This window comes from Prunus persica, chromosome G6 (genome assembly GCF_000346465.2).
Source record: "Prunus persica cultivar Lovell chromosome G6, Prunus_persica_NCBIv2, whole genome shotgun sequence".
Classification (NCBI taxonomy): Eukaryota; Viridiplantae; Streptophyta; class Magnoliopsida; order Rosales; family Rosaceae; genus Prunus; species Prunus persica.
This window is the reverse complement of record NC_034014.1, coordinates 11,435,785-11,567,670: the sequence shown is the minus strand read 5'-3', so window position 1 is coordinate 11,567,670 and position 131,886 is coordinate 11,435,785. Positions and strand designations below refer to the sequence as shown.

General features: G+C 37.0%; 9 protein-coding genes, 1 long non-coding RNA gene, 1 other non-coding gene and 2 pseudogenes across 14 annotated transcripts in view; 9 read left to right on the top strand and 4 right to left on the bottom strand.

Moving 5' to 3' along the window:
• The window catches only part of LOC18774541 (cyclic nucleotide-gated ion channel 1), a 17,614-nt gene extending 11,805 nt beyond the window's left edge, over positions 1-5,809 (bottom strand). The window contains exons 1-7 of the mRNA XM_020565688.1: positions 5,719-5,809; positions 5,358-5,501; positions 3,979-4,408; positions 3,641-3,835; positions 3,221-3,525; positions 2,787-2,898; positions 2,432-2,653 (exon numbers count right to left, since the gene is read on the bottom strand). Of these exons, the coding sequence (XP_020421277.1) occupies positions 2,432-2,653; positions 2,787-2,898; positions 3,221-3,525; positions 3,641-3,835; positions 3,979-4,408; positions 5,358-5,446 (1,353 nt within the window). The 5' untranslated portion in view covers positions 5,447-5,501; positions 5,719-5,809. The remainder of the gene's footprint in view (positions 1-2,431; positions 2,654-2,786; positions 2,899-3,220; positions 3,526-3,640; positions 3,836-3,978; positions 4,409-5,357; positions 5,502-5,718) is intronic.
• Positions 11,504-18,367, top strand: LOC18773801 (serine/threonine-protein kinase Nek5). Its single transcript, XM_007207590.2, has 14 exons — positions 11,504-12,374; positions 12,496-12,562; positions 12,676-12,741; positions 12,860-12,906; positions 13,014-13,059; positions 13,164-13,244; positions 13,328-13,370; positions 13,484-13,533; positions 14,123-14,204; positions 14,280-14,329; positions 15,191-15,264; positions 15,634-15,685; positions 15,770-16,408; positions 16,492-18,367. The coding sequence occupies exons 1-14, from the start codon at positions 12,277-12,279 to the stop codon at positions 18,007-18,009; spliced, it is 2,913 nt and encodes a 970-aa protein (XP_007207652.1). The 5' UTR covers positions 11,504-12,276; the 3' UTR covers positions 18,010-18,367.
• On the top strand, positions 29,144-31,745 carry LOC18773668 (NDR1/HIN1-like protein 10). 3 transcript variants are annotated; one of them, XM_020567102.1, is made up of 2 exons: positions 29,144-30,144; positions 31,679-31,745. In XM_020567102.1, exon 1 carries the CDS (start codon positions 29,406-29,408, stop codon positions 30,114-30,116), a length of 711 nt encoding a protein of 236 aa, XP_020422691.1. In that variant the 5' UTR covers positions 29,144-29,405; the 3' UTR covers positions 30,117-30,144; positions 31,679-31,745. The 3 variants fall into 3 exon arrangements, with proteins under 3 accessions (XP_020422691.1, XP_020422690.1, XP_020422689.1); XM_020567101.1 differs by having other exon boundaries at positions 31,644-31,701; XM_020567100.1 differs by lacking the exon at positions 31,679-31,745 and adding an exon at positions 30,422-31,322.
• Positions 31,475-61,970, bottom strand: LOC18773821 (rust resistance kinase Lr10). 2 transcript variants are annotated; one of them, XM_020567096.1, is made up of 5 exons: positions 61,259-61,970; positions 33,500-33,638; positions 33,152-33,214; positions 32,928-33,038; positions 31,475-32,774 (listed from the first exon to the last, which is right to left on the bottom strand). In XM_020567096.1, exons 1-5 carry the CDS (start codon positions 61,919-61,921, stop codon positions 31,621-31,623), a joined length of 2,130 nt encoding a protein of 709 aa, XP_020422685.1. In that variant the 5' UTR covers positions 61,922-61,970; the 3' UTR covers positions 31,475-31,620. The 2 variants fall into 2 exon arrangements, with proteins under 2 accessions (XP_020422685.1, XP_020422686.1); XM_020567097.1 differs by lacking the exon at positions 61,259-61,970 and having other exon boundaries at positions 33,156-33,214; positions 33,500-33,659.
• LOC109949958 (rust resistance kinase Lr10-like) lies at positions 34,282-36,877 on the top strand. The gene is made up of 3 exons (XM_020567098.1): positions 34,282-35,224; positions 35,362-35,397; positions 35,573-36,877. Exons 1-3 carry the CDS (start codon positions 34,573-34,575, stop codon positions 36,619-36,621), a joined length of 1,737 nt encoding a protein of 578 aa, XP_020422687.1. The 5' UTR covers positions 34,282-34,572; the 3' UTR covers positions 36,622-36,877.
• On the bottom strand, positions 59,362-60,413 carry LOC109949959 (annotated as a pseudogene).
• LOC109949612 lies at positions 62,400-63,707 on the top strand (annotated as a pseudogene).
• LOC109949961 lies at positions 89,349-91,879 on the top strand. Its single transcript, XR_002272286.1, has 3 exons — positions 89,349-89,605; positions 90,497-90,560; positions 91,688-91,879. It is a non-coding gene; the product is annotated as an uncharacterized LOC109949961 (long non-coding RNA).
• Positions 94,571-96,511, bottom strand: LOC18774500 (rust resistance kinase Lr10). The gene is made up of 4 exons (XM_020567099.1): positions 96,442-96,511; positions 96,213-96,278; positions 96,008-96,099; positions 94,571-95,870 (listed from the first exon to the last, which is right to left on the bottom strand). The coding sequence occupies exons 2-4, from the start codon at positions 96,266-96,268 to the stop codon at positions 94,717-94,719; spliced, it is 1,302 nt and encodes a 433-aa protein (XP_020422688.1). The 5' UTR covers positions 96,269-96,278; positions 96,442-96,511; the 3' UTR covers positions 94,571-94,716.
• Positions 111,477-112,364, top strand: LOC18774466. The gene has a single exon (XM_007206422.2). The coding sequence runs from the start codon at positions 111,477-111,479 to the stop codon at positions 112,362-112,364; it is 888 nt and encodes a 295-aa protein (XP_007206484.2).
• LOC18772453 (NDR1/HIN1-like protein 1) lies at positions 122,599-124,041 on the top strand. The gene is made up of 2 exons (XM_007207515.2): positions 122,599-122,686; positions 123,078-124,041. The coding sequence occupies exon 2, from the start codon at positions 123,216-123,218 to the stop codon at positions 123,849-123,851; it is 636 nt and encodes a 211-aa protein (XP_007207577.1). The 5' UTR covers positions 122,599-122,686; positions 123,078-123,215; the 3' UTR covers positions 123,852-124,041.
• Positions 124,401-124,471, top strand: TRNAG-GCC. Its single transcript has one exon. It is a non-coding gene; the product is annotated as a tRNA-Gly (tRNA).
• LOC18775603 (probable aldo-keto reductase 1) lies at positions 124,545-127,046 on the top strand. The gene is made up of 7 exons (XM_007205418.2): positions 124,545-124,691; positions 125,012-125,179; positions 125,404-125,610; positions 125,715-125,887; positions 126,012-126,108; positions 126,314-126,467; positions 126,720-127,046. Exons 1-7 carry the CDS (start codon positions 124,632-124,634, stop codon positions 126,896-126,898), a joined length of 1,038 nt encoding a protein of 345 aa, XP_007205480.1. The 5' UTR covers positions 124,545-124,631; the 3' UTR covers positions 126,899-127,046.

The following is a 131,886-nucleotide window of genomic DNA, read 5'->3' as shown; positions in this document are numbered from 1 at the left end:
CCTCAGCCAAAAGATGGGAGTTTCCAAGCCATTATCAGGTTGCACAGTGAGCGTAGTTGATCAGGACCTGTTGAATCAAGCACATCTATATGTCTTGGAGAATACGGAGGAAGTCCTACCTTATATCGAGTACGTATGAGTTTTATTCTTTAAGTTTCCATTTAAAATTATTTCTTATGTTTATCTTATATATTTGGGACCGTAATGCTTGAATTTTTCGTGTCATGTAGGCAACATATGATCCACATCAAGACTGCTTATCCAAAATTTAGAAAGAGAACAAAGTGGCTGCAGGATAAGCACAATAGCACTTTCATTCAATGGCTACGCTTCAAGGTATATGTTGTTGAATAACGTATTTCTCTTTTAATTTTCTTCTTATTTATATGTTAGGATGAATTAAGATATGATTAATTTGCAGGTTCAAAGTGAAGTTGAGGAAGACAATCATGGCGTATCAGAAAATTTAAGGTGGCTAGCAGCTGGTCCAAACATGTCAGTGCCATTATATAGGAGCTATCTTATTAAAGGTATTAAATTCAATATCAAGGCACAAGATGATGTGCGGACAACTCAAAATAGTGGAGTTTATTTACTTGCACATACCATGCAAGTTGCTAGTGCCAAGGATAAAAACCCAATTCTCTCAAATATGGGTTTCTATGGTGTCATTCAAGAAATTTGGGACCTTGACTACCAAAAGTTTACAATCCCAGTCTTTAGGTGTGATTGGATAGATAGTTCTGGTCTTGTAGTCGACGAACTTGGATTTACCCTGGTAGATTTGAGTAAAATTGGACATAGGAATGACCAATTTGTTTTGGCTTCTCAAGTCAAACAAATATTTTTTGTTGACGACCCGATGCATCGTGGTTGGTCGGTAGTGTTATCAATGCCTAGTAGAGAATATAATGATGTTATTGGTGATGAAGTATTAGGTGATGTGATAATTGAGTGTGAGCCATTTACTAGAGGGATGCCAAATGTTGACACATTTGATGAACTGGTAGGTGAGTTAGGCGGTCAAAATATTCGAGATGGGTGTGAAGATATATGGATTGAATGATGCTTATGTAATTGGCAGTGTATGACATTAATTTTGTAATATATTGTAATGTGATTTCTTCACTTTCTACGTTCAAATAAAACACGACGTTATTGTGAATCAGTTATTCAGCATATTTACCGACGTCTTAAAGCAACGTAACAATGAAGAACCACGACGCTATTGTGAAGCAATTATTCAGGATATCACGTCGGTGAAGGATAAAGAACCGCCATGTAATTCAAAATAACACGACTCCAATCCCATAATACCGACGTCTAAAAAACGAGATATGTAATCTGAACGTTAAAAAATACGACGTCATCATACATTTTCCACGTCGCAAGTTCTTTTATAAACGAAGAGGAACGAAATTAATTCCGACGGAAATTCATTATAACCGCCGTCTAATAACAATTAAACGACGTTATTTGTAATACGGCTCCCATCATAATCTACGCCGTCTATATGTTCTGTAATACGGCTCTCATTTATTTGGAACCGACGTTGTTTAGACGTTCAACGTCGTCTATATTATTAAGTGCGTCGTGAGTAATGAATACATATAAATACAACGTCGACTATATAAATGTATACGTCGTAAATAATGACACTGACAACTATTTCCACGTCATCTTTTTTAGATAAAATCGAAGTGGAAAATTTATTTCACGACGGTTTTTTGTAAATAAGAGACGTTGTAGAACTTTAGCAGACTAAACACGTCTGTTTTTATTGTTTTCCGACGTTGTTGTATTTAACAACGTCTAATATTTATGGTCGTTGTTTGTTTCTGAAAATAGGACGTATAAATTTTTTAATACGACTCTCATATATTTGTAACTGACGTTGTTTAGTTTTTCAACGTCTACTATAGAAACACATACGTCGTAAATAATGACACTGACAACTATTTCCACGTCATCTTTTATCAAAAAATCGAAGTGGAAAATTAATTGTACGACGGTTGTGTTTATATGTGCGACGTAGTAGGTATCAATAACGTCGTCTTCTAATGTATTTAAAGACGTCATATTTTTTATTGTCGTGAAAATTATATTTAACGTCGGCGTATTTTTATTGTCGTCGTTGTATGTCTATCTTGCGGCCTTGTTCTCTTAATATGTGTCATATTTTCCCTTTTTAACGACGGTCTTTTTAGAGAATTGGTCGTCTATTATCATCATCGATTGCTTTTTTTAGATCTTTTTGCAGTACAAAGACGTCGTTTTGTATTTTTTGATGACGTTGTATTGTTTAACAACGACGGTTATTTAGCGTCGTGGTTTATGAGGGAAAAGATGACGGTGGATTCCACGACCATTGAAAAACCAAATACACGACGGTGATTTACCGTCGTCTTTTTGCTTTTTTGTAGTAGTGGTGGCGCTTTATAGATTTCCTGTTATTTCGTGAGAGAATAGAGAAAAGATTCTCTACATCAGCATCTTTATCTTGTTCCAATCTTTGTTTGACATTTTTCATAATCACGGTCTTCATATCATCGGGGAGACCATTTCTAGACATCCACAATTGGATCTCTAAGTCTTTTATCATCATCTTCTGGCATATCTCCTCCGATTTTGTAGTTGCCAACTGTATATACGTCTGTCTCACCACAAACAAGCTTATACAATGTTGTTGATACATATGCTCTAAAGCTTAATTTGATTCGAAGAAAAATATACATAAATAATAATAATAATAATAATAATAATAGAGAGGTAGATTGTTTCCCAACCTGGACATTTCCGATCAGATACAAGAAGAGTAGCAAGCCAATAACAGAAATTAGAATCGCAAAGCAATTTTCCCACACGTAATTACTTGTCTCTAAATTCGTTCCAAAGTTACTGCAATGGAAAAAAATATATATAAAAGGATTAACTTTAGTAAACTCCCCAAATTATAGGAATTATTACAAATTCATATCCAACTTTTAAAGATCCGTTTGACCAGTATTCGAATTTAACGAAAACTTTCAAAAGACACCCTCCATTAATAAGATTGATAAAAATTCTGTTACTGTTAATGTGGAATTCACATAGACTGAAAAATTAATTAAAAAAATTCTTATTTTTCAAATGAATGAATTTTTAAAAGAATATAACATAAAAACTAAAAAATAATAATAATAATATAAAATCATTGCAAAATTATATGCATAATACGAACCTGAGATTTCGCAAGCCCCACCAATAAGAGTGAAAGAATTTTTGCAGAAAAGGTATTGACTCTGACTTAAGGGCATGAACAAATATTCCAAAATCAAATCTTGTGGAATTTCGTGGATCTAATGGGCAAGCTTCACTTAGGAATTTGACTTTACTTGAAGTCATATTGTCATTTCTCAAACTAAAGTCATCGCAATGAAAATGATACGTAGCTATACAATCATTTTCAGTACTTCTTTGACAAGCTTCATGCCAACATGATATCTCTCGTTGTATGGAAAAGAAGTACCAAAAACCTCCAAGAACCTAATTAAACAAGCAAATTAGTGAATGATAAAATAAAATTGTATAGAGAAAAATAATGCAACTCCATGAAAGGCAGAAACGATAAAATAAAGGTGACGAGGGAGACGTAACTTACATGACTAGCAAGGATGTATAGGAAAAAATTGAATGCACCTCTAACCCATCTTTTGATTCTTGTAAGTTCCTCATATGATACGTATATTCGATAAACTCTTGGTAAATATTGGAAGAGAATTAGGGAGGTCATAATACCCATTTTGCGAAAATACTCAAAGCTTCTCCTTTTGAAAAAGACAACTCCTATTGCCACCTGCATGGCAAAAATAATTACAGTGGGTTAGACTTAGATCATCACTCCAAAGGTTAGATGATTAGATCCTTTCCTCTTCTTGTGTTAAGCAAAAATATCAATTACTTGAATTACATCTCAAATATAAATTAATTTTCTCGTACTTGTGGGATTGGAAGAGCAGCAAGAAAGTCAACTAGGATGGAAAACCAGGGAATCGCCCTAACCAACTCTTGTCTTCTGCACAACCAATCTGCCTTTCCTCTTCTTGCTACCTGCTCGGAGGCCACAATTTTCGCCGTGACACGAATTTGATGAGCCATATGGATTACGAAAGTGAGGTCCATGAGCGATCGGAGAAGAAGGGCTGTAGTTCTCAACTTTTTGTCCTTTCCAAGGCACTTGTATTGCTCATTGATGTTTGGAATGTAAAAGAACAAAGGATCCAATGAGACTGCAACCACACATGCAATTACGAATATTTTGTTCCATAATGGAAGGAAGGCCCCTTGTGGGTCAAAAATTTCCTTTGCTGTTGGCCATTTTTTACTTGCTGAATTTCCTTCACCGCTTGCAGGAGGCTTCTTGCCGGAACTGATAGAAATACATACAGAATGCAGGCATTGTAATGTAAAAGAAAAATATTTTTTTATTTTTTTGGCTACATAAAGAAAACAAGTTGGCACCAATTAAGTAACACGGAAAATTTTAAAGGATAAAGTTTTTACTCCTCGCATGATATAAGCCTACCTCATACGAGGGGTGAAGACTTTATCCGTAAATATTTATGGAAACTCTCAAAACAAGTTGGCACCAATTAAGTAACATGGACAATTTTAAAGGATAAAGTGTTCACTCCTCGCATGATATAAATATTATTTTATTTTAAAGGACAACTTTATCCGTATATAAGTCTTCACTCCTCGAATTTTATTTTATTTTTAATTTGCATTTTTAGAGTTTCCATAAATATTTGCCTGAGAGTTTCGAACTTCTACCCACATAATTCGTAAAGGGTCTATAATTATAATTGTGTGCATCCCATTTTTATGAGGAATTTAAAATTAGCCCAAGGCCCAAATTTTTGAGTTGGTGAGGGCAGGGAGCTAGTTCCCTTGAAAGTTTGAATCCCCCTCCCCATAAATTGGATTAATTTAGAGTAAATTATCACTTGTATTAAAAAAAAAAAAATTAAGAAACAAACACTCCACGTATACTAAGAATATTATAAGCATGTGAGGTAGAACTTGAGAGGATTTTATTTTGTTTTTGTAAAGGCAAATAGGGGTGTAATATTAATTTTTCAAAAATGGTTGGCAAAATGAATTCTCAAAAATAATAATATAAGAGAGGAGATGTAGATTATGCTAGTTGATCATGGCATTTTCCCGCCCCCTTACAACAAAGTTCAAAGTGCCCTCTTGTAGATTAGAGTAGTTTAATAGCAGTTTGTAAAAATAATAATAATAATAATTGTATTAAAATAAGATTGATCAAGAAAAATAATAACATAAAATAAAAAACAAATCCAAAGAAACTAAACCTTAGGACAAAACTTTCAGGATTCACAAAACTCTCATCAGGATTCACAAAACTCTCTTCGACATTCACAAAGGTCTCGTCTGGATTCATTACTACAGCAGAGTCAAAGAAACTTTATGAGTACCACGACGTCGTTTCGTTGGTCCTGAAAATATATAGAAAACTTAAGATGACAAGTAAAAGGCTTAACAAGTGTTCAACCAAAACGTCTAGCAAAACAAAACTAATAATTGAAAATGGATGAAGGGTGAGCAGAAGAGGGATATAACAGACTACAGAGATAGAAGTTTGATGAAAATATTTATTTGAGGAATTCAAGCTTGAAGCTTCAAGTGACAATACTAAACTGAAAATTAACCTACCTTGCTATTAATGGCCTGGATGCAACAGCAAGAGTCCAGGAGTAGGGAGGAAGCTAAAGTTGGTAGGGATATTGCAGCAATTCCATTTTCTATTTTATAGACTTATTTTATGCTGCAGCTGGGAGTCTGGGACATTGCATAAAGTAAAAACTTGGGTTCACTTTACTTTTCAGAAAAGTTTATGTTTTTGGTAAATTACTTTCAAAGAAAAACATATTGACTCTGGAGGAAAAACGTGTGTAAAATGTTTTATATTTATATTTGGGATTTTTATAGAAATGTCACCTGAATTTATACTTCAGTTTCAATTTATCACCTTAAAGAAAAATTTAAGAGAAATTTCATCCTAATTTTTCAAAATTCATGATTTGTTATCTGATTTTAATATCATCTAATTTTTCATCCATTTTAAAGGGTATTATAGTCTTTCCATTTTCAAATAAAAAAAGTGAACAAAAGAGACCTCTCTCTCCCTTTGTCCCCACCCCAAACCCACCTGTGCCCAAAACACATCTCTCTCTCTTTGAGCATGTATAAATTTTTTTATTGTGTTCATTAAGTATGTTTGAAATTTTCAGATACTTGATTTAAAACTACTTAAGCATCCCACCAAAATCCAACCCCTTTCGTATCTTTATAGTTTCATCAACTTACGCATTTTTGTTGAAGGATCTAAGTTTGCTTGGTCACCATCTGTTATGTAGGCTATTGAACTGTTGGTTTGGTAATTTCCTTCAACTATTTTAAATATGCAAATGAAAAAATACCAAAAAGAAAAAATAAGAAGAATTCGTTGGCTTTTAAAGCATTTTAAAGCTTGTGCTACGTTGATAGAGAGAGAGAGAGAGAGAGAGAGAGAGAGAGAGAGAGAGAGAGAGAAAGGATGAAAAAAAAGCCAAGTAATGCTTTTTTATTTTTTTAAAAAAAAGTGGTGTGATATGCTTAACGACACACAACGAAAATGTCTTTTTAAAAAAGTTGTGTTCTTTTAGAAAAGTTGATGGAATCTATAAACAGAGGCTAATAATGCATCCTGCTTTTTGCCTTAGACTAATTGTATAATTATTCGTAACCACCTTTTTTTTTTTTTTTTTTTTTTTTTTTTCGGTTTTTTCTGGAGTGATACTGACCAAGACCCTTATCCACATCTCTCGCTCCCCCTGTATGCTCTACCTAAATATCTTCTTCAATCAGGTTGACTCTGTTTCTGCTATAATTGCATTTTAAAAGGCCTCCTATATAATAGATTTCTCTTTGTTTTTCTTTCCTTGGTTTGTTTTTCATATATAGACCTACAGCTGCTTCAAATCCAGAATTTGTAAGTTGATTTATTATTTTATGTGACGACTTCATATAATTTGTTTCAATTTTTTAATCATATATTTGGTTCCGTAGATAAGGAAGAGGAAAAATAGAAAGAAAAAAAAATCTATAAAGAGAACGTGGAAACGGAAAATATATTTGATGTCCAAATTTATAGCTATCTCCTCCATCTCCATGGACAACACTTTTTCTGAAGAAGAGGGTAGATGAAGTAGTGGGCCCTTCACTAACAATGAAGCTCTCCTCACAGGTCAAGGTCCTGAGATGCACACCCATAACCCATTGCTTTCAACACTTTCTATTCCACGAAGCATCGGAACCTAGATGACCGAGTTAGATATAGACACAATATATTACATTTAAGAAAAATAAAATGTAGACATGGTTTAGGGTTTAGCCTAACCAGCCTATAATGTTATTCATTGGCAGATATGGTGGGTTTAGCTAGGTTGGCTAGAACGGATGTGCTAACTCTCCACTCTGCACTCGAGTTTGAATCCATCTTCCCATTAAAGTAGAAATCGCTTGTATCAAAATATATATAGGTGTCTACTCTCTTCATTTCTAGGTGTCTTCAGTGTTTTTGCTTCAATTAACATGAATTAATGTTTCTTAACTTGTCATGAGTTAGTGTCCTTGATAAAGAACTTGAACTTCACCGTAGCATGTATTTCATGCTATATGTGCTTAGCGACCAATCAAGAGGTCATGATTGATGCGATCTAAAGGGGCACTACTGGGAAAGCTGCTAGATAGAAGGCTGAATATCATTGAGGCCAAAGTTAAGACTATTTGGTAGCACATTCTTGTTCTATGCTCTCTGTCGACAGGTTATGTTGCTTTTGCATGTAGCAATATAATCGTGGGGATAAAACAAAGTGGGGTAAGCATAACTTTGAGAGGTCAAATGTTGGTTTAGTTTGGGTTGGTTCGGTTTTGAGCACATACAAACCACCAAACTAAAAGCCTCTGTGGACCAAATATCAGCATCAACGCGGTACCAACAATTGAGAAAACCGACGTTGGTAAATCGAAGGAGCAATTCAGTGTAGCTCAATTTCAGTTTTCAAGAGAGACAAGACGAGGCAATAAGAATATAAAATAATATATATCAGACCAGTAGCATAGAGAAAAAAGAGAAACAGAGTCAAAGTCATAAAGAAGAGAGAATCCATGGAGAAAGAAAGAGAAGTGCTCGGATGGATTACCTCCTGAGAAGTTCTCATGTTGCATTCTTTTTTTTAATTGATTTAAAAAAGAGAAGTGTGTTAAGATTAGAACCCTAATATTTTTATAATATTTTTAATTCCTATGGAGAGTCTATGAATGTTCTCATTATATAACACAAAAACATATGTTTAATTTCTTTTTAATACAAGTGATGGTTTAAACTATAACGAGAGAAAAATTTCTCACACACACTATTAAAGTGTCAAGAAAGTTCGAACATAAAATAACTAGTATGCTAGTCAATTTCTCTTTTTACTGAACTATAACCTATTGGCACACAAAAACATATATTGAACTAGAGCCGCGCGGTTTAAAGCTATGGTCGCATATGTTAGGTTTTGGGCCTAAGCCCCGACAGCGCGCCCCAAATGAGCTTGACCCATTGTAGTAGGTTAGCCTATGATACACATTACATTACCATCTTGCATCATATTAGAACGAGAAAATATTTTCACTTTTAATTAGTCGATTAGAAAAAAGAAAAAGAAAGGCTACATCCTATTAGAACACGTGAGCAATGTGGGAGTAGGTCCCAGGCCATGTGACTCGTTCGCCAGATGTCTGCGCTGTTCTCCGTAATTGCATGTGCGCATCCTGCTGGACCAATTCAATTCGCCAGCGTGGCATTTTGAATCGGGGAAACAAAATCCTCGAATGTCACGTAGCACATTGTAGCATTGCTCAGCCGAGAAATGCTGTGCTCCAATAGAAGCAACACCCACCTGGCGCACGTTAGACAGAGACAAAGCACGTGGTCCTGAAATCAAAGAGAGAGCAACTGACAAAACTCGTACGTTTCGCAGTTTACATTTTAAAAATTAACTGTGTTATAATAATACACTAATCATTGATTGTATTTTTTTTTTTGTCAACTCCAGTCTCCATGGAAGTGTGTGCTAGCTAGCTTTCTGTTTGGTGGTCAAATGTTAGACGGTGATTAAGGGCATGCAGATGCAGTCAACAAATCTTGATCATACGTGATCTGGATTAAAATGATTCATGAGGCCAATCATGAACAAATGGCCAATTTCTTTTTGGTTTTTATTGGAAAGGCCAAATGAATCAAAGTAGAAAATAGACAATAAAAGGTGCCGAGTCAAATTAGGGCTTGTAGTGGCTGACTTCTATAATTCATAATAAGCTTGCAATTGTTTACACAATTTTAATATCTGCAATTGTAAATTGCGAACAGAAGTTTGATTTCCACAGTTTGCTCTTATTTCACTTTGTTCATTTTCTTTCTTTCTAGGCGAAGGGATGACCACTTGTATGGCTGTTAGGTTTGCAAAATGGATGTCTTGTATATTGTTAAATTTCAAAGAGACTGGACGAATGACCTACTACTAGTAACACTGATATTGTACTCGACTTAACCATTTACAAAGCTCAGTACGTAGAGTTTTATCATAAAAAATCTCGGTATTATTAAGAATGAAATCACTTATTATAAGTTGTGATTTTTTCAATTAAATTTCTGATGCGGGACTTTACATTGTTCAACACATATGACCTCATGATGCTACTATGATCTCAGGATGATTCTTTTGTTTAAAGAAATCATTTTTTCCCCCAAAAAAAAAAAAAAAAAAACCCTGCACATGCATCAAGTGTGGTGTTTCTAGTATAAAGAATCCCATTTAAAAATTAGAACATATCTAAACTATAAAACAACATATATGACTTCATGTTATTAAACAGTAAGTGAGAAATGCTTGTTGGCTCTCATGTGAGACCCCCAAGTTTTTTTTGGGGTACTTAAAAATCTATTTTCTCAACATACCTTCTAATGGATGATACAGTAGAAAAAAAGTATGAGCTTGTCCATGGAAACAAAAATAGATTTACGGTATGAAGAAAGAGAAATATAGAGGAAGAAAGGGGTGAGAAAATAATATTTGAGAATAAAATGGTTGAATATTACATTCCACCATTTGAAACCCATGTTTAGTAAGAGAAAATAATATAGGCTGTGTTTGGTATGCGTCACTGGATTGGTCAGTGTTAAATAGTATTTGAAACCCATGTTTGATAAGATATGGGACTAACTTAAATGGTATTGTATAGTCCAACAGTGAAAAAAATGCCGGACTCGCTCGTCTGATACAATGAGACTGAAATGTGGTTCACAAAATAGCACACGAGCAATTTTGAACAGGCGAGTCCGACACTGAATTTTCTGGAGAATTGAGAATGAAGTCACTTAGCTTGAATCAAAACCACCCCCACCATCACAGTCAAACTGTCACAGTCTCCATTATCAAATCTATCACTATCACCATGATCGTTAGACCACCGCCATCGAACCCATAACTAGCCACCACATGCCCAATCGAACCATCATCACCACCCATAATCAGCCACCTTATACCCAGCTCAACCACCATCATCACCCAATTGAACCACCATGACCATTAATTAGTGAAATCAGAGAGAGAGGGGGAGAGAGAGAGAGGGGATCGGTTGATGGTTCGATTGAGTCTGCAGCGGCATGAAGAGAGAGTGAAAAAAAAGGAAAGGAAGAAGAAGAGAGAAAGGAGAGAAGAGGAATGACATAGTTTACCTTTTCTTTGTACTTCTTGTGCACTCTCTTGCACTACCACCACCACCACCACCTCCACCTCCTTCACTACACCAGCACTACGTTCGCCTCCGTCATCTCCACCTTCATTGCCACCTCCACCAACTCCATGACCACCACCTCTATCTCCATCATCTGCACGATCCACCACCACCACCACCTCCGCCACCATCACCACCACTACCACCTACATAACCCCCACCACCTCTATTACCACCACATGCACCGCCTCCATCACTTGATTAGCACTCAACACTTTCAACATCATGCCAATTTTAGTCATTATCCACAAAAATAAATAGTTTGACACTATTTTTTATACGCACAATATTTTAAAAATAATATTTACCAAATGTGGAACTGCTTTATTTTACAGTTTATTATTATTATTATTATTATTATTGTTATTATTATTATTTTATTTAAATACAAGTGATAGTTTTAATTACAAGGGAAAGAGGGGTTTCACGCACATACACACACTCGGGAGTTTGAACTTGAAACCACTGATATGCAAATCAATGCTCTTTTCTACTAAACTAGACTCATATATTACAACTAATTATTTTCAAAACACAATATAAGTAGAGTTTTTTTAAAATAGTTACAACAATACCAAACTAACCATCACTCTCAAATTTCAGGTAGTATATTTGAACTGACTCGGTTCCCCATCCGGTGCTTGAGGCTCTCTCCTTTGAATCTTCTTGTATTGGTTGTCCTCACGACTTCACCTTATCATTTTATTTTCTTTCTTTAAAAAAAAAGAAAAAAAGTTGAAAAATATAATTTACTTTTATCTTTTACGCCGCATGGAAAATCATTTTTAATTTCAGGAAATAAGTAGGACATCAAATTAAATAAATAATAATAAGAGAAGAAAGTAGAGGAGATGTTGAAGTTGGACAGCTACCCACCTGTGTCGGCGTACAAGGCAGCATACCCATTACCCATAATCGCACTCTAAAGTCTAAATCAGTCTCAGAAGCCAACCCAACCCAACCCAACCCAAGCCGAGGAAGGAAAGGATAGAGAGAGAGAGAGAGAGAGAGAGAGAAAGACAGAGAAAGAAGAAGAGAGAGAAAACAAGACCAGAGCTTTACTTAGAAAGTTGGCTACAGTTTTCTTCACACCATCATTAACTTACTTACCAAATTCAGATAATAGATTCTCACATTTCCCATTTCGCATTTCCCATTTCCTCACTTGGACAACTGAAACACCCCCAAAACGGCACCGCTTTTGAGCAATGAGTGCGCGCAGTGGTTGGCGATCCGTAGATTGAAATTTGAATCCGCCATTATTATTAGCTTGCAAGAATGGCGTGAGCTTGGAGCAAATGCCAAACCAGAATCATTGACTCTTTCTACTTCGGAGGCATTGCTGTAATTCATTCGGGACCAGTGGATCGAGCTGAGCAGCAAGCAATGGAGTCAAGAATGGATCAGTATGAGCTTATGGAGCAGATCGGCCGCGGAGCTTTCGGAGCTGCCATTCTCGTCCACCACAAGGCTGAGAAGAAGAAGTAATTGATCTTAGCACACACATGTGGATATGTATCTAATGTGTTCGTGGATATGCTTGTGTGAATATGTGTAGTGTATGGATCAGATTTGAGGCTCATTTGGTTTTGATGAATTTTTCAGGTATGTGTTGAAGAAGATCCGCCTTGCAAGACAAACCGAAAGGTGCCGGCGATCCGCTCATCAAGAGGTAAGTTCAATCCAATCCTCCAGTTCCTGATTTTCTTAGTGTTGCATACAAATTTCCTTCTATTTCATACAGATTTAGTTTCCTTATATTTGTGTGGAAATTTGGAATTTTAGATGGCTCTTATTGCCCGAATTCAACACCCGTACATTGTCGAATTTAAGGAAGCCTGGGTTGAGAAGGTTAGACACAGTTGATATTGTGCATGTGTGTTGGATATACCTATGCCAGATTTGTAGTTTTTACTTTTTGAGCTTTTCGTGTTTGCGTTGAATTGGAAGTGTTGTATTCATAATGTAGGGTTGCTATGTTTGCATTGTCACTGGGTACTGTGAAGGTGGAGACATGTGAGTTGCCACAGTTATTACAAACTTCTTTTATTTGGCCTTGATTAATATAAATGTGCCTAGGTCCTTAATATTTTTAACCAGTTTTTCATCTATAAATTTTTCAGGGCTGAGTTGATGAAGAAGTCCAATGGGGCTTATTTTCCCGAGGAGGTGAGTATACTGATCTCTTTGTTCAAATACGCTAATGCACACACTGGTATTTTAGAATTCAATCTTACTGTTAGCTTGTGTTGGTGAATGTGGGAATTGCTCAGAAACTCTGCAGGTGGTTCACACAGCTACTATTGGCAGTTGAATACCTGCATTCAAATTATGTTCTACATCGTGACCTAAAAGTATGTTTGCCAACACTAGCACTTGTCATCTCAATTTGCAGTTTAAGGTTGATCAAGATTCATCTGTTTTGCTCTTTTTGCAGTGTTCTAACATCTTTCTTACCAAGGATCAGGATGTTCGTCTTGGTGAGTTCAAGATGGATTTGACAATGGTTTAGGACATATATATCTTCATATTGTTATTCAGATGATAATGTGTTTGTTCTTATTTTGTTCATCGTGATCTTGTCTGTATATAGGGGATTTTGGTCTTGCGAAAACTTTGAAGGCAGATGACTTGGCTTCTTCGGTATGTGCTACAATTTTCTTTACATCCAATGAACTATGCGTACAGCAATGATCTCTAGGTGTTTAGCTCATATCTAATGCTTAAGAAGTTTGATATCTTTAATTTCTGGTATTATAACGGTGCAATATAGTTCTAGAGGTTGATAAATGACCCTGCTATGTGTACATTAGATAGTTACACCGTTATAATAAAGGAAGATATTGAAACATTAGATAGTTATACTAAGTTGGCAGTCTTGTATAAAGATACTGCTCTACCTAATTTTTATATTTTATATTTTTACTATTCTTGTGCATATTGGCGTTCAACAATGTAACTTGAGAATATATGAAATTTCTCTTTCTTTTGCATGATAACTTTTGTCAGATGTACTTCCGTTCACATTCTAGCTTATCCTTTTAAGATTTAAGCAAATGAATGTTTAGACGTTCAGAGAATAATATCAAGGGGTCAAAGCGAAGTTTTTTTTATACTATTAAATATAAAATGAAAAGGTTCTTTTTAAGCGTTCAGTTATTAGTCTGTGCTGGTGATAGAGACTTTAGTGCTATTTGTGGAATTAACTGTGTTCCTGTACTTCTGTGTGCAGGTGGTCGGGACCCCCAATTACATGTGTCCTGAACTGCTTGCAGATATTCCTTATGGCTTCAAGTCTGATATTTGGTCTCTAGGTATGTTGTCTTATATATAAGTCTCTAACGTATATGTTATTTTTTCTGTGGCTGAAATGGTTGATTTTTCGCCAGGGTGCTGCATATATGAGATGGCTGCTCATCGACCAGCATTTAAAGCTTTTGTAAGATTTCTTACAGTTCTCTTGGCATTAATTCTTTGTGTTCAATATGATTTTATGGGAATTCAAATGTACCAGATGATAATAATTTTTCCTTTTTACACAAAACAGTAAATAGCATCTTGAACTCCAATTTATTACAAAAAAAGTAGAGGAAAACAAGAGAAGAAAATCCTAGTGGGTGTGTATTTTTTTAAAATCTGATTTGATAGGAATTCTCATCATGGTCCTGTGATGGGGTGATTCCCTGTGCACTTTAGCAATGGTTTCCATAAATGTATTTGAAGTGGCCAACAATGTTCTTGAACCTCAACTTTTAATTATACCCTAAATAAGAAAAATATATTCAAGTAATTTGTGTCATTGACGGAGTCCAATTCTGATCTAAATGGCCTTTCTTCTTGTAGTGGAGGCCTTCATAATATCATATATCCTGTGCAAACCATCTGATGGGCAGTTTACATGCTTTTAAACAGTTTATATGTTTGGGAAGACAAACTGCTTCAGGTGCTGTTTTCCTCTTTAAATTCCACCATCTGTTGGGGTTCTTTTTTCCTTCCCCACCATTTCTTTTATGGCACCATGGAAATGCCTGGTTCAAAATGATGTGTGATAAAAAGTTTGTGCTCTCACACATTGTTAACTGCTTTCTTCAAGTAGCAAACGTTTTTGGTTAGAAGGGAGGCCAGAGGGGCAAGGGGGAATATGATCTCTGGCCTTGGTGTGGGAAAAATTTCTCTACCATAGGAGCTACAAGGCTCCACTCCTTAACTAGTCAACTTTTTGCTGTCATGAACCATATAAATATCTTGACTAGTTATTCTTATCAGAAGTTGAATGTTTGCATTACACCTGTTGTTTCAGGATATGGCAGGATTGATAAGCAAGATTAATCGTTCCTCTATAGGTCCTTTGCCGCCTTGCTATTCCCCATCCTTGTAAGTTTTTATCTTATATTGTTAAGTTTCATCTTCTTCGAGTTATGTTTGTGTTCTCAATTATTTTACCTGGACTTGGCTCTTGCTCTGCATTACTGTGCCTTCTGCCCCTGTATCATGAAAGATATATATAAATATCAATAGGTGCAGACACACACGTAGAACTACACATATTTTGAAAGGATGTACATAAACATGTCAACACGGGCGTTCGGTTGGTAATATTAAATGCTTTTCGTGCTTATAAAAAGGGTGGAGAAATGTAATTTTCACTTTTGGTTTTCTTCCAAATAATTGCTTTACTGTATATTGTTGAAAACTGGATGCTCTATGGCATGTTAATCAATCTTGTGGCCATTGTGCATGCAGGAAAACACTAATCAAAGGTATGCTGAGAAAGAACCCTGAGCATCGGCCAAGTGTAAGTGTCTCTTTAGGATACTCTACTCAACTTCCACAATTTAGAGCAACTGCATCCTAATAATTACGACTTCCACTTTGTCAGGCATCTGAGGTTTTGAAGCACCCTTATTTGCTGCCTTATGTTGAACAGTATCGTCCATCCTTTAGCACTCGAACAGCCTTCTCTCCCGATAAGCCTATATCTAGAGCTCGTGAATCTCGAAGAAACATGGCAGAAAGCCAAAACAGTAATGGTTCAAGCAGTGATAAAGACAGTTTGCGTTCAATTGAGAAAAACATTCCAGAAATGGAGTCAAACTGTGATAATAAAGCTACTGAGACAGATTTTGTTTCTCTCGAGGATGAAGATGGCTCTGAGCAGCTCCTGCCTACTGAAGAACATGGCCCAAATGTTTGTTCTGTTAAAGTGGAACAACAGTTGATAAAGCCTTCTCATTCTGAATCCAATGTTGAATTCAGGCAACCAAAAACCATTAGGAATATAATGCTGGCTTTGAAAGAAGGAAAAGTTAGGGAAAATAGTTCACCAATGAGAAGTAATCGTACAAAGGTTGGTGTGTCCACCCAGAGAACTAACACAGAAGCAGTGTCTAAAATACCCAGGCTGAGTGATGTTTCTCCTGGTATCAAGTCCAGTCCTGATACACCCACTGTTGCATCATCAATGGCAATCCCTGATTCTGCAAAACGGACACAGGGATCCCATCCTTTAAAGCATCCGGTAATAATAATGTTTAAATTATTTGTTTATATTAAATATGTGGATTTAACTGATTATTGATGTATTGTGGTTTATTTTTACAGTTACCCATAGTTGACTCCTCACCAAAACCTAAACCCAGAAATGATGGTACTCCTCCCCCTGTTCCTATAAAACAATTTTTTGATGATGGAATTCCTAAGCCTAGGCAAAGGACCCCTCCTACGCTGGCTAGACGTTCAACATTTCCTGGACGGATGAAGCAAGTCGGGGTTGATGTTCCAAATGCAGTGAGCTATGCTCCGAGGATAAGTGCTAGAGAGATAACACAGGAGCCTGAAAAGAATCCTCCTCAAGTGCCTAACGGTTGCCTAACAAACTTTCCTAGAGAGGTCACAGAAGAGCCTGAAAGATATCAAGCGACAAGTTCGAAAGGAATGCAGACGGATAGCAGCAATTCTATCTTCTCTTCTGTTTCAATTCAAGGATTTGAGATTTGTGATGATGCAACGACTCCTTTTATTGACATGACTGAGCAGGTGCTTCCTGATTATGGGAGTGTCACACACACTGAGAGTACAGAATCTCCACCAAGTTGTTCAGCTGCTACTCATTTTCATTCAGTGATATCTGACACTGCAAAAAACCATAAGCATGATAATAAATCAGAATGCTTAATTGAAACCTCTGAGGCTATTCTAGATCTTCACAATACAACAGCTGGTGACGAGCAAGTGAATTTAACTGCCGCTCTTGATCTCCCTGTCCCGGTCTCTGAAGAAAGATTTATTTGCAATGATCATACGCCTGTAAATAGGCCCAGTAGTACGCCTGGTACAGTGTTCCAGTCAAAATATACATCTACATCAAGTGGTCATGACAAGTTCACTGTAAGGGAACTTCTATCCCCGGTTGCAGACACTACCCTTTCTTCAGACCAAAAAAAAGACACTACCCTTTCTGTTGCCCCTCCCATTTCATCAAGCCAAAATTTATTTCAGCCAGATAGAGGAACCAGCATGCAAACTCCATCAGGTGAAAAGGCAGCTGCTGCTAATCTTCCTCCTGCTTTTGATGATGTCATACATGTAATACGGCATAGTAGTTTCCGTGTCGGGAGTGATCAGCCAGTAATGGAATCTGTGGAGATGGGGGTTCAGAATGTGGATGTTGGGAAGCTGATAAATGTAGTAAGGGACGAATTGGAGATGCGAAATGTGACTGTTCCTATTGCTCCTAAATCCTCAAACTGCTCTGAAACAGTAAGCCCGAAATCCAATAATTCTGATCACTCGGATGCCAAAGAAACTGAGACGAGGAACCTTGTACCGTCAGCTCAAAAATCTGATTCCTCTGAGCCAACAAAGCCCAGTCCTCCTATGACCGAAGAGGAAATACCAGAAAAGGAAATAATGGATGTCAAGTCTTTTAGGCAGAGAGCAGAGGCACTAGAAGGACTACTAGAACTATCTGCAGATTTGCTGCAGCACAACAGATTGGAGGAACTCTCAGTTGTTTTGAAGCCTTTTGGGAAAGATAAAGTCTCCCCAAGGGAGACAGCTATCTGGTTAGCAAAGAGTCTTAAAGGATTGAGGATCGAGGAAGGCGGGCGGAGTTCGTGAAGCTCTCTCTATAGTAAGCTTTCTCTTGTTGATGTTACTTGAAACTGCAATACTAATCTCAGCTTTTTGTCATGCCTCTTGAAAATTCAAATCCATTTTGAATTCCAAAGAGAACAACCAGGTCTCAAGTTTTTTTTTTTCTTCTTCAATTTGTAATTCTTTGAATGCACTCGGTTGTTGTACATAGTGACCATACGAATTATAACATTGTCTTCTAGCCAAATGTATGATATGCTGTTAGCTTGCAGCCAATGTTATTATTGGGGTTGTAACAAAACAAAAAATTAGTATTGCTGAAATTGTCTATCAGGTTTGTTCTTCGTTGTCGAAATCTAAAGAAATGATAACTGTTCTTTACTCATGACATATAAACCTAATGTTTATGTTTAGGGGCTACAGATAAATTCTTTGGTTAAGATTGAAATAATCTTCTCTATAATCTGATAAAGGTGATTATTAAGCTCAGTGAAAAAGGCCTCTAATATGTGGGCTTCAATTCCACGCATGCAAATCTGGCAAAGCTAAGAGTTTGTATTCCATACGGAAGAGAATTCAATGGTTACTTACAAGTTTAAAGTTGACTCTTAAGCATTTTAAAAAGAAAATGTTTCAACACAAACAAATTCAAATTCAAATTCAGTGGTTATCGAGGCTATTTAGGAATTAGAATTATAAACAAACAACAACCTCCTCCCCTCCCTGGTTACTGTTTCAAAGACAAGCAAAATCACAAGAAATCAGGGGCTAGCTAGCTAGCTTTTCTTGATAATTCTTAATCTCCTTTCTGCTTTCATTCGTAGCAAGCTGACACACAAACCCTAAACCATAAACCCTAAACATGTGTCTAGGAGCAGTGAGGAAGAATGATGAAGCCACACGTGGCAGTTGAGATTGATAGAAAAAAGTTACAGCCAAAGGAAGAGTTGGCAGCGAAGAATGAAGGAAAATCGACATACCAAAAGGTGGATGAGAAAACCTCTGCTTCCTTCCTCATCAGGTAACAGGAAGACCACCAGAGCTGAGGAGGCGCCCTGTGATGTACAGAAATGGCTTGCAATCAGCTGTTTGTTTTGGTTCACTTTTTGTGTGCGCGGTATTGCCGATTTATCTCCAGCAACGTTTTCCACCCCAAGCATCCAACTAGTCTCCTTCTCCGTTGACCGCTTCGACGTGGATGTTGCTGTTCCAGACTCTCAAATAACTGCTCACTGGAACATCACTTTCTTCCTCAGAAACCCTTATATGGCAGTAGCAGCCTAATTTTTCGAGAGATTTACGCCGAGGTCTTTTACAGGGTTGAGTTTCTACGAGGCGAATTCATGAACCCTTTTGTGCAGCAGCCAAAGGAGACCAAGTTGGTGTCGGCCGCTGTCGTGTCTTCTGCCACAGTGGTCAGCAAGAAGATAGTCAACGCCATTGTTGCAGAAAGGAGCAGAACTGGGGCTGTAAGTTTCGACGAGGAAATTTATGCAAAAGTCCTCGTGAAAGGGGGATGGGAATGGGTATTTGTGCTTTGTCAAAATCCAGAATTTAGGGTTTCTGTCAATTGTGAAAAGTTGAAGGTTCAATTCAATTCATCAAATGCAACAGCAACTGCTGGATCAATACTGCCAGGAGGGCCACGCGAATGCGGTTTTAGTTGGACGAATGATAAACGCTTAAACTATAATTAGATTTAACACGTGTCTTTTTGTCTTGGTTTTTTCGAGATTTAGGGCACATTTTTATTGAAGTCCTGATATTTTAAATCTTTATTTTTATGTCATTTTTATTTTGATACAAGCAATATTAGGGGAGTGGGGAATTGAGGTCGGGTCTACACTCTTGATTCTATTGAGAGATTATTGTGAGTGAGGGAGTAACATTATAGACATCTTGGTGCCCTTTCAGAAACGGTAACCCTATTTGTGAGACTAGTTTTTCTATTCAAACTTCCTACATGTACATCAAACAGTCAGTCAACCACTTATTACCTAGTCAGAAGGTAATTAAAATGAAGAACACAATATACGGCTAGTGATTTGCCTAGTGAAGAGGTGGAAAAATGCTAACTGTATGCCTTTGTGGATTGGTGATATATATTATATTATTCCTCAATATGAAAGAAAAACATTATAGTACTTCCAATATCCATGAAACTCAAAATCAGAACTCTCAGTCCAAGAAAAAATACATAGCAAAAGTTATATTCTTCATCTTCTAGCAATAATTCTGACTAGGAACGGAAAAGCTCCTTTGTTTATGGTGGTGTTTTTAGATTTGGATCGTTAGACTCCAATATAAATGGTTCCGGTGAACGCTTTCTAATTTCAACTTGAATGCGTCTTGCTTGATTCTCAGGATTTTTGGCTCTTTTTGCCTCCTCTTCTTCAGCCGTGGTTGGCAAGAAAGTGTGGTAGGTAGGGGTCCTCATGTTATCAGCCATGAGAGTTGAAGGGTTTTTCTCTTGTCTTTTGTTGTGGGTGAGAGAAAGTTGATGGTTGAACATTATGGTTTTGGTTTGGATTAGGCTTGTTTGCATTACATGCATGTAAAGGAGTTTTAGAAAATAATGAAAATTTTCTTTACTCTCAGATTTCCCTAATATTATTGTCATACACAAAACGTAGCTTTTTTTGATGGCATACATCTTGGCTTCGGATACGTATGAATGAACTGTCATATACAAACTTAGCTTTTTTGGCTGTCATACCTAAAAACTTTTTTTTTTTTTCTGCAAACAACAAATATATGCCTTTGCAAGAATACTGAAATCAACAAATCTTTAAACAGTGAAATAAATTTCTTTAAAATATAATTAAGAAGTTAAGATGATAATATATAATAGAAAATCAAAAAAACCGAGAGGATTTAGGTCTTGTAACTAATTTCCATGGTTTCAATCACAGTGTTGGCAACCTTGTTGGATCAACCTTTTTTACTTCTGAACACCAGTACCCATGCCCATTGATCTTTTTGTGAACACCAATAACTGTGACAATGATATGAATCGGTTTCTGTTCCTATTATATTTCTTATTTATTAAAATGCCAATGCAATATTGTAAGTCTGGCAACGCACCGATGTACTGCAAATCTGGCAAAGCAAGAGTTTGGCCATTGCTGGAATTCATATTTCATACGACGAAGAAAATTCAATTGTTATCTACAAGTCTAAATTTGACTTTATTTTATTTGTTTATTTTTATACGAGCGATATTAAGAAAAAGGGAATGAAACCTAAGACTTCAAATGTTGGAGTAAATACTCTTAATCACTTGAACTACAAAATTCTTGCATCTAAATTTGACTCTTAGTAGGTGAATTCATGAATAAAATAGGATAAAGTTGGAATGACTTGGTATGAGAACAAGTCATTCCCATTTAAGTAATTTACTAACCATATTGAAATCAAAATAATTGGGATAAAGTTGTAAGGTTATTTTTGGAGAACAGGAACCAACCACTCTTAGTTGATTTGGTTCTTGATTTTAAAGGTATGTGATTACAAATTTAAGGTGAGTCTTACATATATTTCATTCCTTATGTGTCGGTAAAAATTGGGGAAGTCAGGAATTGAAATATACTTCCTTTTTTTCCCATACTCATTGCTTGTAAGTGAACATGCCATGGTAGTTATCTTCTTTGGAACGAATTCCCCTTTTCGAACAAAAAAATAAAATAAAGAATCTACCGTATTTAGGAATTAGAAATACAAGCAAACAACTCCTCCTTGGCCCCTTTAAAAGACAACCAACAACGCCAATAACCAGAAACCAGGGGCTTGCTAGATTTTCTTATTAATTCATCATAATCTTCTTTCTGCATTAATTCGTAGCAAGCAAACACACAAACCCTAAATTAAACTAAACATGAGTATAGCAGTGCAGCAGAATGATGAAAAACCGCCACACGACATTGATAGAGAAAAGTTACACCCAAAGGTAAAGGAAGCAGTCAAGATTGAAGCAAAATCCGCAGACCAAAAGGTGGTTGTAGTTGTAGTTGACGAGAACACACCTCTGCTTCCACCATCACCTAAGAAAAATCTGAAAAGGGCTGATGATGATGAGGAGGAGGAGGAGGAGGAGGATAGGAACAAGTTCGTGACGTGTATTATCTACCTGTTTTTACTTGTGATATTGTTCTTTTGTGCCACATTGTATCAAACACCAAAAGGGTTTTCCTCCTCAAGCATCCAGGTGCACTCGTTTTCGGTTGAGCTCTTCAAAGTCTCTGTTCTCAACTCTCAAGTAACTGCTCTCTGGAACATCAGTTTCTTCTTAACAAACCCTTATAGCATTGTTAGGGTAACTTATCAGGTACTCGACGCCGAGGTCTTTTACAGAGATGAGTTTCTCGGAGGAGCATTGATCAGGCCTTTTGTTCAGCAGCCGGAGGAGACAGAGTTCATGTCGGTCGCTGTTATTGTCTCCCCCGCAGTTGTTAGCAACCAGATAGCCGGAGCCATTGATGCAGAAAGAAGCCAAACTTGGGCTGTGGATTTCAACGTCAAAATTCATGCAAAGATCCGCGTAGAATGGGGCGGTTGGCGATGGATTTTTGCTAGTGCACCAGGAACGTTTGAGATATGGTTTAACTGTGAAAAGTTGAGGGTTCAATTCTCTTCAAATGCGACAGCTGGATCAATATTGCCAGGAGAGACAGCCGAATGCGGCTATGATTCAGAGTATCGATGATCTTCTTATATGTGAATACTAGAGACTTTGGTTTACTATGATTGTATTTGTGAAAAGACTTTTCTATCGTGCATATGTTTAATTTTATTTTCACTTGTTTTTTTTTTTTTCTTTCTAATATATAATCTTTAATAAATTACCAATATCTTTACTGCAAACACATAAAATAAGTGATCATCGTGTTAACATATAGATTATTTTGAAATATTATTTGACTAAAGTGTGATTATTTTCATGAAATCGCATATAGGGAACTGTTCACCTGTTTTATGTTTGCTCTTGTGATGGAAGGGTAAAGTTCCCCACTGCCTTAAAAACCATTGACTGGTCAACAAGTCAGCTTTTTTTAGTGTGTGAGCGTGCCACTACTAGCAATGAAAACCCTAGCATACTTCTTTGAAACAGATAACTTGCGCCCCAAGTTATTGATTTCTAAATAAGCAATTATGAATTTGGGTGAGAAATATCTCCCAAGTAAGTTCTTTTCTTGCCTCAGATTGGTGAGGACTTCACAATTTATCTCAGTACAAGATTGGTAGTTCTGGCCAGAATAAATGATAATAAAGTGGACTGTTTTTAGGCAGAACTGCCTTTTACAAAACCAGAAAGAAAAGAATCAACTCTAGAAAGACAAAAAGAAAGCTGGAATTCCATTTCTGCCTAGATAGAAGTCTCTGATCCGGGCTAGACTGAGTATGTCTATGTTGGATTGAACTGTCAACAACTTCAACTGCTTAGCTTCAGCTGTAAATCGATACCAACGTTTAATTTTGGCAGAGCTTTTAATTTATTTCAAGCCTTGGGAGACTTTTGAACGGGCAGAACTGCGGCATCTTCAGTCTGAAGGGGCAGAAGTGGCTGGATTTGAGGACTTACTGAGCTGGAACTGCACTGTAGTACCTGTTCTGCTTGATCAGGGCTCTCCATAAATTTGTTGAGGTTTTCATATTTGTGAAAACTCAAATTCTGCTTGTCTTGGCTTTTGCTGAACCAAATTTGTAACGAGAGAATTCTCGTTTTGAATGACTTATTTCTCTAAGTCTGAACTTTGGAAGTTCTGATCTATAGCTGGCTTCTTTTTGTGGATCAACTGAGCTTTTAGTTGCTCCAGTTTGTTTTGAAGGTTCTCAGTGATCAAGTGATCATTTTGAGTTTTTGCATTTGGTTGATTTTTGATTGTTTGATTGATTGTTGAATTGAGTGTATTTTTGCTCTGTTCACCCTCTCCTATATTTATAAGAAATGCTTTGGAGTAGGGTTTCTGATTCTTTAGAAATTGGCGGCAGATTTTCTCAAAAGATCTTTCATTTTTAAAATGTAAAGAAAGAAGGTTTTTATTAACAGTTCTGGCAGATAAACCCTCAATGGTCAGTTCTCAAGACAATCACTTCTCTGTTTTTTGAAAAGAGAACCTAACCCCTCTTTAATTCCAGCTGCCCCTTGTGAGAGCTCAAACCATGATGGTTAGTTTGATTTTCCAGTTTGAACAACTCCATGTTTTCCTGCTTATCTCTTTTTGAGAACATAGCTTGCGTATCTCTTGAAAGATGGAGCCTTTTTGGGGTAGGAACATTATCTCTGAATATATATAAAAAGTGTTTTGATCTTCTGGTGGCAGAGATTCAGAGATGTCCCTTCTTTTGCCTTCCCTTGTCAATTCTTATCAACCCAGTTGAAATTGCTGACTTTTCCAAGTCAGAAAAAATCACGTGGGTCTGTTTCCTTTTGGGTTTTCACTTTTTACTTTGATCATGCCAAGCCCAATTTAGTTTCTTCGAAGCCCAAGTTTGAGATAGGTTCTGGGCTGGGTTTTTGTTGGATTTTGGATCTTTTGATTCCTGTTTATTTTTTAGAGTCTAGACTTCTCGGGCCCAGTGTTTTGTCTTTGTTATTCTGGGCTCTGTAGCGTTGGGCTGGGTACGCAGGATTTTGGCCCAAATAGGAACAAAAAATAAAAGGTAAAATCAACAACACTTGAAATCTCCTAATAGAACAGGAAAATTTGGAATAAAAATGGTAAGGGAACCGAAGGTATATACCTCTCATGACAATCGAAATCAATTGCAGAGATTTTTTACGAGCTTCTTGGTGCCAAGGGCAATAAGACAAATAACTCTAAGTAATATTGTTAGTACCTTCGGACTGTCGGTCATGTTATCTTAAAAGACATAATCGAAGAGATGATCAACATCGGTGACTTGGAGTTAAACTCGTCCTTATCGCAACAAATGTCTCAACAAATATGAACGAGAAGCCCATTCATCACCAGAAAGTGTGATAATTGTACGTAGGTCATGGAAACAATGAAGTTACTATTGTACATGCATGCCACAGTCGAGAAATTATCAAATTCTTACTTGTTATGAACTCATGACTGCACCAAGAGTAGAGATATGGTCATCCACAATGTTTCATCACATTGACGCCACAATTTCTGATCATAATCGAACTTGGTTGAAAGCCTCGTCTTCTCAAGATTCTAATGTACTTTTTCACGGAAATAACATATTTCTTTTTGAAGATACGTATGTGAATGAAAGATGTTTTGAGGAGATTAAAAGGGCTTGAAATTAAACTATGTTTGTGTCTCAATTACTTCTAAATAAGAAGTCGTGCGCCTCAAGCTTCCACTACTAGAAAATTAAGCAATACAGACCCTGTTTTTAGAGACTGGTGGACAAACAGTCCCTAAAAAAAAAAAGCTATTTGGAACGAAATATTATATCTCTGTCTCTAGAAACATCAAGAGACATAAAACCGTCCCTATTGTAATTACTACCCGTATTTTAAAGGAAAGTACTACATCCATAATGCCGTATATATTAGGAAAAACAAAGTACGTAATATATATGCCATTAGGCGCTGATATAATAAACATTGCCAAAATCCCTTTACAATGATGCCACAATATGAGTCACAGGATTTTAGTCCCTCAGGGCATGTTTGGGAGGTCTCACTGGACAGGACAGCCTTAAATAGTACTTCAAACCCACGTTTGGCAGGTAATGGGACTAACTTAAATGAGCTTATATAGCCCAACAGTACAAAAATTGCCTCGCTCGCTCTTCCAATATAGCGAGCTTGAAACACAGTTCGCACAATAGCGAGCTCACTAAACAAAACACGCGAGTCCAACGCGATACCGGTTTCTTCTTCTTCTTCTTCTTCTTCACTTAGACACTAGTCCAGGCAATGGACGCCAAGTCCTCCACTTCCGAGCCCAAGTTCATCGAAAAGGCTTGAAACCCAGTAATCGCGTTGAGATCTTGCTGCTGCTAATGGTCGCCGAAGGCCGAGCTCTGGTCGTACAAGTGGGTCAGGGACGACTAGGCTTGGGTCTCTGTTTGGCTATCAAAATAGCACACGGTGTCGGCCTTGAGCTTGGAAGGCAACGACCATGGGCTCCAACTTTGGGGGCCCTCAAATAGAAGCCATGATTCATTGAATTGACGCAAGAGTTGAAGCAGCCATGACAGATGCATAGAGTGGAGAAGATGATGGTGAGCCATGAAATTGAGTTGAATCGTTCATCGTATGAACAAATTGAGTAATGAAAGGTGATTAGGAAGAAAATTAGAGAAAGAATTGATGAAATTTGTGAGAGAATCACAACTGAAGAGTTTTTGGCAGGGAAGAAAATTTGAGAAAAAGGCAAACATGAGGGAAGGATCAAAATACGCGAGGAAGAAGAGAACAAGAAGAAAGGAAGAAAAAAAAAGGACGGGCTGGGAAGGAAAGGTAGAAGAAAAGGAGAAAAAAAGGAAAAAAATGAAGAAGAGATAAGATAGTTTAGATAGTTTAGCTTTTAAAGAATATTAAAATGTATTTGTTTTATTATTATTTATTTTTAGGTCAAAATCCTTAATTAAAAGTAAATATCAAATATTAAAATAAATATTAGAATTTTATTTATTTATAATTAAAATTAGGCTTAAATGCTAAAATAGTCCTCGTGTTTTACTATGTTAGTCAATTTAATTCCTGTGTTTTTAATTTGGCCAAATTGATCCCTGTGTTTAGGACCATGCGCCAATGTGGTCCATTCCGTTAAAATTGCCATTAAATAAACATAAATGTTTTTTTTTCTTTTTTGTTGAAAACCTATAAACTTATTTGAAATTGATTTTAAAATTTTAATTAATTAAAAAATATATTGAAACTTCATTAAAACCAAAACATAACGCTAGGAAAGAAAAAAAAAACAACAAGATGGGCATAATCAAGGAGGGGGGAGAGTGGGGCGACGACCAGAGTGGGCTAGAGGATTTGAGTGGCTCGGCTGGGGATGGGACAAATGGCCAGGGAATGGTGGGGTTGGGGAAGATCTTGCTGGGACATGGTCGGGCGGTAGGGGTTGTCTGAGAGAGAGAGAGAGGAGGAGAGAAAAAAAAAGAAAAAAGAAAAAAAGAGAGAGAGCTCAGGGGTGGGAAAGATTTGTGTTCAGGAGGTAGGTGTGTGTGTAGGGGAGTTGGGGCCTTTGGGTCTGGGCTGCGGAAAGTAGCTGGGGTGGGTTGTTATTGGGAGAAAGAGAGAAGAAAGAAGGGTGGTGGGGGTGGGGGCTAGATTGGATGGTGGTATCATCCTTTGATTTTAATTTCTTTTAGTTTTAGATTAAAAGCCCATACCAAAATTTTAGATCTTATTTAATTATCTATATTTAAATTGAATTCAAATATATCTATTTTTTTATTAATATTTAAACAGTTTTTAAATTTTTTAAACATAAATTTAACGGATTGGATTACATTGGCTAACGGTCCTAAACACAGGGATCAAATTGGCCAAATTAAAAATACAATGATTAAATTGGCCAACATGATAAAACACAGGGACTATTTTAAAAAGAAAAGTATTTTCATTTTCACTTAAATACGTTTCTTAACCATCACATCTAATAATTATTTTAATTATAAAATAAATAAAGTATCATGTTGAAATTGTTAAATCATTGCTATCAAGAATAAATAGTAAATAAAATTGAAGTACAAAAATTTAATCTCTGATTAATAATGTTAGAAATACAAGGCTTCATAAACTCAATACATATATAATGTCTCACTTGTCCTTATAAAATACTAATGCTTGGACCTAACGGTAACTAACAGAAGTCAACTAATTTGCTAGTTCTCCTCAAAGACCATTAATTAAAATCCATTAGCTGACCAACACACTTTGAGATTCAAAGTTTTGCCCTCTCGGTTTGAGCCTGACCAGTCATACCTAAACTGTTATTACTATTGTTACAAATGAATCAAAATCCAATCCCCAATCAGAAATAAAACAATATAAAGAAACAAATAGCCACACAAACCTCCAAATGCTACACAAAGCAAATGTTTGAATTCAAACATAAAAATACATGCATTGACACCCAACCCACAAATTTCAACACAGGTTAACTTATAGTCATAGTGGTTGTTGATAGCTAGCTAGCTGAAGGTCGTCCTTGCTGCTCAACATGACTGTTCTTGATGAACCCAACCCCAAAAGTGTAGGCTTATTTTATTAATTATTATTGATATAATGTAAGAAAATAATAATAATAATAATAAAGCAAAACGAATTGAGTTTATAGATTGAGGTAAAAAAAAAAAAGCACAAGATTCAGGTTGTGTTTATAGCTATCATATGCAATGGCATGTCCATCACAAGATGCAAAACAAAATTAAAGAAGCCAAAATTCAATTTAATCACTTATTTGGTTGATTGAAACAAACAAGTTAGGGATCATTGATGCAGGCTCATAAATTCTTAAAATGAAACACGAAATTGATTAATTTCATAATTTATTAGTTTGATTTGTACAATAAACCCATTACATATTGAGAAGCTTCTCTAACCCTCAATGAGGAAGAAAGAAATTGACAAGAAAAATAAACTTAATATTTCTCTTACTTGAATCTTGCGGCTTGTAGAGAGTGCTTTAATCGATCAAAAAACAAAAATTGAAGAACGAATGGAAGAGTGATAGCAATAGAATGAGGAATGTGGAAGAGAGGGCCTAACGATGAACGATAGGAAGGAGAAGAGAGGCGAGCGCGTGAAAGAAAAAGATGTCGTTAATTTTGGAATTTTGAAAGTTTCATTAAAACCAAGCGCCTCTTTAAAATTGATTCTCGTATAATAATAAAAAAATGAAAGTAACTCATTACTTGCTTTCCGTAATTGTTTTATCTCACATCAATTATTCACATAATAAGTGATTTTATTATCCTTTACCAAACAGGTTGGACTTTCAAAATTTTCAAAAAAATTATTTATGACCCTAAATAAGCAATACGAAACAAACACTTAAATACATAGACGGTTTTGATATTTTTAAATAGAATTTTAGTAGTGGAACCCACAATATGTAAAGTGAGCTAAAACAATCCGTTAAAATCACACTGGGCTAGATTAATGGAATCTAGGAGATTCCAGAATTAACGCGTAATATGCACGCAGACGGTGGTATTTGTCTTTATCTCAAAATTTATGGAAGAACAAATCTTTAACTCAAGAAAGAATGAGGCGCAAGAGCAAAACCCTCAAACTTGTTCCGATTCGCATTAAAAAAAACCCTAATTAATCCCAAATTCTTTACTTTACCCACAATTCAATCACTTTAAAAATATCCTTAGAGATTTCTCGTTTCTCTTTTCTGCTTTTCCCCACAAAATCGGCAAATTGATAAACCCCGAAAATCCCCCAAATTCCCAGAATTCTTCAAACCCCGAACATGACCGACCCCACCCGACCCGTCACGGGCTACCCGGCCCCGCCCTACGCCCAGCCCAACGGCGGCTACCCATACTCTGCCAACCCCACCCAAACCCAACCCCGAGGCCCCTACTCCAACGCCTACAACCCACGAGCCGCCTTCATCCGTCGCTTCGTCGGCGCCATGATCGCCCTCTTCGTCATTGTCGGCTGCATCCTCCTCGTCGTCTGGCTCATCCTCCGCCCCAAGGTCCCCGACTTCCGAGTCGACTCGCTTTCTCTCTCCAACTTCAACGTCTCCTCCGCCTCGCAGTCCGTGACCGGCACGTGGTCCGTCGGCTTCATGGTCTACAACCCCAACAAGAAGCTCAGTATACGATACGACGACGTCGAGTCCTCTATCTACTACGGCCCCGGCTTCATTTCGGGGACTCGGGTTCCACCGTTCGCTCAGGGGACTAAGGATCGGACTTCTGTCAACGCGACTTTCTCGGCGGCGAATTCGTTCGTTGGCGCTTCGGTGGCGCGCGGCATCGACGAGGCCAGGGCACGTGGGAGCATGAGCTTCAACGTGAAGCTTTTGGCTAGGGTTGAGTTTCGGAGAGGTTGGTGGAGGCTGAGGCGGCGGCTCTTGAGGGTTTTGTGCAGTGGCGTGGCGGTTTCTCTTTCGTCGAAAGGCGGATTGAGTAGTTTGGCCGGCGGGTCAAGAGATTGCCAGGTTGTTGTTTGAGGTGGGAGCAATGCGTCTGGTGCAAATGGTAATTTTTTTAATCTCTCACTTTTCAATTGAAGTCTCTGAAATTGTGACAAGTTAGGAATGAAGAATGTGTTGTTGTATAATTAGTAGTAAGATGAGTTTATGGATTTAGGTTAAGTTGTATATATTTTTAACTACAATTCTTTTGTTGTTTCTGGTTAGTGATGGTTGCAATTGATTTTTTTTATTTTTTTTTTGTTTCTCCTCCCAAAATACTACATCTTAGCTGAGCTTGTTTGCTTGTTGTATTCAGTTGATTATTGTTGTCTTTTTGATAGAGGTCAAGTAGAGCTCATTCGCCTTTAATGGCTCTCGGTGTTTATTGATGGAGGGTTGCTTATCCTAGAGGATTTGAAAATGGATGGAGGCAACATTATTTAGAAAGAAACAGAGTAGTTGCTTAGAAAATCTGTCTCATGCTTGTTTTGGCTTTGGTTATTAACCTCGTTGAATCCACCTTATGAGTGGTTGTTTAGAACATCTATAGGCTTTGCCGATCCTAGTGGATTTGAAGATGGTTGGGATATATGTTCAAAAATCAAGAGCTTTTTTTAGGGTTGAGGATGGGATCAATGATCTAATAACAGAGTTGTGTATAGAATGTGTGTAACTTTTAGTTTTAACAGCAATGTCTTCTACTTCTGTGATGTGTGTTATCTATGTCAGAAGAGAAGATTATACCACTCTACCACTTATCAGATTGGTTTAGTTGCAGTTTTTTTCTTTTAATTTATTTGTTAATCAAGTTTGTCTGCCATATTCCTATGTTAAGAATTTAGAATTTAGTGAAACTGGCACTTCCCTTTGGAAGGTCTCCACGGTCGGCCAACGTGGATTGTGCAGCTTAGGCTAATGTTTTTTAAGCTTTTTCTTTGTTCCTGTCTGTGGTTCAGTCGTGTAGTTTGCACTTTTCAATCTTTTAGCCCAAATTGCTGGCTCCATTAAGCTCTAGTTCACAAAAGGGGTATGGTATTTCCACATCAGAGTTGCATCAGATTTCAGCCCTAGAAATTAAGGAGGTTAGGGACTTGCACTAAGGTTTTTGAGTTTGAGTTTGAGTTTCACTTTGGTCCAAATCCAAGTCTGTAGCTTTGCTCTGAGTCTGTAAACTCTTACATATGGTTTAGTCATTGTCGGTAGAACTGGATTCTAATTCAGATATGGAGATTATTTGACGTATAGGGTCTTGTTTAATTTTGAACCCTTGATTCAAGCATAATAAGCCCACTCGATAACATATCCATATACAAATGAATTGTTTCTCTGGGGCAATTCATTTGGGTAAACCTATTTGTCATCAAAGTTCAAGTCATTGCATTTCTGGCAGGCAGTTTCTCAAACAATAACCAAAGCCAGAGGCTGATTATTTGCTTAAATCAATTACAACATGTAAACATATTTGTGCTATGATCAAATACAGAGTAGAGCTGCTAACTTTCCCTTACATAGATCCACATCGTGACTAATATTAATTCACTTAATTTGCATTCGCAATCAAAGTAATCTCTTCAGATTCTGAAGCACTTGATGCACAGGGACTTCGATTGTCCACACCAACTTCATCTGCAGGAATTTGTTGTGGGTATAAGAAAGGCCTTGGAGGCATTTGGAGGGTCTCAATTTCTCCTTCAAGCATCTCCACTACTTTATTCATTGAAGGGCGTTCGATAGGCTTCATTTGTATGCACCATAAAGCCACCATCATCATCTTCTTTATGATCTTCTTTTCCTCATCTGTTGCATCATCTCCTATTTCTATGTCCTTTCCTGCCTTCAACTGATCAGAAACCCATGTCGGAAAGTAGATTTGGCTAAATTGGCTTGATTGTTCTATACCCGCATTCAGGTTTTTCCTTCTACCAGCCATTTCCATCAATAGCATTCCGAAACTATACACATCAGCTTTGTACGAAACACCTCCAATGTTTTTGTAGAACAGTTCTGGAGCAATGTATCCCATGGTTCCTCTTGCTGCAGTCAAAGATACAATGCTATTATCCAATGGGTATAGCTTTGCTAACCCAAAATCAGAGACCTTGGGAGTAAAATTCTCGTTTAGAAGAATGTTGTGAGGCTTGATGTCAAAGTGCAAAATTTGCATGTCACAGCCTTGATGGAGGTAATCAATACCACGAGCCACTCCAAGTGCGATTTCAAATATTTTATGGCAACTTAAAGACACATCTCCTTGTTGAGAAAAAATGTATTTCTCAAGAGACCCATTAGACATGAAATCATATAGAAGAGCACGTTTTGAACCTTCAACACAGAAGCCAATAAGTCGCACCACGTTAACATGACGAATCCTTCCAATGGTAGCAACCTCATTGATAAAGTCTTGGCCGTTATTAGTTTTGGACTTGCCTAACATCTTGATGGCTACAAGGTGACCGCTGCGGAGCTTTGCCTTGTATACAGAGCCATAGCCTCCTTCACCCAATTTGTCCTTGAAACCTCTTGCCATCTTTTTGATGTCCGAGTAAGAGTACCTTATTGGCATGAGATTATTATTACTCTGTAGAAAGTCTTCTATATTCTCATACATTGACAAGTGCCTCCTTCGCCATTTATATATTAGCAGTGCAGTTACAAAGGGAAAACCAATTGTAAATTTGGCTGCTAAGTATAGTACTGCATGTTTCACAAAAATGGAATTAATGAACACGAAGTATAATAATGATAATAATAATAATAATAATAATAATAATATACTCCCTTTGCAAATCCATCTCAATCAAAATAAGAATATTAATGTTCCAGTGATCCACACAAGTATTCTCTTACCTAGGGGAGCGACTGCACATCCCAGAAGCTGGCCAAGGTATAATCTGTAACCACCCATAGAGAAAAGCCTGTCAAAGCCTAAGAACGCATATATGGGGTGAATACGGTATCCTGCAACAGAAGTAAAGAAATCAATCGATCAATGGAATGACTAAGGTGGTTAGTCAAGCGAAAAGGCCAAAGAAAAGTAAACGTCTATTTACAAAGTTGAGGGATCCACTCGCCTACTTTCTCGATTATGAGCATTATGATCTCGTTGTACCAAGGGATTTCTCTTGACCAGGGTGCTACATTGCGAAAGAAGACAGTAACATAAGCATAAAGAGAATTCTGGTTAGACCAACATAAATTATACACACAAATTTTGAAAAGAAAACTGTAATATTATTATCTTCATGAGCCAGGGTGCTACATCGAAAAGAAAACTGTAACATTAGCTTAGTAACGGTTGGAAATTACAGTTTAACTTCCAGGGGTAAAACTGATATTTGACATAGTTTCAGAGGCTACTATAGTAAATAAGCCATCTTTAATATATAATTTATAATTTAAAGGTTTGGCAATTGTCTAACCTTCTGGCGAGCATGAAACTGCAATGGCGGTGCTGTTCGGACTGCAAGGTTCCCATGAGAGTTCAAAGCCATGCGCTATTTCATTATATATTCCTTTGCAAGACGTCATGTGCTCCTCAGTTGAAGGGGACACCATAACCATTAGTGTTATTTTGCAGGAATCCCCCAAGTCGTATGTTGTTAAATTGGATTTTATGAAATAAGAATATGTTGTTAAATTGGAGAAAGAAGAATTGGAAGAAGAATAGTTGTTGACCCCACTGATGCATGGAGCTGTTTCAACAATGAGATCGGAAGGATTCATTGGATTTTCACAGCTCAGGAAGATTATAGACATTGATCCTCTTAGGTTCCAATAATAAGGACCTGTATAATCGGAGTAATAAGAAAAGTTGAAGGAGGTCAAGGAGTAGAGTGGGTGGGAGAAGTAGTTGTCCTTGATCTTGTGAACGCCAGCATCCACAAGTCGGATTGCGAAGTTATTGTAATTGATTGCTTGTACATAATACTTTCCTGATAACAAGTATAGCACTGCATGATGAGTAGTACCATTTCCCTTGGCCTCACAAGATAGCTCGTAGCTTTTGTCGCTGACGCCGCAGTGTTTAGAGTCTCCTTTCAATCGGAATGGAGAGCTTATGTTAATATTTCCACAAGAACGGGTACAATCAGAGTTATCATTGGAAGCTGTGTGGGAACAAGAGGAAGGAACATGAAGAAGAAGAAGAAGAAGGAGAACTGTGTAAGCAGCAAACAGGAGACTTCCTCCAGACATGCTGCCAGAGCACAAGGGATATTTCCAATTTAGTGAAGTTTTAACTCTTTAAAGAGATAATATAAAGTTTTTTTTTTTTTTTTTGGTTTTTGGTTTTGTTTTTTTTTGGGTGCATAATCAGATAAAAATTAAGAGATCACCGTACACGTCGGGCATTGACTAAAACATCCAGAAGGAGTGGGGCCCATGTCATCTCAAGTAATCCACACAACGAAAAGAAAAAAGGAAACCCAAGTCCATATATCATATCGTATCATCTTCAAGGATACTTGTACTCTGCAAATAATTTATTGCCATCATGAATTTCTCACGGTGGTTGCTCATGATAGTCGTAATAGTAGTAGATGCACTCAATGGTGGAGTAGGCCATGAAGATTGCAGAGAAACAAGATGTGGCCCGAGAGAACCAGCCATCCGATACCCATTTCGCCTTAAAGGTAGGCAGCCAATCCATTGCGGCTGCCGGGGATTTGATGTTTCATGCACTGACTTCAACCAGACTATGCTTGAGTTACCATCGTCGTCAGCTAAGGTCTTTGTTGATGCGATTAACTACACATCTCATACAATTAGTGGAACACAACCAGCCTATGTTCGTTTTCGTTGCTTGCCAAGGGAGTTGTTTTACAGTGATGGTTCTTATCCCCTTGAATTGGTAGGCCGGGCAACCTTATTCAGTTGTCCACCGTCAACAGTAAGAGATGAATATTGTTCCAATCGTTATTGTTGTCTGACAAGATTGAGCCCATGCCATGGCAACAATTCTGGTAACCGTATTTACGCTGTCATTGATTATTCTTGTTCCATTGCTGACATGCCCCTAGTGTCTTGTACCAAGGTGCATGACTACCCATCAGATCCTGCATATATATCTCATGAGAACATTGCATTGTACCAAGGACCATTTTTGTTATTGCATTGGTCCATTCCATCATGTGAACATTGCAAAGGTATTTTACACTCCAAGTTTACTTTCCAACTATAATTTCAAGATTATTTCAAGATTCAAAAGATTCTATACGCAAACTATAATTTTGGATTTCATTGATTTGAAAACCGGCCCTTATTTCATGAACAACTTTTACAGGTCGTAATCTTAGAAGGACAAATCTGAAGATATTAGGTGAGCTATATCAGCAGACCTTCATTTCATCTAATTTCTTTTTTTTTCTTCTTCCTTTTTCTTTCTTTTATGAACATAATGGTGAGGAAATTAATCAAGGGTATGTTTGGAACAGAGTTTAAAATGGCTAAAAACCCTTTAAAAAACGTTTGACACAAAAAGAAAATATTTGCAGGTATTTGCGCACTGTGTTTAGTTCTAATAGCGACGGGAACGACAATCTGCTATGTCTACAACTCAAACAAAAAGGAAAATGAAAATCAGCTTAGAATTGAAAGATTTTTGGATGAATACAGAGCGATGAAGCCAAGTAGATACTCCTATGCTGATATTAAGAGGATAACAAGTCAATTCAAGGAAAAGTTGGGTCAAGGTGCCTACGGAACAGTGTTCAAAGGAATGCTTTCCTCTGAGTTACTTGTTGCTGTGAAAATCCTCAACAATTCAAATGAAAATGGGGAAGATTTCATAAACGAAGTGGGGACAATGTGTCAGATCCACCATCTCAATGTGGTTCGCTTGGTTGGAGTTTGTGCTGACGGATTTATTCGTGCTCTTGTTTACGAATACTTACCAAATGGTTCCTTGCAAAATTTCTTATCATCAGCAGACAATAAGAATTCATTCATTGGTTGGGAAAAGTTGCAAGATATCGCTCTAGGAATAGCTAAAGGAATTGAATATCTTCACCAAGGATGCGACCAACGAATCCTGCACTTCGATATCAAACCACATAATGTATTGCTAGACCAAGATTTCACTCCAAAGGTTTCTGATTTCGGTTTAGCCAAGTTTTGTGCTAAGGATCAAAGTGCAATATCGATGACTACAGCTAGGGGGACCATGGGCTACATTGCACCTGAAATCTTCTCAAGGAACTTCGGCAATGTCTCTTATAAGTCAGATGTCTATAGTTTTGGAATATTGTTGCTTGAAATGGTTGGGGCCAGAAAAAACTTTAAAGTCATGGAGGACTCCACTAGCCAAGTCTACTTCCCAGAATGGATCTATAACCTTTTAGAGCAACGCAACGACCTACGAATCCATATCGGTGACGACGAAGTAGATGTAACAATTGCTAGGAAACTTGCAATTGTGGGTCTATGGTGCATCCAGTGGCATCCAATAGATCGTCCTTCAATGAAAGTTGTAGTTCAAATGTTGGAAAGAGAAGGTGAGAATCTCGCCATGCCTCCTAATCCTTTTGCCAGCACTTCGAGTTGAAGGAGAATATAATGAACAGACCTCTACGCTGAAAAAGCAATTGTGTCTGCAAGGATTATACTGCTCACTTATGAGAAGAGTCTTCGAGTGTTCTTATAATTAATAAGATTGTTATGGTATTGTCGTGTGTTAAGTAGATAGTACTAGTTAATTAAAAAACTGGTTTGAGTTCAATAAATTTCAATGTAAAGTATTAATTAGATGGCAATAATTCATCAAACGTTCAGTACATGTTACAATTGAGACTCTTAAGATATATTCATATATAATGGTGTATTTTGAATTATTGTGGTTGAGCATATATGACAATAAACTAGTCCAAATGGTGTAGAAGAGTCCACTTATTGTGCTCAAAACTTCAAACACAAGTGTTTATACTGCATGAGAGGGTACTTGTCTACTTATTGTTGTACACATGCTGAAACAACGAGAGACTTGGACCATTTAGTTGCCCTGAAATCTCCACAATGCTTTTCCAACCCATATATTCAAGTGAGGAAGCAATTTTTTTCTGCATTAATTTGATGAAATGAGTTATATCCACTTCAAAGAAGAAATATGAGTCCCACGTTTAATTATCATATGATAAAACCTGTTACTTTTTAATTTTGATTTAAATTATAAAAGATGACATATAATATGAATTTATTCTTTAGTTGCAAGATATTGCTTTCGGAATAGCCACACTATAACGAATTGAATATCTTTACCTAGCTAGGGTGTCACCACCGAATCCTCCACTTCTGATATAACACCACATAATATGTAGTTGTTAGATATCTAAAAAAAAAAAAAATTTAATACAATGCTGATCAATCGTTTAGGTCAATTTAACAATATCATTAAAATGATATGAATCGTTCATTTTTCAGGTCATGAATTAAAAATCATCCTTATAAAAAGTTACTAAATTTGAAAATATTCCGGCATCTAATTGCGATAAAATATAATAGACGAACACAATACTTCCTATAAATAATGAAAAAACATTCATGATAATAATTAAATGAATTATCGATTTTCAATTTGACTAATTTTTTACTTATTAGCCCACAAATTGGATTAAGCATATAGCACTTGAATTTATATATATCTCCAAATAAATGATTCTTGGTCCACTCCATTCCCATCAACATGACAATAAATTAGTCTATGTATTGTTTTCAACGGAATAGACCACCCTCTCCGTTAAACTCAGAGATGCAAAACATACCAAGCTAGTACTGTGCTCAAAACTGTTGACTAATATTCAAACACAGCTGTTGAATTGGGGCCATATGCATGGTTTTCCTACGTGGACCCAACAAGAAAATAGAAAAGCAGAAGTTTGTACGTAAAACGTGTAAATTGGGAGACCTATTGTGTAACGTGTTGTCACTCCCACTAGAAATGAACTCAACAAAAATCAACAGAACTTCGTACGTAAAGCGTTTAAGAGGGGGTTCATTGTGCTGCCACTCCAATGTGCCCTTTTCTTTCTTCAGTGTGTGAATGCTTGAATTTTTGTCCACCGATACTATTTGGCTAATTATTTCACTTCTCTTTTTTCCATCTCTGATTATTGGGGAAGACTTTGACCATATACTCATGTTATGTGATTCTCATGAGGTTTCAATGGTGGTTGGGCATCCTCAAACCACCTCCTTAGACCATTCCTCTTTGTTATGAATTTGCTTATTACTTACTTTCTACCCTTTCAGCTCTCCCATGAAATTCCTTTATGACAAAAAAAATGTAGGCATGAATCAATGAATACCCAGACGTGGATTTAAGAAACCAATCAAGAGAGGAACATGAATCAAAATAATGAAAAACAAATAAGATATTTACGTATTCGTGACTGTAGCTAGGGAGTTGCGTCACTATTGAGGCGAGCCATCTATTTGTATATCGATCATATACTCACTAGAAGTCATGAATTGAGTGTCTTGGTCAGACTTTGGTAAATTTTTATAAACTCTTTAAAAATCTAAAATAAATACCTCACTTTTAATTTCATTGAAGTCATTAAAATTCATCATACTTACACCCCCAAATTTTAGGTGATTAATAAGACAAAATCTAAAATAGAAAAAGGTTTAGTGGTTATAACGTGTAAATTGGGGCCATATGCATGGGACCAACAAGAAAGTAGAAAAGCAGAACTTTACAAAGTCAAAGTCAAGTCAGCTAGTACAGTTGCTAAACTAAAATCTGATCTAGCTTAATTGCTTTCTGCAGGCAACTACTTCTCTTTCTTGGTCCATGTAAATATGTAATGCTTTAGTGTACTGCTAAGCCTAACTTACATGATATTATGTTAGTATTCCAGAAGTTGTTTGAAAATTATTTAGATCAGAAACCCTACACCACAATCCATTATTAAAATTAATACAATGCTTACAAAGTGTTGGAGTCCACTTCACAATATTATTAAAATGATCTGAATCGTTATTTTTTAGGCGGTGAATCAAATATCATCCTTATAAAAAGTTAGCTAAATTTTCATTAGTCATCTAATTGTGGTATAAAATAATTAAAAAATAGACGAACACAATACTTATACAAAGAATAAAAAATTTCAAAATAATAATTAAATGAAGAAACGATTTTTGATATGGCTAATTTTTTTCTTATTAGCCCTATAAACCGGGCTAAGCATAGAGCCATTGAAATTTGTATCTCCAAATAAATGATTCTGGTCCACTCCCATCAACTTGACAATAAATTAGTCTATATATTGTTTTCAAGCGAATAGACCGTTTTCTTCGCTAAACTCGAAGGAAATTTCCTTTTAGGTGTGAAATTTCCAAAAGGAAGACTTTTAAGTCTAGAGAAGCAAGAATCCAAGTCTAAGCAGGCAATGTAGAGGAAGACCTTGACCATATACCTGTGTGGTATATTTCCTCACCACAGCACCACGCACACGGAAAGAAAATCATGTCTGATTGTTCTCATCCTATTCCCAAAGAAAAAAGGGACAAAAGAAAAAACAAACAAAGAAAGTGCAATGAGAATTCAACAGTTGTTCCACAATAGTCAACTTATGCTTCTCTCCAACCCACTCCTCAAGTCGGGAAATATTTTATGCAGTAATGATTATTTGGACTTCATGGAAGCAATTTGAGTCCACATATAGCCTTAATGATAAAACATGTTACTTTTTATCTTTATTTAAATTATTTTAAAAAAATAACAAAAAAGTAAGATGAGAGTATGTCAATACTTCCTATGAATCCCTCTACTTAATTATTATTTTTAAGTTTTATCCAAAAGCTCTAACATCTTATTATCAAATTATTACAACATTAGCTATTACTTTATACTTCTTATAAACGATGATGACCTCCGTAATGTCATCTTACAAAAAGTTACTCAAATAAATAGATGAACTCAATACTTCTTATAAATGATGATGACCTAAAAATTGAATAATTCGATCATGTGATGACATTGTGAAGTAAACCCATATAGATTTTAGCCCCTTAGTACTTGAATGGTGGTGTAGTTTAGATATCCAAAAAAATGATGCTTGGTCCACTACCGTCAACATGACAATAAACTAGTCCAAATGGTGTAGAAGAGTCCACGTATTGTGCTCAAAACTTCAAACACAACTGTTATACTGCATGAGAGGGTACTTATCTACTTATTCTTGTAGACATGCTGAAACAACGAGAGACTTGGACCATTTAGTTGGCCTGAAATCTCCACAATGCTTTTCCAACCCATATATTCAAGTGAGGAAGCAATTTTTTCTGCATTAATTTGATGAAATGAGTTATAACGACTTCAAAGAAGAAATACAAGTCCCACATTGAATTATAATATGATAAAACCTGTTACTTTTTAATTTTGATTTAAATTATAAAAGATGACATATAATATGAATTTATTCTTTAGTTGTAAGATATTGCTTTCGGAATAGCCACACTATAACGAATTGAATATCTTTACCTAGCTAGGGTGTCACCACCGAATCCTCCACTTCTGATATAACACCACATAATATGTAGTTGCTAGATATCCCAAAAAAAAAAAAAGTTAATACAACGCTGACCAATCGTTTAGGTTAATTTAACAATATAGTCAAGTCAAGTCAGCTAGTACAATTGCTAAACTAATTAAAATCTGATCTAGCTTAACTTAATTACTCTCTGCAACCGACTGCTTCTCTTTCAGTATTCTCAGTTCCGAGTTGGACGTGAGATTTGCTTGTTGTAAGATGCTGAGATCATTAAGCAAATGATAATTAATTAGCTCTACATATTTTTTCTGTTTAATCTTGTACAGGTTGAAGTCCTTTATTCACATTTCCTTTTATTTGTATCAAGTTACAAAGAAAACAGTGACTGCTGCGCAACGTTGTTTTTGTAAATGGTTTGTATTTGTGTTTTCCCGAAGCTGTGAGCGCCCTATTTTTTTGGTTGTGAGTTTTTGGAGCAAAAACAACCAAGTTTATGGTAAACTCCGAATCGATCTTTAACTTAATGGATGTATTCAATCTACACTTATAAAGACTTTTATAGACTTTTTAAAGTGAATGACTTTTATAATTAAACTTCACAAAGTAGTTTTAATGACTTTTATGTACTTTATTATAGACTTTTATAAACTTTCGCATAGATTTGATATAATAACTCAAACCTAAAATTCAAAATTAAGGAATATTTTATTATGCGAAAAGATAATTTTGCCATCGGAATATTTTATTAAGAAAAAGATGACTTTTTGATCGAGGAGGAATTTGACAATTCCACTTACACCGTTGCGTAAAGCACGGTGAAATGAGTTCATAGACATGTAGTGGGCCCGAATCGGAGTTGTAATGAAGGAGTTATGGTCAAAAGAGTCTTAGTGGCATAACCGTAAATATCTCGAAGTTGGATCTATAAAACCAGCCAGCCTCTCTTTCTCGCGCAAAAAAAAGGGGCCGCCGCCTTCCAGAGCTTGCTGGCGCAGACTCAGGGCACCACCGGCCACGGGACCGGTGGAGATGGAACCGCCGTCGAGTCCCCTACCTTTCCCGACCGATCCCCCGCCCGCCGACGACCTGTGCTGGCCGGAAACTGCGAAAGAACGACGGAAACTCACCGAAACTTCAAGGCCTCCGATCTTCCTCCTCCGGCCACCATTTCCGTCGACCCAGGTATGGATCTTGAACCTATCGAGCTGTTATAGCTGCCTGTTGGGTCGGATTAGATCGATTTGTGGTGTAGCCATTGGATTCTTGAACTTGAAGTTTCAGCCAATTTTTGGTCTCTGTTTTGGGCCACTTCCAGTCACTTTTTGGGGTAGGTCCAAGAACAAAAGTGGCTCAAATATGGTGTTTTACCTAGGGTAAGAGTTTGGAGCCGTGATTTGAAGTTTTTCCGGCGAGCCGAAATCGCTTTAGACACCCATCGCTGCCCGCGCGTGTGGCGGCGCGTGGGTGAGGGTAGTGAAGTGACTCTGAGTAGTTTTGCAATCTTCGTGTTGTCACGAGCGCGTAGGCTTTCGCGGATCTCAATTTGGAGTCCGTTTGAGCCCCGAACGGATTTTTCATATTGTGCGATACCCGTGTGCTGTACCGTCAAGCCGTTGGATCGCACCCAAATTCAGATATGTCGTTCTACATGATTTCAGGATCGTATAGGATTCGACGGATTGCGAATCGGAGTCCCGGATACTCCGAAATCGCGAACCCTGGGGCTAGAGTTTGGATTTTAAGCGCTAATGCAATTTTGGCTAATCCGACCGTCCGTTTTGGACCAAACTCGCAGGACATGGGTCTTTCTCTGTAAGGAACCTTTAGAGAATCCCAGATTGGCCATCGGGGATCGTGACCCCACGAGGTTCCGGATCGGCCGGTCTGACAGTTTATCGCTTGGAACAGCTTCAGGTCTTTCAAGGCCGTTCGAATTGTCTGAAAGGCTAAAGTGGGCATAGGAGTGACTTTAAAATGAGTACACGCATTTCTAGGAGCCGGGGGCAGGGTGTTTACTTTAATTCTTTTATTGAGCAGTTTTATTAATTTAATCTTTATGGGTAATTAGGCACCAGAGGACCGGCAGAACCACAGGAGGGACCTTCAAAGGGTCCAACTAGCTCGGACCAGCAGTGAGTGGACTTTTCTTTTCTAAACGATTTTTATAATTAAATTTCATATTTGATCTTGAATAAGTATTATTGCATGTTTTCCGAGCATGAATTGCATCGTAAAATATCTTTATTTCTATGCTGCTTAGTTGAACATGCTAAAAAGTGGAAACCAGCAGACTTTGAGATTTATATTTCAGAAATAGCAGCTTAGCTCAGATAAATCATATTACGGATAATTATCAGACTTTTCTAAAAATAGTTATTTTAAAACCACCATGTACCCGTTTTTGGTGATTACTCTCAGGTGGACCGATGTCTACGGACATCCAGTCTATTTACAGTCTGTCAGTGCACTTGACATTGCCTCACTAGTTTCGGGGACGCTCGGACCGTGAGTGCCAGGGTTTGCGGCTCGGCTGACTCTGTGTCCTCGAGACCTGCCAGGATTTGCAGCTCGGCTGACTTTGTGTCCCCGAGACCTGCCAGGATTTGCGGCTCGGCAGACTTGGTGTCCCGAGACCTGCCAGGATTTGCGGCTCAGGCTGACTACGGTCCCCTGTATCTTGCTAGAGCGGCTCGAGTTGACTTGGTGTCATCGAGACCTGCCGGCGAATCAGGCTGACCATAGTCCCCTGAATCCTGCCAGTTTGCGGCTCGGATAGACTTTGTGTCGCCGAGACCTGCCAGGGGATTTGAAGGATTTTACAGGGGTACATTTAGGTGGTAGTTTAAAGGAATTTGAGTACTTTTATAGAGCTATTGCTTTCAGTCATTTTATATCAGTTTCCTCAATGTTCGTGCATGTTTTATATCTCCATATAATTGTTCAGTTTTACGAGTTTATATACATACATTTATATATAGTTAGATGAATACCTTATATTAAACACGGTTGAACTTTAGCCTTACTCATCAAGTTATTTTTACCATGGGGGTTATTCTGATTATAAACTGTTTTCAAGAACATTATTTTTTGTCCACTCACATTTTCAAACTTGTTTTCGCCCCCATGCTGTAGAAGTGCGCTGACATCCACCACCGGGCCACTCCTAGCTTCCGCACCACCAAGAAACGTAGGATTTTATTGTAAAAGTTCTTGAAATCTTGTAAATTAGTAGAAAATGCTCTGATATCTCGTTTTAGTGGGAAACTTGATCTGGTGAATGCTTGGTTATTTTATTCTGGCAGTTGGTGGAAAATTATTTGCTTGTTTAACAGGTGGAAGATTTTTGGTTTAGACAAAATATAGGGGAGACTTTGCCGAATTTTCGGCAGGAGTCTAAGGGAAGTTTTACTAGTAATTGTAACAGGAAGGGTAAAAAGGTCATTTGTGCTCGACATTCGCCAGGTGTCGGACACGCACAGGACTTGGTTCGAATTTCAAAGTGGAATTGGGATCGGGTCCTGTCATTTGAATTCCATAATACTTTTTTATAAATAAAAAAAGACCGCATTAATTAGTTGGCAGTAGAATCATAGTATTCGGAATGGGCTCTGTATACCACCTCCTTAGACCACTCATCTTTGTTAAGAATTTGCTTGTTACTTACTTTCTACCCTTTCAGCTCTCCCATGAAATTCCTTTGTGACAAAAAAAATGTAGGCATGAATCAATGAATACCCAGACGTGGATTTAAGAAACCAATCAAGAGAGGAACATGAATCAAAATAATGAAAAACACATAAGATATTTAAGTATTCGTGACTGTAGCTAGGGAGTTGCGTCACTAGTGGTTATAACGTGTAAATTGGGGCCATATGCATGGGACCAACAAGAAAGTAGAAAAGCAGAACTTTACAAAGTCAAAGTCAAGCTTAATTGCTCTCTGCAGGCAACTACTTCTCTTTCTTGCTTCTCTAGACTTAAAAGTCTTCCTTTTAGGTGTGAAATTTCCAAAAGAAAGACTTTTAAGTCTAGAGAAGCAAGAATCCAGGTCTAAGCAGGCAATGTAGAGGAAGACCTTGACCATATACCTGTGTGGTATATTTCCTCACCACAGCACCACACACACGGAAAGGGACAAAAGGAAAAACAAACGAAGAAAAAAGGGACAAAAGAAAAAACTGTTGTAAAAGTTTTTGTGTGGAGCCCACTAACTATTCATTTAGAGACTTTGGGTAACGTTTGTCCGCAACTTTCTCTTATTGTACATTCACGGGCATCATTTCCTTAGCCTATAAATAAGACATTATTGTGCCTTTGCATGTACACCTCCGAGAGAAGAGAAAGGGAGAAATGGAAAGAAACAAAGAAGAGGAAAGAGAGAAGAGAGAAGAGGAAAGAGAAGAGGAAAGAAAGAAGGGGAAAGAGAAAAGAGGAAAGAGAGAAAAGGAAAGAGACAAGAGGAAGAGAAGGAAGAAAGAGGAAAGAGAGAGCAGAGAGAAATTCTCCTAGAAAGAAAATTCAGTGAGCCACACATATTGTAAACACTAAAGTTGTAGCCCTATTATTTTACATAGTGGAAAAGTTACTATTGCTGCTCTCCGAGGACGTAGGCATAGCCGAACCTCGTTAAATACTGTGTCTCATCTACTTTACGTGCAGCTCAATATTCGCACATATTCCAGGTTATTTTTATAACACGTTATCAGCACGAGAAGCTCTCATGTATAATTTTTGTACTGCACTATTATTTATACTACTAACCATTATGTTGATGTAAAGAAGAAAAGCCAACATAATTTGTCTAGCTTTCAAACTAATGAATCATGGTGTTGATAAGATTCCAATGAAGAAAAAAAAGGGGGGTTGGAAAAGCTTCCTACAGTAATTTTCACTTTCTTATATTTTTAGTGGTGGTTTTTATTCCCACATTTATTTTATTTATGGTATGGTGTAGGTTTATTACCCATACGACAATATTTAAAGGGTGGTGCGGGTTTATCGTCCACGCCTTTGCTTTTATTTAAATGTATGGAGCAGAATTAGTGCCCATACAAGCACGTTTACTTTACCGCACATTTAATTTTATTTAAGGTATGGTGCGGGATTAACGTCCATACAGCAAGCTATTTAATTTATTTAAGGTATGGTGCGGGATTAACGTCCATACAGCAAGCAATTTAATTTATGAATTTATTTTACCGCACATTTACATTTATTTAAAGTATGGTGCGGGTTTATCGTCCATACCAGTAATTTATTTATCAGCAATTTATTTTATGGATTAATTGTGCTGTATGATGAGTTTTTACAGTATGCAGATCAGGACCAGAAGTTCCTTGATCCTCATCATACAATTACATCAGGACTTGAAGATCCTTGATGATGATATTAATATGAGAGCTGGCAGTCTCTCCGGTACTGTATTTGTAAACATGTGATCGGACTTAAGGGTCCTTGATCCCTGACATGTAAATAAGGACCTAGAGTTCCTTAATGATGTAACAGTACCGTATTGGTTCATAGTACCGTACACATTGATGATAACTGTACTGGCAGATGAATAGATACGTATTCATGACTTGATGAATAGTACTATTCACATGAATAGTGACGTATGCATAAATATGAACCATTTTGGGTAAACCGTCACTATATACAAAAGGGAACCTGCAGTTTCATGGTGCCGTACACATTGATGATAACTGTACTGGCAGATGAATAGATAAGTATTCATGACTTGATGAATAGTACTATTCACATGAATAGTAATATTCACATGAATAGTGACGTATGCATAAATATGAACCATTTTGGGTAAACCGTCACTATATACAAAAGGGAACCTGCAGTTCCTTAAACTCATGGATGAGCAATTAAATGAGATGCCAGAAGTTCCTCAAAATATGGACAATTATGTAAGGGCTTGAAGTCCCGAAATATGTACAGAAAATTGTAAAAATGTCCATACCATGAGAATATGTGGCTTTGGCCTGAAGTTCAAAATTTAACAGTGTTGAGAACTTGAAGTTCCAACAATTAAATGGACAACCCTTGAGGTATTATTGCAAATTGTGGTATGCCACATATTTCTTTGGCATAAGAAGATGATGAATTTAAAGTTCGATTTTGTTATAATCGACACCTCAAGGAAAAAATATATTTTGTGAATTCCGGTTGTTAAGAATACACCGTGAAATGGATAATATCAATATAAACCTCAAATAATGAATTGAGGCTCCCCACATATTTTGTTATATCTGGGCCGGAAGCCCATGGATCCAAATATATGAGAGATCCTGAACTTGAAGTTGTGGGTATATAGTAGTTAATGCTCTTCACTACTATATTGCGATATTATCATGGCTTTTACTCAATTCACATTTCATGTCCATTTGAAAAGGGCAAATAAATTCTGAGTTTGTGCCCAGGCCAAAAGTTCCGGGCTACCATGCAATTTGGGAGAGACAATGTGGTTATTTGAACCTATAAGGCACAAGGTTCCAAACCGTCATTTTGAAAAGACGTAAAAACCACAGGTGCAAGTTTAAGAATGTGCGCAATTATTATTACAGGAACATACAACAGATAGATTTTTTCCACCTGCAATGAAGGTGCAGGCCCTGTAAATCCTATAAAATTACATTATGTTCTGGAAGTCTCTGAAGGAAGCCATTTTTTTAAGAAGGTTTCGAAGAAAGTCTTAGGAAAACTAAAGTTTCAGAAAATGAAGGAAGTTGAGTTGAAACGCAGTTGCTCCAATCAAGTTTTGCAAATGCAATATCTATAGACGAAAATGTGGCAACATTTCCAGGATCCCAATATCTTCTCGAATCCCCATATTATCTTTTTCTTTCCCAGAGTCCAAAACTTCACGTGGCCTCTGATAATGCCTGTCGGCACTTTCGGCGTTTTCAAGTATTATTTTCGTCAAAGCTGATCTTGCTTTACGGATTTCACGGAGCTACTTTTTCAAAAGTATCCCGAGAATCTCGCAATTTTCCTATGGTTAATTTGAAATTCACCGGTTCTACCTATTCATTCTATTTGTGTATAAATGTGTTACTAACGAAATTTTCTTTGTAGAAGACATCCAGTTTACTCCATACCTAGTGATGCGATATCTACTTATTTTTCTTATCAGTGAGCACTCAATATGCCCGAGAAGCAAAACTATCTCTGATCATCCATTCAGGAAGCAAGACTATCCCTGATCACGTTTCCGCTACATCAGGAAACTGTGAAGGCGATCTTATGCTCTAATCTCCGGAAGTCCTTCTAGACTAGGAGATATGAGAGCTTATTGTCTGCTCCCACCAGCTTCCTTCCTTGATTGCTTACCTTCTCTTGCAATCAATATCACATTATTTTTGCATTTTTTCTCTTTTTATAACTCTCTGTTCATAAGAGATTTTATTTCTTTAGAATGAACATCTGAAGAAAGAATCCATGGAGTGATCCTAACTCTGAGGGTTATTTGTTTTTGACAGAGAAAAGAGTTGTGATTTTGCTCTTGCAGGATATAACTAGATCATCAAGCGATACTTTATATTTATTGGGCCGATACGAGCTTGAATGATACTTGAGAAAAGTTTCTCCTACCTAAGGATGTAAGCAATACTTGTGTTATTTTATGCTTATATACCTATTTGATATTTTATCTTGAAAGGTAACCAAATGGGGAGATAAGTCCGTTCCAAAAGAATGGCTTGTATGTATCCATGAATTATTAACGCAAATTTTACAGATTGCAAGTTGGATACATTGATAATACACTGCACAGATTAAAGTCCCATAAGAACAGAATATGGGTATAGCAGTGATCAATATGATGCACGCCTGTTGCGTAGCAAATGATGTGGATTGAAGTCCCGAAAGGACAATCCTTTGACATGTCAATATTGATATTATGCACGCCTAATGCGTAGCAAATTATATGGGTTAAAGTCCCATAATATGGGTTAAAGTCCCATAAATTAATTGACATGTATGTATTAATCTGTGGCATGCCTGCAGCATGACAGATATATGGGTTCTAAATGTTCCAACTCCCTAAATGGAGATTATCCACGCCCTACTATAAAATAACGCTCCATTGGAGGTTATAATCCACATTCTCACATAATAAAAGCCCCCTGCAGTGGCTTGGGTACCCAAAAGCAAAGAAATGCTTATAATTGATGCATGCGCATGCACATGAGAATGGTGGGATCATGAATTGATGAATGACAATTTTTGATTTTGGAGTAGCTACTCAAATCATCAATGGGCTGTGTTGATTGGAACCACGTTCAATTATTAAATGTCGACAATATCATTGGCCAAAATGGAATGAGGTAATTCCATTATAGATAAGAATGAACGTGAAAGAACAAACCCACAGTACGAACCCCAAATTTGTCAATACTGAAAGTTATACTTGGGTGTTCGGAATAAAAGGGAATATACCTACTTTGTATGACACAATGTTTCTGGCAGAAACAAGGAATGTTGGGTTTTCTCCATATTTATAGATTCAATTGTGCCCCTTTATTGCACATTTACGGAGACCAACATGTTATCTTTAAGGGTTATTAAATGCACAGAGCATATCACCTGAAGTGATTCCCTAAAGATGTATAAATAGCTGGGTTAAAGTTATATAATGTGTCATAAAGTTTAATCCCTTTAAACAAAATCCTTGAAAGGATTGAAATTGCATGAAGCAAGTCCCTGAATGACATGTGCCTGAAGCACAAAATTTGTACTCAATATTAATATGCATAAATTACCTCAGTGAGTACATTGATTATAATGTGTTTGCAACACAATAAAGCTTCTCAAGAGTTCCAGAAATATTTGTCTCGACTTAAAGATCGAGCATTATGCCAACGAGATTCTTGCTTATACTAAGAAAATATTGAAGCATTTTTATGAGGATTATCCGTTGGGCACTTTAAGGATTTTTCGGAAGTATATTGGACCGGACATCATATTTTCCAGATAAGGCTCAACTCCATCACCATCATTTTGGGATGATGTGAGGTATATTTGATGCTATCTCCGCATAACACCATGTATGGGCATATTCTTTCATATGATCTTACAAATAGCCCAGGTTTTGTTGGAAACGCGGACTCTGAAAATTTCTATGATTTACATAGAGATAGCTCACTGGAAATATATTTACTATATGAATTGTTGGTGGCTACATCATTCACTCACTCCGAAAGATTCTCACTCCAAAAGATAGTTATGAAGACATCAGGGGGAGATATTAATCAGGGGGAGCATCCAGAAGTATGCTATACAGATTGTTGTACTCTTCTTTCTTCCTTCCATCAGTTCTCTACCTTACTAGGTTTTCACCAAGCAAAGTCTGATGAAGCAACTGACATATCATTTGTGGTCTCAAGGGGGAGTGTTGTAAAAGTTTTTGTGTGGAGCCCACTAACTATTCATTTGGAGACTTTGGGTAACGTTTGTCCGCAACTTTCTCTTATTGTACATTCACGGGCATCATTTCCTTAGCCTATAAATAAGACATTATTGTGCCTTTGCATGTACACCTCCGAGAGAAGAGAAAGGGAGAAATGGAAAGAAACAAAGAAGAGGAAAGAGAGAAGAGAGAAGAGGAAAGAGAAGAGGAAAGAAAGAAGGGGAAAGAGAAAAGAGGAAAGAGAGAAAAGGAAAGAGACAAGAGGAAGAGAAGGAAGAAAGAGGAAAGAGAGAGCAGAAAGAAATTCTCCTAGAGAGAAAATTCAGTGAGCCACACATATTGTAAACACTAAAGTTGTAGCCCTATTATTTTACATAGTGGAAAAGTTACTATTGCTGCTCTCCAGGGACGTAGGCATAGCCGAACCTCGTTAAATACTGTGTCTCATCTACTTTACGTGCAGCTCAATATTCGCACATATTCCAGGTTATTTTTATAACAAAAACAAACAAAGAAGAAAATCATGTCTGATTGTTCTTATCCTATTTCCAAAGAAAAAAGGGACAAAAGAAAAAACAAACAAAGAAAGTGCAATGAAAATTCAACGGTTGTTCCACAATAGTCAACTTACGCTTCTCTCCAACCCACTCCTCAAATCGGGAAATATTTTATGCAGTAATGATTATTTGGACTTCACGGAAGCAATTTGAGTCCACATATAGCCTTAATGATAAAACATGTTACCCTTTATCTTTATTTAAATTATTTTAAAAAAATAACAAAAAAGTAAGAAAAGACTGATGGGGTTTCAATGGTGGTTGGACTTTTTAAGCTAACAGACTTTAACATCAAAGAGCCACATAGGTTACGCAAAAAAAACAAGGCTCGTTTTTCCCTTACTAGATCAAAAAGGAAAGCAAATGACCTACTGATTTAGAGTAATTGCTCCCTAATATATGGTTCTGGGTTCAAATTCTAGCATCCGTTTAGTGTGTGTAAGTTTAGTACTATCGCCCATCTAAATAGGAAAAGTCCTTCAAAAAGCTGAAGAAGAGAAATATTATGACTCCAATAATTCGGTTAAAAATAACTTTTGGCCTTTTGATGTAGCTTTGAGTAAAAGATGCCCCATTCAATTGCATTGAAGACTATAACTTTCAAGGAAAATAATTGCTAGACAAATGAATACATTGAAGAGCGAGAGAGAGAGAGAGTTTAATTATTGATGGAAAGTGGATCGTATGGCCTTCTATCATTGGGCCTCGTTGGGCTTTTTTGATTTAAGCATTTCTTTGGGCTAACTTGGGTTGGGTATAAGTTTTAGCACTTCGGCCCAAGCCCGCCCACACAAACAGAGCCATTAGGGCTTGAATTTGTATGGAAGAATTTAGTTTGGTTGGTTTGGGCTACATTGGGTTAGTTGGGCTGGGCTAGGCCTGCCCAATAAATATTTTAATATTTAATTATTTGTTGTTGTTGGTTGCATAATAGACTAAAATATTAGCAGAGATTAATTAACACAATATATATTAATAGTGAGGGCAAGTAGAGCTCATTTGACTTTGTAGGAGGATGGAGGTAACATTATTTAGTAGAAACTAGAAAGAAACAGAGCAGTTGCTTAGGAACATCTGTCTCATGCTTGTTTCTGCTTTGGTATTTAAATTCTATGAATCCACTTTACGAGTAGTTGGTTACATCTAGGCTTGCCGATGCTAACAGATTTGAAAATGGATGGGATCAATGATCTAATAACAGAGCTGTGCATGGAACGAGAGTGTAACTTTTAGTTTCAATAGCAATGTCTTCAATCCTTTAGCCCAAATTGCTCACTTCAAACCCACTGGCCATTATCAATCTAAGTCTGTAGCTTGCTCTGGGGTCTGTACTCGGTAGAACTAGATTCAAATATTGAGATTATATGACGTATAGGGCTGAAGGTTGGTTTCCATTATTAATGGGACAGGCAAATATAGTAGCTCTGTCCGCAACACTGAAACTTAACAAGGTTTAAGAAGAAAACAAAGGATAGGGTAGGATACAAGCTGCGCTGCCTGCTTTCGCCGTTGCCGTTGATACAAACTTTCCTCTCAGTCTATATGCCTTTGCTTTGGTCTCAACACCTTTCTTTTTGGGGTCAAAATCTCAACACCTTATTTTCCATTGTTCGTATTTTCATTCTCATTATTGCTAGAAGGACCTTACATTGCATTCCTAATTGGCAGGCATTTTCTCAAACAAAGTCTATGCTTCTTCTAATAGCTTCAAGTTCCATTGGTATTTTCTCAAACAATGTCTATCCTGTTCTTTGCACATCAACATAGCTACTAATAACCAAAGGCGGAGGCTAATTATTTGCTTAACTCAATTACATGTAAATTAAAAATAGTTGTGCTATGGTCAAATACGAAAAACATGTTTAACTGCCCCTTAAGTAGAGCTGCTAAATTTCCCTTACATACAGCCACATCATGACTAATATTAAAACACTTAATTTGCATCCGCAACCAAAGATTCTAAACCACTTGATGCACAGGGTCTTGGATTGTCCCCACCAACCTCATTTGCAGGAGTTTGTTGTGGATATAAGGAAGGCCTTGGAGGCATTTGAAGGTTCTCAATGTCTCCTTCGTGCATCTCCAGTACTTTATTCATTTGCAGGAGGGTGTTCACTGGGCCTCATTTGTACGCACCATAATGCCACCATCATCATCTGCTTTACGATATTCTTTTCCTCATTTGTTTCATCATCTCCTATTTCTATGTCCTTTACTTCTTTCAACTGATCAGAAACCCATGTTGGAGAGTAGATTTGACTAAATTGGCTTGAACGTTCTGTACCCGTATTCACTGGCGGATCCAGGAATTTTTTAATGGATATGCAATTTTGGCCAGGATTTATTTATTAAAAATTTTAAAAAGCGCGTTGTGCAACAGCCAATGGCGGATCCAAGAATTTTCATTATGGGACTCAACGTGTAGAAGGTGAAAAAAAATATAATAATATACAAAATAAACCCATTGAAATGAAACGATAATATTCTTATTCATATTTAATAGATAAAACCATACAAAATACTCATGTTCAAAATCAAAGAGAACTGCATCGACTTCAAAAAATAGACACTCACTGCAATAAACCATATACATGAGCGCGTTTGGAACCATCAACACATAAGCCAGTTAGTCGAACCACATTAAAATGGTGAACCTCCCAATGGTGCCAACTTCATTGATAAAGTCTTGCCCATTAGTTTTGGACTTACCTAACATCTTGATGGCTACCACGCGACCACTGCGGAGCTTTGCCTTGTATTCGGAGCTATAGCCTCCTTCACCCAATTTATCTTTGAAACCTTTTGCCATCTTTTTGATGTCTAAGTAAGTATACCTTACTAACATGAAATTATTATTATTACTCCGTGGAAGTCTTCTATATTCTCATACATTGACAAGTGCCTCCTTCGCCATTTATATTATAGTAATGCAGTTACAAATGGAATACCAAATAAAGCTTTGGTTGTTAGGTATAATGCTGCATGGTTCACAAAAACGGAATTACTAGGAAGGATAATAAGAATGAGAATAAAATAATATACTCCTTTCCAAATCCTCTCAATCCTGCAAGTGTTTTGTACTTGTAACGGCATAAATTTGTGTTATCCATCTGCCTAGGGTCTGTTTAACCCAATTGCTGATCCTGACTTGAGTCAGGGCTCCAGTATGACAGGACTCGTCTTGGAATTTCTCGAAAATCGGGACGAATTCCGTCTTGTTATCGACATTATCCCGATGCTGGCCCACTTACTAAAAACCGAGACATTCTACCAAAATTTTAGCAGAATCTCCCCTGTAAATTGAACAAACCCAACAAAATTCAACCTGTATAATACAATATAATCCCAACCAGTAGCATGGTTTCAACATACAACAATACATACTAAAATGGCCTCCGGCCTCACAAGTAAAACCTAACATGGGCAGTTACAGAGCATCTAACAGATTTAGTTTACAACAACCAGTTGAGTAGAAAGAAAATTACTCAAAGCCTAACTATTGAAGTTCACAGTTCGAGCCCCGAACACAGCTTGTAGCTCTCCTTGAGTGACTACTGTCTGGGAGGCGCAAAACAGAAAACATGTGAGTGGACAAAAACAAAGTTTGCATTTAAAACAACATAATAACCCCACCGTGTAAAAATAATGCTCAAGACATGCAGATTTATAATTCATATTTAATGATCCAAAAACATCAATCTCCAAAACCCTTTAAAACCACAAATCACTCAATCCATAAACTTATTTCCCAAAATTATACTGCTCTTACCAACCCACTGCATATACTCTAATTGCTTTACACTGACACCTATATATAGATATAAATATATAAATATAAATGTACAATATACTCATCACACTACCAAGGTACAGGGAAAACAATCCAACTGGGGGATTGTTTGGCTAGCCTACAGGATTTTCAGGTATTATCCTGCGTCTAGGGATGAGCAATCCAACCAGGGGATGAAACTCCATAGCTCACACGCCGAAAATTCCAACGCCACGTGTAACTCTAATACTAAGTCCTTCGGGGGCAGACTACATCATCACACACCAAAACTTCCAAAGCCATGTGTGATGATTCCAAGCAATATACATAATCTTCCCATACGCCGGAAATTCCAACGCTACGTATGGGAAGTGTCTCACACGCCGGAACTTCCAACGCCACGTGTGAGACTAATAATCACATGTTTTTCCCACAAGCGGAACTACCAACGCCACGTGTGGGAAGCCTAGTAATTAGGGGATGGTACTTACATAGTGTAATCATACATCTTCTCTCAACAACCCCTCATACTCAAATTCTTCCACAATCTCACCTCAACAACCTAAGTACCTCACATATAGACAATATAGATAGAATTTCCCAAAATCCATATAAACATACTCACGATACTCAAATATGTCAAAATCCAAAATATATTGCCAAAGCTTATAATAACATCAAATTCAACAACCGAATATGTATTATATCCCATATACCATTTAAAACATATGCATAAATCTTTCATCAATAAAACCATGGGTTTGATTGAAAACTAAGTCCACTCACAAATAGTCCCAAGCTGCCGGACCCTGAGAGGGTCCCGCCTGCTGTGTACGATCGATCGGAGCACCTATTTCGAGATACGAACCTTTAATTAATATAACATCACTTCGAAACGGAAATCACAAAATAAATACTTAAATCCCCAAGTTCCCGGTGCGTGTACGTAGGACAAGATATCCTAAGGTCCGACTAAAGTTTAGAAAATGCGTCTTGCAGGTGTGATCCGAAAGGGACGGTTGGATCGCTCATAATTGGATGGTTATCGTAACCCATAAAATTCGAATTATTGAATCGGAACATCCGGGGCTCCGATTCACGATCAGCGAAATCCTACACGATTCTAGGAGTGCCTAGATTAACATATTTTAATTTAAAAACGATCCAACGGTTAGAACCTATCGAACCCGGATAACGCACAATATGCGAAATCCGTTCGATAGTCAAACGATGTCCGAATTGAAATCCGAGCACACCTACGCGCTCGTGACAACCTACGGGTTACAACAGGACAAAATGTGGCTTCACCACCCTTGCCCACATGCCGGCAGCGCGTGGGTGTGTAGAAAAATTTCCAGCGACGGAAAAACTCCACACCGTCGCACACCCTAGCTACTACTCGAGGCAAGGATCACTTTATTCAACGACGAGGAGGTCCAATTCGGACGACAACCTACAGGAATTTTACTTTGAAATTCGGCCAAAACCTAGATTCCAAAATCGGTTTCCTAGACGCAAAATCGATCCAATCCTATGCAACAGACAGCTAGAGTTTGAAAAATAGATGAGAAACCATACCTCACCCATCAGAATTGGTTTCCGGAGGAGAAAGATCGAGCGGTGAGAAATTCTATCAAAACTGGCTCATTTTCGACTGATTCCGGCGAGCACAGTGGACAGTGATGGCTGAGACTGGTCGAGAAAGGACGAGGGAGAAGCGGTGGTTCGAACGGGATCAGTTTCGAGGTCGGTCGTTGACGGTGGCGCCGACGGTAGTCTTGGAGGGTGGCGGCTGTGAGAAAACGAAGGGGAGGGGGCTGTTCGCGACGAGGATGGAGAGAGAGAGAGTGAGAGAGAAAGAAACAAAAATCAGATTTTTACCCCAACTCTTTTTGAAATAATTACAAGTTTGCCACTGAACTTATTTTGGTCGCCAAAACTTCGTTACAACTCCGATTCAAGCCTACCGCATGTCTACGGACTCGTCTCAGTACGACCAACCCAAAATACCAGTCACTGTCCCAAACTCTTTTCGAATGAGAAAATGACTAAAATACCCATATCCCAAGGGTAAATTCGTAATTTCACTTAAATAAATTTAATAGGGAATTAAATTTGGAGTCGGGATGTTACACAGTCAACCGGGGAAGCCATCCACCCGGTGAACAAGCATGATTCACCCGCCATTGACGGACTCAAACATCCTGAATTTCTTTTGGTGCTGCTGTGGCTTTGGTTCTCATCATGAATTTCTTATGGTGCTTGCTCATGCAACTCATGATAATTGTACGACTGGTAGATGTAGTCAATGGTGGAGGAGTCCTTCAAGATTGCAGAGAGACAAGATGTGGCCCGGAAGGCCCAGCCATTCGATTTCCATTTCGACTTAAAGGTAGGCAGCCAATCTATTGTGGCTTCCGTGGCTTTGATCTTTCATGCACTGGCGACAACTAGACTATGCTTGAGATACCATCGTCGTCAGCTAAGCTCTTTATTTAAGAGAGAGCAACTACAGATCTCATGCAATTGGAGCAAGATATTCTGATTATTGCTTGCCGAGGGAGTTCTTTTACAGCAATTGTTCTTCGTCTTCCTTAGAATACGTAGGCCATGCATTCTTATTCAATTGTCCACCGTCAACAGTGAGAGATAAATATTTCACGTCTACCGATGGTTCACAAAAAAAGGAATTAGTAAGAAGGATAATAATAATAATATGGGTTAATTTCAATTTAGTACCTTAAACTCTTACTCTTAAGACATGTTTGCTCACACACTCTTAATTTTAATGATTACGTACTCTAAGCTTTTCAGTGTTTTGCAATCCGGTTTCGGTGTTAAAATTTTCTTTAGTTGTTAATGTGGCATATATGACTCACCTTTTAAAACTTAAATTGCTTAAAATATTAATAAAACATTAAAAATAATAAAAATATTTCTAAACAAACTGAAATTAACCCTAATAATAATAATTACTCCTCTTCAAACCCATCTCAACCATGTAAGTGTTTCGTTCTCATAAGAGCATAAATTTTTATTGTGGCTTTAAATCTAAAGAATAATGTTTCAGTGAGATCAACACCAGTATTCTCTTACCCGGGTAAACAATTATACAGTCCACAAGCTGATCACGGCAATAGTTGGCAAAATTCATAGGGAAAAGTCTATCAAGGTGGAAGTGCCTATAAATAAGGTCAATAATTGCCCCTGTAGTAGTAGTGAAGAGAACGATCAATAAAACGACTACGAAGTCAAGCGAATGTCAATCAATCAATATTATATTCTAAAGGATTTTAGGTCTAATGGTCCCTGAATTTTACCTCATTCTCATTTTGGTGCCTGAATTTCCAAAATCATTTCGGTGGTCCTTCAACTTTACTTTCGTTAGGACAAATGGTCCTACCGTCAATTTCGTTATCTTTTTTGTTAAATGTAAAGGCAAAATGGTATCTTTGTAATTTTTTTTTTTTTGGATAGGGAGGGCGAACTCTTAGAGTGCTTCTAAGATAATATCTATAGGTCTATCATCTTCTCCTAATAGCCGCCTAGTTCCAATAATAGTAGGGATAACTAGTGGTGGAATAAAATGTCAATAAAATATTTAAAGGTAATTTAGGGTTTGAGATGGGGGCAATGCGTCTGGTGCAAATGGTAACTTTTTTTAATCTCTCACTTTTCAATTGAAGTCTCTGAAATTGTGACGAGTTAGGAACGAGGAATGTGTTGTTGTATAATTAGTAGCTGTGCGTCTGTGCGAGGAGGATGTTTGATAGAGGTCAAGTAGAGCTCATTTGCCTTTAATTTCTCTTGGTTTTTTTTGACGGAGGCTTGCTTATCCTAGACCTAGAGGATTTGAAAATGGATGGAGGCAACATTATTTAGTAGAAACTAGAAAGAAACAGAGTAGTTGCTTAGAACATCTGTCTCATGCTTGTTTTGGCTTTGGTTATTAAACTCGTTGAATCCACCTTACGAGTGGTTGTTTAGAACATCTATAGGCTTTGCCGATCCTAGTGGATTTGAAAATGGATGGGATCAATGATCTAATAACCGAGCTGTGTATGGAATGAGTGTAACTTTTAGTTTTAACATGTCTACTTGTGTGATGTGTGTTACCTATGTCGGAAGAGAAGATTATACCACTTTACCACTTATCAGATTGGTTTAGTTGCAGTTTTTTCTTTAATTTATTTGTTAATCAAGTTTGTCTGACATATTCCTATGTTAAGAACTTAGACTTTAGTGAAACTGGCACTTCCCTTTCGAAGGTCTCCACGGTCGGCCCGCGTGGATTGTGCAGCTTAGGCTAATGTTTTTTAAGTTTTTTCTTCGTTCCTGTCTGTGGTTCGGTCATGTAGCTTGCTCTTTTCAATCTTTTAGCTTGAAATCCCAATTTTTCTTCGTTGCTTTTTGAGTTTGAGTTTCACTTTGGTCCAAGTCTGTAGCTTTGCCCTGGGTCTGTAAACTCTTATATATGGTTTAGTCATTGTCGGTAGAACTGGATTCTAATTCAGATATGGAGATTATTTGACGTATAGGCTCTTGTTTAATTTTGAACCCTTGCTTCAAGCTTAGAAGAGAAGGGCCGAAGTTCTCTTTCCATTATTGATGCCATCTTTAACTTGAGCAACTATAAATAGGTACAGACAAATATACTCGCTCTGTCTGCAAACTGAAACTTGACGACGTTTAAGAAGAAAACAGAGGACAGGGGAAGATGCATAAATGTCATAAAGGGGCAGGGTACAAACTTTTGAGCTGCCTGCTTTGCGGTTGATACAAACTTTCCTCTCAGTCTATTTGCCTTTGCTTTGTTCTCAACACCTTATGTTCCACAGTTCGTTTTGCTAGAAGGACCTTACCCTATACCTGGATTCTCATTATTGCTATTTGCCACTGCACAGCTTTTTAAAAACCCAACATAATACCGTTCAGGCATAATAAGCCCACTCGACAAAATATCCATACACAAATGAATTGTTTCTTTTAGGCAATTCATTTGTGTAAACCTAATTGTCATCAAAGTTCAAGTCATTGCATTTCGGGCAGGCAGTTTCTCAAACAATAACCAAAAGGAGAGGCTAATTATTTGCTTAAATCAATTACAACATGTAAAAATATTTGTGCTATGATCAAATACAGAGTAGAGCTGCTAACTTTCCCTTACATAGATCCACATCGTGACTAATATTGATTCACTTCATTTGCATCAGCAATCAAAGTAATCTCTTCAGATTCTGAAGCACCTGATGCACAGGGACTTCGATTGTCCACACCAACTTCATCTGCAGGAATTTGTTGTGGATATAAGAAAGGCCTTGGAGGCATTTGGAGGCTCTCAATTTCTCCTTCAAGCATCTCCACTACTTTATTCATTGAAGGGCGTTCGATAGGCTTCATTTGTGTGCACCATAAAGCCACCATCATCATCTTCTTTATGATCTTCTTTTCCTCATCTGTTGCATCATCTCCTATTTCTATGTCCTTTCCTGCCTTCAATTGATCAGAAACCCATGTCGGAAAGTAGATTTGGCTAAATTGGCTTGATTGTTCTATACATGCATTCAGGTTTTTCCTTCTACCAGCCATTTCCATCAATAGCATTCCGAAGCTATACACATCGGCTTTGTATCAAACACCTCCAATGTTTTTGTAGAACAGTTCTGGAGCAATGTATCTCATGGTTCCTATCCAATTTCTATAGCTTTGCTAACCCAAAATCAGAGACCTTGGGAGTAAAATTCCTCTTCTAGAAGAATGTTGTGAGGCTTGATGTCAAAGTGCAAAATTTGCATGTCCAAGCCTTGATGGAGGTAATCAATACCACGAGCCACTCCAAGTGCAATTTCAAATATTTTCTGGCAACTTAAAGACACATCTCCTTGTTGAGAAAAAATGTATTTGTCAAGAGACCCATTAGACGTGAAATCATATACTAGAGCGTTTTGAACCATCAACACAGAAGCCAATAAGTCGCACCACGTTAACATGACGAATCCTTCCAATGGTACCAACTTCATTGATAAAGTCATGCCTTGTATACAGAGCCACAGCCTCCTTCCCCCAATTTGTCCTTGAAACCTCTGGTCATCTTTTTGATGTCGGAGTAAGAGTACCTTATTGGCATGACAAGTGCCTCCTTCGCCATTTATATATTAGCAGTGCAGTTAAACAACAAAAACCAAATGAAAATTTGGCTGCCAGGTATATTGCTGCATGGTTCACAAAAATGGAATTAATGAACGCGAAGTATAATAATGATAATAATATAGTCCTTTGCAAATCCATCTCAATCAAAATAATAATAATATAGTCCTTGGGAAGCGACTGCACATCCCAGAAGCTGTAACTATACATAGGGAAAGGCTGATCAAATTGGAAGAGCCTGTATATCGGGTGAAGTAGAGAAATCAATCGATCAATGGAATGACTAAGGTGGTTAGTCAAGCGAAAAGGCCAAAGAAAAGTAAACGTCTATTTACAGAGTTGAGGGATCCACTCACCTCCTTTCTTGATTATGGACATTATGATCTCGTCGTACCAAGGGACTATATTGCAAAAGAAGACAGTAACATTAGCATAAAGAGAATTCTGGTTAGACACAAATTATGAAAAGAAAACTGTAACATTAGCTTAGTAACGGTTGGAAATTACGGTTTAACATGCTATCATAGTCATCAAAGTGGATAAAACTGATATTTGACACTACAGTAAATATATAATTTATAATTTAAAGGTTTGGCAATTATCTAACCTTTTGGTATTAAATTTAACCGGCGTTGGAAGCAGTTGATTCCATTGTCGTTGCGGTTCAGCCTGCAAGATTCCCCTGATCTGCACATTACTTTACATGCATGATGAAGCCATGAGAGTTCAAAGCCATGCGCTATTTCATTATATATTCCTTTGCAAGACGTCATGTGCTCCTCAGTTGAAGGGGACACCATAACCGTTAGTGTTATTTTGCAGGAATCCAGCAAATTGTGTAAACTTCGGTCATTCTCAGAGCCATACCCAAACCGAAATTGTATGAAATAAGAATATGTTGTTAAATTGGAGAAAGAAGAATTGGAAGAAGAATAGTTGTTGACCCCACTGATGCATGGAGCTGTTTCAACAATGAGATCGGAAGGATTCATTGGAATTTCACAGCTCAGGAAGATTATAGACATTAATGATTCTATATGGTAATACTCAGGAAGAGGACCTGTATAATCGGAGTAATAAGAAAAGTTGAAGGGGGTCAAGGAGAAGAGTGGGTGGGAGAAGTAGTTGTCCTTGATCTTGTGAACACCAACATCCACAAGTCGGATTGTGAAGTTATTGTAATTGATTGCTTGTACATAATACTTTCCTGAAAACAAGGATAGCACTGCATGATGAGTAGTACCATTTCCCTTGGCCTCACAAGATAGCTCGAAGCTTTTGTTGCCGCAGTGTTTAGATTCTCCTTTCAATCGGAATGGATAGCTTATGTTAATATTTCCACAAGAACGGATACAATCAGAGTTATCAGCTGTAATATTATTGGAAGCGGTTTGGGAACAAGAGGAAGGAACAAGAAGAAGAAGGAGCACTGTGTAAGCCGCAAATAGGAGACTTCCTCCAGACATGCTGTCAGAGCACAAGGGATATTTCCAATTAGTGCAGTTTTAACTCTTTAAAGAGATAAATTTATTTATTTATTTATTTATTTTTGTTGGCCCATAGTCAGATAAAAATTTAGAGATCACCTTACCCGTCGGCCATTGACTAAAACATCCAGAAGGAGTGGGGCCGATTAACTACAGATCTCATGCAATTAGAGGAACACCTTATGATGGTTGCTTGCCTAGGGAGATGTTTTACAGTAATGGTTGCTTGCTTATTCAGTTGTCCACCGTCAACAGTAAGAGATAAATATTGTTCCAGCATATATGGTAGTGAATGTCTGGAGAGATTGAGCCCTGGCAACAATTCTGGTAACCATATTTACGCTGTCATTGTTGTTTCATTGGTGATTAGCGTATATATATATATATCTGATGAGATAGGAATATTGCATTGGTCCATTCCATGAACATTGCAAAGGTATTTTACACTCCAAGTTTACTTTCCAACTATAATTTCAAGATTATTTCAAGATTCATTGAAGATTCTATATGCAAACTATAATTTTGGATTTCATTGATTTGAAAATCGGTCCTTATTTCATGAACAACTTTTACAGATCGTAACCTTCATTTCACCTTATTTATTTATTTTTTCTTTCTTTTTCTTTTCTTTACGAACATATTGGTGAGGAAATTAATTAAGTGTATGTTTTGAAGAGAGTTTAAAATGGCTAAAAACGCTTTAAAAAATGATTGGCACAAAAAGAAAATATTTGCAGGTATTTGTGCACTGTGTTTAGTTCTAATAGCGAAGGTGATGACAATCAACCATATCTATACCTCTAACAAAATGGACAAAGAAAATCGGCTTAGAATCGAAAGTTTTTGGATGATTACAGAGCGATGAAGCCAAGTAGATATTCCTATGCTGATATTAAGAGGACAACAAATCAATTCAAGGAAAAGTTGACTCAAGGGGCATACCGAACAATGTTCAAAGGAAAGCTTTCCTCTGAATTACTTGTTGCTGTGAAAATCCTCAACAATTCAAATGAAAATGGGGAAGATTACATAAATGAAGTGGGGACAATGTGTCAAATCCACCATGTCAATGCGATTTGCTTGGTTGGAGTTTGTGCAGACGGATTTACGAATACTTACCAAATGGTTCTTTGCAAAATTTATTATCATCAGCAGATAATAAGAATTCATTCATTGGTTGGGATAAGTTGCAAGACATCGCTCTAGGAATAGTTAAAGGAATTGAATATCTTCACCAAGGATGCGACCAACAAATCCTGCACTTCGATATCAAACCACATAATGTAGTGCTAGACCAAGATTTCACTCCAAAAGTTTCTAATTTCGGTTTAGCACAGAAGAAATATGATGACTACAGCCAGGGGGACCATGGGCTACATCGCACCTGAAAACTGAAATCTTCTCAAGGAACTTCAGCAATGTCTCCTATAAGTCAGATGTCTATAGTTTTGGAATATTGTTGCTTGAAATGGTTGGAGGCAGAAAAAACTTTAAAGTCATGGAGGACGCCTCTAGTCAAGTCTACTTCCCAGAATGGATGTATAACCTTTTAAAGCATGGCAACGACCTACGAATCCATATCGGTGACGACGAAGTAGATGTAACAATTGCTAGGAAACTTGCAATTCTGGGTCTATGGTGCATCCAATGGCATCCAATAGATCGTCCTTCAATGGAAGTTGTAGTTCAAATGTTGGAAAGAGAAGGTGAGAATCTCGCCATGCCTCCTAATCCTTTTGCCAGCACTTCGAGTTATAGAATATAATGAACAGACCTCTGCGCTAAAGAAGCAGTTGTGTATGCATGGATTATACCGCTCACTTATGAGATGAGTCTTCGAGTGTTCTTAAAATTAATAAGATTGTTATGGTATTGTCGTGTGTTAATTAAGAAACTGGTTTGAGTTCAATAAATTTCATTGTAAAGTATTAATTGGATAGCAATAATTCATCAAACACAGTACATGTTATAATTGAGACTATAACGAATTGAATATCTTGACCTAGCTAGGGTGTCACCACCGAATCCTCCTCTTCCGATATAAACACCACATAATATGTATTTGCTAGATAAAAAAAACGGTTAATACAATGTTAACCAATCGTTTGGGTCAACTTGACAATATCATTAAAATGATCTGAATCGTTCATTGTTTAGGTCATGAATTAAAGATCCCCCTTACAAAAAATTACTGAATTTGAAACATTCAGACATCTAAGTGCAATAAAAAAATAACAGACTAATTTTTTTTCTTATTAGCCCACAAATCGGCTTAAGCATATAGCCCTTGAGTTTATATATATCTCCAAATAAAATTTCTTGGTCCACTCCCATCAACATGACAACAAATTAGTCTATATATTGTTTTCAAGGGAATACACGATTCTTTCTGCTAAACTCAAAGGTGCAGAAGATACCAAGTATGTGCTCAAAACTATTGACTAATATTCAAACACAGTTGTTATGAGAGGTACTTATCTATTGCGTAACATCTTGTCACTCCCACTAGAATTGAACTCAACAAAAATCAACAGAAAGCAAAACCATGTTATGTGGTTCTCATGAGGTTTCAATGGTGGTTGGGCATCCTCAAAATGTTAAATTGAAAGTCATAGTCATAGTATGTATGTACTAAGTATTAATAAATAGTATTTTAGAAGAGAAAACGTTTGTGGCAAAAATTAGACATAGTCATTAGTCATCAGTCATCTAATTGTGGTAAAAAAAAAATTAGACGAACCCAGTACTTCTATAAACAATAAAAAAAATTCAAGATAATAATTATTTAATGAAGAAACGATTTTCGATGTGGTTAATTTTTTCTTATTAGCCTACAAACCTAGTTAAGCATGGAGCCATTGAATTTATATCTCAAAATAAATTATTCTGGTCACTCCCATCAACTTGAGGATAAATTAATTTATATATTATTTTTAAGCGAATAGACCATTCTCTCCCTAAACGTGAAAGAGAATTTCTGAAGACTAATGAAATTTCCAAAAAGAAGATTTTTTTAAGTCTAGTGAAGCAGGTAACGTAGAGGAAGACTTTGACCATCTTGTATGGTATATTTCCTCACCACAACACCACGCACACGGAAAGAAAATAATGTCTGATTGTTCTCATCCTATTCCCAAACAAAAAAAGGACAGAAGAAAAAACAAACCAAGAAAGTGCAATGAGAATTCAACAATTGTTCCACAATGGACAACTGGCTCTTCTCTCAAACCCACTCCTCAAGTCGGGACTTTATGAAAGCAATTTGAGTCCCACATATATATTTAATGATAAAACATGTTACCTTTTATCTTTATTTAAATTATTTATAAAAAAAAAAAAAAAGTAAGAAAAAACTAATGGGGTTTCAATGGTGATTGGATTTCTTGAGCTAAAAACTTCAACATCGAAGAGCCACCTAGGTTACACAAAAACACAAAGCTTGTTTTTCCCTTAGTGTAGTGATTTGAAGTAATTGCTTTCCATATAAGGTTTTGGGTTCGAATCATAGCATTCATATAGTGTGTGTGAGTTTAGTACTATTGTTCTTATGAATAGGAAAGGTCTTAAAAAGAGCTCAGGAAAAGAAGTGTTATGAGAAAATGTAAAATTTTAATGCTCCAATAATTCAGTTAAAATTAACTTTTGGCCTTTTGATGTAGCTTGGAGTAAAAGATACCCCATTCAATTGCATTGAAATCTATTACTTTCAAGGAAAAAAAAATGCTAGACAAATAAATACATTGAAGAGGGAGAGAGAGTTCAATTATTGATGGAAAGTGGATCGTATGACCTTTAATCATTGGGCCGCGTTGAGCTTTTATGATTTAAGCATTTCTTTAGGCTAATTTGGATTGGGTATGAGTTTTAGTACTTCGGCCCAAGCCTGCCCACACAGACAGAGCCATTAGGGCTTGAACTTGTTTGGTAGAACTTTGTTTGGCTAGTTTGAGCTACATTGGGTTAGTTGGGCTGGGTTAGGCCGGCCCAATAAATATTTTAATATTTAATTATTTGTTTTTGTTGGTTGCATAATAGACTAATTATTAGTAGAGATTAATTAACACAATATATATTAATAGTAACGGCAAGTAGAGCTCATCTGACTTTGAAGGAGGATGAAGGTAACATTATTTAGTAGAAACAGAGCACTTGCTTAGGAACATCTGTCTCATGCTTGTTTCTACTTTGGTTATTGAAGTCTATGAATCCACTTGACGAGTAGTTGGTTAGCACATCTAGGCTTGCCGATGCTAACGGATTTGAAAATGAATGGGATCAATGATCTAATAACAGAGCTGTGCATGGAATGAGAGTGTAACTTTTAATTTTAATAGCACTGTCTTCAAACTCACTGGCCATTATCAATCCAAGTCTGTAGCTTGCTCTGGGGTCTGTACTCGGTAGAAGTAGATTCAAATATTGAGATTATTTGACGTACAGGGCAGAAGGTTGGTTTCCATTATTGATGGCACAGGCAAACATAGTAGCTCTGTCCGCAAAACTGAAACTTAACAAGGTTTAAGATGAAAACAGAGGATAGGGCAGGATACAAGCTGAGCTGCCTGCTTTCAACGTTGCCGTTGATACAAACTTTCCTCTCAGTCTATATGCCTTTGCTTTGGTCTCAACACCTTCTTTTTTTTGGGGTCAAAATCTCAACACCTTATTTTCCATTGTTCGTATTTTTCATTCTCACTATTGCTAGAAGGACCTTACATTGCATTCCTAAATGGCAGGCATTTTCTCAAACAAAGCCTATGCTTCTTCTAATAGCTTCAAGTTCCATTGGCATTTTCTCAAACAATGTCTATCCTGTTCTTTGTGTAAGACGATTTATTGTCTCAGCCCATAAAAGATGATCTTCTGATCCCAAGAGGATTCGAGTTTTGGTTTGATCAGGAAATAGAACTCAATCCTTATGAGATAATACTTGTACAAAGCTTATTAAAGTTAAACACAAGTATTATCAGGATTCCTAATATAACATGGATTGAAACAAACCTATTCTAATGCAAAAAGGACACTCAAACGCTTCTTGATAGGCAAAGCTTTATGAGTGATGCACATATAAATAGAGGTCCCTCCCCTTGCAGCAAACACCCTCTCAAATCAGATCTCACCCTATCTAAGAGAAAGAGAAACTAAAGTGCTGCATAGGGTAGAAGACTCTCTAGACGAAATCAAGATACTCTACTGCTACAATGGTTGAACAAGGTTAGTATTATTGTATAAAAGTTTAGTAAAGACTTACATGTGGTATCAGAGCTCTAGGCTTTTGTCCTTTAATCTAACCATTTGATCATAAGCTATAAAAGTATGCAGTTTTTCCTTCTTTTAAAAATCTTAACTGTTAAGAGCATAAGGTTATCTCTGCTCATAAAGTTTTGACCAATAATTTGAAAACTGCTATGCAGAGTGAGTAAGCCACAGCTGCTCAGGTTGTGTAGGAGTTCTTGAATTTGACAGTTTGGTCAGAAAATTGCATCAGTGTTTGTAGCCTTCTATATGATTCTCCATCCACAGATGGAAATTGTACAGATTGATCGCCACTGATGGAACAATCTGGACAGTTAGTTGCACTGGCTTGTAAGTATCTTTACATCCACAGATGTGAGTTACTTGCGCAGGAAGCCTGTACAGTTAACCGTTTAGGGTTTTGGAACACGTTAAACTTAAACCCACAGGTATAAGTTGACATGTTTAAGTAAAGATTTAGGGACAGTTTTATTTAATTTGTACTGCAAATTTTACAGTGAATCACAACTCCATCGAAACCTTGACTGGATCGAATTATGGCAAGTGGAAACAGGATCTGGAAATATCTCTAGGCTTTCTGGATTACGATTTTGTGCTCAAAGAGAAACCTCCTCAAGAACCAGCTGCAGATGCTTCTGCAGAAACTAAGACTAAGTTTGCCAAATGGGAAAAGGCAAACAAGATGGCTATGTTAATCATGCAAAGGGCTATGTCTTCATCAGTGAAAGGAAGTATTCCTAAATCTAAGAATGCACAGCAATACTATGAGGCAATTGCACAGAGGTTTAAGGAATCTGAAAAAGCTGTCAAGAGTACCTTGCTGAATCAATTGATTGATATGAAATATGATGGGCAAGGTTGTGTGAGAGCTCATATCATGAACTTGATTGACTTAGGGACAAAATTACAGGAATTGGATATGACAGTAGATGAAGATATGATGGTCCATTTTGCACTAAATTCATTGCCTAAAGAATTTAAATCTCTCAAGGAAACCTATATTGCTCAGAAGGAGAACTGGACTTTGAATGATCTTATTACTATTTCTGTCCAACAAGAACACAACATCATAAGAGAAAGGGGAGCCAAAATGGTCAACATGGTTCAGACTAAACAGAACAAGGAAAATAAGTATAAGACTGCAACTGGGAAAGAAAAAGAGAGCATTACAGAAAAGGCTTTAAAACCTACAACTGGATTGGGTTGTTTCTTTTGCAAGAAAGCTGGGCATATGAAAAGAGACTGCAGGAAATACAAAAGGTGGCTGGAAAAGAAGAAGGGAAAAGGTAATAACAATCTGATTTGGTCTGTTTTGAATCTAATTTGGTTAATTTCTCGTGTGATTCATGGTGGTTAGATAGTGGTGCTTCTATTCATGTGGCTAATTCCTTGCAGGAGTTTACAAGCAAGAGGCTGCCAAGCAAGGATGAAGTGAAGGTGTTCGTGGGAAATGGAGAAGAAGTCCAAGTTAATTACATAGGGACAGTTAGAATCAAGCTAGAATTTGGTTTTGTTTTGGAATTAGATGAAGTAGTTTATGTTCCTTCTATGAAGAAGAGTTTGATTTCAGTTACTAGACTTGTAAAATCAAAGTTCAGTTTGAATTTTGATGGAACTGGTTGTTCTATTTTCAGAAATAAAGATTTAGTTGGCAAAGCAAGTCTCATTGATGGAATGTTTCGGTTAAACTGTAAAAGAACTGAAATGGAAATAAACATTGTGCAAACTAAAACCAATGAGATTTCCTTCAAATTATGGCATAAGAGACTTGGACATGTTTCAAAAGAAAGGATAACACAACTGTGCAAAGAATCTGTCTTACCACCATTGAATCACGAAAACATAGATGAAGTTTGCATTCCATGTATCAAAGGGAAATTAACCAACTTAAGAAAGAAAGGGGCATTGGGGAGAAAAGGTTTATTAGAGCTCATTCACACAGACATATGTGGACCTTTTCCAAATCCAACTCATGAAGGGTTTAACTACTTTATAACCTTTACAGATGATTTTTCAAGATATGGATATATCTATCTTATTAAAGAGAAATCCAGCGCATTGGACAAGTTCAAAATTTATAAGGCTAAAGTAGAAAACCAGTTGAACTTGAAAATAAAGGTGGTTCGATCGGATAGAGGAGGAGAGTACTATGGAAGGTTTGATGAGACTGGAAGAAATCCTGGACCTTTTGCTAAATTTCTTCAAGAAGAAGGAATCATAGCTCAGTATACCAACCCAGGTACACCTCAGCAAAATGGAATTTCAGAAAGAAGAAATAGGACCTTGAAAGACATGATAAGAAGCATGATGAGCTGTACAAATTTACCAATTTTTCTTTGGGCAGAAGCCTTAAAAACAGCAAATTACATTCTAAATAGAACTCCAACCAAAAGCATAAATAGAATCCCCTATGAAGTGTGGAATGGAAGGAAGCCTAGCATTAAACATCTGCGAGTATGGGGTTGTAAAGCAGAAGCAAAACCTTACAATCCTGTAGAAAAGAAGTTGGATCCAAAAACCATAAGTGGTTATTTTGTTGGCTATCCTGAAAGAACAAAGGGATATAGATTTTATTGCCCCAAACACACTAGCAGATTCATAGAAACCTCAAGAGCAGTCTTTATAGAAACTGACCAAGAAAGAGATGAGGAAGAAAGTTTCAGTTTTGAAGAAATAACCTTGAACCATGACATGCCACAGATTTCGAATGAAGATATTGTCAGACTACCTCAAATTGATTCAAGCAATACTCAACTGGGACACATTGAGGAGATCAATACAAATGGACTTGAAATTACAGAACCAATGGAATTAAATGACGATCAAGCACTGCCAGCAGAAAACCAAGTCATGGCTCAAGCACCTGAAGTAGAAAATCTAGAACCCAACGTGGAACTAAGAAGATCACAAAGGCAAAGAAAACCTGCTTTAGGAGATGATTATTTTGTGTACTTGCAGGGAGCAGAACATGATGTGAATATCTTAGAAGATCCTGCAACCTTTAAACAGGCCATGACAAGTGAAAAGAGAGAAAACTGGTTTGCAGCAATGAAATCATAACTGAATTCAATGGAGAAAAATGGAGTCTGGAAGCTTGTAACTTTACCCCAGGGTTGCAAGCCAATTGGTTGTAAGTGGGTACGTATATAAAACAAAATTGGACTCAAAAGGACAGATAGACAGGTATAAGGCAAGGTTGGTTGCAAAGGGATTCACACAGAAAGAAGGAATAGATTTTAATGAGACTTTCTCACCAGTCTCAACCAAAGATTCATTAAGGGTTATTATGGCCCTTGTAGCACATTTTGACCTCCACTTGCACCAGATGGATGTCAAAACAGCTTTTCTAAATGGAGATTTGGAAGAAGACATATACATGGTACAACCTGAAGGTTTTGTTCAAGAAGGGGGAAAAAGTTTGGTCTGCAAGCTATGCAAATCAATCTATGGATTAAAACAAGCCTCTAGACAGTGGTACCTAAAGTTCAATAAAGTAGTGAAAGATTTTGGTTTTGTTGAGAATGTTTTAGATGAATGCATATACATGAAGATGAGTGGGAGACATTTCATTGTACTAGTTCTGTATGTGGATGACATTCTACTAGCATGCACAAACCTCACCATGCTACATGACTGCAAGAATTTCCTATCTAAGAATTTTGAAATGACTGATCTAGCTGAGGCATCATATGTTTTAGGCATAGATATAAGCAGAGATCGAAAGAATGGGGTACTTGGACTATCACAAAAATCCTACATAGAAAAGGTGCTCAAGAGATTCAATATGCAAAACTGCACAGGAAGTGACATTCCTATCTCAAAAGGGGATAAACTGAGCACTGAACAAGCACCTAAGACTGAGCAAGAAAAGCTGGAAATGGTTGATAAACCATATGCTTCACTAGTTGGAAGCTTAATGTATGCGCAGGTTTGTACCAGACCTGACTTGGCCTTTGCAGTCAGTGTGCTAGGAAGATTTCAATCTAATCCTGGACAAGCTCACTGGATTGCAGGGAAAAGAGTGTTAAGATATTTGCAAAGGACAAAAGATTACAAGCTGACATTCAAAAGAAGTGATACACTGGAATTACAAGGTTATGCAGATGCTGATTTTGCAGGATGTCAAGACTCCTTAAAATCTACATCAGGTTTTGTGTTTATGTTTGGCGAAGGTGCAGTGTCGTGGAGAAGTGTAAAACAACCTCTGACAGCAGGTTCAACTATGTTTGCTGAGTTTCTAGCATGCTATGAAGCTACCTCTCAAGCCATATGGTTAAGAAATTTCATCATCAGCTTGAATGTGGTTGAATCAATACACAGACCAATTCAAATATGGAATGACAACAGTGCAGCAGTTTTGTTTGCAAAAGGAAACAAAAGAACAAAGGGTTCGAGACTGTTGGATGTCAAGTTCATAATTGTGAAGGAGAAAATTGCTCAAGGCTATACTAATATAAGTCATATCAGTACAGACAGAATGATTGCAGACCCTCTCACAAAAGGAATCCCAAATGCAGTGTTTCACAGGCATGTTATGAGCATGGGATTAAGGAATGATTTGAATGCTTAAATCAGTGGGAGCCTTGTTAAGTTTTGAGTAGTTTTCTGTTATAGCTTTAATTCACAGTTGGTTATGGTTTCGATGGATGTTTATTTTATTTTGTGATTCAAAAATAAAGTTTTCTCATTAAAACAGTTTACATGCTTAAATGTTATATATGTATATGCTTATAAATACTTGAATGAATTAAGCAGAAAGCTAGCTAAAGATATCTGCATATGGTTTTCATTCATGACAGGATATCATTTAAAAGTGATAAGACCTTAGTAGTCAAATTAAAGGGACATTGAATGAACATGTTCATAAAGCTTTCCAGTAGAACATGTTTATTTTTCTGTTTAATCTTGATGGAAGCTTATGTGGTTTTAAAGAATGATTAATGTAATTATAAAGACCCTGGAGCATTAGATATCCAGTGAAGTCTTGATGGTTCCTTTTCATTCTTTAAAGTTGACAATTGCTTGATGGAATCAGTTTGAGTTATATTTCACAAAGGCCTTAAGTGATCAACACAAAACTTTGGGATTAATCGATCAAGTGGGAGAATGTAAGACGATTTATTGTCTCAGCCCATAAAAGATGATCTTCTGATCCCAAGAGGATTCGAGTTTTGGTTTGATCAGGAAATAGAACTCAATCCTTATGAGATAATACTTGTACAAAGCTTATTAAAGTTAAACACAAGTATTATCAGGATTCCTAATATAACATGGATTGAAACAAACCTATTCTAATGCAAAAAGGACACTCAAACGCTTCTTGATAGGCAAAGCTTTATGAGTGATGCACATATAAATAGAGGTCCCTCCCCTTGCAGCAAACACCCTCTCAAATCAGATCTCACCCTATCTAAGAGAAAGAGAAACTAAAGTGCTGCATAGGGTAGAAGACTCTCTAGACGAAATCAAGATACTCTACTGCTACAATGGCTGAACAAGGTTAGTATTATTGTATAAAAGTTTAGTAAAGACTTACACTTTGCACATCAACATAGCTACCAATAACCAAAGGCGGAGGCTAATTATTTGCTTAACTCAATTACATGTAAATTAAAAATATTTGTGCTATGATCAAATATGAAAAACATGTTTATAACTGGCCCTTAAGTAGAGCTGCTAAATTTCCCTTACATACAGCCACATCGTGACTAATATTAAAACACTTAATTTGCATTGCAACCAAACTAATCTCTTCAAATTTTGAACCACTTGATGCACTGGGACTTGTATTGTCCCCACCAACTTCATCTGCAGGAGTTTGTTGTGGATATAAGGAAGGCCTTCGAGGCATTTGAAGGTTCTCAATGTGTCCTTTGAGCATCTCCACTACTTTATTCATTGAAGGGTGTTCACTGGGCCTCATTTGTACGCACCATAATGCTACCATCATCATCTGCTTTACAATCTTCTTTTCCTCATTTGTTGCATCATCTCCTATTTGTATGTCCTTTCCTTCTTTCAACTAATAAGAAACCCATGTCGGATAGTAGATTTGGCTAAATTGGCTTGGATGTTCTATACCTGCATTCATTGACGAACCCAAATTTTTTTTAATGGAGGTCTAATTTTTATCGAGATTTATTTATTAAAAAAAAAGTGTGTTGTGCACCTTGGATGCTCTTAACAACTTCACATACAAAAGCTTCTAACACTACAAACAATTAGCCACATTTGACAACATTCAGCTATCCAACTATGATCACATAAATAGATACACACAACATTTCCTATAAACAATGAAAATATTCACCAGAATAATTAAATGGTTAAAGGATTTCCATTTTTTTTTTGTATTTTTGTAATTTTGTTTTTGTTTCCATAGATGTATCATGAATAATGATCATTGGTGGAGCTAGGTCCAAAACGATTAGCTGCCAGTAGGTTAATTAGTCCACGCGTTTTTGGTTTTAGAGGTAGGTCCTTGACTTTTATTACTCTTTTTATTGTGTCGATTTTACCCTTGGAGGTAAATAATGAAAACATTGAAAATCTAAATTTAATGAATTATTTACTTGTAATTAAATTTCAGAATTTAAATTTGAAATTCTTTCATTGATAATATTTAACTAATATATGGGTAAAATACAAATTAATCAATGAATGTAAAGGCCCACATATTATACTAATCAATTAGGCAAGCACCCACATTGTATCTAACATACACGTAAATAGTGTTCTTATTAGCAACGAAAAAAAACTTAGTAATAAATCGTGTTACCTATAGGTTATGAACATAAATTAGAATACTACCTATAAGTTAGGAACATATATGTGAAGACTACCTAAGTCAGATACAAAAATAGACAAATAAAATTGCATGTTGCCTATAAAATAAATGTACATAAAATACTAATATTCATTGTCCAAAATATGAAAAGCACATATATATACCTCTGCAATAGGCAATATGACAATATACCTACACCATAGGATAATTTATACAAAAGTATATACTATACCTCTACCATAGGGTGAACAAAAATAAAAATAGTTACCTACAACTTTTCAAAGAAAACGAAAGGGGAAAAGAATCTTGTAATATGGAATGCCATGATCTTGGGTTACATTCAAAATCATCAGCATGAGGAGGCTTTAGAATTATATGTGGCAATGTACAGATTGTCTATTGACCGTACAAGATCAACATTCTCTATCATAGTGTGTGTCTATATATATATAGACAAAAAAGTAAGAAAATATAATGATATGTTGTAAATAATAAGGTGGAGCCCACCACTTGTTGGATGGAGCTTTACCTACTCCACCACTTGTTGGATGGAGCTCTGCCTACAAAAGGGTGTAAACCCTTCCATTGTATATACACACAGAAATATGAACACAGACATGAATATACAGAAATCTGTTTCTCTACATTCTCTCCATCTAAATTCTCTTTCAAATTCTTTGGTTTTATAACACGTTATCAGCACGATTTCGTTCAAACAATACCAGCTGAATTTTATGATGAAACCCAGTCAGAAAAACACAACTGATACACTCTCTTTCTCTCTGTTTTCCTCTCTGATTTCTTCTTGAGCTCAAATTTTGCAGAGTTCTTCAAAACAGAGCCAACAGCAACTTGCTTCAGATTTTCCAACCTTACCCGCAAGCCAATCACTCCCAGTCTCACAAGGCCTTCAAGATCCATCATCAGGGAAATTAACCTTGGCTTTCTTGCCACGAATTCTACGTGCCTCGGAATCATAAGCCCTCTTCTGCTCGTGTGGAGTTCAATGGGCAGGCTGAGAAATCTGCAAAGAAATGAAACTCTGAATTTAAAACAAATGCTTATTTAATGTTTTCTGGATAATATCACTATTTACCCTGTCAGATAGGTTTCTTATTTTACCGAGTTTTACATGACTTTTTGCAGCAAGGGAGATGGGAAAGGCATATTCATTCGAAGCCCCCATACTCCAAAAGCACCAAGGCATGGTCCCCGACCACCATCTCGCCTCAAAGTCTCTGAAATGCGGCAGGTTGCAGCAGTTCTCTTCCAGGAGTCAAACTTCCCTGCAAGATGCATGGTCCCTTCTGTCTTACCAAAGCCCCTCTGCAAATCATTGGCTTCGAATAGAGTTTTGTTCTATGAGGACGAATTATGTCAGGCTGTTGCTCAGAATAAACTTCTTTAAGCTGGTTCCCTTGTGTTTTCTACATACTGAGAGTAAGTAAGGCGAACCAAGTCGCGGACCACCTCGAGCCATGGCGCCACCTCCACGGCAAGGTCGTCATGGTCACCGGCGCTTCGTTCTTGAGCTCCGTGATGCGCCCGATATGGCGAACCAAGTCGCGAACCACCTCGAGCCATGGCGCCACCTCCACGGCAAGGTCGTCATGGTCACCGGCGCTTCGTTCTTGAGCTCTGTGATGCGCCCGATATGGCGAACCAAGTCGCGGACCACCTCGAGCCATGGCGCCACCTCCACGGCAAGGTCGTCATGGTCACCGGCGCTACGTTCTTGAGCTCTGTGATGCACCCGATCTCCACCGCCGAGTCACTCTAGGAGACTTCTCCGAGCCCGAGGCAGCCTCGGTCATGGCTCAGCTCATGCTCGCCGTTGCGCACTGCCTCCGCCTCGACGTGGCTCACCGGGACATCAAGTCGGACAACACCTTGTTCGACGGTCGGGACCGGCTCTGGATCGCCGATTTCGGATCGGCCGAGACGTTCGGGGATGGCCAATCCTCCATCGAGCTCATCAAATCCGCTAAGGTGTTCCACTATGGATCCATAAGCTTGATTGTGGAGCCATGCAGATCAGCCCATCTAAAAGTTTTCCAAGGGAGCTACAGATCCAAGTGAGCGAGCTCTCTGCAAAGCTGGACAAAAAGTTGGCTATGGCTGAGAGAGAGAGAGAGACAGGTAGAGAATATGGGTACGCATGATCACAGCCCCCCACCCACGAATATGCTGTCGTTTGAAAATAAGGGAAAGCTGGCACGCTGTGTCTGCACCAAACAAAATCCACCGAAAGAAAGCAAAATTAATAATAATAATAATAATTAAAATTAAAAAAAAAAAAAAAAAAGGGATCACTTAGCAAGGGCATAAGCGAAAGAATAAGCGATAAGATTTCTGCTCCCTTATCTTCCCTATTATTTCTTATTATATTTATCTGCTTTTCTTTTACTAACCATTAACAAAAATGGACCCTTGGTAATACTAAACATATTATCAGTGGGAGACCGTTACTAATACTAACATTTATCTTATTTTATTCGGTGGTGATTTTTAACCCCATATTTATTTTATTTACTGTATGGTGTAGGTTTATTACCCATACAACAGTATTTATTTAAAAGGGTGGTGCGGGTTTATCGTCCACGCTTTTAATTTTATTTAAATGTATGGAGCAGAATTAGTGCCCATACAAGCACGTTTAATTTACCGCAAATTCAATTTTATTTAAAGTATGGTGCGGGATTAACGTCCATACAGCAAGCAATTTAATTTATGAATTTAATTTACCGCACATTTAATTTTATTTAAAGTATGGTGCGGGATTAACGTCCATACAACAAGCAATTTAATTTATGAATTTACTTTACCGCACATTTAATTTCATTTAAAGTATGGTGCGGGATTAACGTCCATACAGCAAGCAATTTAATTTATAAATTTACTTTACCGCACATTTACATTTATTTAAAAGGGTGGTGCGGGTTTATCGTCCACGCCTTTACTTTTATTTAAATGTATGGTGCGGGTTTATCGTCCATACCAGTAATTTATTTACCAACAATTTATTTTATGGACTAAATGTGCTGTATGATGAATTTTTTTACAGTATATAGATCAGGACCAGAAGTTCCTTGATCCTCATCATACAATTACATCAGGACTTGAAGATCCTTGATGATGATGTTAATTTGAGAGCTGGCAGTCTCTCCGGTACTATATTTGTAAAACATGTGATCGGACTTGAGGGTCCTTGATCCCTGACATGTAAATAAGGACCTGGGGTTCCTTAATGATGTAACAGTACCGTATTGGTTCATAATGCCGTACATATGGATGATAACTGTACTGGCAAATGTACTGTACACATGTATAGTGCTGTATACATGAATAGTGATGTATGCATAAATATTTCCCATTTTGGGCAAACTATCACCATTCAAAAGGGAACCTGCAGTTCCTTAAACTCATGGATGAGCAATTAAATGAGATGCCAGAAGTTCCTCAAAATATGGACAATTATGTAAGGGCTTGAAGTCCAGAAATATGTACAGAAAATTGTAAAAATGTCCATACCATGAGAATATGTGATTTTGGCCCGAAGTTCAAAATCTAAGGGGATTGAATGTCCATACCATGAGAATATGTGATTTTGGCCAGAAGTTCAAAATCTAACAGTGTTGAGAACCTGAAGTTCCAACAATTAAATGGACAACCCTTGAGGTATTATTGCAAATTGTGGTACGCCACATATCTCTTTGGCATAAAAGAATGATGAATTGAGGCTCTCCACGTATTTTGTTATATCTGGGCTGGAAGCTCATGAACCCAAATATATGAGATATTAGCGTGACTTTTACTCAATTCATATTTCATGTCCATTTTGAAAAGGGCAAATAAATTCTGAGTTTTGTGTTTAGCCCAGGCCAAAAGTTCCGGACTCCCATACGTTGAAATATGAAATTTGGGAGAGTCGATGTGGTTATTTGAACCTATAAGGCACAAGGTTCCAAACCGTCATTTTGAAAAGATGTAAAAACCACAGGTGCAAATTTTAATAATGTGCGCAATTATTATAATAGGAAAGGAGCAAGTTGAAACGCAGTTGCTCCAATCAAGTTTTGCAAAGGCCATATCTATAGGAGGAAATATGGCTACAGTTTCCAGGATCCCAATATTATCTCAGATCCCCATATTATCTTTTTCTTTCCCAGAGTCCAAAACTTCACGTGGCCTCTGATAATGCCTGTCGGCACTTTCGGCGTTTTCAAAGTATTATTTTCATCAAAAGTCGATCTTGCTTTACGGATTTCACGGAGCTACTTTTTCAAAAGTACCCCGAGAATCTCGCAATTTTCTTATGGTTAATTTGAAATTCACCGGTTCTACCTATTCATTGTATTTGTGTATAAATGTGTTACTAACGAAATTTTCTTTGCAGAATACATCTAGTTTTCTCCATACCTAGTGATGCGATATCTACTTGTTTTTCTTATCAGTGAGCATTTAATATGCCCGAGAAGCAAGACTATCTCTGATCATCCATTCAGGAAGCGAGACTATCCCTGATCACGTTTCCGCTACATCCGGAAACTGTGAAGGCGACCTTATGCTCTAATCTCCTGAGGTCCTTCTAGACTAGGAGAAATGAGAGCTTGTTGACCAGCTTCCTTCCTTGATTGCTTACCTTCTCTTGCAATCAATATGACATTTTTTTTTTGCATTTTTTCTCTTTTTGTAACTCTCTGAGGGTTATTTATTTTTGACAGAGAAAAGAGTTGTGATTTTGCTCTTACAGGATAAAACTAGATCATCAAGCGCTACGTTATATTTACTAGGCCGATACGAGCTTGAATGATACTTGAGAAAAATTTCTCCCAACTAGAATGTAAGCCATACTTGTGTTATTTTTATGCTTATATACTTATTTGATATTTTATCTTGAAAGGTAACCAAATGGGGAGATAAGTCTGTTCCAAAATGGCTTGTATGTATCCATGAATTATTAATGCAAATTTTACAGATTGCAAGTTGGATACATTGATAATACACTGCACAGATTAAAGTCCCATAAGAATAGAATATGGGTATAGCAGTGATCAATATGATGCACGCCTGTTGCGTAGCAAATGATGTCGATTGAAGTCCCGAAAAGACAATCTTTTGACATGTCAATATTGATATTATGCACGCCTAATGCGTAGTAAATTATATGGGTTAAAGTCCCATAATATGGGTTAAGGTCCCATCAATTAATTGACATGAATGTATTAATCTGTGGCATGCCTTCAGCATGACAGATATATGGGTTCTAAATGTTCCAACTCCCTAAATGGAGATTTTCCACGCCCTATGTAAAATAACGCTCCATTGGAGATTATAATCCACATTCTCACATAATAAAAGCCCCCTGAAGTGGCTTGGGTACCCAAAAGCAAAGAAATGCTTATAATTGATGCATGCGCATGCAAATGAGAATGGTGGGATCATGAATTGATGAATGACAATTTTTGATCATGAATTGATGAATGACAATTTTTGGTTTTGGAGTAGCTACTCAAATCATCAATGGGCTGTGTTGATTGGAACCACGTTCAATTATTAAATGTCGACAATATTATTGGCCAAAATGGAATGAGGTAATTCCATTATAGATGAGAATGAACGTGAAAGAACAAACCCACAATACGAACCCCAAAAGATGTTAATACTGAAATTTATACTTGGGTGTTCGGAATAAAAGGGAATATACCTGCTTTGTATGACACACTGTTTCTGGCAGAAACAAGGAATGTTGGGTTTTTCTCCATATTTACAGATTCAATTGTGCACCCCTTATTACACAATTACGGAGACCAACATATTATCTTTAAGGGTTATTAAATGCACGGAGCATATCGTCAGAAGCGATTTCCTAAAGATGTATAAATAGCTGGGTTAAAGCTATATAATGTGTCATAAAGTTTAATCCCTTTTAGACAAAATCCGTTGAGAGGATTGACATTGCAAAAGGCAAGTCCCTAAAGGACATGTGCTTGAAGCACAAAATTTGTGCTCAATATTAATATGCATAAATTACCTCAGTGAGTACATTGATTATAATGTGATTGCAACACATTAAAACATCTGCAGAATTCACGAAATATTTGTCTCGATCGAGCATTATGCCAACGAGATTCTTGCTTATACTAAGAAAGTATTGAAGCATTTTTATGAGTCTTATCCGTTGGTCCTTAAATGTTTTTCCGGAAGTATACTAGACCAGATAGAGCTCAGCTCTACACTGTACTCTTTTTCCTTCATCGAGGTTTTTATCCCACTGGATTTTTCCTGGTAAGGTTTTAACGAGGTAGTGTCGCTCAGGGGTTTAGGGTATACTATGAAAATTTTTATGGTCGCTTACTGGACAAAAGCTAGTCCTAAATTTTTCAGGGGGAGATATTCACAAAGGGGAGCGTGGTTTTAATAAAGACCTCCATACACTGTACTCTTTTTCCTTCATCCAGGTTTTTATCCTACTGGGTTTTCCCTGGTAAGGTTTTAACGAGGCAGTGTCGCTCAAGATTGACTCACAGAAGCAGTGTCAACTACGATATTCAGAAAGCTGATCAACAGTATGACTTAAAGATATTTTGCCAAGCATCAGGGGGGAGCTCACCCTCAATAAAGATCTTCAAACACCGTACTCTTTTTCCTTCGTCCAGGTTTTTATCCCACTGGATTTTTCCTGGCAAGGTTTTAACGAGGCAGTGTCGCGCGCACGCGCGTCAATATACATAGAATTTTATGTTACACATGATTATGTACTCTTTTTCCCTTTGACCAGTTTTTGTCCCATTGAGTTTTTACTGGCAAGGTTTTTAAAGAGGCATATTCCATATCATTTGTGGTCTCCAAGGGGGAGTGTTGTAAATAATAAGGTGGAGCCCACCACTTGTTGGATGGAGCTTTACCTACTCCACCACTTGTTGGATGGAGCTCTGCCTACAAAAGGGTGTAAACCCTTCCATTGTATATACACACAGAAATATGAACACAGACATGAATATACAGAAATCTGTTTCTCTACATTCTCTCCATCTAAATTCTCTCTCAAATTCTTTGGTTTTATAACATGATAAGGTTTCACAGTGGTTATGTTTGCGGAACAATAGGGAATATTAATTTACAAACACTACAAAAAAATGAGGCAATAGTAACTTTTTTTCATGACTTCTTTGGTGACTGTTGGTGGTGCCACAATAACTATTTTCAATGACTAAACCCTTTAGGGCTAGTTTGGCATTGCTGTGCTATAAAAATAATCGCTGTTAGATTTGCTATGAGAGAAAGCAGTTTGGCGTTTGGTAAAATTTTTGTTAAAAGTGTTGTCGGTAATGATTTTCCGCATAATTAGAAAATGATTGCCGCATAATCATTAAACCCAACGCCTCTTCGAAACTGATTCCTGCATAATCAGAAAATGAAAGCACCTTATTAGCTGCTTTCTCTTATAGCTTTCTCTCACAGCAATTTTTAATAATAAGTGATTTTCTCACAATTTATCAAACGGGTTGGGCTTCTCAAAATTTTTAAAAAATCACTTATTACCCCAAATAAGCAATGCAAAATGGACACTTAGTTACGTTGCAGTTACGATTTAGGAGTTCGTAATATATGAAGCGTCACAATTGCCTTTTGTTACAATTTTTACCACCAATCGTGACAAATTTGGTTGACTCAAATTGCTTCAAAAGTACATTGGGGCCATAGCATATCCAATCAACTTTATTCATTTACTTTTTTTTTCTATTGAAATATTTTATTATTTTTTTACTAGGCTCACAAAATTCAACAAAATTTTAAATATATTTTCGATTTCAGAGTATTACATTTTCAGAAGAAAATAACCAATTTTTATTTGGAATATTTATGCCTTTTCTATTTGGTATACTCCTATAAATCCACCCATTACTACAACTTCATTGCCATTCAATAGAATAGAAAAAGATTTTTTTATTTTATTTTAAATTTCAATGGCTTAGAGTAAACAATTCAATAAAGATAAATGTTGTAAAATAACTGAGATATGTGCGAATATTGAGCGGCACGTAAAGTAGATGAGACACAGTATTTAACGAGGTTCGGCTATGCCTACGTCCTCGGAGAGCAGCAATAGTAACTTTTCACTATGTAAGATAATAGGGCTACAACTTTAGTGTTTACAATATGTATGGCTCACTCAATTTTCTCTCTTGGAGAATTCCTCTCTTGCTCTCTTTCCTCTCAACTCACTCACCCTCATTCTTCCTTCTCTTCCTTTCTTTCTTTCCTCACTCTTACTTCTCTTCCTCTTCTATATGTGTGTTTACAAGCAAATATAATGCCTATTTATAGGCAAAGCAAATGGCTCTTAATGGAGACATAATGATTTATCCCCAACATCATTATCCCATCTTTTGACTAATACCTACTAGCTTTATCTCCACTAATTCCCACTTAATTTTACCTATGTGGGCTTCATTTATTTTATAACACTCCCCCTTGAAGACCACATGTGATATGTTAGTTGCATCATTAAAGACTTGCTTGGAGAAAACCTAGTGAGGTAGAAAACTGATGGAAGGAAGAGTACAACAATTTGTATAGCATACTTCTGGATGCTCCCCCTGATTAATATCTCCTCCTGATGTCTTCATGACTATCTTTTGGAGTGAGAATCTTTCGGAGTGAGTGGAGGATGTAGCCATTAACAATTCTCGTAGTTGAGTAAGTAAATATATTTCCAGTGAGCTATCTCTATGTAAATCATAGAAATTTTCAGAGTCCGCGTTTTCAACAAAACTTGGGCTATTTGCAAGTTCAATTGAAAGAATATGCCCGTACATGGTATTATGCGGAGATAGAATCAAATATACCTCACATCATCCCAAAATGATGGTGATGGAGTTGAGCCCTATTTGGAAAATATGATGTCCGGTCCAATATACTTCCGGAAAATCATTAAAGTGTCCAACGGATAATCCTCATAAAAATGCTTCAATACTTTCTTAGTATAAGTAAGAATCTCGTTGGCATAATGCTCGATTTTTAAGTCGAGACAAATATTTCGTGAATTCTGCAGAAGCTTTAATGTGTTGCAATCACATTATAATCAATGTACTCACTGAGGTAATTTATGCATATTAATATTGAGTACAAATTTTGTGCTTCAAGCACATGTCCTTTAGGGACTTGCTTTATGCAATGTCAATCCTCTCAACGAATTTTGTTTAAAAGGGATTAAACTTTATGACACATTATATAGCTTTTACCCAGCTATTTATACATCTTTAGGAAATCGCTTCTGGCGATATGCTCCGTGCATTTAATAATCCTTAAAGATAATATGTTGGTCTCCGTAATTGTGTAATAAGGGGGGCACAATTGAATCTGTAAATATGGAGAAAAACCCAACATTCCTTGTTTCTGCCAGAAACAGTGTGTCATACAAAGTAGGTATATTCCCTTTTATTCCGAACACCCAAGTATAAATTTCAGTATTAACATTTTTTGGGGTTCGTACTGTGGGTTTGTTCTTTCACGTTCATTCTCATCTATAATGGAATTACCTCATTCCATTTTGGCCAATGATATTGTCGACATTTAATAATTGAACGTGGTTCCAATTAACACAGCCCATTGATGATTTGAGTAGCTACTCCAAAATCAAAAATTGTCATTCATCAATTCATGATCCCACCATTCTCATGTGCATGCGCATGCATCAATTATAAGCATTTATTTGCCTTTGGGTACCTAAGCCACTTCATGGGGCTTTTATTATGTGAGAATGTGGATTATAACCTCCATTGGAGCGTTATTTAGCAGTAGGGCGTGTATAATCTCCATTTAGGGAGTTGGAACATTTAGAACCCATATATCTGTCATGCTGAAGGCATGCCACAGATTAATACATTCATGTCAATTAATTGCTGGGACCTTAACCCATATTATGGGACTTTAACCCATTTAATTTGCTACGCATTAGGCGTGCACAATATCAATATTGACATGTCAAAGGATTGTCCTTTCGGGACTTCAATCCACATCATTTGCTACGCAACAGGCGTGCATCATATTGATCACTGCTATACCCATATTCTGTTCTTATGCGACTTTAATCTGTGCAGTGTATTATCAATGTATCCAACTTACAATCTGTAAAATTTGAATTAATAATTCATGGATACATACAAGCCATTCTTTTGGAACAGACTTATCTCCCCATTTGGTTACCTTTCAGAATAAAATATCAAATAAGTATATAAGCATAAAATAACACAAGTATTGCTTACATCCTTAGGTGGGAGAAACTTTTCTCAAGTATCATTCAAGCTTGTATCGGCCCAGTAAATATAATGTAGCGCTTGATGATTTAATTATATCCTGCAAGAGCAAAATCACAACTCTTTTCTCTGTCAAAAACAAATAACCCTCAGAGTTAGGATCACTTCATGGATTCTTTCTTCAGATGTTCATTCTAAAGAAATAAAATCTCTTATGAACAGAGAGTTATAAAAAGAGAAAAAATGCAAAAATAATGTGATATTGATTGCAAGAGAAGGTAAGCAATCAGGGAAGGAAGCTGGTGGGAGCAGACAACAAGCTCAGCAATCAAGGAAGGAAGCTGGTGGGAGCAAACAACAAGCTCTCATTTCTTCTAGTCTAGAAGAACTTCCGGAGATTAGAGCATAAGGTTGCCTTCACAGTTCCCTGATGTGGCGGAAACGTGATCAGGGATAGTCTCGCTTCCTGAATGGATGATCAGAGATAGTCTTGCTTCTAGGGCATATTAAGTGCTCACTGATAAGAAAAATAAGTAGATATCGCATCACTAGGTATGAAGAAAACTGGATGTCTTCTGCAAAGAAAATTTCGTTAGTAACACATTTATACACAAATAAGAGGAATAGGTAGAACCGGTGAATTTCAAATTAACCATAAGAAAATTGCGAGATTCTCGGGGTGCTTTTGAAAAAATAGCTCCGTGAAATCCGCAAAGCAAGATCGGCTTTTGACGAAAATAATACTTTGAAAATGCCGAAAGTGCCGACAAACATTAATGGAGGCCACATGAAATTTTGGAATCTGGAAAAGAAAAAGAGAATATGGGGATCCGAAAAGATATTGGGATCCTGAAAAACTGTAGCCATATTTCCTCCTATAGATATTGCCTTTGCAAAACTTGATTGGAGCAACTGCGTTTCAACTTAACTTCCTTCATTTTCTGAAACTTTAGTTTTCTTAAGACTTTCTTCGAAACCTTCTTAAAAATGGCTTCCTCTTCTTCCTGCCCAAATTATTTCAATTTAAATGATACTCCCACAACAACCAGTGACGCCAAAGTTTGGCGTCCATCCTTTGTATCCCAAAATCGTCATCTCATAGTTAATGATTCTGTGATGATGAATGATGCTACTGCTGTCATAATAGCTAGGAATTTCATTACTCCAATGGATGAAATGTTGTTGGCAGGGAGATCAGAGGAAGAGGCTATTGATGACTCAATGGCTTTTAGCATTCAGAGTGCTGCTTCTGTTTCTAACATGGCTGATCGTTTGCGTGCTAGAGCAAACGAGGTTCAGATTTTAACAACTGAAAATTCGTCTCTCCAAAGAATGCTTCATGAGTCTCAACAGGAGGTTGAGAAACTTAAAGGAGAGAATAATGCATTGTTGAAACTGGTGAGTTCGTACTCTGTTGATACACTGAGAAGGCTAGATATGCTGCAGGTCTCCAATGAAAGAATTTTGGGAGACCATGAGAGGCTCATGGCTAAGCTTAAGAGGCGTCGTCCTCTTCCTGCAGAGGCTTCCAGAACATAATGTAATTTTATAGATTTTACAGGGCCTGCATCTTCATTGCAGGTGGAAAAAATCTATCTGTTGTATGTTCCTGTTATAATAATTACGCACATTCTTAAACTTGCACCTGTGGTTTTTTACGTCTTTTCAAAATGACGGTTTGGAACCTTGTACCTTATAGGTTCAAATAACCACATCGACTCTCCCAAATTTCATATTTCAACGTATGGAACTTTTGGCCTGGGCTAAACACAAACTCAGAATTTATTCGCCCTTTTCAAGTGGACATGAAATATGAATTGAGTAAAAGCCATGATAATATCACTATATAGTAGTGAAGAGCATTAACTATTATATACCCACAACCTCAAGTTCGGGATTTCTCATATATTTGAATCCATGTGCTTCCGGCCCAGATATAACAAAATATGTGGGAAGCCTCAATTCATCATTTGAGGTTTATACTGATATTATCCATTTCACGGTGTATTCTTAACAACCGGAATTCACAAAATATATTTCTTCCTTGAGGTGTCGATTATAACAGAATCGAACTTTATTAAATTCATCATTCTCTTATGCCAAAGAAATATGTGGCGTACCACAATTTGCAATAATACCTCAAGGGTTGTCCATTTAATTGTTGGAACTTCAGGTTCTCAACACTGTTAGATTTTGAACCTCAAGCCAAAATCACATATTCTCATGGTATGGACATTTTTACAATTTTCTGCACATATTTCTAGACTTCAAGCCCTTACATAATTGTCCATATCTTGAGGAACTTCTGGCATCTCATTTAATTGCTCATCCATGAGTTTAAGGAACTGCAGGTTCCCTTTTTGAATAGTGACAGTTTACCCAAAATGGTAAATATTTATGCATACATCACTATTCATGTATATGGCACTATTCATGTATACAATACATTTGCCAATACAGTTATTTTCATGTGTACGACACTATTAACCAATATAATACTGTTACATCATTTAAGGAACCCCAGGTCCTTATTTACATATCAAGAATCAAGGACCCTCAAGTCCGATCATATGTTAACAAATATAGTACTGGAGAGACTGTCAGCTCTCATATCAATATCATCATCAAGGATCTTCAAGTCCTGATGCAGTTGTATGATGAGGATCAAGAAACTTCTGGTTCTGATCTGTATCCTTGTAAAAAAAAAAACTCATCATACCACACAATTAATCCATAAAATAAATTGCTTGTAAATTAAATTATTGGTAAATGAATTGCTTGTATGGACGATAAACCCGCACCATATGTTAAATAAAAGTAAATGTACGGTAAAGTAAATTTATAAAGTATGAGGGTTAATTCCTCATCATACTTTAAGTAAAAGTAAATGTGCGGTAAAGTAAATTCATAAAGTATGAGGGTTAATTCCTCATCATACTTTAAGTAAAAGTAAATGTGCGATAAAATAAATTACTTGCTACATGGACGTTAATTCCGCACCATATCTTAAATAAAATTAAATGTGCGGTAAAGTAAATTCATAAAGTATGAGGGTTAATTCCTCATCATACTTTAAGTAAAAGTAAATTTGCGATAAAGTAAACGTGCTTGTATGGGCACTAATTCTGCTCCATACATTTAAATAAAAGTAAAGGCGTGGACGATAAACCCGCACCACCCTTTTAAATAAATACTGTTGTATGGGTAATAAACCTACACCATACAGTAAATAAAATAAATGTGCGGTAAAGTAAATTTCATAAAGTATGAGGGTTAATTCCACATCATACTTTAAGTAAAAGTAAATTTGCGATAAAGTAAACGCGCTTGTATGGGTAATAAACCTACACCATACAGTAAATAAAATAAATATGGGGTTAAAACCACCACCGAATAAAATAAGAAAAATGTTAGTATTAGTAACGGTCTCCCACTGATAATATGTTTAGTATTATCAAGGGTCCATTTTTGTTAGTGGTTAGTAATAGAAAAGTGAATAGATATAGCATATTATATTACCATCAACTTTTCATATATATATATACAATGGTTAGTAGTATAAATAATAGTGCAGCACAAAAATTATACCTGAGAGCTTCTCGTGCTGATAACGTGTTGTAAAATAACTGAGATATGTGCGAATATTGAGCTGCACGTAAAGTAGATGAGACACAGTATTTAACGAGGTTCGGCTATGCCTACGTCCTCGGAGAGCAGCAATAGTAACTTTTCACTATGTAAGATAATAGGGCTACAACTTTAGTGTTTACAATATGTATGGCTCACTCAATTTTCTCTCTTGGAGAATTCCTCTCTTGCTCTCTTTCCTCTCAACTCACTCACCCTCATTCTTCCTTCTCTTCCTTTCTTTCTTTCCTCACTCTTACTTCTCTTCCTCTTCTATATGTGTGTTTACAAGCAAATATAATGCCTATTTATAGGCAAAGCAAATGGCTCTTAATGGAGACATAATGATTTATCCCCAACATCATTATCCCATCTTTTGACTAATACCTACTAGCTTTATCTCCACTAATTCCCACTTAATTTTACCTATGTGGGCTTCATTTATTTTATAACACTCCCCCTTGAAGACCACATGTGATATGTTAGTTGCATCATTAAAGACTTGCTTGGAGAAAACCTAGTGAGGTAGAAAACTGATGGAAGGAAGAGTACAACAATTTGTATAGCATACTTCTGGATGCTCCCCCTGATTAATATCTCCTCCTGATGTCTTCATGACTATCTTTTGGAGTGAGAATCTTTCGGAGTGAGTGGAGGATGTAGCCATTAACAATTCTCGTAGTTGAGTAAGTAAATATATTTCCAGTGAGCTATCTCTATGTAAATCATAGAAATTTTCAGAGTCCGCGTTTTCAACAAAACTTGGGCTATTTGCAAGTTCACTTGAAAGAATATGCCCGTACATGGTATTATGCGGAGATAGAATCAAATATACCTCACATCATCCCAAAATGATGGTGATGGAGTTGAGCCCTATCTGGAAAATATGATGTCCGGTCCAATATATATATACTTGATGCAAGACGAAGACTTGAGGAAGATAATGCAATTCAATTATGGCTAAAAGTCACTTTTAGTCCCTATAGTTTGGCACTTCAACCACTTTTGATCCTGTAGTTTCAATTCCGTCAATTTTGACTATATAGTTTCATATTTATAGCAATTTAATGATAAGTTAGTTTTTAATTATACCACAAAAATCAGGAAAAAAAACATAACCAAAGCAAGATTATAATTTTTTAATAGAAAACTACAAGTGGTGTATCGAAATTTAAATTAAGTGTAACACCCCGACTCTAAATTTAATTCCTATTTTAAGTTATTTAAGTGAATTTACGAATTTACCCTTAGGGTAGGGGTAAATTGGTCATTTTCTTGCCCGAAAGGTGTTTGGGGTAGTGACTGATATTTTTGGGTAGGTGGTACTGAGACGAATTCGTAGACACGCGGTAGGCTTGAATCGGAGTTGTAACGAAGAAGTTACGGGCAAAACATCGACAGTGGCAAAACCGTAAATATTTCAAAGTTTGGGTTAAAATATCTGACTTCTCTCTCTCTCTCTCTCTCTCTCTCTCCCGCGAGCAGCTCCCCCTTCCCGTTTTTTTTTTCTGCACAGCCGGTGGCTCCAAGAGCCACCACAGCCTTCACCGGCCACCGTTTGGGGTGGTACCGGTCCCAAAAGAACCGCCAGCTCCTCCTCCTTCCATCCCGCTCCATCCCCGACCTCGGCAGCTGCTGGTGTCGCCGGAATCTGCAGAAAAACGAGCCGGTTTTCACAGATTTTCAAACCGCTCGTTCTCCCTCATTTCTCCACCAAATTTGACGAGTAAGGTATGGTTTTCTACCTATTTTCCATGCTCTAGCTGATGGTTGGATAGGATTTCGTTAATTTTGAGCCTAGGATAGCTGATCTTCAATTTGAAATTCTGCCGATTTTGGGAGTTTATTTTCGGCCACTTCCGATCACTTTTTGGGGTAGGCCCAAGAACAAAAGTGACTCCAAATAGGGTGTTGTACCTAGGGTAGGAATCTTGAGCCGAGAGGTTGAGTTTTTCCGACGAAGCCTTATCGCTTTGGACACCCACACGCTGCCCGCGCGTGTGGCGGCGCGTGGGCACTGTAGCAGAGGGGCATATTTGTCCCAATGCGATCTCCTTGTTGTCACGAGCACGTAGGATTTTGCGGATCTCAATTCGGACATCGTTTGACTATCGAACGGATTTTCGCATATTGTGCGTTATCTGAGTTCGATAGGTTCCGACCGTTAGATCCTTTCCGAATTAAAATATGTTGTTCTAGGTATTCCTAGGATCGTATAGGAATTCGCGGATCGTGAATCGGAACCCCAGATGTTCCGATTCAATAACTTAAAGTTTGTGTTTTATAATAATCGTCCGATCGTGCGATCGTAAGCGATCTAACCGTCCGTTTCGGACTAAACTTGCGGGACGGTTATCTTAGACCTTGTGAAACCTTTAGGAACTTTCGGATTGTAAAACGGAGGTCGTGGGTCCCGTGGGCCCGGTTGACCCAAATTGGGAAGTTTGACCGCTGGTTGACCGAGTGTCTCCCGAGGTTGTTCCATCGTCCAAATTGAGTAGTTGGACCTTAGAACGTCTCGTTCCTAGTACACTTACTAGAGACCTGGGAAATTAGGATATTTAATTTAAAGTACTCGTTCCAAACGTTTCGTATTAATCTCGTATACGTATTCTGAATTAGGTACTCCGACTATGCTTACACAGCAGGCGGGACCCTCTCAGGGTCAAGCAGCGTGGGAGTACTTGTGAGTGGACTTTGTTTTCAAATCTTATGCATGGTTTTATTGGTGAAAGATTTACGCATAATGTTTTTAATGATTTATTGAATATATTATATTCATGAGTTGAACTTGATGTTTTTATAGCGCTTTGGTAAAATATTGCGGCTTTGGCATAGTTGGGTATTGAAAGTATATTTTATATAGATTTTGAGAAATATTATGCATGATGTTTTAAATGGTATTTTGGGGATATATTATTTATGAAATTGTTGAAAGTGATATTTTTGTGAGGCATTGAAAATATATTTTGGGTTTTGACGTATTTGAGTATCTTGAGTATGAATATATGGATTTTGGGGATTTCTATATATATTTGGTTATGTGTGAGGTACTTGGGTTGTTGAGATGAGATTGTGGAAAGTGGTGAGTATAGAATGTCAGTTTGGTGTGCGGTAAGCACTACCTTATGTAGCTCCCCTGATGTGGAACTTGGATACGGAGACTTGAGATACTTGGAATTGTCGGGACCCGGGGCATCCTTGACGGGATGTTGCTGTAGACCCTTAATTGGGTAGTCTGCGCGCGTAGGACTGTTCACAGACGTACGGGTTTTGAGGTTATCGACGGTACGTTCTGGCTGAGAGTTGGTCCCCCAGTTGGACGGCTCGTTCCCTAGTCACATGGTGGATTGAGGACTCATCACGAGGACTCTGCCAGGGTGACTAGTCAAACAATCCCCCGGTTGGATTGTTTCCCTGGTACAACTAGGTGATGGTTATATTTATACTATATATATATATATCTCTCTTATATTATATATTTATATCTATTCATTCATTCTTGTTTCTCGGTGTGGATACTTCCTTGCCGGTCGTGCCAATGGGTACACTTTCGAGAGTTTGGTTGTGGGATTTATAAGTTTTGGATGGCAGGTTTTGTAAAGCGTTTTTTATGGATTTTGGACTTGGCATCTGGTATTGATTGGTTTTGATATATTATATATATATATATGTAGATACTTGAGTATGACGGTTTTGAGATGCATGGGATTTCTTGCATGGTTTTCTAAACGATGGGGTTATATTACGTTGGTTTACACTGAACTGAATTTATTTTTGTCCACTCACAATTTTCTGTTTTGCGCCCCCCAGCCAGTAGTTGACTGAACTCCGCAGCAGAGCCGGATCGTGAGCTTCCGAGCCTTGAGTCATCGTAGGACTCTTTCTTCCTATTATTTCCTTTGTACTCTGTTTTGTTGAAATTGAAGTTCTTAGACATGCTCTGTTATCGCCCCTGTTAGGGTTTGAATTGTGAGGCCGGAGGCCATTTTGTTGTAAACTGTTTATTCGTTGTAAAGCATGCTGCTGGTTGGGATTATTCTGTATTTTTATGCAGGTTAAATTTTGTTGGGTTGTTCAATTCATAGGGGAGACTCTGCCAAAATTTTGGTAGAGAGTCTCGGTTTCTAGTAAGTGGGCCCGGCATCGGGGTGATGTCGGAATAAAGACGGGATTCGCCTCGATTTTGGGAAAATTCCGGGGCGGGTCTTGTCATTAAGTATAATATTTTATTGATTTGGATTACAATTACAAGATTATAATAAAATATTTTATTGGAAACTTACTATTTATGTGCAGCCACAGTAGATTAGGATTTTATTTCACTTATTTAAATCAACAGTTTCAACACATAAAAAGCATTTTTTGCTAGTATACTTAGTAGACTGGAAGTGTGTAGGAGGTCCCGTTATTTTAGGGGCCATGTGCAGTCGCCCAGTCCTCCCACCTTGTGGGCTGACACGTCTTATATTTTTGGGCAAGTAGGACCAAGGTAATTCGATCGTTGCAAGCTCACCGTCATAGCCCATGTTGACCGAGACCCAGCGGCCAACCCATTTCTATTCCATTTACTATATTATATTTGTTTTAGAGAAAAAAAAATGTTTCAAAATATTATTATTATAATATATCTTAAAATTTAACACCTTTTCTTTTTTTTAATAATAAAATTTTAAAATATCTTTATTTAAACGCAAACAATAGTCTGACCATTGGCTTCTTTTTGAAAAAATATATATATAAATAAAAAAACTTCCTAACAGCTTCAAATGTCTAAAAAGTACTTATTTATATTATTTTACAAGTTCTATTCCAACTTTACCCTTATAGCACGGTCGTCATCATCTTACCATGAAAGCAATATACCCCCAAAGGACGCCATGTGGACGGTTTTTCAGCAAGGGTGGGTTACACCGTGGAGACCTTACAGATAAAGACCATGGCGGCTCCACCATGGATTGATAACTCAATACGTAAATCTTAAATTATCACAAAATTATATTTTTCAGGTTTATAAGAGAATGACAAAAGGATAACATTAAATCAATTTTGACGGTTATGTTTTATCAAATGGTGATTCGGCATCGAGTCTTGTTATTAGGAATGCACAAGGGCGTCTAATTCCGCCGTTCGCTCAGGCGACTAAGGATCGGACGTCTGTCATCGCGACTTTGTTGGCGGCGAATTCGTTCGTTGGCGCTCCGGTTGCCCTCGGCATCGACGCAGACGAGGCGCGTGGGAGCGTGAGCTTCAACGTGAGGCTTTTGGCTAGGGTTGAGTTTAGGAGAAGTGGGTGGAGGCTGAGGCGGCGGCTCTCGAGGGTTTTGTGCCGTGGCGTGGCGGTTTCTCTTTCGTCGAAAGGCGGGTTGGGTACTTTGGCCGGTGGGTCAAGAGATTGCCAGGTTGTTGTTTGAGATGGGGGCAATGCGTGTGGTGCAAATGGCAATTTTTTTAATCTCTCACTTTTCAATTGAAGTCTCTGAAATTGTGACAAGTTAGGAACGAGGAATGTGTTGTTGTATAATTAGTAGTAAGATGAGTTTGTGGATTTAGGTTAAGTTGTTGTATATATTTTTAACTACAACTCTTTTGTTGTTTCTGGTTTGTGATGGTTGCAATTGAGTTTGTTTTTTTGTTTCTCCTCCCAAAATACTACATCTTAGCTGAGCTTGTTTGCTTGTTACTCAGTTGATTATTGTTGTCTTTTTGATAGAGATCAAGTAGAGCTCATTTGCCTTTAATGGCTCTTGGTGTTTTTTGATGGAGGCTTGCTTATTCTAGAGGATTTGAAAATGGATGGAGGCAACATTATTTAGAAAGAAACAGAGTAGTTGCTTAGAACATCTGTCTCATGCCGATCCTAGTGGATTTGAAAATGGTTGGGATATATGTTCAAAAATCAAGAGCTTTTTTTAGGGTTGAGGATGGGATCAATGATCTAATAACAGAGTTGTGTATAGAATGTGTGTAACTTTTAGTTTTAACAGCAATGTCTCCTACTTCTGTGATGTGTGTTATCTATGTCAGAAGAGAAGATTATACCACTCTACCACTTATCAGATTGGTTTAGTTGCGGTTTTTTAATTTTAATTTATTTGTTAATCAAGTTTGTCTGCCATATTCCTATGTTAAGAATTTAGAATTGAGTGAAACCGGCACTTCCCTTTGGAAGGTCTCCATGGTCGGCCCATGTGGATTGTGCAGCTTAGGCTAATGTTTTTTAATCTTTTTCTTCGTTCCTGTCTGTGGTTCAGTCGTGTAGTTTGCACTTTTCAATCTTTTAATTAGCCCAAATTGCTGACTCCATTAAGCTCTAGTTCACAAAAGGGGTATGGTATTTCCACATCAGAGTTGCATCAGATTTCAGCCCCAGAAATTAAGGAGGTTAGGGACTTGCACTAAGGTTTTTGAGTTTGAGTTTGAGTTTCACTTTGGTCCAAATCCAAGTCTGTAGCTTTGCTCTGGCTCTGTAAACTCTTACATATGGTTTAGTCATTGTCGGTAGAACTGGATTCTAATTCAGATATGGAGATTATTTGACGTATAGGCTCTTGTTTAATTTTGAACCCTTGATTCAGGCATAATAAGCCCACTCGATAACATATCCATATACAAATGAATTGTTTCTCTGGGGCAATTCATTTGGGTAAACCTATTTGTCATCAAAGTTCAAGTCATTGCATTTCTGGCAGGCAGTTTCTCAAACAATAACCAAAGCCAGAGGCTGATTATTTGCTTAAATCAATTACAACATGTAAACATATTTGTGCTATGATCAAATACAGAGTAGAGCTGCTAACTTTCCCTTACATAGATCCACATCGTGACTAATATTAATTCACTTAATTTGCATCCGCAATCAAAGTAATCTCATCAGATTCTGAAGCACTTGATGCACAGGGACTTCGATTGTCCACACCAACTTCATCTGCAGGAATTTGTTGTGGGTATAAGAAAGGCCTTGGAGGCATTTGGAGGCACTCAATTTCTCCTTCAAGCATCTCCACTACTTTATTCATTGAAGGGCGTTCGATAGGCTTCATTTGTATGCACCATAAAGCCACCATCATCATCTTCTTTATGATCTTCTTTTCCTCATATGTTGCATCATCTTCTATTTCTATGTCCTTTCCTGCCTTCAACTGATCAGAAACCCATGTCGGAAAGTAGATTTGGCTAAATTGGCTTGATTGTTCTATACTCGCATTCAGGTTTTTCCTTCTACCAGCCATTTCCATCAATAGCATTCCGAAACTATATACATCGGCTTTGTACGAAACACCTCCAATGTTTTTGTAGAACAGTTCTGGAGCAATATATCCCATGGTTCCTCTTGCCGCAGTCAAAGATACAATGCTATTATCCAATGGATATAGCTTTGCTAACCCAAAATCAGAGACCTTGGGAGTAAAATTCTCGTCTAGAAGAATGTTGTGAGGCTTGATGTCAAAGTGCAAAATTTGCATGTCGCAGCCTTGATGGAGGTAATCAATACCACGAGCCACTCCAAGTGCGATTTCAAATATTTTCTGGCAACTTAAAGACATATCTCTTTGTTGAGAAAAAATGTATTTCTCAAGAGACCCATTAGGCATGAAATCATATACTAGAGCACGTTTTGAACCATCAACACAGAAGCCAATAAGTCGGACCACGTTAACATGACGAATCCTTCCAATGGTACCAACTTCATTAATAAAGTCTTGCCCATTAGTTTTGGACTTACCCAACATCTTGATGGCTACAAGGCGACCACTGCGGAGCTTTGCCTTGTATACAGAGCCATAGCCTCCTTCTCCCAATTTGTCCTTGAAACGTCTGGTCATCTTTTTGATGTCGGAGTAAGAGTACCTTATTGGCATGAGATTATTATTACTCCGTAGAAAGTTTTCTATATTGTCATACATTGACAAGTGCCTTCTTCGCCATTTGTATATTAGCAGTGCAATTAAACAACAAAAACCCAATGAAAATTTGGCTGCTACGTATGGTAGTACTGCATGTTTCACAAAAATGGAATTAATGAACACGAAGTATAATAATGATAATAATAATAATATACTCCTTTGCAAATCCATCTCAATCAAAATAAGAATATTAATGTTCCAGTGATCCACACAAGTATTCTCTTACCTAGGGAAGCGACTGCACATCCCAGAAGCTGGCCAAGGTATAATCTGGACACTCCCATAGGTAAAAGCCTGTCAAAGCCTAAATACGGTCTCCTGCAACAGAAGTAAAGAAATCAATCGATCAATGGAATGACTAAGGTGGTTAGTCAAGCGAAAAGGCCAAAGAAAAGTAAACGTCTATTTACAGAGTTGAGGGATCCACTCACCTCCTTTCTTGATTATGGACATTATGATCTCGCCGTACCAAGGGACTATATTGCATAAAGAGAATTCTGGTTAGACACAAATTATGAAAAGAAAACTGTAACATTAGCTTAGTAACGGTTGGAAATTACGGTTTAACATGCTATCATAGTCATCAAAGTGGATAAAACTGATATTTGACACTACAGTAAATATATAATTTATAATTTAAAGGTTTGGCAATTATCTAACCTTTTGGTATTAAATTTAACCGGCGTTGGAAGCAGTTGATTCCATTGTCGTTGCGGTTCAGCCTGCAAGATTCCCCTGATCTGCACATTACTTTACATGCATGATGAAGCCATGAGAGTTCAAAGCCATGCGCTATTTCATTATATATTCCTTTGCAAGACGTCATGTGCTCCTCAGTTGAAGGGGACACCATAACCGTTAGTGTTATTTTGCAGGAATCCAGCAAATTGTGTAAACTTCGGTCATTCTCAGAGCCATACCCAAACCGAAATTGTATGAAATAAGAATATGTTGTTAAATTGGAGAAAGAAGAATTGGAAGAAGAATAGTTGTTGACCCCACTGATGCATGGAGCTGTTTCAACAATGAGATCGGAAGGATTCATTGGAATTTCACAGCTCAGGAAGATTATAGACATTAATGATTCTATATGGTAATACTCAGGAAGAGGACCTGTATAATCGGAGTAATAAGAAAAGTTGAAGGGGGTCAAGGAGAAGAGTGGGTGGGAGAAGTAGTTGTCCTTGATCTTGTGAACACCAACATCCACAAGTCGGATTGTGAAGTTATTGTAATTGATTGCTTGTACATAATACTTTCCTGAAAACAAGGATAGCACTGCATGATGAGTAGTACCATTTCCCTTGGCCTCACAAGATAGCTCGAAGCTTTTGTTGCCGCAGTGTTTAGATTCTCCTTTCAATCGGAATGGATAGCTTATGTTAATATTTCCACAAGAACGGATACAATCAGAGTTATCAGCTGTAATATTATTGGAAGCGGTTTGGGAACAAGAGGAAGGAACAAGAAGAAGAAGGAGCACTGTGTAAGCCGCAAATAGGAGACTTCCTCCAGACATGCTGTCAGAGCACAAGGGATATTTCCAATTAGTGCAGTTTTAACTCTTTAAAGATATAATATAAAAATCACACTACTACAAAAAGTGAAAAAGACGACCAGAAAACAACGACGGTCTAAGTGAAAACCGTCGTGGTTTATAAAAAGACGACGGTTCTAAAATCACCGTCGTGTAATACAACCTTAGACAACTAAAAAATGGAGTTTCAAATGGCTGTTCAAAAACAACGACGTACATAATTAAACAACCGACGTCTATTTGAAACAGATTTCCTCAGTGTAAAATCAATGCCAACAAAGAACGGCAGAAGTTATGAATCGACCGACGTAGAAAGTAAAGACGACGATTTCAATAAAAACTGCCGTTTTTACTCATAAAATAACACGACGAGGTTTTCGTATAAGACGCCGTATAATTACAAACAAATCCACGGCTTTAAAATACAAAATATCGCCGTATTAAATTAATTTACAACGACGGAAAATATAAATATATCGACGTCATTCTCGTATAGTTCTACTACGTTATCTTTAAATCGTACAATAAAATTTATCGTCGTATTTATTCATTTTATACGTCGTACCTTTAATTTTAACGGTCGTCTTAATAAGAATTTTTGTTAACAATTTTTTTCTTTGATTTTCTTATCCTACGTCGGTAGATCTACTTAATGACAAGAATTGAAATAACCACGACGGTTTATATAGAACACCGCCGACATAATCAGTTTTGTCTGAGATCCCAAGGGTTACGAAATCTTACCAGATGGAACTCTGTTCCACATCATAATCTTAACAGATGACACAGATTTGCAAATATTGCGTCGTGTTAGTTTACAAATTCTAGAACATTAATTTCCCTCATTTTAAATTTCCTCGGGAAAGAAAAATCTATTTATCACGCTTTGGAATTGAAAACTAAAACTGAAAGAATACGGGAAAAAAAACTCCATTTATAATTTAAAATTAAAATCCACGTCGGTTGTAGTACACTTAACGACGTTTAACAAAATAATCTACGTCGGTAATTATAAATCTACCGCCATCGTAACTTAATATAGACGACGAGAAAAGACGACGGTAGAACAGAAAACCGCCGTTGTTTCAGTTTCTTTAACATATCTTTCTGCAGGACTTGTGTAGTTCAAAGCATTGACAATGTCTTCATCATATCTCCCAGAAACTACTGATTCAATTGCTCATGCTTTAGAGGCCATCTGAAGCCATTTCTATTCTTTATCGCATTCTTGAAACCCATCTTCTTCTTCTGAAGCTCTACGGATAAAGGAAGAGGCTATCACAATAAATCCGACGGATCTTCTTAGGCAAGAAAATCAAGCAGAGGATCAGGCACATCTGATCTTCAGATTTCCCTGAGAAGCGAACTTTCCTTCGACAGCGAGTGGAGGCCAGGCTTGCATCTCTTTTGATGGAAAGCAAGGAGTATTCAGAAGCACTAAGTGTCCTATCAGGCTTGATCAAGGAAGTGAGAAGGCTAGTTGACAAGCTTCTTCTTGTGGACATATATTTGATGCGAGTAAGCTCAATTTCTCTTTGAGAAAACATCCAAATTATTATCTTTGAGACATGAGAGACTGAGAGAGGAAGAACTTGGAACCTTAAATGTAAACCGAAAATGAATGAAAGCGACAAATTTATAGAATAAATTTTTAAAACCAACGGCGGTCCTTACAAACAAACCGCCGTTTAAATTGTAAAATCAACGTCGGTATGATCGACGTATATTACAGAAATCCACGTCGGTAAATTAATAAAAACGACGTGTTAAATAATATACCATGACGCGAGTTATTACTTATGTACTTTAATTTTTGAGTTTACTACGACGGTACCTACAAACTACTGTCGTATTTATTTACCACGTCCGAAGTTAAATGTACCGTCGTATTTTGTAATTTATACGTCGTAGTTATATGTAACCGCCATATTATTTTTTTGAAATGGTTTTATATGTAAGCAACTTTTCGTCTACTTGACTTACACATTTATTGTTTTTATATTCTTATTTTATTTAAATCTGTCATCCAAAAAAGAAACTTTACATATTGCAGAATATTAATTTCCTTCGTTTTAAATTTCCTCCGGAAAAAAAACTCTATTTATAACGCACTGTAATTGAAAAATAAACTGAAAGGTCACGGGAAAAAAAATTCTATTCATAATTTAAAAATTAAAATCCACGTCGGTTATATTAAACCTAACGACGTTAAATGAAATGATTCCACGTCGAATGAAAAATATTGCGTCGTTTTAGTTAAAAACGACGTAGTTAAATGTAACCGCCGTATTATTTTTTTGAAATGGTTTTATATGTAAGCAACTTTTCGACTTACACATGCACTGTTTCCAAACCCGATTAAAAATTTCAATCTCCTAGAGAAACCTTTTCGTCTTTTTTCCTTGTCAGAGCATTGTCAGAGTTTCTCATCGTCTTCCTCTCGTCTTCTTCGTCGTCTCTGAACTTAAACATCGATCATCTTCCTCTTGCTTTCATTGCACGCAAAAGGTAAGCTTTCATTTTCACTATTTTGGTTACTGTTTTGCATGCTCATACGTTTTTTGTTTGAAAAATCTTTTTACCTTTTTTCTGGCCAAAATCATTTTACTTCTTTCCAAGTTTGATAAAATATACAGACAAAGAGAGAAAGTTTCCAACTTTGAAGACAACTACATCAACTAAATAAGACGACGGTAGACCACGACGGTTCGTCAGTTGTTCTAGCGTCGTCTGAAAATTGACAAAGTTGTTTTTAAAATAATAGTCTTTTTTTATATGCTTGTTTAATTGCAGGTTTGATTTCGCTGAACAATGGTTTTTGTTTTTCCCTTATTTGATAAAATATAAAGAAAAAGAAACTAGGGTTGGTATCTAATATAGACGATAAAATATAAATAATAGTTTACCACGACGGTGTATTACTATTGACGTCGTGTGAACATATATACCACGACGTTATATAAATAATGGTTTTAAACATTTATTACGTCTGAGATTATTTCATTGCGTCGTCTAAAATCATATCATACGTCGTATTTTTTTAATACCGTCGTTTGTGTTCTTAATGTTTTCCTGAAATATTTTCACTTGCAGTTTTGTCTGTTAAAATGGTTTCTCAACAACAAACTAAGGATTCTGGCTCCAAGAAGCTTGGAATGGTAGCTCCTCAAGATAAGTCTTCGAAGGAGATGAAGTCTTCGAAGAAGATGAAGTTTGCTTCATCATCTGCTGAGACAGAACAAACCAGCCAGACAACAATCTCAGATGATTCAAAGACTGGTCGAGGTATGAGCACAATGCCTCGTGTTGTGAAGAGAAAGCTTCAGAAACTGAGGCCAATTGTTGAGTACAATAAAAGGGGGAAAGGTGTTGGCCAAGCACATATTGAGATGCAGTCGTATATTGGTGTGTTGGCACGCTCCAGGATCCCACTTGTGGACAAGAAATGGTCCCAAATCCCCAAGGATATAAAGGAGCAGATTTGGGAAGCAGTTGACATGGCTTTTGTCGTAGGCCAAGGGGGCAAGACCTCTGTTTTAGCTTCTGCTTCCAAGAAATGGAAGGATTTCAAGTCTACACTAACGAGGCATTATATCCTTCCATACACCAATGACAGGGAGAAATTAAGCCAACCCCCTGAAACATATAAATTCATAGAGAAAGCACAATGGGATGCCTTTGTAGCTTCAAGGCTATCCAAAGATTTTGAGTCTGTGCATTCTCAACATGCACAGATTAGGGAGAAACTCGAGTACAATCATCGATTGTCTCAAAAAGGATATGCTGGATTGGAGGATCAATTGGAGGAAACCATGCCTGGGGTAGAAATTGATCGATCTACCTTATGGAAGAGAGCTAGACAGGACAAACATGGTAACATCCCTGATCCAAAGGTGGCAGAGAAAGCAAAATTAATTGTAAGCCTACTATCACTCTGTTTTAAATTTTTATTAAACTGTGAATTATTCTTATTACGTCGTATGTTATATTTTTCGTCGTGTGAATGATATTACCACGTCGAAAAGTTTTTAAAAACGTCGTTAAAGGTCTAAATAGGAATCACTACTATGTTTTCTGTAATTACAGCATAAGACGTCGGTGGTTCATTTTCGCGTCGTGTGAATGATATTACCACGTCGAAAATTTTTTAAAAACGTCGTTAACGGTCTAAATAGGAATCACTACTCTGTTATCTTTAATTATAGCATAAGACGTCGGTTGTTTATTCATTTCGTCGTTTTAAATAAATAACCACGTCGGTATAACTACCGTCGTGATAAGTTATAATAACGTCGGTTTATACGTTATTGAGTCGTGTGAAATTATATAATACGTCGTTTGTACATAAATAACCGTCGTGTGTTTTTTTGTTTATCTTTTTTTAGGATGAATTGCAGAAACAAGTCTCGGAAGGCAAAGTCAGAGTAGATGGCAGCAATGATGTGCTGACCATGGCTTTGGGCCCCGAGCATCCAGGCAGACTGAGGGGAGTTGGTGCTGGTGTTTCCCCAAGGCAATATTTCAATTTGCCCAAACCACAGAGGGTGAGCTTTGACGACCGTTTGAAGGACAGTTTAAGAGTTCTCCTTCAAGAAGAGACTAAAAAGATGGAGGCTAAGGCAAGGGAAGAGGCCTTAAGGATGGAGGCTAGGACAAAACAATTGGTAGAGGCTGAGAGGGAGCATTTCCTGAGTCAGCTTTCCCAATTAATTCCCAATTTTGATCCAAGCATGCTTAAACCAAGAATTAGCCAAAGCCCCAAAAATCCAATGTCTGACAAAGCTAGCTGCTCTGGAGGTGATGTGAGATCCCTACATTTGGAGGATGATACTGCCAAAATGGGGAAACATCAGCCAGATGAAGAGAAGGAAGAAGAAAAAAGAGATGAAGAGAAGGAAGAAGAAAAGGAGAAAGAAGATGAAGAAAAGCATGACGACAAGGTATGTTCACATAACTTTGCCTTTTTTATTTGTTTTTCAAAATTTCAGACGTCGATATTTTTATTTAATCCGTCGTTTGTTTAAAACTTAGACGGCGGAATTTTTTTAAGACGTAATAAAATATTTAAACGACGGTTTTTGCACCGTCGTTTAAATGGTTTCAGACGACGCTTTATTCATAAAACCGTCGTCTTTATTGAATTACCACGACAGTTTTTTCACCGTCGTTTAAATACTTTTAAGACGACGTTTTATTACTTAAACCGTCGTCTTTATTGAATTACCACGTCATTTTTTTTATTTCTTTAAACAGGTTATTGAAGTTGGTGCTTATTCAAATATGGAGGCGCCATCTTCTTTAAAAACCCTTTGTCGTTTTGTGGAAACGACACTCCTGCCTGAGGATAAGACACTCCAATTTACAATTGATAAGGAGGTGTTTGGTGGTGAGCGCGATACCTTCCTCCTGCCTGAAGATATTACACAATTTGCAGGCATGGAAGAAATTGGAGCTACTGTATTGGCTGTATATATGAGGTTTGTACTTCTAAAATAATAACTCGTTGGTTTATATATTGCGTCGTCTTAACTAACTAACCACGTCGTCTTAACTAACAACCGTCGTGATAAATATATTATAACGTCCTCATCTATTTCAGTACGTCGTGTGAAATATTATAATACGTCGTTTTTTTATACATAACCGTCGTGTTTTGTGTGCTGACTTGTTTATATTATTTTATTTGTTTAGGTACTTACACGATGTTTTGAAAAAAGCCAATATGTGCAGTATGGTTGGCTTTATCGACCCTGCTACAGTTAGTGCCAACTCTGGCACAATAACTGAAAGATCACGACTCGTAGCAGCTCGACTTCAGAAGACAGACGGTGAACAGATTTTCATGATGCCTTACAATCCAGGGTTAGTCTCCTTAGGATTTTGTTTTTATGATTTTCAATAAATGACAGCTTATAAACTAACCACGTCGGTGTTTTATTTTATTTAGTCGTTTGAAACTACTAACCACGTCGGTATTTATTTATCGTCGTGATAAATATATAATGTCGTCGTTAGCTACTTTACTTCGTCGTGTGAAATACTATAATACGTCGTTTTTGTAAATAACCGTCGTTTTTATATTAATTTTGTGCAGCCGTCATTGGATTTTGCTGATTGTAAGAGCAAAGAGAGAAACCGTCTATTTTCTGGATCCTCTGCCAGGAAATCGTGTGGTCGATGAAGAGGCCAAAAACATCGTGAACAGTGCTTTAAAAATATATAATACCCACATAGCCCGAGCAGGACGTAAAAATGTAATTTGGAAAACTCTCTCAGGCACACCAAAGCAACCCAGCAATGTCGAATGCGGGTATTATGTAATGCGCTTCATGAGGGACATCATCATGGATCCTTCCTTGGGGTTTGAGAATAAGGTAAGAAGAAATTACCTTCATACATTTCACGTCGTTTTTTGTATTATCAACGACGGTCGTGTAAAATTAACGTCGTTGAATGGATATACTACGTCGGTTATGAAAAATATCGTCGTCTGTGATTGAATTTCTTTTTATTTATAAACCCTAATAGTCATTGTTTATGCAGTATGCCAAGGGAAACCAGGAAGCTTCATACCCCCAAGAAGCCATTGATGAAGTCCGGAATGAATGGGCAGAGTTTGTTTTCCAAATTATTAAACAGGGCAATTATTGAACACTTGATATTTATGTATAATGTACCAATTTTCTCTATAATATGTAATGTAAAAATTTGTTGAGGTTTTCTTAAATTAAAAAAAAACAAACATACAAATTGCTTAACCGACGTGTAATACTTTTCCAACGACCTAATAAAGTCAATAACCGTCGTATTTTGTTGTTTCGTGTTTTAAACAATTACGACGTAAAAATATAGTTAGACGACGTTCTTTGAACAATTGAGTCGTTTATGGTTTACAACATCTTCAATTTCTTAAGGGTTCAGGGTATCATCGACGACGTTTATGTAACGACAGCGGTTAAGTCGTTGATATATATATTTTACGTCGTATAGTTAAATAGCCGCCATGGTTTCTCATTTTAACGACGTCATTTTAACGACTTAGTAGTCTATTACAATTTACAACGTCTACAATTTATTAACACCGACGTGGTTGGTTGTTGTGGTAAGAATATTTTATTATTTTTATATCAAAATATTCAAAATAAATTTAAAATAAATCAGAAAATTGAAAAGTCAACTCCTATGAAGTCATTGATATATTTTCTTCCACATAAACCTTGAAAAAATTCATTTTGAATAACAAAAATTTAAAATGACCATCCAAAACAAAATTGTTTTGATGAGTCATAAAATCACTTCTAGTTTAATGGTTTAGGGTTTAGAGTCTAGGGTTTAGAGATTAGTGTTGTTATTTATTGGGGTTTATTTTTAAAGTATAATTTTTGGGTAGTCTATGTTATATGTTAGGCTTTAAAACCATAAAACCTTTTATAAACTTAATTTTTTAAATTGTATAATTTAATTTTATGGGTTTAGTGTATTAATTTTTAACGACGGTGGTTGGGTCGTGGAATACATATTTTACGTCGTACAGTAAAACATACGACATGGTTTACGCTTTAAACGACGTTATTTTAATATGTAAGTCGGTTTATATAATTTACAACGTCTTTAATTTCTTAACACCGACGTGGTTTTTCAGTCGTCGTTATATAAAAAATTCAAAATAAATTTAAAATTAATCCGAAAAATGAACGGCCTTACGTTCTTAATCCGAAAAATGAAGTTTCCGTCGTGGAATATTCAATTTACGTCGGTACTTGTAGAACTTTCGCCTTGGTTTTTCTTTCGACGTTTTATAACGCGCGCGCTCTAAAAATTTTCGCGCGACCTAAATTTTTTTAGATTTGGCTCTTAGTCTTATACTTTGATCCCTGAAACCTAAAATTTCAGATTTCACGCGACATAACATTTCGCTCTCTCACTTCTGCTCTAATTAAAAGTTGCACTCTCCAGGCTCGTCGAATCTGTGAGCTCGTCCAACCTGTAAGTACAAACCCTATCTTCCCCTTGTAAATTCATTGAATGATATTAGGTTGTTTTGTTAAAGGGTTTTAGGTATATGCTTTGCGATCTGTTAATAATGTGCTTATAGGTATGGGTTCATGGATTTTCTGTTTAATGGGTTCATGACAAGATCAAATAAAGGTGTACTTTTGCTGGAAATCAACACAAAAAGACACATCACCAACTTCCAAATGATTTCCAGCAAAAGGACACCTTTATTTGATCTTGTCATTTTCCGCTCTGGAGAAGGTGCAAAGTGCACCAATGCTTATAGGTATGGGTTCATGGATTTTCTGTTTAATGGGTTCATGGATTACATTATCTGTTATGTTGAATTGGGAATGGATTTAATTTTGTCGTATCTTTTAATCACCCTATGTTATGTTGAATTGGGAATGGATTTATTGTTTTCATGCTTGGTTTCATGTATATGTTGGTTTCTTGCTTGGTTTCATATATATGTTGTGTTCTTAATGGGTTTTGTGTTCTTGAAAATAAACTGAGACACGACGAATTTTAAGGCGTACGACGACGATTACACGACGGTGTTTTTAAACTACCGTCGTTGTATTACTTATACACGACGGTTTTTTCATAAACCGTCGTTTGTATTACGTATAATAGACGACGTCTGTTGAAAATCCGTCGTCTATATATGCCAAATACGTCTGTTTTTGATTAAAACCCGTCGTCTCTGTTGTTTATTACTTGCGATTAGATCATTGTATAATCTGCTATAGTGATGGTCATTGCCTGTATTTTCACTTTATTATAGATAATAGGTTATAGTGTCGGAGATGGATAAGTCATGGATGCACTCGGATAGAAGATCGAAGGCATATGAGTTTGGGGTGGAAGCATTTTTGAACTTTGCTGTAGAAAATCTTCTAACTACAACACATATCCGTTGTCCATGTGTTAAATGTGTTAATTTGAAGTTGTTTGGGGTTGGAATTATAAGGGATCACTTATACTTTAATGGAATTGACCAAAGCTATAAGAATTGGACATTTCACGGAGAACCTTGGGAAGCAACTACTAATGCTAGCAGAAATGTTGAAGAAGATGATGGCCATAGTAGGTACAGTTTTGTGTCTGAAGAAATTGATATGGATGATAATGATTTTGGTGATTTTGGTTCGGATCCGTATGAGTTTGCCAATGTGATTGGGGATGGAGATCAACCAGTGTACCCTGGTTGTAGAAAGTACACGAAGTTATCGGCATTAGTGAAGTTGTATAATTTGAAGGCAAAACATGGGATGAGTGATGTCTGTTTTACAGAATTATTGATACTTCAAGGCGATTTGCTTCTAGAAGGAAATACAATACCAACCTCCATGTATGAGGCTAAAAAGACTTTGTGTGCATTGGGGCTGAGTTATGAGAAAATGCACGCATGCCCCAATGATTGCATCTTGTATAGGAAGGAGTATGAGGATTCAACTAATTGTCCTACTTGTGGTATCTCAAGGTGGAAGGAAGGCAAAGATGCAATCTTGAAAGAGGGTGTGCCAGCGAAGGTGGTGTGGTATTTTCCCCCAATTCCAAGGTTTAAAAGGATGTTTCAATCACATGAGACAGCTAAGAGTTTGACTTGGTGGCATGTTGCTAGAAAATCAATTGACGGTCAGATGTCTCATCCGGCGGATTCCCCGTCTTGGAAACTTCTTGATGATAAATGGCCTGAGTTTGGTAATGAGCCGAGAAACTTGAGATTGGCTCTTTCATCTGATGGATTCAATCCCCACAGTTCTCTAAGTAGCAGATATAGTTGTTGGCCGGTTATCTTAGTTACATATAATCTCCCTCCATGGCTGTGCATGAAACGAAAGTTCATGATGTTAACCTTATTGATTTCCGGTCCTAAACAACCCGGAAATGATATAGACGTCTACTTGGAGCCTTTGATTGATGATTTAAAATCCTTGTGGGTTGGGATTAGAGGAGTGTATGATGCACATAATGGAGAATACTTTACACTCAGAGCTGCATTAATGTGGACAATTAATGATTTCCCCGCCTATGGAAACTTATCTGGTTGTGTTGTTAAAGGATATAAAGCTTGTCCAATATGCGGCGATGATACACCTAGTCACAGGTTGAAAAATGGCCACAAAATTTGTTACATTGGGCATAGAAAATGGTTACCAATCAATCATCCATATAGGAGGCAACGTGCAGCTTTTAATGGGAAACCTGAATATGGCATACCTCCCGAGCCATTAACCGGAGAAGAAGTGCTGCATATGGTTGAAAATGGTGACAGAGTTTGTTGGAAGAAGAAATCAATATTCTTTGATCTCGAGTATTGGAAATACCTTCCTGTGAGGCATGCCCTAGATGTTATGCACATTGAGAAGAATGTTTGCGATAGTATCATTGGTACATTGCTGGAGATCCCTGGAAAAAATAAAGATGGGATTGCTGCTCGATTAGATTTATTGAACATGGGGGTCAAAACTGATTTGCAACCCGAGTATGGAGAAAGACGTACTCGTTTGCCTCCTGGGCCTTGGAATTTGTCAAGAGCAGAGAAGAGAGAGGTTTGCAATTCTTTCTATGGTATGAAGGTCCCTGAAGGTTATTCTTCAAATATTAAAAATCTTGTATCTGTACAAGATTCAAGACTTCTTGGCCTTAAATCACATGATTGTCATACCTTAATGCAACAATTGCTCCCTGTGGCAATTCGTTCTGTTTTGGAGAAGCCTGCAAGGTATGCAATAACTCGTTTGTGCTTCTTCTTCAATGCTATATGTGCAAAGACTGTTGATGTTTCCAAGCTAGATAAGTTGGAAGAAGATGTAGTAGTTACTCTGTGTTTGCTTGAGAAGTACTTTCCCCCTTCATTCTTTGATATCATGGTTCATCTAGTAGTACATCTTGTCAGAGAAGTTCGTCTATGTGGGCCAGTATATTTTAGGTGGATGTATCCGTTTGAAAGATATATGAAAGTGCTGAAGGGGTATGTTCAGAATCGTACTCGTCCCGAAGGTTGCATTGCTGAGCGGTATATAGCTGAAGAAGCGGTAGAGTTTTGTACTCAGCATTTATCTGATGTTAGTACAGTTGGAGTGCCTTCAAGCCAAAAGATGGGAGTTTCAAAGCCATTATCAGGTTGCACAGTGAGCGTAGTTGATCAGGACCTGTTGAATCAAGCACATCTATATGTCTTGGAGAATACGGAGGAAGTCCTACCTTATATCGAGTACGTATGAGTTTTATTCTTTAAGTTTCCATTTAAAATTATTTCTTATGTTTATCTTATATATTTGGGACCGTAATGCTTGAATTTTTCGTGTCATGTAGGCAACATATGATCCACATCAAGACTGCTTATCCAAAATTTAGAAAGAGAACAAAGTGGCTGCAGGATAAGCACAATAGCACTTTCATTCAATGGCTACGCTTCAAGGTATATGTTGTTGAATAACGTATTTCTCTTTTAATTTTCTTCTTATTTATATGTTAGGATGAATTAAGATATGATTAATTTGCAGGTTCAAAGTGAAGTTGAGGAAGACAATCATGGCGTATCAGAAAATTTAAGGTGGCTAGCAGCTGGTCCAAACATGTCAGTGCCATTATATAGGAGCTATCTTATTAAAGGTATTAAATTCAATATCAAGGCACAAGATGATGTGCGGACAACTCAAAATAGTGGAGTTTATTTACTTGCACATACCATGCAAGTTGCTAGTGCCAAGGATAAAAACCCAATTCTCTCAAATATGGGTTTCTATGGTGTCATTCAAGAAATTTGGGACCTTGACTACCAAAAGTTTACAATCCCAGTCTTTAGGTGTGATTGGATAGATAGTTCTGGTCTTGTAGTCGACGAACTTGGATTTACCCTTGTAGATTTGAGTAAAATTGGACATAGGAATGACCAATTTGTTTTGGCTTCTCAAGTCAAACAAATATTTTTTGTTGACGACCCGATGCATCGTGGTTGGTCGGTAGTGTTATCAATGCCTAATAGAGAATATAATGATGTTATTGGTGATGAAGTCTTAGGTGATGTGATAATTGAGTGTGAGCCATTTACTAGAGGGATGCCAAATGTTGACACATTTGATGAACTGGTGGGTGAGTTAGGCGGTCAAAATATTCGAGATGGGTGTGAAGATATATGGATTGAATGATGCTTATGTAATTGGCAGTGTATGACATTAATTTTGTAATATATTGTAATGTGCTTTCTTCACTTTCTACGTTCAAATAAAACACGACGTTATTGTGAACCAGTTATTCAGCATATTTACCGACGTCTTAAAGCAACGTAACAATGAAGAACCACGACGCAATTGTGAAGCAATTATTCAGGATATCACGTCGGGGAAGGATTAAGAACCGCCATGTAATTCAAAATAACACGACTCCAATCCCATAATACCGACGTCTAAAAAACGAGATATGTAATCTGAACGTTAAAAAATACGACGTCATCATACATTTTCCACGTCGCAAGTTCTTTTATAAACGAAGAGGAACGAAATTAATTCCGACGGAAATTCATTATAACCGCCGTCTAATAACAATTAAACGACGTTATTTGTAATACGGCTCCCATCATAATCTACGCCGTCTATATGTTCTGTAATACGGCTCTCATTTATTTGGAACCGACGTTGTTTAGACGTTCAACGTCGTCTATATTATTAAGTGCGTCGTGAGTAATGAATACATATAAATACAACGTCGACTATATAAATGTATACGTCGTAAATAATGACACTGACAACTATTTCCACGTCATCTTTTTTAGATAAAATCGAAGTGGAAAATTTATTTCACGACGGTTTTTTGTAAATAAGAGACGTTGTAGAACTTTAGCAGACTAAACACGTCTGTTTTTATTGTTTTCCGACGTTGTTGTATTTAACAACGTCTAATATTTATGGTCGTTGTTTGTTTCTGAAAATAGGACGTATAAATTTTTTAATACGACTCTCATATATTTGTAACTGACGTTGTTTAGTTTTTCAACGTCTACTATAGAAACACATACGTCGTAAATAATGACACTGACAACTATTTCCACGTCATCTTTTATCAAAAAATCGAAGTGGAAAATTAATTGTACGACGGTTGTGTTTATATGTGCGACGTAGTAGGTATCAATAACGTCGTCTTCTAATGTATTTAAAGACGTCATATTTTTTATTGTCGTGAAAATTATATTTAACGTCGGCGTATTTTTATTGTCGTCGTTGTATGTCTATCTTGCGGCCTTGTTCTCTTAATATGTGTCATATTTTCCCTTTTTAACGACGGTCTTTTTAGAGAATTGGTCGTCTATTATCATCCTCGATTGCTTTTTTTAGATCTTTTTGCAGTACAAAGACGTCGTTTTGTATTTTTTGATGACGTTGTATTGTTTAACAACGACGGTTATTTAGCGTCGTGGTTTATGAGGGAAAAGATGACGGTGGATTCCACGACCATTGAAAAACCAAATACACGACGGTGATTTACCGTCGTCTTTTTGCTTTTTTGTAGTAGTGGAAACTCGCAATTGTGGGTCTGTGGTGCATCCAATGGCATCCAATAGATCGTCCTTCAATGAAAGTTGTAGTTCAAATGTTGGAAAGAGAAGGTGAGAATCTAGCCATGCCTCCTAATCCTTTTGCCAGCACTTCGAGTTGAAGGAGAATATAATATGAACAGACCTCTACGCTGAAGAAGCATCTATGTCTGCATGGATTACACCACTCCCTTATGAGATGAGTCTTCGAGTGTTCTTATAATAAGATTGTTATAGTATTGTCGTGTGTTAAGCAGATAGTATTAGTTAATTAAGAAACTGGTTTGAGTTCAATAAATTTCAATGTAAAGTATTAATTAGATAGCAATAATTCATCAAACTTGCAGTACATGTTATAATTGAGACTAAGATAGCGTCTCTTTTTCTATATATTCATATATAATTGTGTATTTTTGAATTATAGAAAAGAAAAAAAGGGTGACCCATTGATACATGTGCTATAATTAATTTAAGGATATGAAGCCATATTGTGGTTGAGCATATACCAAGGTGAATAAAATTGTTAGTATTTATATATATGATAAAACCTGTTACTTTTTAATTTTGATTTAAATTAGAAAAGATGACATATAATAAGAATTCATTCTTTAGTTGCAAGACATGTGCATGTTTTGTGGTGACATCACTGAAAGTGCTCTGCATGTTCTTGCTATGTGTCCTTTTGCAGTGGCTACTTGGAATATTTCTTTGTTGACAAGGCATGCTCATCAGGTACATTGTCATACAATGAAGGACTGGCTGAGAGAAATGCTGGAGGGTACAAGTAAAGCGCAACGGGATCATATTATCACTTTGTTATGGGCTATATGGGGAAATCGAAATGCACTGTTGTGGCAGGGAGTCCAGCGATCTCCACATGAGGTCGTGGGTTTTGCTCAACAGTATGTGCATGAATTTATTACGGCAAATGATACTCCGTCCAAAGTAACTGATCGGGTGCGGGATCCAGTGCGTTGGGCAGCACCACCGTCAGGCCGCCTCAAATTTAACTTTGATGGAGCATTTGATCCTACTTCGGGTAGAGGGGCTGTTGGGGTTGTTGCCAGAGACGCGGATGGAGGTTTTGTGGCGGCAGTGGCAAAATCAGTTGGGGAAGTGCTGTCGGCTGAACATGCAGAAATTCTTGCAGCTCGTGAAGGGGTGGCTCTTGCTCTCTCACTTGGGACTGCATCTCCCATCTTCGAAGGGGACTCTGCTGTGGTGGTTTCAGCAATAAAGCGAGCAGGACAGGATTATTCAAACATTGGTACCATTGTTGAAGATGTAAAGCATCTTCAGCAACAGTTTCCTAGCTCTCTTTTTCAATTTACTCCTAGGGAAGCAAATGGTGTTGCACACCGACTTGCTCGTTTTGGTTTGCATAATGTGGACAACTTTATTTGGTTTGAGGTGCCCCCTGATCTTATTCAGGACGCCCTATTGTGTGATGTGTTAAGTCGGGGTCAGGCACATTGTCCCCCCCGTTGTCATTCTTCGCTTTATCAATAAAGTTTCCCTCGTTCTGTCGAGGTTCTCAAAAAAAAAAAGAATAGCTAGGGTGTCACCATCGAATCCTCCACTTCCTATATAAACACCACATAATATGTATTTGCTAGATAAAAACAACAGTTAATACAATGTTAACCAATCGTTTGGGTCAACTTAACAATATCATTAAAATGATCCAAATCGTTCATTGTTTAGGTAATGAATTAAAGATCACCCTTACAAAAAGTTACCAAATCTGAAAATATTCAGGCATCTAAGTGTGATAAAAAAAAAAAAAATACACGAACACAATACTTCCTATAAATAATAAAAAAAACCATTCATGAAAAAAATTAAATGAATAAATAATTTTCAATTTGACTAATTTTTTTCTTATTAGCGCACAAACCGAGTTAAGCATAAAGTCCTTGAGTTTATATATATCTCTAAATAAATTTTCTTGGTCCACTCCTATCATGACAATCAAATAGTCTATATATTGTTGTCAAGCAAATAGACCATTCTCTCTACTAAACTCAAAGGTGTAGAAGATACCAAGTATGTGCTCAAAACTGTTGATTAATATTCAAAAACAGCTGTTATGAGAGGTACTTGTCTATTTATCATTGTCCACATTCTAAGCCACCCTAAGGAAATTTCCTTTCAGGTGAAGAAGACATGAAATTTCCAATGGGCCTAGTGAAGCAAGAGTGCATACAACGTAGAGAAAGACTTTGACCATATACTCATGTTATGTGGTTCTCATCCTATTCCAAAAGAAAAAAAGGACTAAAAAAAAATTAAATAAAACAAAGAAAGTTCAATGAGAACTAAACACTTGTTTCACAATAGACAACTACTTAAGCTTTGGGAATCTCTCCAACCCACTGTTCAAGTCAGGAAACATTTTCTGCATTAGTGATTATTTGGACTTTATAATGCCTTTGGGTCCACTTAATAATATCATTAAAATAGATCCGAATCATCTTCTTTGATTTTTCTCTGTCATGATCTACTTGACTTTTCTTATAAGAATGCGATCTCATTTAAATTTCATCCAAAAGCCAAAAAATTGACACATCAAACATAGATTATTTTTAAATAAAACAAAATTGCTTCACACCCAAAACAAACATTACGAAGCGTTAAAACATATTGTTGCTCTCTTCCATCACCTCCTCCTTTCATCTTCAAAAAGCAAACCAAACCATACAAGAAGAACCAGCAGCTCATAGATATGGCATGTTCTTCAAATTTCACACTGCAACCTGTTTAAAGAATACAAGTGCCTTAGTTACTCAATTCAATTTTACTTCAATATCTTGCAATTTCTGTCACCATACACAAGATTTTCTTCCTCCATTCCAAGTACAAGATACGATGGTTTTACAAGAAAACATATGAAATAATCAAATCTGACAATTTGCCCATTAATCAAAACCTAATAAAGTTCATAAGTAATCTTCGGTAGTTTCCCATATAAATTATAAGAAAAATTAGGTTTTAGACATAATTAACTTTATTATTTAGTTTGTAAGATATTGGATATTTTGGTTTTAGTTTTAATACCTAGGAAAAAACTACTATTTTGGATTAGCCCAAAGAGAGGCCCAGATTCGTTGGGCCAGGTAAAAAATAACAACTGATAAGACAATTCTACCCTTCTTCTTAAAAAGCCTGGCCCATTTGTAAACCTACAAAATAAATGACGCTTTTGCCACTGAATGTTTAAACAAGGCACGAGTTCTTCTCTGTTTCGTTTTCGTCCTCGTTTGTTTGGCAGCAGATTTCGTTCGTTTGGCATTCAAATTTCGTTCGTTTGGCAGGCAGATTTCGTTCGTTTTGCAGGCAGATTTCGTTCGTTTTTGTTTTCGTTCTCGCCGTTGGAGCTCAATTTTCTGGTTGGTTTTCCTTTTATTTCTTCCTTTTTCGTTCGATTATCATGCCGAATCTGTCAGTTTTTTTGTTCGATTATCATGCCGAATCTTTTTCGTTCGATTATCATGCCGCATCCTGTTCCAAAATTCAGTGCAGTTTGTTTGTTTCCTTCTAATTGGATAATCTTTCGTTCGATTATCATGCCGAATCGCTTAAGTTTTGGGTTTTTCGAGCTCAGTTTTGTGGCTCGATTTTGTGGCGCGATCTTGTGGCTCAGTTTTGTGGCTCGATTTGTTTTGCCTCCTCTGTTATAAACTGCATCTGTTTGTTGGAGTGTTGGCAGAAACTGCATTGCAGTTTCTGGTTTCATAAAGGCAATGTTACAACTGCTCATGGAGTTAAATGTGTTTTGATATTAGTTTTAGTACTTTTAACGTGGTTTCCTTTTGGTTTCTATTCGATTTGTTTTGCCTCCTCTGTCATAAACTGCATCTGTTTGTTGGAGTGTTGGCAGAAACTGCATTGCAGTTTCTGGTTTCATAAATGCAATGTTACAACTGCTCATGGAGTTAAATGTGTTTTGATATTAGTTTTAGTACTTTTAACGTGGTTTCCTTTTGGTTTCTATTCGATTTGTTTTGCCTCCTCTGTTATAAACTGCATCTGTTTGTTGGAGTGTTGGCAGAAACTGCATTGCAGTTTCTGGTTTCATAAAGGCAATGTTACAACTGCTCATGAAGGACTTTGTATCACTGCATTGCCTGTGATTTGGAATGATTTGGTTCCAAATTTGAAGGACTTTGTATCCGGATCAAATTTCTTGAGCAGCTGTACTAAGTCAAGGTCCTACTTATTCATGTTATTCATGTCAATTCTCTGGCGGTAAAACAGCTCGATCAAGTTCCAGAAAGGGGTTTTCTTGAGAAGCTTCTTCTGCCTTTCATTGAGCTTGTCCTTTATGTCTCTAATGATGCTGTTGAAAGCATAGGCATTGCACCGAAATTGGACATAGTCCGGGTGCTTTGCTTTCCGATCATAGTTTGGCTTTGGCTTTGGCTTACGCTTTTGAGCCATCATTTTGATTCTGCGCTTTGGTTGGTTTTCAGCTTCATTCTTTTGTGGTGACATTTCTTGTTCCATTTTGTGATATGCACTGCAGTTTGTGGTCAAAATCTGCAACAAACAACCAGAAACTGCTGCTCAAAATTTGATGTGAAAAGAAACCAAAAGGCAAAAACAGTACTGAAACTAATATCAAAACACATTTAACTTCATGAGCAGTTATAAAATTCCCATAAACCAGCAAAAAGCACTCTGAAATTGAATTATGGAACCAGAAACTGCAATGCAGTTTCTGGTCAAAATCTGCTACAAACAACCAGAAACCAAAAGGCAAAGTACTAAAACTAATATCAAAAGACATTAAACTTCATTAGCAGTTATAACATTCCCATAAACCAGCAAAAAGCACTCTGAAATAAAATTATGGAACCAGAAACTGCAATGCAGTTTCTGGTCAAAATCTGCTACAAACAACCAGAAACCAAAAGGCAAAGTACTAAAACTAATATCAAAAGACATTTAACTTCATTAGCAGTTATAACATTCCCATAAACCAGCAAAAAGCACTCTGAAATAAAATTATGGAACCAGAAACTGCATTGTAGTTTCTGGTCAAAATCTGCTACAAACAACCAGAAACCAAGTTTCTGGTCAAAATCGAAGACAAACAACCAGAAACCAAAAGGCAAAAACAGTAGCAAAAACGAATATCAAAACACATTTAACTTCATGGGCAGTTATAACATTCCCATAAACCCTAGCAAAAAGCACTCTGAAAATGAATTATGGAATCAGAAACTGCATTGCAGTTTCTGGTCAAAATCTGCTACAAACAACCAGAAACCAAAAGGAAGAAACAGTACTGAAACCGTCGTCGGTGTAAAACCTAAAATCGAAGAGAGTACTGATTCATTTTCTTACGGTTTAGCTTCGGTCGTCGTTGGTGGTCGTTGCTCGTCGTCGCCGTCGCCGTTGCTCATCGTCTTCGTTTCTGCTCGTCTTCGTTTCTTCTCGTCTTCGTTTCTGCTAGTTTCTGCTCGTATTCGTTTCTGCTCGTCGGTTGCGTTTTTGGAGTGGGATATGAAAGGTCGCGCGAAACCAGTTTTTGAAGTGATTAAATTTGAGTAGTGTCGTTTTGTGTTGTGTTTTGTGGGAATGTTATGTCGTTTTGACAGTTTTAAGTTTTGGTTTATAATTAAATAAACTGTATTTGACAGTTAAGCACAATGGCACATGTAGTAATTTTAGGGTTGTTGGATGTCCTTTTGGTAAAATTAGGTGGCTTTGGTTTTATATTAATTAAGCAAAATTCATTATCTTTCTTCCAAATTATTTAAGTATTTTATGGGTTAAAACTAAAGAACCCTATAATAAGCTATAGATTTTTTTTGTATTTCTTTTTTGGCCAAGATTGGAGATTTGATTGTGTTGACGTGAGTCTCCTAATTAATCAAGGCAATTTACTTCCTTGATTAATTAAGGGATTTACTTTCCTAGTTTTATATAGTTGATAAATCATTGTATAATTAGGAGACTTGAGTATGCATGTTAGATTCTTTGCTTTCTTTCTGGTCATTCCATTTTCCACAGTTATAGATGTTTGGAAAAATCCGTGCTTGAAATCTCCCATCAATGATGTCTTCATCTTTTAGCTTTGCTTTATTGAACCCCCTACTCCTTTCTAGTTTGTCCCTTTAGTTTTTGATTTAAAATATTTCCTGTAAAGGATCAAGGATCAAGGATCGAAGATCTTGCTGCGTCTTTATACGCGTGCAATATGATTTTAAGGTGATGTGCTTTAACAAATTTACAAACAGGTACATAATAAGCAAGTCAATTGGTCTGAAGGGATATCCTTTGCTTGTGTGGCAAGACTAAGTCTTGTTCTAGGATATCCTTAGCTTGTGTGGCACGACAAAGCCTTGTTCTTTGAGATGATCATGAGCCACAAATTATGATATCCTTAGCTACAGAATTTAAGAAATGTGTTTTCTGTCTCCCACTAATTATGATATTTGTTTTGTTAACAAGTACCGTGTCAAGGGTCTGCAGCACACCTCGTCAAGGGTGTTATGTGGTTCTCATCCTATTCCAAAAGAAAAAAGGACAAAAAGAAAAAAAAAAAAACAAAGAAAGTTCAATGAGAATTAAACCCTCAGTTGGCCTGTCTATTTATAGCTGTTGGGTACTTGTCTATTTATAGCTGTATACACGCCGAAACAAAGAGAAACTTGGACCATTCAGTTGGCCTGAAATTTCCACAAGGTTTTTCCAACCCAAATGTTCTTGGTTCATGAAATCTTTCCAAAAGGCTCATTGCCAAGTTTCTTATCATCAACATATAATAAGAATTCATTTTTTGTTGCAAGATATCGCTTTTGGAATAGCCAAACGAATTGAATATTTTTGCCTAGCAAGTCACCAATGAATCCTCCACTTCCGATATAACACCGCATAATATGTATTTGCTAGATATCCCTATAAAAATAAAAATAAAATTGATAAAATGCTAACCAGTCGTTTGGGTCCAACCTTTCATTTTTTAGATCATGAATGAACATTCGAACACAATTGACAATAAACTAGTCTATATATTGTTTTCAAGGGAATAGACCATTCTCTCCACTAAACTCAAAGATACAGAAGATACCAAGTATGTGATCAAAATTGTTGATTAATATTCAAACACAGCTATGTCTATTTATCATTGTCCCCATTCTGAGCCACCCCAAAGAAATTTCCTTTCATATGAAGAAGACTAATGAAATTTCCAAAAGGTTTTTGGACCTAGTGAAGCAAGAAGCCAAGTGCAAGCAACGTAGAGCGAAGACTTTGACCATATACTCATGTTGTGTGGTACTCATCCTATTCCAAAAGAAAAAAAGGACAAAAAGAAAAATAAAAGAAAGAAAGTTCAATGAGAATTAAACACTTATTCCACGATAGAGAACTACCTAAGCTTGAGAATCTCTCCAACCCACTCCTCATGTCAGGAAATATTTTCTGCATTAGTGATTATTTGGACTTTCTTTGTTTTGATAAAAAACATGTATATTTTTTTACCCACTTCCCACATATATATTTAATGATAAAACATGTCACTTTTTATTTATTATTTTAAATTATTTAAAACATAACCAAAAAATGAGAAAAGTCTAATAAGGTTTTGATGTAAATTACGCAAAACACGAGGCAGAATCTGAGTTTCTTAGATGCAGTAGGAAAATTAAAATCTGTCATTTTGTAGATACTTCTTGGACATCGAAGTACGTAATATTTTTTATTTTTAAATATGCATTTTATTTTTCACGATAGTACGTGTTGACGTGTGCATATATTTTGCAAAATTCACACATGTGCTATAGCCTTTGACGTGGACATCCTAAAAATGTTAATTGAAATGTATGTATGTAAGAAGTATTGATACGAGAAAATGTGAAAATTGACTGCTCCAATAATTCAGTTGAAAATAACTTTGGCATTTAAAGAACTACATTGAAGAGGGAGAAAGAGAGGTCAAGTAAAGTGGGTTATATGGCCTTTCATGGGACCAAGTTGGGCTTTTAGGACTTAGGCATTTCTTCGTGCTAATTTGGTCGGTTTTACTACCTCGGCCCAAGCCCACTTACACAAGCCGGACTATTAGGGCTTGAACGTGTTGTAAGGAATTTGGTTGGGCTACATTGGGTTACTTAAGTTGGACTGGGCTAAGGCTTTTTTTGTTGTTGAGAATTTCATGATAAACTAAACATTTATAAAATATTAATTAACATAATATATATTAATTATAACATGTAAACATATTTATGCTAGGATCAAATACAGAGTAGAGCTGCTAACTTTCACTTACATAGATCCATATCTTGATTAATATTAATTCACTTCATTTGCATCAGCAATAAAAGTAATTTCTACAAATTCTGAAGAAGTTGATGCACAGGGACATGGATTGTCCACACCAACTTCATCTGCAAGAATTTGTTGTGGATATAAGAAAGGCCTTGGAGGCTCTCAATTTCTCCTTCGAGCATCTCGACTACTTTATTCATTCAAGGGCATTTGATAGGCTTCATTCGATTCCCATAACACCTTGACATCGTGAAAAAAACTCTCCTTCTCACTGTCACTTATAGAAATAAATATATATAATAAAATTTAAAATAAAAAATCTCATTCGAGCTGAGCCCATTTGTAATTTCCAAAATTTGGAGTTAGGCCTAAAAAGGAGAGTTTGAAGCCGAATATTGGACTAGAATTTAGATTTGAACTTTCAGGCCTAATTGGGTGTGGGTATTGGGCCTAACACACTATATTCGTCAAAGGAATATGCATAAAATGTTTCTTCTCCAGATTTTTTAATTCAACAAAGAAATTTAAAGCATAGTCCAATAGATGAAGAAAATAATCAGACTTCCATAACTACTCTCATCTCATGGCTTTGAAAGAGAAAACACATTGTGTTTGTACCAAAAATTGTACTTTTGTCTAAAATGGAAGGTAATGTTCCATGAACATCAAAATGCCCAAAATATGGCTAGACATGTATTGCTGCAGACAGATGGAGTGAGCCCAAATTTTAACTTCCAGCACTCAAATCAAGTTTCGTTCTTCATAAAAGTTGTTCATCTCTATGTCTACTGCAATATATCCAAATTTGGGTTTATTCGGACAAATTTTGAATCCTAAGAGCTGAAAACATCAGATGCACAACGCCAGTAAAAAGCTTATAGCTGCAATTTGGGCCTAATTCCAATACTCTAATGAATTTTCTTTCTTCATAAAAGTTGTTCATTAGAATGTCTACTGCAACATATCCAAATTTGGAATGATTTGGATAAATGTGGAATCCTCGAGACATCAAACATCAGAAGCATACCAGTAACAGCAAAAGCTGATAACAGTGGCAATTCGGGCCAGCTTCCAGTCATCAAATGAATATTCATTCTTCATGAAAGTTGTTCATTTGGATGTCCACTACAACATATCCGAATTTGGCGTCATTTCCCTAAGTATTGAATCTTTAGAGCGCTAATCATGATTTCTATTCGTGAGGGCAGTGTATGACGACCAGTCAGTTGCAACCATGCTAAATCAGATTTTCCATTACTCAAATGGAATTAAGTTCTTCATCAATGTTGTTCCTACTTATGTGGAGAACAACATATCCGAAATTTGTAGAAATTGGATCAATCTAGCATTCCTAGTTCATTATGCATCAGGGCATGTTCGGAGGAGAAACTCAATGGCTGCAAATCAAGTTTCACTTTATCAATAGAGGGACATCACAAGTGAGTTGATTCAAAGAAGAATAAAATAATGTTGTGGTAGATGGAGAAAATTTAATATCCTCTGTGATTAAGAATATTAAAACAAAGCCAAAGCTCAACATGCACGTGAAAAGTCTACACCAAAGTTGAAAGAAGAATAAAATAATATGCAAGTGGGCTTAAAGAATTAATAAAGAAAGAAGTAGAGATGGTGGTCATTATCTCTCTATTTCTTTTTGTCTTTTAGTCAGCTACTTTTGGCTATCACTCACCAATCAATGACAAGTGGACTAATATTTTGGATTTCTTTAAGTCTAATAGTGATAACTTCTGTCAAATCACATCAAAGCCTCTTAGCAACTTTTTCGGGTTCACTTATATTTTCAGCAACCCACTCACCAAAATCAATGGCAAGGGGGTATTTCAAATTGACTGCTGGTCCACTCAACCAACCTCCATTCTCTATAAATTGAAGGAGAAATTATCAAACACAACTCAACCAACAAAAATCAGACTCAACGTCTATAAACCCAACTCAAAAGCTTGAAACAGCCTCCCTTTTTCATTCTCTGAATTTCCTAGTTGATTACTCATGAATAATTTTCTTTATTTGGCTATGCCAACTCTTGGTATGATTTTTCCTTGTACAAGATTGAATAGAGAAATCTTCAATCTCCATTTTAATTTTACGTACCAGGTCTGAATAGATAAATCTTCAGGGTGTGTTGTTTATGTACTTCATTTTTCTTTCAAGTTTTCTAAATAGATAAATATTCCGATAAACTTATGTCATTTTCATTATCGTTCAATTTCAGCTTCTGTCCGTTACCATTTTTGCGCTAGATGAATATTGAAGTCTTCTTAATTGAGGCATAGAAAAGAACCTTGTATTGGGTCAGTTCCCTGTCCAATCCACAATCGATTGATTAAAGTCAATATCGGTGCGCATTTTTTAGTCTTACCATTTTCAGTCTATTGGAGTTTTTCACTGCCAACCTTGACACACCTTCGCAATCTCAAAAAGCAAACTCCACAGCCAAACTCGAAGTGAATGGCCGGCGGGTCCTTTTCTGGGTAAACACATTGATACATACATAGGTGTCTTGAGTATGCACACTATGCACGTTAGATTCTTTGCTTTCATTCTGGTCATTCCATTTCCCACGGTTTAGCTGTTCGGAAAAATATGTGCTTGAAATCTCCCATCAATGATGTCTTCATCTTTTAGTTTTGCTTTATTGAACCCCCTACTTTTCTAGTTTGTCCCTTTATTTTCTGATTTAAAATATTTCCTGTAAAGGATATCATCTAGTTTTAAGCATGAAATTATGAAAAAGATAAAAGAAACAAAAGACGATCAAGGATCGAAGAAGATCTTGCTCCGTCTTTATACGTGCAATACGATTTTAAGGTGATGTGCCTTAACAAATTTACAAAGAGGTACATAATACGCAAGCCAACTGATCTGAAGGGATATCCTTGGCTTGTGTGGCAAGACCAAGTCTTGTTCGAGGATATCCTTAGCTTGTGTGGCATGACAAAGCCTTGTTCTTTGTGATGATCATGAGCCACAAATTATGATATCCTTAGCTACAGAATTTAAGAAATGTGTTTTCTGTCTCCCACTAATTATGATATTTGTTTTGTTAACACGTACGGGGGGTTATGAACAAAAAAAGGAAACAAAAGAACAGGAAGACAAAAAGAAGGAAATATCTTTTAAGATCCCCCAGTTATGAATGATGGCAGACATCCAAAGATATATCCACTAGACAGTTTTTTATTGAAAGAAAATCGCATTGAATTGAAAAACAAGGAAAATTACAACAAAAATGGAAGCAAATCATCTTATATATTTTGACAGCAAAAAATCGCATTTATTAAGGTATTGCTTCTTCTTCAATCCTTGCTTCGAAAAAATAATCATTCCTGATTTGTTCCATGAAGAATGCTGCCAAGTTATTTAAAAAAAATAACAAGAAAAATCGATATATATATATATATATATACAAGAGAACTATACATTGTACATACTGTGTACAATTAGGGTTAAATCTTATAGTTTGCAGAGCGTTCGTGTATGGCTGCTCTCCTATTCAAACGTTTTGTTCAGTCATGGAGATGATAATGCATCCGGTTAGTAGTTTTGCCAAACTTTAATTCATTTATTTCAATCATAAAATACTTGATTCATGCTTTGATTACTAGATATATTAGGTTGACTTCATATTTTTCCATGACAATCTTTTTGGGTACAAGAATCGACATCCATAGTCACACAAAATAGCTTGTTTTGTTATTTTCAAGAAAAAAAGATAGCTAAATTTATTTTCTTCATTGGAAAACGGATAACTTTTATTGTAGGAATTCATGAATTTTTCACGGAATTATATAATGATGGGAATGTGAATGCATCGAATTCTATCAAATCTTTTTTTAAGTGATTAAAATTTTTATTCTTTCAGTATTACTCAAATTCTATTTTTGCTTACTCTAACTTTTTTTTCGCTATATGTTTTCACACTAGACCCTTTATCAAACTCCCTGTTGGTAAGTTATCTCACACTAGTCCGCATACGTTTAGTTCGACAACTTTCCTCAGCTAGAGATCATATCTCTGCCTTCAATCCGGATCCCGTCGCCGCCACGCAATCCACTCCCCGCCATGAGTGAAAAGATAGCCAGCGTCAACGTCGGCTGCATTAGCAGCAGGAAACTAAAGTGGTTCGCATGGGGCACCGGTGGCCTTATTGTCTTTATTGGCCTCCTAGTGTTTGTTGTGTTCCTCGTTCTCCACCCCTCCAAGCCAAGCTTCAACCTCGAAGACGTCACCGTTTATCAGTTCAACGTCTCCAAGGCACCGCCCTACGCCATCACCATCATCATGCAGGTCACACTGTCCTCTAGAAACCCTAATTCTCGGATAGGCGTAGATTACCAGCCTCTCCACGTCTACGCCACATATCGAGACCAGCAGATAACAATGGCTTATCTCTTGCCTCCTACGTACCAAGGGCACAAGGAACCTGTGGTGTGGTCACCTCCTTTGACTGGCTACGACATGCCGATTTCTCCATATTCACAGCAGTCTTTGGATCAAGATTGGCATACTGGGGTTGTCCTGATGAATATCAAGCTTCAAGGGGACGTGAAGTGGAAAGTAGGGACTTGGATTTCGCCCAAGTATCACTTGTACGTGCATTGCCCGGCGAATATCAGGTTGGGGGATTTGAACAACGGTGGTCCAAACCTCATCAAGGGTCAGCCGGTGGATAATTGCGATGTGGAGATTGCTTCTTAATTTTTTTTTGCTTTGGTAAAGAGGAGGGCTAGCACCCAGATCAACTGTTTCTTAATTAATTTGATTTCTCTTTTAATTATCCCCTTGCCTTTTCATTTTTTTGTGTTCTTGTTTCTTTTTGGGAAGATATATATGATTTAAAGGAATTCAAATTCTTATATGTTAATAAATCCCCTATCTATGATTAACGTAATTTAGTCTTCAAGATACGAAGTCATCATTCTCTGAAGCTTGCTCAACAGTCTTACGAAAGAAGGAAAATAGTATTACATGTGTAGAAATGCTAATTACATTATTAACTGAAACTCTCTAATATAGGTGTCACGTTATTTGCTGAATTCACCAAGCGAAGATGTCAAATGCAAGGGCATTAAGACTGAAAATGTATGAAAGTAATATTTGTCATTAAAACCTATAAATGCATGTACGATTTGACTCAATTGGAATAAATTTTTCCTTCCATTTTTGTCACATCTCTTTTGAAGATGCTCTTATACAAGTTAGTTTTATTTAATATATTTCACTAATTTCTTTTTATGTGCATCCAGTGCACCAGTGGTCTAGTGGTAGAATAGTACCCTGCCACGGTACAGACCCGGGTTCGATTCCCGGCTGGTGCATTACTCGTCATTTTTACTTTTCTGATTTAAATTTCTTTTTGACGTCACAGTCCACCAACCTCCTTGTCCAAAAAAGAGAGTCCACCAAACTGGGAGGAGCGGACCCTAAAAAAACCATTGAAAAGAAAAGCCGAAAACAGAGAGCTGAAAGTTTAGAAAGATGGCTGAAGATAACACAGTCGAAATTCCTAGAGTTAAATTGGGAAATCAAGGACTTGAGGTACGTACATCTTACTCTTCAACTTATCCTTTCCTGTTCATAGTTTTCAAATTACGACTCTAAAACACAGTCAGTTGCATCTTTTTCCAGAAAGCTGACTTCTTGGGTGGAAAACAATCCAATGATTTAATCCTAACGCAGGGTAGACTTTGTATTAACAAATCCAATTTATATTTGGGATTGATCTAAAAGGAAAGGGATCTAAAGAAATTACATAGAGGAAAAATAATATGGCCGAGGGAAAGGGAATTTCAGATTCCAAGACTGAAACTTGGAACAGTTTTTCCTGCTTTAGTTCAGAATTTATGATCTCCTTTCAGGTCTCAAAATTGGGTTTTGGGTGCATGGGCCTGACTGGAGTCTACAACTCTCCTGTCGCTGATGAGGATGGAATCTCGATAATCAAAGATGCCTTCAGTAAAGGAATCACTTTCTTTGACACATCTGATGTATATGGACCTCATTTGAATGAGGTTCTTGTTGGGAAGGTATGCATGTCTCTCCGCTTCTGAATTTGTCAACAACTTCTGAATGATTACACGAACTCCACAAGTTAAGAGAAGCAGAATAAGAGCTAAATGTATATGTCTCAATGTTTTGTATGTTTCTTCTATTCTTGTCAAGAAGAAGAAACTTGCAGCTGCCTTACAAGTAACGAAGGACTTTTCTATTGATTTTCTGCAAGCCTAATTGCAAAGTTTTAATTTTTTAGGCCTTGAAGCAGTTGCCAAGAGAAAAAATTCAATTAGCCACAAAGTTTGGCATTACAGGAACCGTTGACCCTCCTACTATTGTAATCAAGGGTACTCCTGAGTATGTCCGTTCAGCCTGCGAAGCTAGCTTGAAGCGTCTTGGTGTGGACTACATTGATCTGTATTACCAACATCGGGTGGACACTTCAGTGCCTATAGAGGAAACTGTATGTGATTCTCTTCCTTATTCAGCTGCAGCCACCACAATTGTATAATAAACTCTGCATGTTAGTTTGATTAGATACTTTTTGGTTTTCTTTCTGGAGTTTAGATTGGTGAGCTGAAGAAACTGGTGGAAGAAGGGAAAGTAAAGTACATCGGTTTATCAGAAGCTAGCCCGGACACAATAAGGAGGGCACATGCAGTTCATCCCATCACAGCTGTACAAATGGAGTGGTCTCTCTGGACTCGTGATATTGAGGAAGAGATTATTCCACTTTGCAGGCATGTTCAAAATCCTATCTGAGCTATGCAAAATTGGTCCTCTGAATCAAACTCAAGCTCTACCTATTACAACTCTAATATGTGTCAATTATCTCATTGGATGGTGTAATGTTATCACATACAGGGAGCTTGGCATAGGTATAGTTCCATATAGTCCTCTTGGTCGTGGGTTTTTTGGTGGCAAAGCAGTTTTGGAAAGTGTACCTGCAAATAGCTTCTTGGTAAATTTTTCGTCACCAATTTTTCTGCTTAGTTCATTGTAATACCAAATGTTCCCAATTATATTCTTTGAGCTGTGATTAATTATTTGCATCTTTTCATGAGGAAGCTTTGAGGGGACGTTACTTCATCTCCTTATATTTATTATTTCCTAGGTGAGGGAATGTTCAGAAACCTGATCCATTTTTCTTTTTTATGTTTTCTAAGGCCTCAAATCCTCGGTTCATAGGCGAGAACTTGGAGAAGAACAAGAACATTTACAATCGAATAGAAAGCCTTGCAAAAAAGCACCAATCATCTCCTGCTCAACTAGCACTAGCGTGGGTTCTCCACCAAGGAGATGATGTTGTGCCCATCCCAGGTGAGCCATCATTACACTTTTGTTATCTGCAACTTAAATTAACAAACATGCCAAAGGTGAATTAGTTTAAGGACTCTTGGTTAAGTTGTTTTTTCTTTGAAAATAATTTTAAGATGTAATCAGAGACAGAACTTTGATTATGCTTCTGAGTGACAGCATGTTGTACCCTAACTCGAGTCGAGCGAAGAAAAGTTCTTACACTCCATGTCCATAGTCCATATTGCTCATTTGCTTTGAATTTTCAACTGCTAGGGACAACAAAGATTAAGAACCTGGATGCAAACATTGGCTCCTTGAGGGTGAAACTTGGAGAAGAGGACCTGAAAGAAGTTTCTGATGCTGTCCCAATCAACCAAGTAGCTGGTGATAGAACTTACTCAGGCATGACGCATTTGCAATGGAACTTTGCCAACACTCCTCCAAAAGTCTAAAGGAACTTTTGTATTGATAAGTTAAGTTGGATTGTATAAAGTTGAGTAACTGAACAACCATGGGTACATGCATGATACATCCCATTTGTAGTTCCGACTTCTGAGCAAACATTTCTTCTATTAATAAAGAAATGGGGTAATTTATTAACCGACGCCTCCAAAAACCTCTGAAACAACCGCCCAGATTCCCATTCTATTTTCTTTTCTTCTCCTCTTTCTCTGTATTTCCTTCTTACAAAACAGATTTGAAGAAGACCCAAGTTGGCTTACAATTCTTGCTTCCTCAAATAGTCTGGTAATATTCAGAAAACATTGTTTATCTGTTTAAAGAGCTTCATAGGTTCACTAGCTAAGCCTTTGTTCATAAACACCTCTGTATCTTTTGAAGTAATGGACTCTACAACCTATAAAGCAACTCAAAACCAAAAACTACAAGCCATTAGGTAGTAGGAAACATCCTTAACCGATCAAACCAGTAACTGAAAACCGAAAACAACATGGAATATCCCAAAAACCTCGAGCATAAACAAAAGTGGTTAAACTACACATTTCTTGACAGCATAAACCCATGGTTTTGTTGAAATCTAGAAGCTACGATACCTTAATCAAAATTTAGCCAAATCATTAAACTGCAAAACTACATGCATTTTTGTCGAAATGCACAAGACCCAAAAGAAATAGAACTTCTATGTAGTGTTCGAAATTGAAACTAAAATTTTCACCCACAATCTGTTATATACTTTGCCTTCTATGTGTTTGTTGAAATGCCCGAACCAAAATTTCTTCTTAACTCGAAAAACTCAAGCATGGAAGCATAAACCCATGTATTTCCAGAAGCTAAAATACCTAAAACTACTATGTAGTCTGGGAAATCATTTAGAAACAACATATATGCAAATCCAAAAGGCAAAACAGAAATACAAAAAGAAACGTGCTGCTTAGTTTGCGAAATCCAAAAGGCAGTGAGAGTTTCTTACTTTTTTTCTTTTATTTTCAGAGTTTGAGAATGAGATGCAGCTTTTGTTTTCGTCGATGTTGGTGGTCGTTGCTTTCTGATGGAATGGTTAGATGTCGTGGGCGTGATTGGGTGATGCTGTCGTTTTGGGTAGAAATTTGGCGTCGCTGCTGTCGTTTTGGACTTTGGGCTGTTGGGCGTGTTTAATGCTGACAGCTGGAGTGTTTATTTTGGGCTTGGGCGTGTTTTGTTTTTGGGTCAAATGCTTGGGCGTTTTTAATGCTGACAGTTGGAGTGTTTATTTTGGGCTTGGGGTTGTTTAATACTGACAGCTGGAGGATTGAGTTAAAATGAAATAGTAAAATTTGGCAGCATTTGATAATGACATATTTCATAACTTAAAACGTTTTTTCAGTGCTTGCTTGTAAAATTACGTCCTATTTTTTACGCGTTGGCTTTATGTTATGTGAAATTATATTCTTATTTTCCATATTAGTAAATTATATAGTGTTATGTCCAATTTAGCTGTGATGTAATGAATGCATGACATTTATTTTCTCTCTTCAATTGCAGTCACCAAGCTAAACCTGTGGCTATGTAAGTTGTTCTTATGTCCACTGTAATGAATGAAATTACATGATATGCCATTGGTTATAAATGGAAAATTTCAACAGGCACATCCATAAAATTATGTTTTCTCCTCCATTTGTTCGTACTCCCTGAATTTATAACTTTAAATTTATGCATTTAATTATAGATTGTGCAATGGTATAGATATGAAACCATATTTTTGAAAGAGGGAGATTTTATTGGCACCCCATTATTTGCTCTTTGCATCCTATACTAATTTTAAGCATGAATAATTTATTTAACCCTTTACATAATTACCGTTAAGGACAAAAAACATTTATAATAAAAATTAAATTTTCTCACTACACCCCACATATGTTCCTGTAACCCTAGTTAGAATTTTTTCTCAAACCTCATGTTCCTACAACCCTAATGAGGTTTATACGCTTATATTGGTGAAAAAAATATATTGTTTTTATTCATGAAGGGTGATATTGAAGTTAGAGAGGCTTCGAATGAGGTATGAGTTTATTCTTTGGCATTTTTCAAGCTTAGGATTTCATGATGGTTTGCTAGTTGCGTTCAGCACACCAGTACCGAACGCAACAGGTAAATTCGGTGGGATGCCACTGAAACATTGCACCTATTTCGGTTGTGTTTGACCGGCTGTTAACTTCAGATGCAGTGGAGATCTACTATAATATGGAACGGTGTTTGGTGGTGTATTACCGAATTTTTACCTACAATTCAGTGACAACGAACCGAAATATATTTATTTTTTCAGTAACTTATTGTTGACTACAAATTTAATGTAAGCTATTTTGACCTTACTTCCATTGAAGGAACAAAAACAAGGTGACGCCCTTAAAATAGATGACAAATCATCCAATGTGATGGTCATCTCACCAAAAAGCATGTGAAAGATGTTCGTTTCGAGATGCCATTTTTCAACGAAGGTAAATACAGCAATCTTATCTGTATTCCGATAAGAACACCTAATACGTTGCTTTAATCCAGACCTCTGAATGTACCATTATTTGGATTAGCCCACCAATTTCACTAACGAATGGTAGATGTTTTCTACATGCACCTAAGGTGCTCACATTCCTAGTAAAAAATAATATTAAGTACAAACTCAATTACGAATTTGGTAGATGATCACTGAAACAAGAAAAGAATTCACGGAAACAAAAAACGAATTCAGTAGACTACCACTGAAAAACGGAAACATATTCGGTGGACTACCACTAAAAAATTAAAACAAATTCGGTGGACTACTACTGAAAAACGTAAACACATTCGGTGGATAGGCACTGAAAAATGAAAACAAATTCAGTGGACTACTACTGAACAAGGTAACGATTTCAGTGTTAGTGAGTAATTTTAAAATTTACTAAAATTCAGTGGGGTGCAAAGAGCAAATTTTGGGGTGCCAATAAAATCACCCTTTTGAAAACCCTAAAGCAAATAGCATGCATACATTTTTTTTGTAACATTCCACATTGACCAACGGAGAGGGAGTGATGTGCCTTATATGTACATGACCACCTCCATCTAGCACGAGGTCTTTTGGGAACTCACTGGTTTTGGAGTCATGGAAACTCCGAAGTGAAGCGAGTTTGGGCAAGAACAATCCCAATATAGGCGACCCACTGGAAAGTTACTCGTGAGTTCCTAAAAACAAAACCGCAAGGGCAAGGGAGGGCCCAAAGCGGACAGTATTGTGCTACAACGGAGCCGATCCCGGGATGTGACATTTTTTCTACATGTCTTACATGTATGAGTTCTTCATTATAGCATGTTCTTCATTATTCATGTTGTACGTAGTATACCTACCATTGAAGTCTGAAGTTGGATAGGTCCCTTACTTGTACTAGAGAGACATTGTTTCCAACCTTACCTATTAGTTGGTATTGGGCGCAATAGGTACTTAACTCACTCAAACTCACCCCCTCTGCAACCCCCTGAACCACCCCCATGGCAACCACAATCGACACCCAGAACAACCAAGGCACAACCCCAGATCCGACGAGCTTGCATTCTTCCTTGCGCCAAAGATCCACCACTAATAGAGATGGTGGGGAGTGGCCAACCCTTATATGATTTCTTAGGGTTGAGTCGCAGAGATCTTGGGGTGGGGCACGACTATGGCGGTGGCTTGAGGTGGTTGTGGAATGGGGTTTATGGACGGCTGGAGGCTGCAGAGGTGAAGCTTGGGAGAAAGGTTTATGCGGTAGGGGAACATTTTGGGTTTGGATGAGAGAGAGGGGTCTGACAAGGATGAGAAAGAAAAAAAAAAAAAAAGAAAAGAAGGAGAGATATAATTTCTTATTTTATCTATTTTAATTAGATTATTTACTTGTTTTATTCCACGTGGCGCAATATGTATGTCCATATGGACTCATTGATTTCCATGTCAGTGTTTTAACAGAGGAATTGATGGAAGCACTTACAGGTCACATATTTATGAAAGTGTTACAAAAATAAATGTTCAATATAAGATTGAGAGGAAAAAAAACTTGATGTATCGAAGATTGAAACTCGGTAAACTTCAACGTAGTAAAATGAAAATTACCCTTAAACAATTCCTTTTTTAAAAAAAACAATTTCTTAAAGTAATAGCACATTAATATTTTAAAAAACTAATTTAAAAACAAAAAAACAAAGTGGGTCTGTAATTTGCCACATCATCAATTTCACAAACAATTAAACAGTTAAATTAACGGAATGTGTAAATTGATTGAATATTAAAATATCGGAGTGTAAATTGATGAAATTGAAACTCCTTAGTCCATTTCGATAATGCCCCCAAACTTAGTGGGATATAATGTAGTTAACTTTTTTTTTCCCTCCACTTCTTTTTCATGTAACTTTTGTCTTTTTCTTCCATCTCGTTTTCTCTCCTCTCTTTTCTTTTCTTTTTTTTCCTCTTTTTCTGTTTCTCTTCTTTTTTGTTTCTCTCTCTACTTCTCTTTTGTTTTTCTTCTTTTTCTCTCTCCTGTTGTCGGTGGCCTTCGTCAATCGAGAATTTCGTTATTGGATTTTGTAAATCTTGAATCTAAGTTTGTTTATGGTTACTGATAGTTCCCTTACTTTCCACTGTCACGTCATTTTTTGGGCTGAGTGAGTAGTTTCTCAATTTTAGTCTTCCTTAATTTGGTTTCTTGTGGAATGGGCCTTGCTTTTGGCTTACCCAAGTGTCCTTTTTTTTTTTGCGCTTATATTTATTTTGTTTTTCTTCTGTTTTAAATTCATGTCGCTGAGAAGCAAGTCACTTGCTATTTTTTTGGGAAATATTTTTGCTCACCACTTTAAACAAAGGTGTATATTTATCACTATTCTTAATACTTGACATGCGTTCATAGGCATAACCATAGTTAACGTTTTACTTTAATTTATATAATCATGATTATGCCTATAAACACGTATCAAGCAGTGGAGTTAGGATTTCAAATTAGAAGAG

What these genes read in the sequence shown, in the direction of transcription:
- LOC18773801 (XM_007207590.2), top strand. Translation starts at nt 12,277, where the DNA reads ATGGAGTCAAGAATGGATCAGTATGAGCTTATGGAGCAGATCGGCCGC. An exon ending in TTCTACATCGTGACCTAAAA is followed by an intron (nt 13,245 to 13,327) that starts GTATGTTTGCCA and finishes CTCTTTTTGCAG; the next exon opens with TGTTCTAACATCTTTCTTAC. An exon ending in GGATCAGGATGTTCGTCTTG is followed by an intron (nt 13,371 to 13,483) that starts GTGAGTTCAAGA and finishes GTCTGTATATAG; the next exon opens with GGGATTTTGGTCTTGCGAAA.
- LOC18773668 (XM_020567102.1), top strand. Translation starts at nt 29,406, where the DNA reads ATGACCGACCCCACCCGACCCGTCACGGGCTACCCGGCCCCGCCCTAC.
- LOC109949958 (XM_020567098.1), top strand. Translation starts at nt 34,573, where the DNA reads ATGAATTTCTCACGGTGGTTGCTCATGATAGTCGTAATAGTAGTAGAT. An exon ending in ATCATGTGAACATTGCAAAG is followed by an intron (nt 35,225 to 35,361) that starts GTATTTTACACT and finishes CAACTTTTACAG; the next exon opens with GTCGTAATCTTAGAAGGACA. An exon ending in GACAAATCTGAAGATATTAG is followed by an intron (nt 35,398 to 35,572) that starts GTGAGCTATATC and finishes AAATATTTGCAG; the next exon opens with GTATTTGCGCACTGTGTTTA.
- LOC18773821 (XM_020567096.1), bottom strand. Translation starts at nt 61,921, where the DNA reads ATGTCTGGAGGAAGTCTCCTATTTGCGGCTTACACAGTGCTCCTTCTT. An exon ending in CCTGCAAAATAACACTAACG is followed by an intron (nt 33,639 to 61,258) that starts GTTATGGTGTCC and finishes ATAACACTAATG; the next exon opens with GTTATGGTGTCCCCTTCAAC. An exon ending in AGTTTCATGCTCGCCAGAAG is followed by an intron (nt 33,215 to 33,499) that starts GTTAGACAATTG and finishes TTCGCAATGTAG; the next exon opens with CACCCTGGTCAAGAGAAATC.
- LOC18774500 (XM_020567099.1), bottom strand. Translation starts at nt 96,268, where the DNA reads ATGCAATATAGTCCCTTGGTACGGCGAGATCATAATGTCCATAATCAA. An exon ending in GTCCATAATCAAGAAAGGAG is followed by an intron (nt 96,100 to 96,212) that starts GTGAGTGGATCC and finishes CTTCTGTTGCAG; the next exon opens with GAGACCGTATTTAGGCTTTG. An exon ending in ATGTGCAGTCGCTTCCCTAG is followed by an intron (nt 95,871 to 96,007) that starts GTAAGAGAATAC and finishes TGAAACATGCAG; the next exon opens with TACTACCATACGTAGCAGCC.
- LOC18774466 (XM_007206422.2), top strand. Translation starts at nt 111,477, where the DNA reads ATGTGCATGTTTTGTGGTGACATCACTGAAAGTGCTCTGCATGTTCTT.
- LOC18772453 (XM_007207515.2), top strand. Translation starts at nt 123,216, where the DNA reads ATGAGTGAAAAGATAGCCAGCGTCAACGTCGGCTGCATTAGCAGCAGG.
- LOC18775603 (XM_007205418.2), top strand. Translation starts at nt 124,632, where the DNA reads ATGGCTGAAGATAACACAGTCGAAATTCCTAGAGTTAAATTGGGAAAT. An exon ending in ATGAGGTTCTTGTTGGGAAG is followed by an intron (nt 125,180 to 125,403) that starts GTATGCATGTCT and finishes TTAATTTTTTAG; the next exon opens with GCCTTGAAGCAGTTGCCAAG. An exon ending in GAGATTATTCCACTTTGCAG is followed by an intron (nt 125,888 to 126,011) that starts GCATGTTCAAAA and finishes TATCACATACAG; the next exon opens with GGAGCTTGGCATAGGTATAG.